Source organism: Phoxinus phoxinus, assembly GCF_949152265.1.
Source record: "Phoxinus phoxinus genome assembly, chromosome: 8".
NCBI lineage: Eukaryota > Metazoa > Chordata > Actinopteri > Cypriniformes > Leuciscidae > Phoxinus > Phoxinus phoxinus.
Window position 1 is genome coordinate 13,708,828 of NC_136883.1, and position 141,980 is coordinate 13,850,807.

The 141,980-nt window shown below is 43.3% G+C and overlaps 1 protein-coding gene across 10 annotated transcripts; it reads left to right on the forward strand.

Annotated features, from left to right (window-relative positions):
- The first annotated feature begins 27,921 nt into the window (after positions 1 to 27,921).
- On the forward strand, positions 27,922 to 117,643 carry mthfsd (methenyltetrahydrofolate synthetase domain containing). Of its 10 annotated transcripts, none has more exons than XM_079621855.1 (9): positions 27,987 to 28,114; positions 28,203 to 28,306; positions 78,370 to 78,483; positions 79,143 to 79,184; positions 79,376 to 79,489; positions 79,572 to 79,662; positions 79,748 to 79,860; positions 109,440 to 109,565; positions 116,606 to 117,337. In XM_079621855.1, the coding sequence occupies exons 1-9, from the start codon at positions 28,087 to 28,089 to the stop codon at positions 117,002 to 117,004; spliced, it is 1,131 nt and encodes a 376-aa protein (XP_079477981.1). In that variant the 5' UTR covers positions 27,987 to 28,086; the 3' UTR covers positions 117,005 to 117,337. The 10 variants fall into 10 exon arrangements, with proteins under 10 accessions (XP_079477989.1, XP_079477983.1, XP_079477981.1 ...); XM_079621858.1 differs by having other exon boundaries at positions 78,370 to 78,435; XM_079621863.1 differs by lacking the exon at positions 109,440 to 109,565 and having other exon boundaries at positions 27,922 to 28,114; positions 78,370 to 78,435; positions 116,606 to 117,331.
- Positions 117,644 to 141,980: the final 24,337 nt, after the last annotated feature.

Below are 141,980 nucleotides of genomic sequence, written 5' to 3' on the forward strand. Positions count from 1 at the left end.
TCTACTAGACGGCTCTATTCCTCGAAATGGTCTGTGTTCTCTAGCTGGTACACAGCACGTGGCATATCACCCCCAGACTGTGGGGTGACGAAGGTTCTCTCCTTCCTGCAAGAGCTACTGGATAAGGGCAGAACCCCATCCACACTCAAGGTTTATGTGGCGGCCATAGCAGCGTTTACTAAACCAACGCTTGGCCAGTCACTTGGAAGGAACGATCTGATCATCCGCTTCCTTAGAGCTAAGAGGCTGAATCCTCCCAGACCTCCCTCAGTCCCCATGTGGGACCTTTCTACGGTTTTGGAAGCCATGAAAGGTGCCCCATTCGAGCCAATCCAATCAATAGATATCAAACACTTGTCTTTCCAGACAGTGTTTCTTCTGGCTCTCGCTTCGGTAAAGCATATAGGGGACTTGCAAGTGCTCTCAGTGAGCGCAACGTGTATGGAATTTGGGCCAAATGACTCGAAAGTCATACTCAAACCAAGGCACGGGTACGTTCCTAAATCCCTCAACACACCGTTTAGGACACTAAAGGTGATTTACCTGTCGGCCCTGCCGGTCTCTAATGAGGAAAAGGACACAAGCTTCCTTTGTCCGGTAAGGGCATTAAGGACTTATGTGTCTCGTTCGACTGTCTTCAGACAGACAGAGCAGCTCTTTGTTTCGTTCAGCGGAAGTTCTAAGGGACTAGCTGCGTCGAAACAGAGTCTATCCAGATGGATAGTTGATGCTATAGCGCTGGCTTACACCTCTAAGGGCCTGCAGTGCCCGTTAGGTGTCAGAGTGCACTCCACAAGGCCTTGTCGTGGGCTTGGTCTAGTGGGATTGCCTTGCAAGATATCTGTATGGCGGCAGGCTGGGCCTCCCCGTCTACATTTATAAGGTTTTATAACCTTGAGGTTCCCGCCCTTGCAGGCTAAGCTGCTTTCGGTCAAATAAATCAGTACTGTCTGCCTCAATGCTATCGGCTCAGAATACTGAAACTGCTTGAGCGCCGCTCGCTGATCGATAAAATAACTCTATGGGCAGTGTGTAAGACCCATAATATTCATAAGTCCAGGCAGAGTTTTTCGCCCTGACTGTGTGGAACACTATTTTTATAGTTTGCTCCATATAGGACGCTACTTATTACGGGAATGATGCTGAGAGAATGTACTCCGTTACTAATGTAACCTCGGTTCTCTCTAGAGAGGGAACGAATACTGCGTATCTTTGCCGTGCCTGCAACACTCTCTGGTTTGCTTCGGCGATGAAAATCAGAGTCTAACAGCCTGTCGAGCTATATTTATAGGCCCAAGCCAAGCCTGTTTCGGCGGGACATGACGTAGTGGGCGCGAAGTGCCCCCATTGGATCTGACGTCACGAGAGGCCTCTCTCGATAGGCTGCTGCAGTTGCCGCAGGACAGCCAATAGGCACGCGAGCCGTCTTGCCTATGTCTGCAACACGTTTTTACATTATTTCAAATTTAAGGATAATTTTTGGCTTCAATCTCTCGTGGAAAAGTTTTTCCTCTAGCGTAAGATATTACACAGTACTCGTTCCCTTTCTAGAGAGAACCGAGGTTACGTTAGTAACCGAGTACGTTTTTTTAGCACAATTCACACCCAGTGGTAATTCAGGGGAAAAAAATCTCCCAATTCTCCACATGAAACTTCGGTTTTCCGACCTTTTACCATCATGTCAATTTTCAATTGATTTTGATTAATATGTGTGAGGGAGGGAGAGCAAGACTGTTTGAAGACGGTGAGAGTGTGCGCGGCCGGAGGAGGGGCGCGCGCTCTCTCTCTGCTCGTTCTTTCAGTAATATGTGACCTGTCTCAAGCGCAGTCGTCAGTCATCTACAATCACTCAGCGATCAAATAAGGCTTTGGCGGGATAAAAATTCGCTTTGGCGACCAAATGTGGCGACCGTGATGATTCTGTGGCGCACCGCCACAAATTAGTCTATATGTGGGAAACACACACACCACACGCGTCCAAACCTCAGCCAGGTGGTCGCTGAATAAAACTCCCACAAATACCATGGAACCACGGAACAACGTCGGCATTACTTAATCCTATGACCAGTGTTCGTAACAGCTACCGTATGCATACGAATAGCCTACAACTTAGCTATTTGCAGCTCCCTAAATACAATGGCAAGCAGTTTTATAGAGGCATTCGGCATTCGCGTTTTCCATTTGGACCCACAAACTTGCTTAGCTATAGTTGCAAGCACATAGAGCAACGTCTTTCCACTTTCAAAGTGTATGGCAATATTTCCGTTAAGTCAAACAGTTAAAAGATGCTTTGAAAGTTTAAAACTTATTGTTGTCTTGAAGAGCAGATTCCAGCACTCTGATAGTGGGGGAGGGGCAGTGCAGTGTCTCCAGCAACACAGAGCTGCCTGTGGACGCCTGTCTGTAAATAATGCCACAAAAAACTATCGGTGAATGCAGCAGCACATAAAAAATTTAAATACGGCCCTATATATCGTCCGACCGATATATCAGTCGATCACTAGTTCACAGGTGTCCCTTGTCTAGTCGTTAGTCTTGTGTATTTAAGCCCTCATGTTTGCCCTGTGTCTTGGTCTAGTACTGTTTGGTTATTCAATGTTTCATGTCCTTGTCTGGGTTCGAGTTCTGAGTTAAAATTGCCTTGCCATGCCACTGTTTTGTGTTTGATTACATTTGTTAAGTAAAGTTGCATTTGGGTTCTCAACCAGCTTGCCTCCAGTGGATTGATTCGTAACACCAGTAGCCTATGTTAGTGTTCAGACTTGAATCAGTCACCAAAATCTGTTCTTTGAGATCTTTTAGCGGTCTTCTTACTTGATGTCTGAATACAAGTTCGGCTGGGCTAAAACCAAGAGATTATTGTCTCTCTTACAGCAAATAAAACCAAGGGGACTCCCTCATCCCAATTCTTAGGTGTGTCCAGACTATATTTTCTAAGCATCGCCTTCAATATCAGGTGAAAGCATTCAAGTGCGGTGTAAAAAAGATGTAACATTGAGATTATGATCAAATTTGCAGTGATGGTGGTGGCAAGAGACAATGCTAAACGAAGTAATGCGAAAAAGGGGAGTGATTTACATAAGTGAAAATAATGGTAAAAAAATGTGTTGATAATAATAATTATGATGAAAATAAGCAAAGAAAAAAAATATACACAAATATAAACAATTCAAACAAATATAAGCTAAATAATTAAACCGAAGAGAAAAGTGACAGCACAGAAAAGAACAAAACGTACTCGGTTACTAACGTAACCTCGGTTCTCTCTAGGAGAGGGAACGAGTACTGCGTCGATATAGCGACGCTACGGGAAAGATATTTCTTTTTCGAGATTGAAGCATAAAAATTAATCCTTAATTTTGTAAAATATGTAAAACGCTTTTCTGTAGCATACAACCTTAGGCAGAGCAATACCGCACGCCCATTGGCTGCTCTGCCAGAAAAGCACAGCCTATGCGAGGCCAGAGACGCTGACCAATGAGGGCGCTTCGCGCCCTTCTGCGTCATCTCCCGCCGAAACAGGCGTGGCCTAGGTCTATAAATACCAAGCATAGCTGCCTCCACTCCGATTTTCGTCACAGAAGCGACACAGCGTGGGCACGCACGGCATGAGACGCAGTACTCGTTCCCTCTCCTAGAGAGAAGGTTACGTTAGTAACCGAGTACGTTCTCTTACGTAGAGTTCTCTCCTACTGCGTCGATATAGCGACGCTACGGGAACCCCTGTAAGACGCCGTGCGTGTTCTTGGACCGACACAGACACCCAAGGGCGCGCGCGCGCGCCCCGGCATACAAGCGCCTACACCAAGAGTATATAGGGAGAGCGGCTAGAATTAGCATCATCCCTTTATAATAGCGCCCCTAAGGGCATAATAACATATATATGTAAATATTAGATATATATGGGGGGTAATAGCATGCTCATAGGACACATTGTCTGTCAGTGAGTGATGCTTAAAACATTTTAGTGACCTGGGCCGCCGTGCGGGGCAGGAACACCATACCTGGTCTTAGACCGAGAGCAGTTTAGCCTGCAACGCAGGAACCTCTAGGTTATAGAACCTTATAAATGTAGACGGGGAGGCCCAGCCTGCCGCCATACAAATATCTTGTAACGAGATTCCGCTATACCAAGCCCACGAAGAGGCCATGCCTCTCGTAGAATGTGCCCTGATGCCCAGAGGGCATTCCACACCTCCCGATGCGTAGGCTATCGCAATGGCGTCCACCACCCATCGGGACAAACTCTGTTTCGTCGCAGCACGCCCTTTAGAGCGCCCACTGAACGAAACAAAGAGCTGCTCCGACTGTCGAAAAACAGCGGAGCGGGACACGTAAGCTCTTAATGCCCTGACCGGGCAAAGGAAGCTATTTCCGTCCTCAGAGGCCGGCAGAGCCGACAGGGAGATGACCTGAGCCCTGAACGGTGTGTTGAGGGACTTAGGTACATACCCATGCCTCGGTTTCAACACGACTATAGAGTCGTTGGGCCCGAACTCCATACAAGAGGCTCTCACTGAGACCGCTTGCAAATCCCCCACACGCTTCACTGAAGCGAGAGCCAAAAGAAACACGGTCTTGAAAGACAGGTGCTTCATGTCAACTGAGTGAATAGGCTCGAAAGGGGCCCCTTTCATAGCGTTTAACACTGTAGAAAGGTCCCAAATGGGGACTGATGGAGGCCTTGGAGGATTTAACCTCCTGGCTCCTCTAAGGAAACGGACCACCAGGTCGTTTCTGCCCAGTGCATGGCCAAGCGTCGGATTAACGAACGCTGATATGGCTGCCACATAGACTTTGAGCGTGGATGGGGTCCTACCCTTATCCAACAGCTCCTGCAGGAAGGAGAGAACCTCCGTTTTCCCGCACTGAAGGGGTGACAGACCTCGGCCTGAACACCAGCCAGAGAACACCGACCATTTGGAAGCGTAGAGCCGTCTAGTAGACGGGGCCCTAGCCTGCTCGATCGTGTCTAACACTCCTCTGGGGAGTTTAGCGGGTACCCGTTTATGGCCCACACATGAAGGGACCATAGCTCCGGGTGAGGATGCAAAATCGAGCCCATGGCCTGCGAGAGAAGGTCCTTCCTCACTGGGATCGGCCACGGAGCAGTACTCTTGAGCTGCATCAAAACTGGGAACCAAGGTTGATTCGTCCAGTATGGTGCGACAAGAAGCACTGAGCATCCGCTTTTCCTGATTCGCTCCAGCACTTGAGGCAGGAGTGAGACAGGGGGAAAAGCATAGAGCGGACGGCGGGGCCAGATCTTGGCCAGCGCGTTCGTGCTCTTTGAAAAGAATTCCGGGCAGTGAGCGTTTTCCTGGTTTGCAAACAGGTCTACCTCCGCTCTGCCGAACATTTTCCACAGCAGACGCACTGTCTGTGTGTGTAGGGACCATTCTCCTGTTGGAACGTTGTTCCGTGAGAGTCTGTCTGGTCCTACGTTCAGACGACCAGGCACATGCATTGCTCTCAGCGAGCGCAGGTTGTGCTGGGCCCATACCAGTATGCGTTCCGTCAACCTGAAAAGGTTTCGGGATCTCACGCCACCCTGGCGGTTTATATAGGCTACTACCGACGTGTTGTCCGAACGGACCAGGACGTGGTGTCCCTTTATCCGAGGACGGAAACGCCTCAGCGCTAAGTCCACTGCCATCATTTCTAGGCAGTTTATGTGCGGTAGTTCGACTCGTTCCGCCCACTGGCCAAAGAACGGTCTGCCTTCGAGCAGTGCTCCCCAACCCGAGGTGGAGGCGTCCGTGGACACCACCTTCAGGCTCGAGGAAGTCCCCAGGCTTACACCTGACCGGTACCAGTCTGACGCTCTCCATGGTGTCAGGGCTGAAATGCATTCCTGATTGACCTTGAGGCGACAACGACCGTGAACCCATGCTCGGCGCGGTACGCGCGCTTTTAGCCAGAACTGCAGTGGGCGCATGCGCAGCAGGCCCAACTGTAGAGCTGCCGAGGCTGCGGCCATGAGGCCTAGCATTTTTTGAAACCTCCTGAGCGGCACTATATGACCGCTGCGGAAGGATTTCGCCATCTGCAGGGAGTTTCGCCTGCGCTGTGATGACAGCCGAGCTGTCATAGACAGCGAGTTCAGTTCCAGTCCCAAAAAGGAGATCCTTTGACTGGGAAACAGTGAACTTTTCTCCCAATTGACTCTCAGACCTAAGCACTCGAGGTGATCGAGTATTAGGGTTTTGTGGCGAATGAGTTCTGAAGGCGATTGAGCTAGAATCAGCCAATCGTCCAAATAATTCAGAATTCGAATGCCGCGGAGTCTCAGGGGTGCCAGCGCCGCGTCCATGCACACTGTAAATGTACGAGGTGCTAGAGACAGGCCGAATGGCAGGACTGTGTACTGATATGCCTGGCCCTCGAAGGCGAATCTCAAAAATCGCCTGTGACGTGACGCAATTTGTATGTGAAAATACGCGTCTTTCAGATCTATTGCCATAAACAATTGCCATCGGCGAATCTGCGCGAGGATTTTTCTGGTCGTGAGCATTCTGAACTTTCGCTTTGTCAGCGCTTTGTTCAAATGCCTGAGATCTAAAATGGGTCTGAGACCCCCGTCTTTTTTCGGTACCAGGAAATATCTGCTGTACAGACCCCCTTCGCTTTGAGCTTGAGATAAAGGCTCTATGGCCCCTTTGCTCAATAGCTTCGCTATTTCGGCTCGAAGTAGGTGTGCTACTTCTGTTTTCACCGTGGTTTCGACTTTCTCCGTGAAACGGGGAGGGCGTCGATGAAACTGTAGCGAATAGCCTCTTTTCATAGTCTCTAGCACCCATTCTGAGACCCCGGGAAGTCTTTCCCATGCATCTGCACGTGTGACTAGGGGTTGAATGTAATCTGGGCCCTGGTCGCGAAATGGCGGCGACACGAGAGCAACCGTGTGCTGTAACATGGACGCCGTGGCGTGTGAGGCGGGGGGCATGTTTAACACAGTATGCATCCCGCGCGCGCTCGGCTCTCTGTGTTGAGAGAGAGCGCGCGGGGCGAGCCCCGTAGGGCTCGTTATGTTTGTGAATAAACGTGGGCGCTTGGTGGCGGGCACATTTATAACACCGGGGACACTGTGTTTGTGTACTGACTGACCGTTCGTTAGTTTCGTTTTTACAGAAACCGCGGAACGTGCAGTGTGTAGTGGTTGTGGGCACTGGGCAGTGGGCACGCTCACTACATGTGAAGCACAATCGACATGAGTCGATTTTATGTGTGCAAACCCTGTGTTGAACGGGGCTGTGTTTGTGTGAATGAATGGGCACTGGGTGGGCATTGCAGCTACACACATTACACCGTCGGCCTTGGCCGGGACACCAGAAATTAAACTCTTTTTTAGATTTATCTGGGTCGCCGTGAAAACGGCGTTTGTGTGCAGGCAAACGGGCTTTACGGCCGGTTTGTTGGCTGCTGAATACACTGGTACAAACACGGAACTTAGGGCTGTACAAGCGGGAATCTTGGGTGGAAGTCCGGCCGCAGCGGGACCCGAACACCGTCTTTTTCCTAGCAGGGCTAGGATGGCGCCGAGGCCTCGGGTTTGAGAGTGATCTTGGGCCGAGGACCACGCGGTGGCGGGCGGCGTCCGGCGGCGTCCGGCGGAGCGAGACCGTGGTCTCTCTCGGGCCTGTTGCTGGGCCGGCGCGGCGGGCGCGGGGCGCTGCTGAGTTCGGGCAGGCGGCTGTTTAGGGTGGCCTGTTGCGGAACTGGAGCGCTTTGGCAGGAAATGTCTCATGGCCTGCGAAGTCTTCTGTACCTCAGCGAATCGGTCCGCGAAGTCCTTCACGGAAGATCCGAAGAGGCCAGTCGGTGAAATGGGAGCGTCGAGGAACGCAGAGCGCTCCGACTCCGCCATTTCAGAGAGAGTCAGCCACAAATGTCTCTCGGAAACAGTAGCTGAGGCCATGATCCTCCCAATGGCATGTGCGGCGGACTTTGTAGCACGAAGAGCTAGGTCTGTGGCGCTACGTAAGTCCGGAACACTGATCGCGCCCGGGCCTTCCTCGTCTAGCTTGCGGAGGAGGTTGGCCTGGTGGATTTGGAGCACCGCCATGGTGTGCAGTGCCGATGCAGCTTGTCCGGCGGCGGCGTACACGCGGCCGTTCAAAGCTGATGACGTGCGGCAAGCTTTGGATGGTAGTACTCCCTTAGCCCGCCGTCCAGCAGAGGGTGGGCAAAGGTGAGTCGCTACAGCCTCCTCGACCGGAGGGAGAGCATGGTAGCCTCTGTCTCGAGCACCGTCCAAAACGGAGAATGCTGGCGAGGCAGAGGTACGCACTCTGGCTGAAAATGGCGCCTTCCACGATTTCGCTACCTCTTCATGAAGCTCAGGAAGAAATGGGGCGTGTCTGGAGGGTGGCGCAGCGCGTTCTCCAGAAAGGAAGCAGCCATCCAGCCGGTTGAGAGCAGGTTGTTCGGGCGTCGACCAATCGAGGCCGAGGCTCGACACGGCCTGTGTGAGCAGACGCATCAGTTCTGCCTCGATGCTGATCTTCCCTCCTCGGCGTTCCGGAACAGCGGGGGAGGGGAGGTCCACAGAGCTCGCCCATCCCTCGCTCTCCGAAGCGAGAAGCGAACAGCAGTCGTCATCCCCCTCAGATACGGCTTGTTGGTCGTCCTCCATAATGGACAAAGCGGCGGGCTGCGGCTGTTGTCCATCGGTGAGCGACTCACACGAAGTGTTGAGAGGAGCTAGCGGCGGTGGCGGCGGCGAGCTCCTCGTGGAGGGGGGTTCCGGGACCCGCTGAGCGCGGCGCTTCTTACGGCGCGGCGCTACAGGGGGTGGGTGAGCAGCTTCGGAGAATGATGCAAGGCGAGTCCGCAGAGTCGCGATGGGCATCATGTCACAATGATGGCAGCCGCCATCACCGAGAGCGATAGCTGCATGATCCTCGCCCAAGCAGGAAACACACAGCTCGTGGTGGTCCCCGTCGATGAGCGCAGCTCGACAGGAGCCGCAGGAAACACAAGACATCTTTAAAAAGCCACTCGTTGCTCTTTATGAGAAAAAGTATGTGACGCAGTAGGCGAACACACACACAAAACACACACAAAGTGATCAAAGGATATTCCACGCCGGAGAAGCGCAGCAGGGAACGGCGGCTGAAGGCGGCGAAGACCAGCGGCTTCAGGTAAGGGCTCGTCCTGCTGAGGTGCTGTATCAGACGGCTGTGGTGGCTCGAATCCGGTCCTACGATGCGTGTAGCTTCGTGAAGGATAGAAAATCGGAGTGGAGGCAGCTATGCTTGGTATTTATAGACCTAGGCCACGCCTGTTTCGGCGGGAGATGACGCAGAAGGGCGCGAAGCGCCCTCATTGGTCAGCGTCTCTGGCCTCGCATAGGCTGTGCTTTTCTGGCAGAGCAGCCAATGGGCGTGCGGTATTGCTCTGCCTAAGGTTGTATGCTACAGAAAAGCGTTTTACATATTTTACAAAATTAAGGATTAATTTTTATGCTTCAATCTCGAAAAAGAAATATCTTTCCCGTAGCGTCGCTATATCGACGCAGTAGGAGAGAACTCTACGTAAGAGAACTCATGTGTAGCTTGTAATTAAACAAACCTCTAACCCAGTGGTTCCCAACCTTTTTTTCCTCTCAGAATCAATATGAGACCTGCATATTGAGCCTACACACACACACACACACACACACACACACACACACACACACACACACACACACACACACACACACACACACCACCTTTTTTTTTATTCACAATAACATTTGTATACTAGTTATTACTTTTCAACTCCATGTTATTATTTGTAAACAAGAGAAATTAAAGTTTAAACCTTCAGTGTTCTTTTTTGGAAACAAACTTTGCACACATTCTTTACAACTTAAAGTAGGCTACTCACCCAGCTTAGTTATTCAGTAACTTAAGTAAAGTCAAGCTGCCATACCAAACAAGACCACAGGGAGACGCCAAAGGACTGCATATAGCTGCTATATGGATTCATTAAAAACAAAACACACCAAAATGCAAATTAAAAATAAAAACATTCTGAATGTGTGGAAACTCAGGGATCCGAAGACGGGTCCTCTGTCAGAACAAGTAGCAGGGATATGTTGTTACACCTGATTATAACTTATTTTTTGTTATTATTTGTTTTAATTATTATTTGTTCTTGTGGGGCATTTTAATTTGAAAGAAGGTTGCATGCTCTTATTAGAGGTAATGATCACAGTATTCACATAAGCTGATGTCATAGGTGAGGTTCATCAGAGATTAGGCTTGTTTGAGATGAGCAAAATCTGCGCAGAACCGATCACCGGTGATCAGCGCGAGATGCATGCCGGTTAGAAATGTGTCCGACTGCGGTCCGCCTGGCTATGTCCGCTATGTCAAAAATCTCTCGCGAGCGCAAGGCACACCTGTCGGATTCTGCAGTTGCGCGCAGTTGCTCTCCACCGATTGCGCTGATCAAAAGCATGATGGGAAACGACTTGCTGACGACACAGCTTAATACTCATTGGTTTAAACAACCTTGACGCATTGTTCTCTTTTAAAATGTTTGAATTTAAAACTCTGATTTCGTGTGTTTATAAATTATGTGTGAGTATTCCCAAACTCTCTGACAGTGCGATCTCTATGGATTATGAGATTATGTCATTTTTATCAAAAATATAGGCCTATATATATATATAAAACATGTCTGTATTAAAGAAAAGAAAAAGATTGATAAACACGTATTTGGAATGGGATTAAATAACAGTGCTTTGGGTGTCTTGTTCGTTATATTTATTTTCATATAAAAGCAACAGAACTTAAATTACATCCAGTTTATTAGCAACACTGTGCACGAGCGTGAATCCCGCGATATCCATCTTTGATCTCACAGGTGTCAGATCCACTGCGAGAAGAGAAAACTGTCCGGCTTGCCTGCGCTTTTTCCACTCCTCCCCTCACTTCAGCCGCCTACTCATTTCAGGCGAGGCGCATCTCAAACAAGCCTATTGTCTTATTATAAAGTAATCGATGGAATTTTATCAAAAATTTTAAGGAAAAACAAGTCAAATTATAAAATAAGAATCATATTCCTTCAGAACATTGTCTCTCTCCCTCCTGCAGTCTCATATTGGAACAGCCTTTTTGAAAATGTAATGGGAAATTAATTGGGGAATATATATTGTCCATGCAACAAAGATTTTTCCTCACAAGCAAAGTAAAATAAATAATTTTTTTAATAGTCCATAACATTTACCCAGTCAAAAATTTTCTTAAGAAAAAAAATCAGGTCTGATTTTGACACTAAATGTTCCTTTTGTCAGAATAACACTGAAACTCTTCTTCACTTGTTTTGATCATGTGTTACATAACTACACATCTAGGGTTGGGGAGTCAGTAACAAAGTAAGAAGAAAGGGGAAAAAACACATAAGATTAAATAAATTAACTTAAATAAAAATAAAGAAATTAACCCTTGGAGAGAGTACCAGGATAATCCAACCTCATGTCCCAGAAAACGACAAAGCCACAGATTCAAATAAGATCTTTATATTTGAAAATATATAACAGATCACAATAAGAATGACTGAAATATTGTTATTGTCTTTGTCATTATAATTTAAAGAAACAAAAATTAGGGGATAAACTTCAGGGGGAGAGCTAGGCCAAAACAACAAACAAAACCCATAAATCTTAATAAATTACCTAGAATAAGATAATCCATGAAAAATAAACGACATCAAACTTCCCTCTCTCCCTGCCTACCAGATAAACAGGAGAAAACGAAGAGTTCAAACAAAAAGATGGCACCCTCCCCCCTACCTTCCCAAAAACAGGATAACTATACTTAACCTAAGATATAAAGGGTAGCAAACATATAACACCAGTTCCGTTCTCTTTCAACTTAAGAACACTCACAACACATCCTAAGCTCACTAGTACAGGAACACGTTATTAAATGATTCGACAACATTATCTGGATCGACAGGAGGAAGAATTAATCCTGGCAGCAGAAAGTCTCTCTCTCCAACTAACGGATCCATGTCTGGTTATAACCTTGCTCCTCCACTTCACCATCCAATCACGTCAGGCATCCGTCGATTGATCACAGCTGGCCCGAATACCTGTAATAAAATGACAAGGCAGAGAGAGAGAAAGCAAAAGAGCGGAGAACAAAACCCAGACACACATTCTCAAATGTATAACACACCACAACAACAAAGTATACATCCTCAGACATAACACCCCCATCACTAAAATATTTTCTCCGATCGGAATGCAAAAATGATTCACCTCACTCAAGTCAATCATCAACTCCCCCCATCGGCAACTACATTTTCTGAACCCTTCCGATGTTTAATCTCAAGGTTGTACTCCTGCAGAACAAGTGACCAACGCATCAAACGCTGGTTACTGTTAGACATTTGTGACAAAAACACTAATGGGTTATGATCAGTGTACACTTTCCAATCGGGCTACAATGGCCTCCCAAATATACCTCAAAGTGTTGCAACGCCAGCACCAAGGCCAGCGCCTCCTTCTCAATAGTACTGTAGTTGTACTGACACTTCGAAAATTTCTTAGAGAAATAACACACAGGATGCTCAATACCAGAGTCATCGTCTTGCATTAGCACTCCACCAGCTCCAACAGCACTCGCTTCCACATTCAGCTGGAAAGGCCGTGTGAAATCAGGAGCAGAAAGAACGGGCGCGTTACACAACAAATCTTTTACTACATTAAAAGCATGGTCACATCTTGTACTCCATTCAAACTTTTTCAAAGTACTAAGAAGATCGGTCAGAGAGGACACCACAGTTGCGAAATTATAACAAAATCCACGGTAGTATCCTGCCATTCCCAAAAATCTCCTAAATTCTCTTTTAGTTACAGGAGTAGGAAAATCACGAATTGCACTCACTTTGGCCACCACAGGCTTCACATGCCCCTGACCCACCATTTTACCCAGATATGTGATCACTGCCTTAGCAAATTCACACTTTGAAAGATTCAACGTTAAGGAAGCTTCAGCCAGACGGTTGAACACTAGGTCCAATCGGTTCACATGTTCCTCCCAGCTGTTCGAGTAAATTACAAGATCATCCAGATAAGCTTTGCAATTTGTCACTCCTGACAAAACCCTCTGCATCAGCCGCTGGAAAGTCGCTGGAGCGTTCGGCATCCCGAACGCCATTACATTGTATTGCAGAAAGCTATCAGGAGTGACAAATGCAGATATTTCACTAGCTCGGGCTGTTAAAGGAACTTGCCAATACCCCTTAAGCAGATCTAGTTTAGTGACAAACATAGCAGAACCAATTCGATCGACACAGTCTTCAATTCTGGGTAAAGGAAAGGAATCTGCCTTAGTCACACTATTAACCTTACGGTAATCCGTACAAAAACGGAAAGAAGAGTCTGGTTTCTGAACCAACAGACACGGAGAACTCCAGGGGCTTTGACTATGGACAGCCAATCCATTTCCCAACAAATATTCAACCTCATCTTTCATCGCTGCTCATTTCAATGGATTCAGTCGATACGGATGTTGCTTTATGGGCAGAGAAGTACCCACATCAATATCATGGCACAACACTGTTGTTCTCCCAGGAACATCAGCAAAGAGAGAGGGATATTTGCTTATCACTCTCACCATCCTCTCGTTGACAGGGTGGTAAATGTTTAAGACGAGAATCTATGTTACTCAAAACAGCTGAATTTTCCAAACGTACCCCAAAACCCTGAAAGTCATCTGTCACATCATCCTCATGATCCTGCTCAGAATCTACAAGGATAGGGGCAGCAAGCAATGACGATGAGGGAGTATGTGTCCCGTCTCTCACATGATAGGCCTTAAGCATATTGATATGACAAACTCGACTCTTCCGTCTTCGATCTGGGGTGCCCACAACATAATCCGTCTCGCTCAGTTTTTTTTCTATCACATAAGGACCAAAGAATTTAGCTTGAAACATAGACTCAGGGATAGGAAGTAGAGCAAGAACGGACTCTCCAGCACAAAAGTTACGCGATAAACTTTTTCTATCGAAGCGCTTCTTCATTTTAGACTGCACGCCAGCCAAATGAGTTTTAGCAAAAGTACACGCCTGATGTAAGCGTTCACGAAAAGAGCTTACATACCCGAGAACGGATACAGGTGAACTAGATTTTCTTAGCAACTGCTCACTCAAAAGCTTTAACGGTCCGCGAACAGTGTGCCCAAACACAAGCTCAACAGGACTAAAACCCAAAGACTTCTGAACAGACTCGCGTATAGCGAACATCAACAAAGGTAACCCTTCAGCCCAATCTTTTCCCGTCTCCACACAGAAGGCACGGAGCATAGACTTCAACATCTGGTGGAACCTTTCAAGAGCCCCCTGCGACTCTGGGTGGTATGCGCTAGACATTTTATGTGTTACTCCCAACTCAGCGAGCGTGTGTGCAAATACTTTTGAGGTGAAGTTTGACCCCTGGTCAGTCTGAATTGCTCGAGGCAGACCAAAAGTAGTACAAAACTTCACCAATTCTATCACGATTAGAGGAGCTTTGATCGAGCGTAGCGGAATAGCCTCAGCATAATGCGTCGCGCAACACATAACGGTCAGAATATACTGATACCCAGTTTTAGATTTGGGCAGTGGACCCACACAGTCAATTATCAATCTCTCAAAAGGCTCAGCCAGCACAGGAATGGGATACAAAGGTGCTACGGGAATCTTTTGATTCGGTTTCCCCGCACGCTGACATATATCACACGAACGGTAGAAATCCGATACCGCAGATTTTAATCCAGGCCAAAAATAGTACTTAGAAACACGCTGAAATGTTTTCATGACACCCAAATGTCCAGAAAGAGGATGGTCATGAGCCAATTTCAAAACTTGCAATAGATACACGGATGGTAAAACAATCTGATATCTCACCCACCAGTCTGCCGTATCAGAGTGTGGTGGCTTCCATTTCCGCATGAGAACCCCACCATCCCAATAATACGATGTATCCAAGTCACAAATATCATTAACGTTAACTGCCAACTCACAACAATTTTGTAACGTAGGATCAGACTTCTGAGCTAGAGATAACTGATCTCGACCCACCGGTAAAGAAACTTCCTCAGATGTCGAAATTTCTGAACTAGAGTTTATTTCAGACTCCACAACTACATTATTTTTTTTAGGTTCAAAATCAGTAGCAAGAAAAGTCTCTGAAAGGTCAATTACATCGTTGAACTTCCTTAATTGCGACCTCGTTACTGCACAGGCAGGAAACACGGAAGGAAACTGAGCAGACAGGACAGGCTGAATGCAGGTGGCAGGTCGGTTAGCCACCACTGGGTAAGGGAAAACGTTAGCTCCAGCAAGGTCATTCCCTAGAATTATACTAACCCCGTCCACAGGAATTTTTGGGCGCACCCCCAATTCGACAGCTCCTGTAACCAGATCAGATTTTAAATAAACACTATGAAGTGGAACATCCACACATCCCATCTCGATACCTCGTACAAGCACATTTCTACCTGTATACGACTGTTCTGAAAAGGGTAAAACATTCTCACACACAAAGGACTGAGCAGAACCAGTATCTCACAAGATCAAAACTGGTTTTGTTTCAGAATCATTACTAAATCATACAGTACCAGGCAGAATAAATGGTCTATAGGTGGACTCAGATTCAGAGATAGATTGAGCAAAAGCCACATGTTTAGTTTTAGCAATCGTTTTCTGCTTCCAGGCCTTACAATCAGAAATTAAATGGCCAGGATCTAAGCAAAAAAAAAACCCGGTTCTCCGCTGTCCGCCTCGAAGTAAACTGACGGGCTGGCTTCGCAATTTTCACCGGCCTGGACATTTGAGGAAATACACGAGTTTCATCCCTCGCTACATTAACTATGGGATGGTTAGTTCTCTCAGGACGTGCACGGTGTGTCAACATAAATTCATCCGCTAATACCGCGGCATCAGAAAGAGAATTTACTTTTTGTTCATTCAAATATATTACAACAATTTTTGAACTCCTCTAATAACAATAACTCCTGGAGTTGCTCAAAATGTACAACTCGACTCGCTAAACACCACTTTTCAAAAAGCACTCTTCTCTTGTGCAAATTCTACACAAGTTTGTTTGAAAGACTTTGAATGAGACCTACATTTTTGACGGTATGCCTCCGGGACTAATTCATATGCCCTTAACACTGCCACTTTAACAATCTCACAATAAAGCGATTGATCTACAGGCAATGCAGCACATACTTCCTGGGCTTTCCCTGATAAGTTGCACTGCAATAATAACGCCCACATATCTTTAGGCCATCTTAATTTCACCGCTATACGTTCAAAGGCAACGAAATACGAGTCGACTTCCGCCTCCCTAAAAGGAGGAACAAGCTTTACATATCGACTCACGTCAAAATCAGAGTGATCGGCCGAACTCGGCTGATTTACCGGCGTTGTCACATCCGAAAGAAGTTCAGCACGAGGAACTGGAACTTGTCTATCTGACATCTCCTTCATTTGTAAATCCAATTGACGCAATGTAACTACGCGGTCCGTTTCTGCTTGAACAACGCGCAGCTTAATTAACTCTGCTTCGCATTCTTGTTTCTTGATCAATAGGTCTAACTCTTTTAGTTTAACAGCCAATTCAGTTCCCTCCTGTGACTCAGAAGCATCCGCTTTGAAACAAACTTCAGAAGGCTCCGCAATCTCTGACTCCTTATACTTCACAGGTGGCTCCGACTCATCAGGCAGAATACCAGCAGAAACCAATTGCTCAAAAAGCTGTTCTTTAATAACCTGTTTAGTGGACTCTTTCGGCACGTTAATATGAAAGAAGTCAGCTATAAGAATTAAATCTTTCTTCCTACAACGACCATGAACCTCTATAGTTGGATTATCCTAGGGTCTAGCATCTAGGGTTGGGGAGTCAGTAACAAAGTAAGAAGAAAGGGGGAAAAATAAAGAAATTAACTTAAATAAAAATAAAGAAATTAACCCTTGGAGAGAGTACCAGGATAATCCAACCTCCTGTCCCAGAAAACGACAAAGCCACAGATTCAAATAAGATCTTTATATTTGAAAAGATATAACAGATCACAATAAGAATGACTAAAATATTGTTATTGTCTTTGTCATTATAATTTAAAGAAACAAAAATTAGGGGATAAACTTCAGGGGGAGAGCTAGGCCAAAACAACAAACAAAACTTAGAGTAACTAACCCATAAATCTTAATAAATTACCTAGAATAAGATAATCCATGGAAAATAAACGACATCAAACTTCCCTCTCTCCTTGCCTACCAGATAAACAGGAGAAAACGAAGAGTTCAAACAAAAAGATGGCACCCTCCCCCCTACCTTCCCCAAAACAGGATAACTACTTAACCTAAGATATAAAGGGTAGCAAACATATTTATAACACCAGTTCCGTTCTCTTTTAACTTAAGAACACTCACAACACATCCTGAGCTCACTAGTGCAGGGACACGTTAATAAATGATTTGACAACATGATCTGGATCGACAGGAGGAAGAATTAATCCTGGAAGCATAAAGTCTCTCTCTCCAACTAAAGGATCCATGTCTGGTTATATCCTTGCGCCTCCCCTTCACCATCCAATCACGTCAGGCATCCGTCGATCCATCCGTCACAGCTGGTCCGAATACCTGTAATAAAATGACAAGGCAGAGAGAAACAAAGCAAAGGAGCGGAGAACAAAACCCAGACACACATTCTCAAATGTATAACACACCACAACAACAAAGTATTCATCCTCAGGCGTAACACATGCAATTATACTTTTCAGCTCTGGAGTGATGTTAGTTTGTTTATCTAAAGTACTGTACAAGCTATTACAAGGTTTTTCAATGAATCCCAAATCTGTTGTTTTTTTGTTGTTTTTTTTGGAGCGGATCCAAATGCCTGCTTTATAATAAATCTAATTATCTTTCTATGTTGATTTTATATTTGTACATTTTCAAATTGTAGACCTATTTTTGTAGTATTCTTACAAGAGAAAACATTATTTACTTACAATTTCACTCTTGCTTAGCAAAAAAGCTCTCAGAACATGTACAATTAGCTCAGCCTACAAACTTTTTACTGTATTTAATGTGTAATTTTTTATTAATTTGTGGATATGGTTTGAGCTATGGTACTGGTTGTTCATGTTTTTGTTTTGTTTTTTACTCTCTCTATTGGTGTTATTCTTAACTATTGTGATGTTCTAAATTTGTTGTACCATAGTGTACACTGAATGTTCAAAATTAAGCATTAAAAAAATAGAGATTGTCTTATTATAGGGAGATAAGAGGCTTTAAGCGTAACTTGGATCAAGTGAGGTCAGCCTATCGTGTAATGGCAGAGTCGCCAGTGCCCGCAGTTCAAAGTTTTATGACAGTAAGTTACAGCTTATGTTAATCAGTTTCCTGTGGATTATTAGCGTATTGGTCTTGTGAATGAATGTTCTATATTTGGTGTTATATTGCTAGAAATGGTACAGTAAGATAGCATTTTTTGTGGAATTTGCTTTACTGCGGAAAAAAACTTTAATATGTCTATTAGCTGCAAACTATTTTAAGACATTTAAGAGTACACTAAAAATTTTAAAGTAATTTAATACATATTTAATTTTTAAAAAATGATTTTACCATCACCAAAAAGCGTTATATCATCATTAGCCACACAGCAGTTGACACAACACTTAATGTTTTATTTTACTAAACAACATACAATATAACACAACATTTATAATTAAATTATTAATTAAAGGGAATTTCGTTTTGTATAAATTGTATCTTAATTTTAATCACTGTTTCATCAACCAATTGCCTGGATTTAATAAATAAGAAGCAAATATAGCAGACAATATAACATGGAGACATGGAGGCGCTGGCACGATCTCTTGCATTTCACATGAACTGGAACTCGTCTCATAAATGAACCGAAACTCAGCGTATAAGCTGCCTCACAGACATGAGAAATATATATATATAGAAAGCTTGAAATGTCTACTTTTAAACATAACAATTCAAAACGAAAAGAAACAGACTACTCTCCGCTTATGTAATCTGTATGAAATGTGCATTTCTCTCTATAGGCGCGTTCCCTTTCGAGGAAACTCGAACTTGCGTCGATATGACACTTTGGGGAACCGCCCCTTAGCGTAGCGCGTCTGAAGTATAAACGAAATTAGTCCAATCCTATTGGTGTTGTGTGATGAGTAGCCGACATGCATCTTTCTCTACCGTGAACGAGATTATAATGTTATTCCCCCGATGCTGATGTACAGAATAAATGTTACATTTGAGGTCGACATATATTTCTCTTGGTTGTTTAGTTGCCTTAACTTTATATTGCGGCGAAACTTTCAGGAGCTAAATGTTTGACGACGAGCAGTTAATATAGGGATGAGTCACGATCTTTGAATAGGCCTATTCTATTAGTTGATTTAATTATAGAATATCCAATAGGTTGTGCGGTTATTGTCTAAAAAAATCACCATGTTTTCGGTGCTGATGCGGTAGTGACGCATTCATGTAACCAGAGGGTGACACGTTGCTGCCAATAACACACCTATATTATATTATAGGAGCGATATTATATCTGAGAACCAGACTCAGGCCGGCCACAATGGGGCTACTAACAGTAGGCTGGCACCATCACGACGGACTCTCTCAAGAACTCCCGGGAGCAGAGCGATCGGGGTAAATGCGTAAAGATGCAGCCTCGACCACGTCTGTACCATGGCATCCAACTAGCTAGGCTGGATGTGTGAGGAAGAACCACAGTGCACGACGGACTCTCTCAAGAACTCCCGGGAGCAGAGCGATCGGGGTAAATGCGTAAAGATGCAGCCTCGACCACGTCTGTACCATGGCATCCAACTAGCTAGGCTGGATGTGTGAGGAAGAACCACAGTGGTCAGTGTGTCAAACAGGTCCACTTCCACTGGGCCGAACCTCTCGCATATCAACTCCACCACGTTGGGGTAAAGTCTCCATTCCCCTGGCCTCAGCCCCTGCCTCGACAGGATATCTGCTCCTCGGTTCTGGTCCCCTGGACAATCCATTGCTCTGAGAGAACACAATTTCCCTTGGGACCAGAGGAGAATCTGATGCGCCAGTCTGCATAGAGGGCGCGATCTCAGACCCCCTTGATGGTTTAAATAGGACACCACTGACATGTTGTCTGTTCTCACAAGAACGTGGTGACCTTTGAGGTCTGGGAGGAAGCTCCTCCGAGCACCGGAAGACCGCCAACATCTCTAGGCAGTTTACGTGCCAGGAAGAATGCTGGCCCTGCCACAGACCTCTTGTAAAGCGGCCGCCCGTGACCGTGACGTGACCGTGCCCCAGCCAGTGAGGGATGCGTCTGTTGAAACGGCTTTCCGGCGACAAGACGCTCCCAACACAGGTCCTTAGGACAGAAACCAAGGTTTATTCCACATTGATAGGGAACGAAGGCATCTGCGCGTAACCCTTATTATGTGGAGCAGATTTCCCCTTAGAGAAAACCCCTTGGTTTTCAAACACCATTGTAGGGCCCTCATGTGCAGCAGGCCGAAGGGTATCCTGGTGGACGCTGCTGCCATGAGCCCTGACACTCTTTGAAACTGTTTCACAGTGATGGCTTGGCCTAGTTTTATCCTGGTAGGAGACAAGTGTGCCCGCATCGTCACCGAGTCCCACACCACTCCCAGGAACATGGTTCTCTGGGCTGGTACCAACACACTCTTTTTCGTGTTGAGTCTCAACCTCAAGCTCTGAATATGGTCGAGGACGACATCTCGATGCCGAACTGCCAGATCTCGACCCTGGGCCATAATGAGCCAGTTGTCGATGTAGTTTAGCACACGGATGCCCTGGAGCCTCAGCGGGGCCAGAGCTGCATCCATGCACTTGGTGAATGTGCGAGGGGAGAGTGCTAGGCCGAATAGAAGATACTGGTACACTTTGCCCCCAAAAGCGAACATCAGGAACTTCCTGTGAGAGGGAAGGATGGAGACGTGGAAGTAAGCGTCCTTCAGATCTATCGTGACAAACCAGTCCTTGGACCTGATTTGGTTCACGATAATGGAAATGGTGAGCATCTTGAGCCTGAACCTCCTCAGAGACCGATTCAGATGCCTTAGATCTAGAATAGGACGTAACCCTCCATCCTTCTTTGGAACTATGAAGTACCGGCTGTAGAACCCGGACTCCCTGTCTGGTGGAGGAACATACTCTATGGCCTCCTTTGCCAGCAGCAAGTGAACTTCCTGTTCTAACACTCAACCCTGCTCTGGGTCAACTCCAGTCCAAACCACCCCGTTGAACTTCGGTGGGCGAACATGGAACTGACGAGAGAGTGGACCTGGATTGCTCTCTCTCGTGGGGGACGGCCCTCAGGGGTCCCATAGGAATTAGGACCTCTTTCCCTTCGCCTTCCTGGACAGTTCTCAAATACGCCTTCTCAGGAGGCTGCGGGTGGGAGTGCCGTCTAGAGTACCAAGCTCTTTGAGAGGGAGCTCTAGAGGTGACACTATCCTTTTGGCCCTGCCGGTATGTGGAGTTTGATGACGGCTGAGGCTGCCCACCGGCGGCAGTCTTCCTGGACCTCGAGCGGCGAGGGATATATTGCCTGAAAGCTGCGCTCTGTTTCTTTGCTTCCTGGAACCTGTCGACGACCGTATTAACCGCGTCGCCGAACTGGCCAGTCGTTGAAACAGGGGCGTAAAGAAGGAAGGCCCGATCTTTCTCTTTAATACCAGAAAGATTGAGCCACAGATGCCTCTCCGTGGTTTCCAGAGCTGCCATGGAGAAGCCAATGGCACGGGCCATCTCCTTGGTAACCTGGAGAGACAGGTCTGTGGCTCTGCGCAATTCGGCAATATCATCTGGGTTTGGACCCTCGCCTTCTTTGAGGTTCCTTAACATGTCGGCCTGGTACGCCTGCAAAAGAGCCATGGTGTGCAGACTCACACCAGCCCGACCTGCCGCCATATGCTCTGCCCACTAAGCCAGATGTCATGCGACAGGGCTTAGAAGGCAGCGCCGGGGCATTAAGAGATGATGCTGCGTCAGGGGCTAAATAGCTGCTAAGGTTCTCCGACATGCGGCGTCATCCCATAGCTGTTCTCCTTAACCCCCACGATGTTACTATAATCTAACACCGGGAGATTAGACAGGCGCGTTGAAAATGGCCTCTTCCATGACTTACACAACTAACTGTGTTAGTCTGGAAAGAACGGTAAAGCCCGGCGTGGAGGCTGTGATTTGTGTTGCAGAAAGCGCTCATCAAGCTTACTTGCAGCTCACGCTTCTTGTCTCTATTGCGGCCAACTAATATTCAACTTGGCCACAACACGCGTCACAACCTCCACGAGCTCCTCATATTTTACAGGTGCAGATTGAGATGGCACAATATGTGGTAACTGTTCATTAAAATCCCCTTCTATGGCGCTGAGCACGTCTAAGCACTTCCTCGGAATCAGACAGCTGCAGCACGGGATCCTCGACCCGAGCGGAAGAAGCCGCGGGGCGGGGTTCCGCACGGGGGAGGAGGGAATCTAAGCTATCAGACGAGGATCGAGAAAGTGCCGAAGCAGTCTCGATCGTGTCTGCTAGCTCTCGATCTGAGCCGCCACGCCGCCTCGGCGGACGTGGGACCCGAACCACGGGGAGCGCTAGCCTGGCCGGCTTCATTAAATATAGCCAGGCCGGAGCACAGCACTCTGATGGGTAGTGCTTCACAGTGGCCGCAAGGAGCCCCCTCGAGGGCTGCCCGGACGTGTTGTGCTCCCAAACAGTAAACACACATCCCGTGTGTGTCCCCACCCGTAATATAACGAGGGCAGGGGTGCACACAGTGATGAAACGGCTCGTTTCCCATCTCTTTTGGATATATATATATATATAAGACAAACAACACCAAATAGACGTTTCACACAACAGAGAGTGCTTGCTGAAGAGCGAAAGCTAACGCTGTGGTGTGACGGCGTCCCTTTGTAGCTTCCGGGTGTGCCGTCACACTCTACGTCACATGTGTCAATTACAAGGCCCGCGGGCCAAACACGGCCCGCCACGACTTTTAATCAGGCTTGCAAACAAATTCTGGTGATCAATTTAATCTGGTGATTAAATTAATTAATTTAAATAAAATTTAATTTAAATACGCGACTGTGACAATTACAACACTGAGACGCAGGTGGTGCTGTCGCGCTTCACTCAACTCTTTAATTTTATCAGAGAATAGGGCAATAAGTAAGGAATAATTGATGACAGGCCGTTGAATTATTAGCAGATGAATGCTGTTATTAGTAATATATAAGGGGCGCTAGGTACTAGTCCCAATCAATATTTTAAAATGACAAAATTGTCCCCACCAATATTTACTCCTTTTTCCTGCATAGAGAATTACGAGGCGCCCGCCTCCGTCAAATTTGGTTCCGCCTCTCGACAAAACTTGGATAGATAGTCACATGCTCAGATACACTTTTCCCACCGTGACGGTTCTGTTGGGTTCCTGTGTCGCTTCATGAGGCACACGCGCGCGTTCTCTTGCTCTCTCTTCCTCTCAGCCGTGCACGCGCTACGCGGTTTGGAGCACAGTCTCTGTCTCGCGGGCGCGCTCGGTATAGATTCCGGGAGATTTAAACATTATGTAACCATTGTATCCAAATATTCATTCAAAATCACTTAAGTGTGTTAATGCTGCATATTTATATGATGCGTTGACGCGTTTCCACAGCGCATGGGAACGTCTGCCAATTCCTCCAACTGCGTTAAACGTAGCCTACTTTGAATTATTGAAAATTATACTTTTAACATTTAAAGACAGACGTTTTCAAATTCCAAAGCTTGTAGAAGGTTCCTATTGGCAATACTGACTTAGGCTACAGCTTTCCTTGTAGCCTTGAGTAAATTAACTTGTCTAAGAAAATTATACATAAAACATAAATATCAGTTGAGCCTATTTTTACTTTATTCACTGACACAGACGAAAATGAAAAAACTATCAGTCAAAGTTCAGCTTTAGGAGGGGAAGAAATAGGGCAAGATAAGGAGACGGAGAGAAAAAAAAATGATGGAGATGAGGAGAGAGCAGGTATTGACAAATAATCTAATGTCCACTGACATGGTTTTAAAGCTATTTCTTATCCATTTTTTTGGCTTTCAGAAGTCTTAAATTGCACATATGTAGGTCAGAAAAAATCCCAAATTTCTCGGGGGAGCATGCCTCCAAACCCCCCTAACTACCTCACATGTTTTGTTTAACTGACAGTTGGCATCATGCCCAGTGCATGTTTCCTTTCAAGATAAAGTTATCTAATCAAAAAGTAAGAGCAACCAAAATAAGCCAAATTATACAATATCAGATACCATTTGTTGTCTATCTACCTACCATGTGGTATTTATATCTATCATTTGTTGACTATTTTGCTTCATCAACCAGTTTTTATGAAATTAAAAGTTTTTAAAAGTACTGTTTTAAAGTACTATTTATGCAGTTATGCTGGTCAGAGACCCTACATCTGTGAGATCATGCATCTCACTCACATTTCTTGTTTTGATAAAGATAAAGAAAAGCCTCATGTGACACAAATAGGGTGAATTGCTCTAATGTGGGAAATTTTTTGCACTTCAGACTTCTGACATATTGTGATGTGTAACCAAAACATTAAATCCACACCTAATGCCATTTTAAAAACCCCAGTATGTTTCCTAATCAAATCAAAGGAGAAAATTCAAATAACCCATTCATAAGAGAAATGATAGACATATTAGTGCTCTTATAGCAAGTCGTCTGAGACAATCTGCAGCTTTCCTAATGTGGGACAATTGTGTTCCCAATATGGGACACTGAAAAATCTATGATAAAAAGACCAAAAAATCACATTGATACATGTAGAATAGTCTCAGCTGAGGGACCCCACCATCCTCAACAATCTGCCTATACTCCTCTATGGCTCCTTTCATCCTGTCCTGCCTCCACTGATTAAGTTTCTTTCTCTTATCCTTTCCCTGTTTCTGCCTCTCTTTCTGCGTCCGACAATCAGTCCCTGTCTTTCTCACCTTTGCCATTGTGATCTGAAATACATTTCATTGAATAATCAGATACATATCAAAATACAGGTGATGGTTTTCCTGCTGGACATCACTGCCTGACGCACCTCCTCCAGTGCCTTTTGAACTGGTGTGCCGTGACACCTCACTGAACACTTCCGTGGGCCTGAACGGGTCATCAGCTGGGGACCACCACTCATTGACGTTTCGCTCCTTTAACCCCAGTACGCCTCGTGGTGGCGGAGCGATGGCAGGGATCTCTCCCTGCCACCCCCTGCTGATGCCCTAGGTGTTTGCCCCCCAACTCTTCTCCTTCCTCCTTAGCCACAGCCAGAAGCTGCCTTTCTCTGCCTCCTCTGCCAACTCTTTCATGGCTTTCCGATGCCTCGCTCCTGTGCATCCCATGTCGCGGAGTAGGCGAGCGGATGAGGAACCTACAAAGCCCCTACACCCCACTTCCACAGGGCAGATAACGGCTTTCCAGCCCGCCTCCCTGCTCTCTGCCGCCAGATCTTCCTCAAGCGGAAGGTCTGCTGTTCGCCTCCTTTCTGCATGACTCTAACACCTCTGCCAGCTTCTTCAGTACTTGGTCATGTCGCCACCTGTAGCGGCCTTGGGACAATGCTGTCGTGCAGCCCGACAGGATGTGCTGGAGGCTTGTGTTGCTGGTATTACAAAGGGAACAGGTCTCTTCGGCACCAAACCATTGGTGGAGGTTTCGGGGACAAGGCAAGGTGTCATAGGTTGCTAGCTTGGGGGATCTTCCATAGGTCGGACCATGACATGGACCTGTCAGTGAGACCTTCCCATGCCGTCCATCGTCCTTGCCGGCCCTGGGACACCGCTTTGATGTTAAGGCGTTCATACTCAGCTCTAGCCACTTCCGCCACCACCAAGGCTTTTCGGTCTTCTTTGGAAGCCTTTGACCAGAACAAGGGATTATCGCCCCTCCCAAGGCCTGCCCGACCCTCCTGAACTCTGCCGACCACCTCGCGGTGCTTCAGCCTGCCGATTGCCATGTCGACCTCTTCTTGGGCTTTCCACTTTCTTCCCGTTTTTATCTGGGTGCCCGCTACTTTCACTGAATCGTCAGTGGATTCCCTCAGCTCCAGCACCAACCGAGCCTTCTCTTGCTTGTATCCCACACTGATGGATCGCAGTGGTAGTTGTAGCGTGTTCCTCCCGAAGAGGCCTACCTCTGAGAAGCATCTTGGTAGTCCCAGCCACTTTCTGATGAACGAGTTTGCCAGCCCGTCCATCAAAATAAAGTGGAATGGCTTTATTGGTTTTCTACTGCGTTTTTAAATTCAGAGCTATTTTTTATTTGAAGTCAGCTATCTACCTTTTACACACACACACACACACACACACACACACACACACACACACACACACACACACACACACACACACACACACACACACACACGTATACGCATGCACACATACACACAAAAAAGAGCCTTCAAACCGCCCTCCAAGAATAAAAAAATTCACATGACTGTAAAAATCTGCATTAACAGTATTCTAATATTGCATTACAAGACTAAAACCATGTAAATAACCATGTTTGTCCCACAAACCATGCCCCACCACACATTTTTGACTCATTGAAGTACTGTCCCACATTAGGCTGATCATGCTGTCCCGGATTTGGAAACCACATTTACTAATGTGGGACACTAGGAAATTTGATAAAAATATAAAATATATAGTTTATACACACAAAGTTACACTATTTTTTGATGGAAAAACATTTCATAAGCATATTAGGCTAAACAGTAGCAGGATTGTTTTCTTTAAAATGTATTTAACTCCTTAACATCAAATTTGTTAAAACTCTATGTCACTAACATTCGGATGGTCTTCACTCAAAGTGCCTCCTGTTTGATGATTGCTCCACCCTCAAATATGATTGGACATTTGATAGGTCATGTGATTTTGATAACATGACACCACAGCTTTGTCTAACCAATAGTTTCACTGTCATTCATGTATTTATGTGGGATCTACAAACACTAGACCTTAGGTGTTAGGCAGTGTCCCACATTATGGCAATTCACCATATGTTTTGTGAAATATGTAAAAATGTGTTTACAACTCAAAATTAAAAAATAAAACCTTGTTTTGATAATGTGGTTTAATAAATTGAGAGTTTTTTATACAGTTACTAATACACTTATATTTCAATATATGAAAAATCCTCTAAAAATATGTCCGGCCCCTGATTTTATTCACAAGCCTCAGCATGGCCCTTATTGAGTTTGAATTTGACACCCCTGGGCTACACAGTGAAGACACAGAATTAAACATAAAACAGCCCTCATAATAACCACAAATACACTTACATTTCTATAAATCAGTTTTATGAATGAATGGCTTGCTCTAACTGTTGCTCTTGTCTCCGTCAACAACATGCGCTTGCACCCCCTGCTGGGTAGGTTGATTAACAGCAGATGGAGATTATGCTCAGTAATCTACTGCTTTTCCGGCAGTTCCTGGATGTCAATGTTGAATTTACTGTCGAATTTGAACCACTGAATTTGTCGAAGCGAATTTGTAAAGCGAAATAAAATGGTCCGAAAATTGCCTGTTGAATATTATAGGTTGTATTTTTAAACAGTTTTAATATTTTGGAAGTGAAATATGAAAGGTGAATATAGATTATTGAAAATGTGTTTGAAATGTTATGAATTGAAATATTCACAGCTTAAATATACAACCATGTTGAATTTCAGCCCATAAAAATGCAAGCCCTAAAAATACAATGCATTAAAATGCATGCATTGCTTAATTTTTTCAAGTAGTGCAATTCAACAGGCTTTTTTATTTCAAAAAAACATTTGGCATTATTTTACTTCCATCGGTTTGGAAGTAAGAGTACATTTAATGAATTCTCAGCACTTAAAGGGCGAGGCTGAGTTTGTAAATAAAAATAAATTTGGATGGCTAAAAAAAACGAAACGCTCTTTGTCTTCCTAGAGACACCGTTGTTGAGAGCGCATGTGAAATGTGTTACCATAAAGTCAAAAGGCATCTTGTTTTCGTCATTTGTACAATTTAAATAAAGACCTCATAATGGAGTCCAGCATACAAATGAATCAAGGTTTGTTCTGTTTCTTTGAGTTGTATAATTTATTTGACTTCAAGTTTGTCTTTAAATTGTAGTTTTTGTGTTATGTTTTAACGAATAGGGGATACTAAATGGAGCATTCGCCATAAAGTGTGGAACTACATCGAGGAGAAAAACCTGGCCAGGTTTCCTCGACCTGTGCACAACAGAATTCCAAATTTTAAGGTATCTTCAAGATGTCAACGGGTATGGCGTTATTTTAATGACAAATGTCGCGAGCGAGCTCGAATCTCCCCGCTTGCACGCGGATTTCCTTCTATGATTTCCTTTGCTCTTGCACAAAACTGGACGCGCGCTCTCCAATATTGACAGTAGCTTGAGTTATGATACAGATGTGAATCTGTAAAATGTGTAACAGCCTCATTTTTATATCGTAAAATTTGAATATTCTGACTGTTTGAGTTTTATTCAAATTAACCGATTTGATCTTCCATAGCCACATACAGATAATAACCACAGTTAAAACCACTTATGTAGCACCTCAATACCATGATAAAATGGTTTCTATGGTATTTTTATGAAAAACAAGCAGACTAAATACATTGTGTAAATTCACAAACGCTATAGTTTAGTCACACAAAATGTTTTAATTATATTATATTCCATTAATCCTTTAATACATTTAATATAAAATTCAATATGAATATCCCACGTTTCTGCCACAATACCGTGGTGCAGTTAGTGTTACTACAGTAAATCCATGGTAAATGATGGCGATTTGTAGATTGAAAAGCCTTCTGACTGTATCAGAAGGCCAAGGGCGTAGGTTTGATTTTGAGATCGGTGGGGACATCCCCAGAAGCAGAGGAATCAGGAAATTAATAGGATAATGTGTTTAGGTTTTTGTCTATATTGACCTTAACAATACATTAATTTATTAATTCTGTAATGTTACAGATAACTAATAAAGACAAGGAGGCAGTTTAACAGAGACTTAACTTTACTCCGCTCATAGTGCAATGCAATAGTGTAATGCTGTCTTGTCCCTTGCTTTTTTTCTTTAAGCCAAACACATGTCTGTATCTTTCATTAAAGGGATATAGTTCACCCAAAAAATTTAAATTATTTACTCACCCTCAAACAGTTTCAGTCCTGTATGAATTTCTTTCTTCTGCTGAACACAAAATATTTTGATGAACGTCGATAACCATACAGTTGATGGACCCCATTGACTTCCATAGTAGGAAAAAAATATATATCGAAGTCAATGGCTACCATCAACGGTTTGGTTACCGACCTTCTTCAAAATATCTTCTTTTGTGTTCAGCAGACAAAAGAAACTGGTTTGAAACAACTTGAGAGTGAGTAAATGATGTCAGAATTTTAATTTTTAATTAAAGGAGAACTCTGGTCAATTTTAACATTGTCATTGAGCTAATTTTTTTGTAAATTTGGAGTGCTGTCAATACAGAGAACAACGACAAAAATCGGTGTTGCCTACTCCGTGTTATCCTCTTTTTAAAATTTGCACCCTGTTGACTTCAATGGGGCAAGTTTTAAACCTGCTTTTAGCCTCTTAACATCCTTGTTGTGTCATTACAAGCATGGCCGCATTAACAACAGGGCTAGGCGGGGCTAAAGCCCCGGGGCCCGAGCAAGGAGGGGGCCCGTGATTGGCCGTGGAGCAGATTGACTATCCATCGGTAACGCTGATTGCCAAAGCCTCACCACGCCCCCCACAAATTAGCCCTGTTATTTAGTGATGCTTTACCATAAATTGCATGCATTATCATGGAATCATCACTATCAATCATTATTATTAAAGTAATTGACCATTCGCAAAGACCAGCCTCTTGTGTGTGATAAGCCAGGCTCTCGCTCTCACGAGTCACGCCACACATGTTCTCACGCAGTGAAAAATACATCGCGGGGCACAGACTAGTAGTAGGCTACGCGCTGACAGACGAGAGAGCAGCTTACTTTTGACATGAAACAAAGTCTCAACTTTCAAATATTGTCATTTAAGTAATTTAAACAATACCGTTTTTCAAGTTCAAGTCCAAAGACGTTAACTTTCTACTGACTGCTTTGCTGCCGGACTAAATTTCGGATTCGGCGTTATGATTGGTCAGATCGCCTGTCCATCAAACCCCCGTGGGCGGCAGGGTGAATTGAAACGTCACGTTTGAATTTGGTATATCAAATGCATTTATTCTAAAAGTGTATGATGGAAATGTGTGTTTTTTTATGTGCTTTTTTATACTAAGAATAACAACAATTTGGAATGTAACAATTCCAAATGACAATTCCAAATGACAATTTGGAATGTAAAGAACAACATATTAGGCTATAGTTATCTGTTATATTGGGAAAATACCATATACATAAAAAGAAGTGGGCTCAAAGTAAACCAAATTTTCCACATTTTATAAATGACTTTACATTATATGTACATCTTTCGGAACAAACTAAAAACAAGAAAGAAATGAAAACATGTAATGCTTTGAAAGTACTGGATTTTATGCAAAATGTGTTCTTTCTTTTTTCCCACTAGAAGCTAATGTTAATGTGACATTGTGAATTTGTAATACCGCTTGTTACAACATTCCTTCTTATGTTCATTCAAGCCCTTGTCTGTTCTAGAAAGGATGCAGCAAAGATATTTAATGCTAATGTATGAGACATAGGCCTACGCTGAGTTTCATTCATTTATGAGGTGCGCTCTCTAGTTAACAATGAAAGTGAACGCGGCGCGCGGCTCCTCCATCTCACGGTTATTATATTTTCTGCTATATATTTACCTTGTATTTGTTAAATACATGCAAATAGTTGATGAAACATTTATTAAAATAAGATACAATTGATTTTATACAAAACGAAATTCACTTTAAAGAAAGGCTTTTAACAATGCAATGCAAGTGAACGCGGCGCGCTAGCGCCTCAATGTCACGGTTATTATATTGTCTGCTATATTTGCTTTTTATTTATTAAATACATGCAATTGGTTGATTAAATATTTATTAAAATTAAGATACAATTTATACAAAACGAAATTCACTTTAAAGAAATGCTTTCAACAAAGCAAAACTTAATGAAATGGTAAAAACATGTCTGACGATTTACAAAAACAAAACTAATCTGCACTTTAATGTTAAAAGACGTAAATGTTAATAATTTGGTATACAGTCATAAGAGACTTTCATTTTAATTATTTTATTGCTGTATTTTATTTACATCTAATCGAATTAGGGGTGGGCGATATGGCAAAAATAACATATCACGATTTTTTTCAGGAAAATCACGATTCACGATTTTATCACGATTCCTTTTCATGTTGGTTTTACTATTTTGCAAGTGACTGAGCATCACAGCCAAACTAATGTCCCTATTTTAAAAACAAAGCCTTAGGTAACAAAATATAAAATAAAAAATAATGGCAGACATTTAGGCCAAAGTGGCGAAGATAAAAAATATTTGTCATTGTCTTTGTTATTAAAAATTAAGAACAAAGATACACATACACAACTTAATATACAAATTAAATAAACAGTGCTTTATTTTTTTCAGCTACAGGTGTATTTAACAGCATTGAAGAAAGTAATTAAATGAACAAATATGAAAATAAAACACAACATAGACTTCACTGTATAAATTGTACATTGATTCTTATTAAAGCTACTATTAAAGTTCTCAGTCAAGAAGTGAGGGATTTGCTCTTTGTATTTTGTTGTTTTATTAACAGGGATAGTTCTCCCAAAAATTGTAATTCTCTCAAGCCGCTTTAAACCCGAATAAGTCTCCCTCTTCTGTTGAAAATAAAAGTTATTTGGAGGAATGTGGGTAACCAAACAGTTGATTTAGCCCAGTGACTTCCATAATAGTTTTTTCCCACTATGGTAGTCAATGGGGACCAGCAACCGCCCGGTTAGCCACACTCCTCAAAATATCTTCTTTTGTGTTCAGCACAAGAAATAAATTAATACAGGTTTGGAACAACATTAGAGAGTGAGTAAATAATGACATCATTTTTATTTTTGGGTAACTGTCCCTTTAAGGACAAGCGGCTGCATGTTTACTATTAGGGCTACTGTCACTTTAAGATCTGCGCGCAACGAGTCTACATGCATTTGACAAACAGATTTTTTTCTTCATTTTTTCTATTGTTCTTTCACTTTAGACATAACCAACTTTGTTTATGTAAACCTTGTGTGTATTTGACAGTATTAGCGCAATAAGACTCGAAAGATAACTTAGTCCAGTATCCAGGCGCTGTTAGACAGGCTTTTAGTGCATGCGCGCGTCGGGTGTTTGCGCTCAGAAAAGCGCCCGTTAGAACAGCGCATCAGCAGCGAATGACATGTTTAACCGGCAAAGCTTTAAAGCACATGCAAATAATACATTTTTATGAACTACAGTGTCCCGTTCCTCTGCATTTCATGTGGATATACGTCGCGCTGTACAGTATGTTGAGACGGAGGCGCCAGAACTGCAAACTGATAAAATGGACGATCCTACGATATTTCTTCAAAAGCAGATCGTGGAGACATTTTAATCGTCCACGATCAAAAATCGTAATATCGCACACCCCTAAATCGAATAGAGGATTTTACAAAAAAAATATGTGCATTTTATATGCTGGAATATGCAGAAATATAAGTTAACAGAAAAAGGACTTTGTTTATTTCGTTAAAATATGGTGGACTCTGCAGAAATTGGTTAAATGTTCAACAATTTTCTTCAAGTCTGAGACTGTTGCATTTAATTTAATTTTTGGTTGATAAAATGTGCATAAAGTTAAAATATTGAAACTAATAAAACAAGTTTTAAAAAAAGAGAATGTTTAATTTGATTAAATTTTAGGGGGCCTCCAATAGCTCATAGCCCCGGGGCCCAGTGAGCTCTTAATGCGGCCCTGATTACAAGTGCCCAGCCATGTGAGGGATTCTTTTAGAGTTAACACGGGTGAATCTGACTGCATTAGATGTGAAAGATATGAATACAAATTATGTTATTTCAGCCAGCGCAAATACCTGTATTTACTTCCTGTTTTCAGTCGAAGTCCAAAGTAGTCCATTGTCGAGTTCATGCGCATAGGTTTAGTTACCTATGATCACGGGCGTGAACTCGACAATCGACTACTTAACTCTTGGCATATTTGTTTCACATCAATACTGTCCAGTTTGTCCTGTTGGAAATGACACACAGCAATACTGCCAAGTGTCACTTGTGACCATTGCTCTGAGCCATGGTTTCAGTGTTCTAAGAGCACTGAAACTTCTGAGACTGGGATGATTTGATCAAACAGCCTTCAACAGACCAAGCAAGGTCATTTTTTCATGTTTTATGGGGACTTTCCATAGACATAATGATTTTTATACTGAACAAACTGTGTATTCTACCCCCCTAGACTAACCTTACCAATGACGAAAAACTTTCTGCATTTTTACATTTTCAAAAAACATCACTCAGTCTGATTTATAAGCTGTTTTCCCCAATAACAAAAGAAAAAATCTAGACAAGGATTTCGTATATTGCCATCTTTGTGGGGACATTTTGTCCATATAATGTAGGGTTGCACACAAACACATTCTCTCTCACTCTCTCACAGTCACACACACACACACACACACACACACACACACACACACACACACACACACACACATCAAATCGACGGTGGAGCGCAATGATATATTGTAATATCTGTACCTTTGTCACACCCTAGTCTTATTAAATGTATGCTTCATATTTCATTTTTAATTTCTAAATTTGATCAATAAATGAAATTATTTAGAATAATAAGTCACTATAGGGCTGTTAGGCTACCCTGTGGCTGATCAAATTAAATATTTTACACTGAAAAATAACAATGCATTAAATAATGTTATAAGATTGTTTTAAATATAAGTTAAAGGGGGGGTAAAATACTTAGTTTCAGTCAATCTCATGTTAATCTTGAGTACCTATAGAGTAATAGTGCGTCCTTCATATCTCCAAAAAGTATTTAGTTTCATCATATTTATAAAATAAAAATACAGCTTTCCGATTCTATCCGGAAAAAGCTGAGGTCCTTGATTCTGGGCGTGGGCGGAGCTATAGAGTCAAGCGGGAGCGCGTGATACCGTTGTACTTACATGAATGGGGTGTTTTATCACTGGGACCGCGCCAGGTTTTAATTGCAACCGGTTTGCAAATTCAGCGACGACCTTGTTAATAAAACATTCGTCACTGAAATGACCAGAACACAAAACCGCACTTGCCACACTCCTTTGCTGTCCCGTAAATACAAACTGCATCCACTGTTCCAGTAACACTGGGTTCTTTGGGAAGCTGAACAAGGTAAACTTTCCCTCACATCCCAAAACACACTTTTTTGGAGACATTCTTGACATCAACCATTCCTATTTAGCGCTGATGATGATGATTTCCGGTAGTAGCGCGTCGATATGCGCTTGGGTCTTTCCATAGACAGAGGGTCTTTCTCTCCTCTGGTCGACGTGTGCGTGAACGCGCTTTTCCGAGAGCAATGCTCATATAAGGAGTTCCACTCTGGTCTACGTCATTAGATCTACGATAGAAAAAAACCAGCCGAAACGTGTTGCAACCCGGAAGTATGATTTTCAGCACAGAAATTCTCTGTTATTCGTTCAAAATAACTTTTCAAACTTTGGCCATTATTAGCATGAGAATCCATCTCTTTAACACTGTAAACAACTCTGAATACATGAAACACCATTGTACCCCCCCTTTAATCGTTCGAAAGAATGATAGGCTACTTTTAAACATAACACAAAACCTCCTTTAGGTGTCGCCAGGCGACCGTCTTAATGAGCGAGTCATTGATTAATTAGTTCAAACGAGTCGTTCGAACGACTGAGTAATTCATGAATGACAGATCTTTATGGATTGATCATTGAATCTTTGAGTCAAGCGACTCAGGTAGGTAGTTCGGGGTGGATTGCTTGAATTGTGAGTTCAGTAGCCTATTGTTCTTAAATGAAATCTGACTCCTGCTGCTGATCTTTGCTGCTTAAAAATAAACCGATTACTGCTCTATTCGAGGACAAGAGATGAAAACCAATGCAATATGATGAATGTCCAAAAGATGGCACCGACAGACTGTTTTTAAATGGGGTTGGATAAATATTTTTTGCTTTTAAACTGTGTGTGTGTGTGTGTGTGTGTGTGTGTGCGCGCGTGTGAGATTTTGGTTGGGTGACAGTTGTAGGTTACAGTTTGACAAGAGTTTATAGTTTAACAAAAGCACAATGTGTTTTATTGTGAGTGTACACTAACAACGGGAGTTCCCACGGGACTTCAGCGCGAGACTACAGCTAGCCGTCTAAAACACTATTTAGGTGAATTTAAACAATGTCTAAGTTGCTAAACTCATCTTGTTGTCATGTAAGGACCCTGTTCATGTTGTACAGACATTTTAATTGCATTTTGTGTCTGTTAAGAGGCACAAAAATACTCTTTATGAATATGCCCCCATAACTGCCGTTTTAGCTGAGTGGGAGCTCTGGGCATTAGCGGTAGCAGCTCCGTGTTGCAAGCACCAATCCGGTTCGGTTTTTTTTTCTTCTATAGACAGTACTCACAAAGGTATAACGATCAAGATTAACTTCAAAATTTCCCGGAGTTCTCCTTTAAGGGCCTGAGTGTGCTCGTTGTACCACGGTGTTGGACTATTTTCTTTAATCTTCTTTAAGCGCAACAGAGCAATTGTGTCTAAATTTCTGGAAAAGAGAGAGTTAAACGTTTCTGTTGCAATATCAAGTTCTTCTAAGCTATCCGGGATGCTGAGATGATGAAACTGATTAGAAAGATTATTGGTAAAGCAATCTTTAGTGGCAGAAGTGATAGGTCTAACTAGGGCTGCAAGTTTTTCATTAACCCTTATGTGCTGTTGGGGCTGTTTTCAGCCACTATGGGGTATTTTTGAGTCTTATTTTGGCCATAACTTTTTCCGTGTTTCAGCAAATGGAATGATTTTTGGTGACAAAGCTTATTTTTACACATATTTTAGGAAAATGCTTTGAAAATTTTCAAAAACTTAACAGTACACTCTGGGCAAATTCACTACCCTTTCGTTATGTTCGTGGCTGAAAACAGCCACTACTTTAAACTGCTGTAAAAATTGATCAGATAAATATTTTTTTGCCATTTTTTTTGCATAAATCTATTAATCAACATCAGTCCTGTTCAAAACTACTAAATGTTTTTAAAAAAATCAAGATTTTAACTCTTTAATTGCCAAATTCATAAATTATGTCACTGATTTGGGAGGGAAAAAAACACAAAATTACTTATTTTCAATATAAAATGTGATTGTGGACTGGATTTTTTTTTACCTTTTATCACAGTCTTGGACATGTCAAAGATTAGAAACAACATTGGTTTTGATGCATTGTTAGTTTTTGTGCAGCATCAGATTTAAACTTTTTCTCCCTCATTTACTGTTCGTGGCTGTTTTTGCCCCATTGACTTCCATTATAACCACATTTTTTGATTGCAAAGCCATGACACCATAAAATCATGCATTTTTGATTGTTGGTGGTTTTCCCTGTTGGGAAGAGGTAAAATTTGTAATTTTTACTGTTGATAACCAGGTGGCACCATTAACCCTTTAGGTATGCCTATGCAAAAAAAAGCTTAGTTTCTGGCTTTTACATGGAGTTATATGGAGTATAATAGCATAACAAAGTGTGTGTGTGTGTGTGTGTGTGTGTGTGTGTGTGTGTGTGTGTGTGTGTGTGTGTGTGTGTGTGAGAGAGAGACCTCACCTTGATGCGTCTGAGAAAATCAAAATATGCAACTCAGCTCTCAGAACTACATGGAGTAAACAAAAACAAAAAAGGTGTATTTATGCATCTGCCTTTTGATGGTGAGAAATGCAGACTAAACAAAAACTAAGCAAGTGGATTTAAACACTTGCATGCAAGCCTGCTGGTCATTTGATGGTGAGAAGAGCAGCAAGCAACATGAGAAAGGGCTTGACTTGTAGTGAAGTTCTAGAGATGATTCTGCAGCCTTACCCGTCCAGCGAGCTGCAGGATGTATTGTCTTCTCCCTCTGACACCACAGACTCAGGAGAGGCAGATCCTGATTTGGATGTGGCACCCTCATCATCCTCTCTAGCTTCCACTGAAGGCGAGGAGGATTCGGAGGATCCTGGGTCTGGGTGGATTGGGAGAAACGGCGAAGTGTGGTTTTCCACCAACGCGGAGACAACTCCCTTTCTTCAGCCTGCCAGAGGCGTGACTTCAGGGCCGACGAGATGATTGACCTCATTGTCAGCATGACCAACCTCCAAAACGCAGAGCTCTGCTGATTTCTTGAATCTTGAGAGGGACATGGTGGCTCTAAAAATCGCACGACCACTGCGATCATCCCACAGGCAACGTGTGGACTCCTCTCTGGACCTGTAGACACCGGCCATAATCAGTAGCCCCATGTAGGCACGGAGATCTGTGGAGTCCACCCCGGTCCAGTTTCTCATTGTGCGGCGCCCGTAAAAAACAGATTGAACACAGAATCAATGTTCTGGACCCTTGCGATGGCATAGCGCGTCGGCCATGAAGTCACGCCTCTGGCAGGCTGAAGAAAGGGAGTTGTCTCCGGGTTGGTGGAAAACCACACTTCGCCGTTTCTCCCAATCCACCCAGACCCAGGATCCTCCGAATCCTCCTCGCCTTCAGTGGAAGCTAGAGAGGATGATGAGAGTGCCACATCCAAATAATGGTCTGACTCTCCTGAGTCTGTGGTGTCAGAGGGAGAAGACAATACATCCTGCAGCTCGCTGGACGGGTAAGGCTGCAGAATCATCTCTAGAACTTCACTACAAGTCAAGCCCTTTCTCATGTTGCTTGCTGCTCTTCTCATCATCAAATGACCAGCAGGCTTGCATGCAAGTGTTTAAATCCACTTGCTTAGTTTTTGTTTAGTCTGCATTTCTCACCATCAAAAGGCAGATGCATAAATACACTTACTTTGTTTTTGTTTACTCCATGTAGTTTTGAGAGCTGAGGTGCATATTTTGATTTTCTCAGACGCATCAAGGTGAGGTCTCTCACACACACACACACACACACACACACACACACACACACACACACACACACACACACTTTATTATGCTATTATACTCCATATAACTCCATGTAAAAGCCAGAAACTAAGCTTTTTTTTGCACAGGCCTACCTAAAGGGTTAATGGTGCCACCTGGTTATCAACAGTAAAAATTACTAATTTTACCTCTTCCCAACAGGGAAAACCACCAACAATCAAAAATGCATGATTTTATGGTGTCATGGCTTTGCAATCAAAAAATGTGGTTATAATGGAAGTCAATGGGGCAAAAACAGCCACGAACAGTAAATGAGGGAGAAAACGTTAAAATCTGATGCTGCACAAAAACTAACAATGCATCAAAACCAATGTTGTTTCTAATCTTTGACATGTCCAAGACTGTGATAAAAGGTAAAAAAAAATCCAGTCCACAATCACATTTTATATTGAAAATAAGTAATTTTGTGTTTTTTTCCCTCCCAAATCAGTGACATAATTTATGTAGCAACATTGACATCTGGTCAGATTGGTGAATCCGTGATTCTCACACACACACACCAACATGGCTCACACAAAGAGACGTAACGTGACACCCACACATTCCGTTGAGACTGGAGCACACACACACAAGAGACTTTTCATTGAACGAGTCATATTTAAAACATTACCAAATGCATTCTGTGTTGCCATTTATATGTCATGACAGATTTGGGTTTAGTTTACAATTATAGCATGTATTAATTAAACTTTTAAATGTCTATACTAATGCATAATAATCAAATGTTGTATTCCTATTAATGTTAATATGATGTGTTTCGTATCTTTGTAATTCTCTAAATCTAACGGAGTTGAATCTCGATAATAGACTGCAATGATATGATTATTACTAGATGAATCCTTTTTAGTCATAGAAATGACTAAGGCAAAGCTCTGTCATAAACTACACAGACTGGGGTCTTCTGGCAGGACAAAGAAGATTCTCCCGCTCCCAGATCACTGAAGGTGATTGGACAACGCGCCGAACGAAGGAGTGACCCATACAGTCTTTAAAGGAAAGAGCAAAGCTCTTCCTGCTCTCTCTTGCTCTCTCGTCCCCTGCTCCCTCGTCTGCTCATCATGTGAAGTCCGCGATCGGACTCCTCTGGAGTCCGTCCTTTTTATTTCCTTTATAAAGTTTCTTTTGTTTCATTTTCAAATTCTCCTTTGTCGAACGAACGAAGCCTGAATTCCTTCAGCAACTTCACTTGCAACCAGCTTTCAAAGCTCCCGCGGAAACGTGCTCTGGCAACGAGCACGCGCCCTGCTTTCGAAGCTTCACGGAGAACGCGCCTCAGTCCGAGAACACGCGCAGGCTGGACACAGCTCGTGCACGCAAACGAACCTTTTGCAAGTATCAAGCTCTACGAGTTTTAATGTTTTAAGGTGTTTGATTGATGTCTCTCTCAAAGGTCTGTGATGTTTGCTGTTCTATGGTCACACGTGACCATTCTCTCTCTCTCTCTCATCCTCTCTTTATCTCTCTCTCTCTGTCCCGCAATCAAATCGAGCGCGGGCCCCAGAGCGCCCCTCCCCAACTCTCTATAACTCTCCTTCTCTCATCAGCTGTTACCTGTTTTTGTCTTGTCTGTTTAATGTAAGTAACTGTACATAGACGTATAAAACCTATAATCACTATGTGTAATCCGTTATACTCTGTAGTTTGCATTTATTAAAACAATGTATTCAAGACTGTGTCTGTGAAAAACGCTCGTAAAACCACAAACGTCAATGAGGTAGATTATAGCTACCGCGCTCCCTGTTCACTACATTAAGTAGTTTTAATTTCATAAACACCAGAAATATTAATGTTCACGGCCAGAAGGTTGGTGTTTCTTGGAGTTTATAAGGAAGGATAACTTTATTGAGAGATTAATCACTTAATCTAATCGTTGGTCGCTGGACGAACAACGATCTGATAATTACATTGATTTCCCTTAAAGATTATCTCGCAATCGAGGTTAAGTAGGATTATTGATATATGAATGAGGAATTATAATTCGTTGTGATTGATTATTCATATATTCATATAATCCACCTTCACTTTCGACAATTTAATGTAACTGAAGTATGCAAAATATTAATCATATTCATGATTAGTTATTAAAATTCCCTATGGATCATTTGAGCTAATTCATACGGACCCAGGAGTCCGAAGCATAAGGCATATAGATTACATATTGGTGGAATAATGCGGAGCATTTCAAACTTTGTTTTATGGGCAAATTCAGTTTCAGTTAAATGTGTATTATGGGTATACTAATAATTGTGCACACGCATCATGAAATTGTGAGATAAGTCGCAAAACGCGAACTCACACCTAACTGACTGAGGCAAAAAGCCGAAATCAGTAACGTTACATCTTAACAAGTTGCTAAAATATGCCTAGACATTTTTATCACTGTTAAGTGCTAAAGTAAACTGCAGTTCATAATATTTCATTTGTCCCTGTAAAGACGAAGCAAACTCTTTGCAGTGGTACATGTAATATTATTTAAACCGACTAAATAAGACGAAGAAATCTCTTTTTAGTGCGAAGACGTAAATCTGAATTGAGCAAGATTCCTCATTTACAGTCGTAATAGGCCTTATATTATATCGTTCGCAACGATAATCTCCTGGTTAAATCCTGGCGTAGCTAACCAGGGCAAAAAAACCTAGCATGTCATTCATAAAAATGCTGCACACCGATCAGTGTTAGTATGACTGTAAGTGGAGACCATTAGAACATGTGCTAAGCAGACGATTAATTCCTGTTTGTTCATAGTTCTATAAATTAAACAGACGAATAATTCCTGTTTGTTCACAGTTCCATTAAGTAAACAGATGCATATAGGCTAATTCCTGTTTTTATTTAAACTGTTTCATGTATAATGTGTAATTAAACAGATGATTAATTCCTGTTAGTCACATTTTGTGAAACTCGCGTCATTTGTCGCATGCAACCGAGCGCAAAATGAGCCCAAATGTATATTGTGATTCTAAGATAAAAATCTGCAGTCTCAGTTGCTGAATCACTCTGACCAACACTAGAGCCCTTTAGGTGTGTGTGTGGCAGTTCTCAAATTACGCGCTTCCCACTGACGTCAGCCTGCATGAGCGCAATAACGCCACCTTGTGGACGCTCTCAGATAATACCTGTTTTTCATGCTCTGCAAATAATTTTCTTTTTCCTCTTCCCCGACTATAGAAGGAATGATCTGACTCTCAAATACTTAACTGCATTCAAAGCTTAGCTTATGCTGATATTATTTGGAGTTAGACAATTCTCTTTTCTGTTTCTGACTGTCACACTTTAAGTGTGGTTCGAAAAAACTTTTCAAATTAAAGTTTAAATTTGATTCACTCAGTTCATTGATAGTCCACCTAGGAGGCACGCCACCGTGTGGCCATCCTGGGTCGACTTATCAATATCTGTTTTACCCCCAGTCTGCATTTGAAGTGTCCCAACATTAATACCCTCCTTATTTGATTATTTTATAATCAATACTAATAACTTCAGTGTTATTGTAAGGATTATAGGAAGTCATTCTAATTTTCTTTTCTTCTTTATTATTATTTGGACCTCTCCTGGCATGCTTATTTGAATTTTAATTTAAACTAGTTTGAATTTTAATTTAAATTGTGTCTACTCAAGCAGGTGGACCACTGAGAGGAAATACGCCCCTCCCCTTTGTGGCACAAACCCACAACTGCGGCCGGTCTTTTCTTCTGGGTTCATTCTGTCTTTTCATTATTTTATTTTATAAAAAACATTTTTATTACAATTTTTTTTTTAATAAAATAATTTTTGTATTCATTTTTTTTCATTATTCCTAATTTTTCTTTATCTCTCTTTTGGGCAGGTTATTCTGATAATTACCATCAGTTATCATAATTCCCTTTTGTTGTATCATTATTTTAGTAAAGCCTTTGCCTCTGACTCCTGCATACATATTTACTCAATTTGGTGAAACCAGAAAGTCTTAATTCACTTTAGGTCTAACGCTGTCATCCCTTATTGTGTATCTAGTGGCAGGACTCCCTCAGTGCACTGTGGTGAGTCGAAGGTCATCACTGGGTGGTTTCCAGTGGCCGGGGATCGTCTGTCCGGCGTTACCGACACTGCGCTCCGTCTGGTGTTGGGACCGTCGGAGAGTCTGACCGCGCCCGCTGGTTTCCGCCTGGGTGACCTCTACTCACCCCAGGTAAGCTAAAATTGATAAAACCCATCCACTTATTATGAATCGCAGAATACTAGATATTCCTCCGGATATATTTTAAGTGTTTGGCCCACCTTTTTCTCTCTAAGACACACCTTCTTCCGAGGTCCTGTCCCGATAATCCACGCATCTGCTGGCCCTTTCAGGAACTCAAGCAACGTTAGGCTTAGGCCTCTTTATTTTACATAACGCTCCCCGTGTTGTTGTTTGTGACATTTCATTGCAGACCAATTCACTTCCTTGTGTTGTTTCCCTTTGATCTTCCCTACCTTCAACTTTGTCTTTTTCTCCATTCTGTTGTGATTTGTTTCTCCCATTTCACTTAGAGACAGAACCTAAGAGAGACCCCAGGCAAGCTGAATAATAGAGTGACGATCAAAACCGGCGTCGCGAGACGACCACCAGGCTAACGCCTGTCAAAATTTCTATTGTGGATTTCACCCATACCCACGAAATTGGCTCCGCTAACTGTCGGCATCAGTTAGCCCCGAAATTCTCATAGACGGCATAGCCCGTATGAGTATAGCTCATTAACCCTAAAGCAAACTTGCATTTTGTCTCTTTTTGTGTGTGCTGTGCTTCTCTCGCCCATAGTACGCAGAGATGGCGAGCTCACCCAGTCCCGCAGTCCGCTGGCACGACCTCGAGACATGGCTGCGAGAAATGACGACAACCGTTCTGGCCCAGGACGCCGTTGACCCACAGCACCTGGACCAGTTTGAGACCTACGATCCAACCCAGAAGTACGACCACGAGCAGCTGGCCAAAATCTTCGGAAACCTCGCACTCAACCTTGTCACCAAGGCCCGGGCCAGTGAAAGGACCAACCTCGACCTGGAGCAGAAGGCAGCCGCACTACAGCTCCAGGCCACAGAGGCCCGGAGGAACCAGGCCCACACCCAAAGTCATCTAGACAAGCTTCTGCTCCAGAACGAGAAAGAGGACGCCACAGATCCAGAGCTACAGAAAGAAGTAGAAAGACTTCGAAAGGCCCTGCAAGATCTTCGCCTCGACACAGACCAAAGAGAACAGTCGGAGAAAGAAACCCGTAAAGATCTCGACGAAAGACTCCAACAAAGTGACGCTCTCCTCGAGAGGGCAAAGACTGAACTAAGAGACAAAAACGCTAAAGCCACAGCCTGTGAAAAACACTTACAGGTGGCCAGAGCTGAAATCCATGAGCTTACTCTGCAGAGACATGATCTCAGAGACGAACTTGACATTGTTCACAGAGAACTGAGCCATTCTTACAGACTTAACAGTGACCGGGTAGGGGAAACACACACCACAAAGTTTCCCCTGACCAGCCGGTACACACCAGCCAACCAACAGAAACCCCTGTCAGCAGAAAGGGGGGAGCCCTCACAGAGAACACTTACCGCTCAACGCGGCACGGCTCCCAAAGCTGAAGGGGGCGGAGCTGAAAAGGGTCAGAATCCCCCCCAGACGGATTGGGCCCCCAGCAACAGCTCCTCCCCCACAGACTTTGACAAGTTGGCCAGAAACATCCCCACGTTCACTCCAAACCTTGCAGGAGGCCATGATGTACATGCTTACCTTCAAGACATTGACTTTCACCTGCAAACTGTCGCCAACGTGACAGCTTGGGACAAGTTTTACCTGCTCAGAATTACGTCTAGCCGTGACGTGCGCAGCTTCCTAGACCGTCAACCAGAGACTGTCAAAAGGGACTACCAGCAGCTGCGACAAGCTTTGATCCGTGAATTCTCTGATCCAGAATCAGAACAAGGGTTCATCGCCGCCATGGACATCAAACAGGCCCGACCTGAACACCCACAGACCTACTACAGCCGACTCCGACACGCCTACTTCGGAGCACGAAACGAGCCCGTTATGGAAGAAGATGTCAACTTCAGGACGCTGTTCCTCCGAAATCTGCATCCCACAGTGAGTCATCACTTAGGCGTTCTGGCCTGTCCACGTAGCATGTCCACTCAACAGCTACGTGACTTGGTCCACAAAGCTTACACCAAGCAAAAGACTATTTCCAAAAAGACTGTAAAAGACCCCACAATCGACTCTGTCTCTGAGCACTGCTCAGAGCTAGACACAGAGGGTGCCCAACAGCACCACAGTCACAGACTGTACCACAGAGAGTCAAGACCGTTCCAAGCCAGCAAAGGGCAGCACAACCGTGACGGTGCTCATCCAAAGCATCGGAGCGAGCGCTCTAAGAGGTTCTGGGACCAGCATCACCCGCCGTCCAGAACTCCAAGCCCAGAAAGCCGGCCCTGGAACCCCTCTCGACATGCTACTGGTAAGCCCAAGCCTCATCGCACACCAGAAAAACACAGTGCAGCCACGTCGGAGACAGCAGAGATCGTGAGGATGCTGAAAGAGTTTCTTCACAAGAAACATCGCAAGAGAGACAAGGACGAACCAGACATCTTATGTCTAAGCATAAGAACTGAAACCAACACCCTGTCTGACTGCTATCTGCCTGAGCCAAGCACCACGAACACTGCTCGTCCCCCACAGACTACAGGGCTAGCTGTCACACCACAAAGTGACAGCTCCACTCCAGCACCACAGCTGACAGCTGCACACCCTACACGAAACAGCACAACACATCACACCTGGGACCAACATCACAAAGTCCCAGGAAGTGCTGTTCCGGCTAGCTGCCCCCGCAGCAAGCCACACATCCCTCCCGGGGACAACCCACCAGACATTGTTATCAAATCGCAACCCATGAACCTTGCTGTTGCATCACCAAATAGCAGCTCCACTCACTCCCTCCATGCAACTGCCCCCCAGAACACTGTTTGTCGGTCACCAACTAGTGAACTCATTGTTGCATCACAAACTGACAACACCTGTCATGCATTCCGGCTGACAACAACAGCCCCGACGCCAACGTTTCTGGGCAACCTTCTCGAAAGGGGGGTGACCAGGAAACCCTACCTAGCCTGCACTTTGGAGAAGGAAGTAAAACTTGAAGCCTTGATAGACACAGGAGCAGACCTCACTGTGATCTCATCTCAACTTTTCAACAGACTCAAAGTTGAAGCTAAGAGACAGATTCGAACTCTTGAATCTCACACTTGTGAACTAAATGTGCATTCATACAGCCAAAATAGCATCCGGTTTGAACAGCTAACTCTAATCCACCTGTCAATAGGTTTTATGTCGCTGACTCACCCTGTGTACGTTTCACCAATGAACACTCATCCACTCATCATTGGCAAAGACCTGCTGGATCGTTTCGAGCCCTTACTGGACTTCAAAAAGCGAACTCTTTGGGCTCAAGTGCCAGAACCTCTCCCCATCCAGTCACACAGGCCACCCGAGCCAGACTGTCAGATCACAGAAGTCACGAGACTTTTCACAGAGCCAGACTGTCAGGTCACACAGTTCATGGGAACTCCCACGGCCAGTCACAACGACACAGACTTAGCACCAGGTCAAGTTTCAAGTTCGCTACCCTGCACCTTCCAGCTCACAAAAGACTTTAACAACTGCTGTCCCAAGGTCAAGACTGACCTGCAGCTACATGACCAAACTCATGCCCGCGCCAAGCCTGGCGCACTAAACAGAAAGCAGGGGTCACACCCGACCCACCCACCCGCCCTCACAGTTGCAGCGACTACACACTGCATAAGACTTTTACAGGCTACACTGCCTAACCCTGTGCCTCTTACGCTGACTCCGCTGTCTGCAACACCCAACATAGCGGACATGCGGGCTTCTGACATCACAACAAAGACTTTGCATTGCCACCGCTCATGCCCCTCCTACCACCCTCGCCCGCCGGCTAAGCTCACTGACAGCCAGTGCCTCACACCGCTGCATAACATGCACACGCTTCATGCACACAACATTACGGGTTCTGCACCTGTTGACATCACAGCGCAAAAGCTTGTGATGAACAGTTGCAAAAGGGGGGTCATGCCAATGTTTATCTATGACGCATCATGTGCGGCACAACACAGCACCAGAGTCACTGACGAGACATTGAAGCAAGCGACCGGCAGCAAGATGTGACAAAACGTGGGCCAAGGCGAGCTAAACCTAGCTGCCACCCACAAAGTAAAAGAACTGCCCTGTCCAACCAAAGACAACCCTCGTTTGCCTCTTCCTTCCCTTTCTCTCTCTCTCTCCCTGTCATCTGTACCAGGTTGCTGCTGTGGGTCGTCATGCTGTGCTGTCAGCCATCCAGAGGACAGCTGCCACCGAGAGAACAACTGAGACTCCTGATCACCGACTGCGGAACCTACACTCAGCCAGTGTATGGTCGACTCATCCAGTCCCGCCCGGTCTACAGAGCACACTACCCCAGCACCGCAGCCCCATACATCTGGGCAAGTGCCCAACGGACAGAGGACTCCCTCTCGCATGCCAAGGCCAAGGTCGAACACATGCTCAACCAACTTGAGGAAGTGACTGTTACACAATCAGGACTCCTAAGCACCAACCACCGCTCCAAACGGTTCCTGGGAGCGTTGCTCGGAGCCGTAGCTGCCGACAGAACTCTGTTTAACATTGGTATGTCCAGTATCAACACAGCAAACCAGACTGTGAACTCCATGAAACCACTGTTTATTATCTTCCAGAATGACTTTGCCCAGACTCCGCTGATTACAGCGCTAACGACAGACATGCTGTGGGAGGTGAGCTCCTCCAATGACAGCCTAGCCACAGGTGCAATCCCACCGTACCTGAAACTCTTAAGCCTTGTGCGAACCGTGCTGGCTTCCAGCATCACCACGCCAGCTGACCCTCTACAAACACACCTTGCTTACTCTCTGGGTTGCGCCACCCCACTTCACGTCAACCCCGAGCAGAGAGAAGTGGGTTTTCTCCTAAACCTACCCATCATCGAGTCAAAACAAACCTCCAGGCTCAAAGACATTGTCAACATCGGGTCCTGGAAAAGCAGGACCCAGTTCAAGATATGCACTCCAGACGTGGTGGCCTACCACGACAGCGACACCCTGCTGTACCCGGCCCCAAACCTGCACGGGTGCACCTTGACCAAAGACAGTCACTATCTCTGCCCTAGCAAACCCTTCCTCAAAGACAATACTGAAGGATTCTGCGCGTTGCAACCCCTGGCCAGCCACACACGCGGCCCTGCTGAAGCTAAGCCTCGCACAAAAGTCACAGAGACACAAGCAGAGATTGTAGGTGAACGATGGCTGGCTAACACACCTGCGCACACAGCCACTGTCACTCACGAACAGCATGATACAACCAGCCGTGTCAACCTGCTCAGTCAGAGTATGCCGACTCAAGTACCGACAGGTGCCATCTCACACCTCGGTAACCTGTCATGGTACCATCTTCCGAGCAAAGAGTACCAGACAGCACTGGAACTCCCATCCTTTAAGAACTACAACGTCACCTTAGATCCAGAAGGAGATCTCTGGTTTGAGAAAAGGGGGTCCCAACTCATGAACATTGCTCCTGTCAACACAGCCCTCCAAGCATGGGCAACCGCCAAGCCTGAATACCTCACCTGTGTCTAAACCTGGACCGCAGCTGATACTGTTGTATCTCTCCACAGTCACTGACCACGCCCCGACACTCGTCTTGGCCTTCATCCTGTAACAGACTCAACGAGATGCAAACATCCACAGTCAAGCTCACGAACGCTGTGTCGGGAGATTTCACACGGAATCCCCGGAAAGGGGGTCCCACACCATCGATCACGCCGCACCTCATCGAGCTGAATACTCAGCCCCAATGACCACCTGCAAACCACAATCATGATTCGCTTGCCATCCGACCATTGTGAGGAGTGTCGTCCGATGATGTCCACACAGGAACTTCATCTGACGAAAAGGGGGACTGTAGCGTATGGGAGCCGAATGCATGATTCGTTTATCTGAACAATGTACACATTCTTGCCAGAGACTAAGAAGACCCCTTGGGACTTTAAGCACAGGATATTGACCACTTGATTAAGTTAATGAATAACAACCAGAACACAGCCCTGTTCTTTAAGTTTTCAAAGATTACCCTGTTTTGCGTCAAAAGTGACCCACAAAAGCGCTATTCAGGACACAAACCGACATTGTCCACTGATATGATTACTGACTCCCCAAAGGTTCGTCACGAGGTCCGAACTTTGAGTAACTCAACACACCCCCAAACTCCCATTCCAAGATCACGTGATGCCTTAAAGACATTGACTTTTTACACACACACACACACACACACACACACACACACACACACACACTCATGGACTCTCATGAAACTGAAATTTCCACATATGATCCAATAGCAATGTTCTTGATATATATATATATATTTTTATGTGTATAATTGGTCAAGATAATGTCTGAGGTATATATATATGCAACGTTATTATGTTAATCAAAAATCACTATGCTAGTGATTATGAGGAAATTAGGTAACCCTGTATTTCTTTCATCCAAAAAAACGTCATTCGAGGTGTCATTGTAATGGGAAAAACATGTCAGAGTCGAATCTTGTCTGCAAAGTACAATAATATGCATTTATTCTAGGAAATACCATATTTCTAAATATGAATGTTAAATTTGATCTCTCACATGACATAGTCATTCTTCACAAACAAAGAAACATCTTTCCCGCTCCAGATCAGAAGACCTGATTTGCTGTTGTCCCAAAAAGAAGGCGTAAACATATGTTTTAAAAGGTAGAGTCCCCCTCTCTTCTCTCTCTTTCCAACGCTATCCAACTCTCTTACGGCTCTTGAAGAAGACAAGCCTCTCCAGCGAGCTTCTCGCTCTCTGACCTCACCTCCTGCCTCTTCTCCCCCACGCAACGCTTCTCCAAGGAACATCTGAGAAGGGCACCGGCCTGCTCACTCGGACAACACATGTTTGAGTCGTAGCTGCCGTTCTTGCAACTAAGTTATTCGCCTCTTCCTTCACGGGAGATGAATCTTATTTTCCGGTAACGTTACATTCAGTGAGCCTTTTAAGCTTCCCGCGACACCGGAAGACGCAGCAGAAACAGGACACCGTCCGCGCTCCCTTTCTCTCAGCATCACCCGAACAGAGAACAAACTAGCAAGTATTGACCTCTTTAAAGCTGATTCCAGGTGTCTCTTGAAATTAGGTTCCTGTCTGTAATTATTACCAGCTATTCTCTTTCTCTCTTCTTATTTTCTCTCTTTCATTTCATCCACTCTGATCACGCTATTTCTTATGTTCTTGTTTGTTTAAATGTTTGTTTGTTTTATTGTTTGCATTTTTGCGTACGTTTAGCCTATAGTTGTAGCTCATGTAATCTCTAGTTTTGCCATTTATTAAAACCCATTCATACTTTGACTGTCTCTGTGTTTGAAAAACCCATTTTATGAAGTCACTGAAATGCCAAAGATCTAATTAAGCTACACGCTCGATATTATTGACTACTTTGAGTAGTTTTAATTCATAAACTCAGAAAGTCTTATGTTCATGGCCAGAAGATAAACTTTCTTGGAGTTTGTAAACACGGTAATACCCTTTGCTGATCTGTGATAAGCTATCTTACATAGGTACACTTGGTGGAGTGACTGATTTTAAAAACGAGACCAGATCAGTTAATAGGTAAATACCGAAAATTGATAAAGTAAATGTATGTGCGATTTATTAATTATGACCATGAGTTATGATTATTAATATTTCCAAAATTCCCTATTGAGCTAATTCGCATGGACCCAGAGTCCGAGTCATTTATGTTACATTTATGAATTTGGCAATTAAAGAGTTAAAATCTTGATTTTTTTAAAAACATTTAGTAGTTTTGAACAGGACTGATGTTGATTAATAGATTTATGCAAAAAAAATGGCAAAAAAATATTTATCTGATCAATTTTTACAGCAGTTTAAAGTAGTGGCTGTTTTCAGCCACGAACATAACGAAAGGATGGGAATTTGAACAATGCACAAGGGTTAACCGAGGCCCTTAGCGGTTAATACTCGGTTAAAGGGATAGTTCACTTTGAAATTAATTTTTGATATGTTTTAGCTTACCTCAAGGGCATCCAAGATGTAGGTGTCTTTGTTTCCACAGTATTTTCAATTTTGATATTTTTAGGTCAAACCGTTGTTGTCTGACAGTCATATCATGCAGGTATATGGGGTCCACCTCAAAGAGCATGCACAGAGAAGTCCAAATTAAACATGATTTAATGACTCTTAAATGTAAGTACACATTGATGACCTAAGACACGAAACGAGCGGTTTGTGTGAGAAAACGAACAGTATTTATATAGTTTTTACCTCTTGTAGCACAGCCGCGCCGCAACCCCGAGATACAGACACACGAGAAAGGGGTAGTTCATATTTAACACCTTTAATAACTGGTTGGACCACATTTAAAATTAAATTAATTTATAGAAATAAAACGCAGTGGTAAGGACAGAGCAGTTAAAAGTAGGTCACTGACTTTTGCGTTCGCGGCCTGTGAACAAGGCCCTAGAATTTAATGCAGTCATATTATAGCACACTTTTTTTTAGAAACTTTGTGCAAAGAAACAGTCAAATAAATGCGTACAACAACATTTAAGGGCAAATTACAAACAAAATTGATTGAAATAATTAAAACACAAGAGCATAGACCCACATTTTTCTTTTTTTAAATAAAAATCCAAAAAAAATTTAATCAGGCTGCTCTACATAAATCCTTGTATTCGAATTGCTTAGTTTTTATTAAGAAATATTAAAGGTTGGGTAGGTAAGAATTGTCTAAAGAACTTTTTTTCAAATTGGCTTAAACTGTCTTTATATACCAATACATAATTAAAATGTAAGTACTTTGAAAAAGAGAGTATACAAATTGAGTGACTAAAGTGTATTTAATCTTCAAAAAACACAGCTCATTAATTCCTACCGGGACGAAACAAGTGATTGGCTTGCGCTCTCCGTCGCCATGACTACCGCCGCTATTACTGGCTCTGCCCACGTGCGCGCAGTCGTGCACCCGTTTTTAGGTGGGAGTGAATGGAATTAATGAGCTGTGTTTATTGAAGATTAAATACACTAGAGTCACTCAGTTTTTTATACTCTCTATTTCAGAGTACTTGCATTTTAATTATGTATTGGTATATAAAGACAGTTTAAACAAATTTGAATAAAAGTTTTTTTAGATGATTCTGACCTACCCTACCTTTAACATGTCAACGTGATCGGGAGTGAGACTGGTGCGCAGTCTATTTACTGTAAGTCCAGCTGCCGAAAACACCCTCTCTGAAGGTACTATGTGCCAGGTATGCACAAATACTGTTTAGCAAGGTTGGCCAATCTGGGAAATCGACTGGCGTTTAGTTTTCACCAGTCCACGGGGCTCATTTCTAGGCCAATGGGACTGTCGCTAAGAAAGTTTTTGACTTCTATTTCACAACTGGTAAGGGCTGATGAAAAGTAGTTTTCGCCAAGTATGAGTGCCATCGCCGTGGCTGCGCTGTCTTTGGCACTTTGTGCTGGGGCCGCCGCCGCCACCTCTTGCCTGTGTTCTACAGGCACTTTGCGTAACAGCTTCCGTTACAATCAAATTGTTTTATTGTCTTTGTAGAAATGTATCAGACGTGCTGTATGCATGTATGGCACAGAACAATTTTCCGAAAGGATAAAACGTCTTGTAACACAGCCATGTCCAAGTGATCTGAGGGCGCGCGCGCTTCCTGGTGTGTGACGTGTGCGCAGATTGGTGCATAGATGTATACACTAGATGTCGCCTTGGATACGGCAGTTCATTGGAACGAATCTCTTTAATGTGAAATCTAGTGTGTATATATCTATGCACCAGTCTGCGTTCACGTCACACAGAAGGAAGCGCCCGCGCCCTCAGAGTACTTGGACGTGCCTGTGTTACAAGAGGTAAAAACTATATAAATACTGTTCGTTTTCTCACACAAACCGCTCGTTTCGTGTCTTAGGCCATCAATTACATTTACGAGTCATTAAATCATGTTTAATTTGGACTTCTCTGTGCATGTTCTTTGAGGTGGACCGCTCGTTTCGTGTCTTAGGCCATCAATTACATTTATGAGTCATTAAATCATGTTTAATTTGGACTTCTCTGTGCATGCTCTTTGAGGTGGACCCCATAGACCTGCATGATATGACTGTCAGACAACAACGGTTTGACCTAAAAATATAAAAATTGAAAATACTGTGGAAACAAAGACACCTACATCTTGGATGCCCTTGAGGTAAGCTAAAACATATCAAAAATTAATTTCAAAGTGAACTATCCCTTTAACCATAGTGTGCGCGCCGCAACCCCGAGATACAGACACACGAGAAAGGGGTAGTTCATATTTAACACCTTTAATAACTGGTTGGACCACATTTAAAATTAAATTAATTTATAGAAATAAAACGCAGTGGTAAGGACAGAGCAGTTAAAAGTAGGTCACTGACTTTTGCGTTCGCGGCCTGTGAACAAGGCCCTAGAATTTAATGCAGTCATATTATAGCACACTTTTTTTTAGAAACTTTGTGCAAAGAAACAGTCAAATAAATGCGTACAACAACATTTAAGGGCAAATTACAAACAAAATTGATTGAAATAATTAAAACACAAGAGCATAGACCCACATTTTTCTTTTTTTAAATAAAAATCCAAAAAAAATTTAATCAGGCTGCTCTACATAAATCCTTGTATTCGAATTGCTTAGTTTTTATTAAGAAATATTAAAGGTTGGGTAGGTAAGAATTGTCTAAAGAACTTTTTTTCAAATTGGCTTAAACTGTCTTTATATACCAATACATAATTAAAATGTAAGTACTTTGAAAAAGAGAGTGTATTTAATCTTCAAAAAACACAGCTCATTAATTCCTACCGGGACGAAACAAGTGATTGGCTTGCGCTCTCCGTCGCCATGACTACCGCCGCTATTACTGGCTCTGCCCACGTGCGCGCAGTCGCGCACCCGTTTTTAGGTGGGAGTGAATGGAATTAATGAGCTGTGTTTATTGAAGATTAAATACACTAGAGTCACTCAGTTTTTTATACTCTCTATTTCAGAGTACTTGCATTTTAATTATGTATTGGTATATAAGACAGTTTAAACAAATTTGAATAAAAGTTTTTTTAGATAATTCTGACCTAACCTACCTTTAACATGTCAACGTGATCGGGAGTGAGACTGGTGCGCAGTCTATTTACTGTAAGTCCAGCTGCCGAAAACACCCTCTCTGAAGGTACTATGAACTTTTAGTTTTAGATTTAGAAATTTTAGCTGACGATCAATAAAATGCAGCTCATAACTGTTGCTTTCGGTAACGTGGACACCATTAAATCTGCATATATTGAAGATCGGATTTATATCCGTTTTGCAAAAACATTATGTGACCAGGTTGTTATGTTAAGGAAGGATCACACCGACACCGAGAGTAGCATCAACTTCTCATAACTTTTACTTCAATCTTCCCGTCATTTCAGACCCAAGCAACCGAACCTATACATTCGTCAGGCATAACATAATGCTCCCAGCACAACCAAACTCTATGCATCACTGAACACTAACTCAATGCATATTAAACCCCACTTTAGAGAACACAACATTTCCCCCCCTCCTAAGAGTTTTCAAACATGAAATGTTGACAAAAAGTCCTGTAAATTCCCCGGGCGAGAACGAGTGCGAACAGGCCGCGGCGAAGGACAAGGATGCGGCTGGGCAGCCTGTGATGGGCAAGGACACATCTCAACAGGCAGGTTGGTAGGGATGTCTGGAGCTTGTGCAGGAGCTATCTGAGGTGTTGGCTGAAGCACTGAGGTGTCCTGCCAAGCTGAGGGTGTGGCTTGAGATGTGACACCTGTTGTATGTGCCGGGGCCGGTACTTTGCGGAGGCGGCTTGCATGCCACCATGTGCCATCACTAAGCAAGAAGGTGACTGGGCCCAGCTGACGAATGACTTGGAGAGGGGAAGACCAATACGAAGCGAGCTTGTGGTCTCTGTGGGGCCTGCGAACCCTGACCCAATCTGCCGCCTGTATATCAGGGACCTTTATGTGTGCTGAGAGGTCAACTTTCTGCTTCATCCGCCTCCGCCTCCTGGAGACCCGTCTTACCGCTTAAGAGACAGGCACAGTCTTTCACCAGGGCCTCAATGTCTTTATCTATCCCTGGCCACCAAACCCGGTCTCTGCAGCGCTGTTTCAACTTCACAATACCCAGGTGGCCACGTAGGGTGCTGGGGATAACTGTGCAAAGACCGCGTGCCACACAGATGTCGTTCCAGCAGGACAGCTCCTGCTTTATTCTGGAAAATGCTGCTAGCCCCTCCGATATCTCCTTAGGCCAGCCGTTCAGAATATAGACACGGAGCTGAGAAAGAATCGGGTCCTGTTCAGATGCGTCCTTCAGTTCTTGTAATGATACGGCAGCCTGGAGGGGTGTGTGTAACATCTTGGACAATGTCCCATTTCACCTGGTCTGTGTCGGTGTGTGTGTGTGCGTGTCAGGGTGAGATGGAGTAGCACGGGACAGTAGATCAGCCACAACATTGTCTCTGCCAGGAGTGAACTTCAGGTCAAAGTTATACTGGCGAAGGCGATCAGGCCAGCAATGTAGCCGCAGTGGTCTGTGGCCTGTCCCCGATGTAGAAAGCAGTGCAGTCAGGGTCTGGTGATCTGTCCTCAGGGTGAAAGCGCGGCCATAGAGATACAAGTGCCACCTCTCACAGGCCCAGATGCAGGCTAATGCTTCACGTTCCCCCACGGAGTACCGCTTCTCTGTCTGATTGAGGGCCCGCGACGCAAAGGCGATGGGCTTCTCCACGCCCCGCTGAGTCTGTGACAGTACTGCTCCTATGGCTGTAGCCTACGCATCGCAGGTCACCAAGGTGGGGCTAGAGATATCGAAGTGAGCCAGCACTGGAGCTGTGGTGAGCTGTTATTATTCCAAAGGTGATGGGATAGGTGTTTGAGATGGACACTTCCCTTTCTGCAGACATAACTGTAGTTGCACACTTGAGTGCTTTTAGAGTTGGCACAACATCTTCAATAAGCTGCCAGTGCGCGTCCTTTAACTCCAAAATCCATGCATCTTGAACTTTCGTTACAGTGCGATCTGACAGCACCGCAGTAACTGCCCACCGCTGTTCCAATAGGCGCTCAAACATGTCAAAGACGCTGTTCCACCTGGTTTTACAGGACTGTATTAGTTTGTGGGGTGGCAGTTTCATTTGTTGTTGTTTTTTCAAGTGCTTTTGTTGCCACTGAGCGGTGGTTGAAATGGCTCACAAGCGTTGCAGCAGGGGAGATGACGCGGTTCAAAAAAAGAGAAAATCCATCATTTATAGCGAGCTGAAGCGTATGCGCAAAGCATGACACAGAAACGCCTCTGTTAGCAGCCACAATGTTTTTTTGCGTTGTCGTGCACACAGGCAATCACTCGTCCCGTAAGATCCCACTTTTCCACGGACACCCTTAACGTCTCTGCTAGGTTATCAGCTGTATGGCGAACGGGCAGGGCTTCAGTTAAAAGGACGAATGATTTTAAAACCCTATCTTCGTCAATGTAATGGCTCGTAATACTTTCCGTGTTTAGAGCAGTCCAGCAATCCGTAGTGATGGCAACTACATCAGGTGACTAGATCTTCGAGCGAATCTCTTTTTGCCTCATATCGTTTTTCAATGCGGCGTGTGATTGACGAACACGAGGGAATGCTGTAGCGGGGTTGAACAATATTAATCAGTTCTTTAAAGCCTTCGCCCTCCACCATTCTAATTGGCATCATGTCCTTTTCTATCATTCAGCAAATCCCCTGTGTTATGGATTCGGCTTTAGCACTACTGCACATGTTTTGCGCTAGCATCGTGGGGATGGTAGGCTGGGCGAAGGTACTCGCAGGCTCCCCGGCCGCCTCTCTAATGATGCCCGGGTGTTGGCTGTTGAGATGGTACAACAACGAGGTTGTACTTGAAGTATATCTAAGCACTGCATTGCAATACTTGCATTTTGCCCCGTCATTGTCGATTTTAAAGTGCTCCCACGCTGTGCTTTTCTTTGCCCGCTTCATATTAGAAAACAGGTCATGACTACTTCTTGTGGAGATTACAAATGTCTGGGAGCGCTCGGGCGGTCTCTAGTGGTGCAACAATGTATTACAACTAAATTCAATGCACGCCATTGACGCCACTGCAAAATGTTTCACTCGGTTACGCAATTTTTAACGGTTAATCGGTTAACCATGGACACCCCTAGGTCTAACATATTTATAACTCAGCTTTGCAGCCTTGGCTAAATGTAATTTACATGAGACTAGATAATGATCTGAGTCAGCAATATTTGAAAATTTATACGATGTTTAATAGGCAGCCAATGCAGTGTTGACAGAACGGGGCTAATATGGTCATACTTCCTGGTTCTGGTAAGAACTCGAGCTGCTGCGTTTTGGACCAGCTGTAGTTTGTTTATTAAGCGTGCAGGGCAGCGACCCAGTAGAGCATTACAATAATCTAGCCTTGAGGTCATAAACGCATGAACTAATTGTTCTGCATTATTCATTGAGAGCATATGACGTAATTTAGATATATTTTTAAGATGGAAGAAAGCGGTTTTACAGATACTAGACACATGACTTTCAAATGAAAGATTGGTATCAAAGAGCACACCCAGGTTCCTAACCGACGACGAAGACTTAACAGAGCAGCCATCAAGTGTTAGACAGTATTCTAGGTTATTACGTGTGGAAGTTTTTTGTCCAATAATTAGGCAAGGCAAGGTAAGGCAAGTTTATTTATATAGCACATTTCATACACAATGGTAATTCAAAGTGCTTTACATAGAAGAAATTAAAATAATCAAAAGAAATAAGAATAATTAAAACAGTTTAGAGTAAAAAAAAATAAAAATAAAAAAAAATACAGTGCAAACAGTCGGACGAACAGTGGCACAGTGCTCATTCAGTAAATGCAATGTTAAACAGAAGTGTTTTGAGTCTGGATTTGAATGTGGCTACTGTAGGAGCACACCTGATCTCTTCTGGAAGCTGGTTCCAGCTGCGGCTGGCATAATAGCTAAAAGCGGACTCTCCTTGCTTTGAGTGAACCCTTGGTATTTCTAGTTGATGTGATCCTAATGATCTCAGTGATCTGTTGGGTTTATATTCAGTGAGCATATCAGCAATGTATTGAGGTCCTAGGCCATTAAATGATTTATATACCAGTAATAATACTTTAAAATCAATCCTAAATGTGACTGGGAGCCAGTGTAAAGACCTGAGGACTGGTGTGATATGTTCATATTTTCTGGTTCTGCTCAGGATCCTGGCGGCAGCGTTCTGTACGAGCTGCAACTGTCTTATGGTCTTTTTGGGAAGGCCAGTGAGGAGTCCATTACAATAATCCACCCTGCTGGTGATGAAAGCATGCACAATTTTCTCTAAGTCTTGACTGGAAACAAAGCATCTAATTCTTGCAATATTTTTTAGATGATAGTATGCCGATTTAGTTATTGCTTTGACATGACTACTAAAGCTAAGGTCTGACTCTAGAGACACACCAAGATTCCTGACTTGATTTTTAGTTGTTTGACCTCTAGAGTGAAGGTATGCGTTCACCTTGAGAACTTCATCTTTGTTTCCAAACGCAATGACTTCAGTTTTGTCTTTGTTTAACTGAAGAAAGTTTTGGCACATCCAGCTGTTTACTTCATCAATGCATTGGAACAGGGAGTCAATGGGGCTGTAATCGTTTGGCGATAGGGCTAAATAGATCTGTGTGTCGTCTGCATAGCTGTGGTAAGAGGTTTGGTTCTTTCTCATTATTTGGCTCATTGGAAGCATGTACAGGTTGAATAGGAGTGGCGCAAGAATTGAGCCTTGAGGAACTCCGCATGTCATGGATGTCCACTCAGACTTATGGTCTCCTATACTCACATAATAACCTCTCGCTTCTAAGTATGACCTGAACCATTTTAGGACTATCCCAGAAAGACCCACCCAGTTTTCCAGCCTGTCAAGAAGTATGTTGTGATCAACAGTGTCAAATGCAGCACTGAGGTCGAGCAGTACCAGCACTGATAATTTGCCTGTATCAGTATTTAAGCGAATATCGTTAATTATCTTTATGAGCGCTGTCTCTGTGCTGTGATGCGATCGGAAACCAGATTGACAATTGTCAAAGTATCCATTCGAGCTTAAGAATTTGTTCAGCTGATTGAAAACAACTTTTTCAATGATCTTGCCAATGAAAGGAAGATTTGAGATCGGTCTATAATTGCTTAATATAGTCTTATCAAGATTACTCTTTTTTTAGGAGGGGTTTGACAACTGCAGTTTTCAGGGAGTTTGGAAAACTTCCAGAGAGAAGTGAGGCATTTACCACTTCTAGGAGATCTGCTTCTAAGCTGTTTAACACACTTTTGAAGAAAGATGTGGGAAGAGCGTCAAGGGCGCAGGTTGATGTTTTAAGGTGCTGTACGGTTTCTTCCAAAATTTTGCCATCAATTTCTTTGAAATCAGACATAGTAACTACTTTCTCAGGTTGTGGTCTGATCTGTCTGGCCCCAGTGCAACTCAAGGATGTGCTGATCACCTTTCTGATATTATTGATTTTCTCAGAGAAGAAAGAAGCGAACTCACTGCACTTGCTGTCTGAGAGCATTTCACTGGGAATCTGGCTCGGGGGGTTCGTTAATCTCTCAACAGTAGCAAAAAGAGTGCGTGTGTTGTTTAAGTTGCTGTTAATAATATTTGAGAAGAAAGTCTGTCTAGCTTTGCCTAGTTCCATATTGAAAGCATGGATGTTGTCTTTGTAGATGTTATAATGGACTACAAGTTTTGTCTTCCGCCACATGCGCTCTGCTTTTCTGCATTGTCTTTTCATATTTTGCACTGCTGTTGAGTTTCTCCATGGTGCCTTTTGTCTACCACTCTTCCTGACCTTCACAGGAGCAATATCATCAATTACAATTTTAACTTTTGAGTTAAAAGAATCAAGGAGAAAATCAACAGAGTCAGCAGATATGCTTGGTGTTAAAGATATAGCCTTCATAAATAGTACACTAGTGTTCTCATTTAAGCATCTCTTTTTGACAGACACAGATCTAGCTTCAATGGCAGGAGAGATCAATATATCAAAGAAAATACAGAAATGATCAGACAGTGCTACATCCTTAATAACAATCGATGAAATGTTTAGACCCTTACTGATAAGTAAATCTAGAGTGTGTCCACGATTGTGTGTCGGTCCATGTACATGCTGAGTCAGATCAAAAGTTTTTAAAACAGTTTTGATTTCTTTTGCCATATTGTTTTCTGCATTGTCTATGTGGATGTTGAAATCTCCGGCAATAGCAAAACAGTCAAACTCTGAGGAAATGGTTGATAACAGTTCTGTAAAATCCTCAGCAAAGGCTGAAGAGTATTTTGGAGGCCTGTAAACAATGATTAGTAAAATGCGTGGAGCACCTTTTAACACAATACCCAGATATTCAAAAGACGGGTAATTACCAAATGATATTTGCTTACATTGATAGGCATCTTTAAAAAGAGCAGCTACTCCCCCACCTCTCCTACCCGCTCTGCAGACACTCATAAAAGTGAAGTTAGGAGGGGATGTTTCATTGAGGACAGTTGCACTGCAGTTGTCTTCTAGCCAAGTTTCATTTAGAAACATAAAATCCAGGTTGTATGTGGTTATTAAGTCATTGACTAGAAGTGATTTATTTTTAAGTGAGCAGATGTTTAAGAGTGCTAACTTTACAGTCTTACTTTTTGTCCGCACAGCAGTCTTAGTTTGGCGTGTAATAGGCACCAGATTAGATGGGTTTGCTGTACGGCATTTGAAGGCCTTAGACTTTCTATCATGTAATCGAACAGCAATAGAGAAAGATACAGGCACACAGGGTTCCCGCTTGTTCTGTAAACATTTGAGAAAGTTACTGTTATCATAGCGGGGACCCGGCACATATCAATGAGAGCTGGTATCAGTTGTTTTTGGTTCACCTCGAGCAGAAGGAGGAGGGTGTGACCCCTGTCGTTGTGGCAGAGCCCGAAGAACTCTTGCAGGAGGAGGGGGAGGGCGAGCGGGGCCCGCAGGCTTTGGTGGTTTTGGGGCCTGCCGTTTTTTGGTTGATATCTGAGGGCTTGCAAAAGAGTGGGATAGTTTGGTTCCAGCATAGACCAGTTTTTCCATTCTCTCTGAGAAGCACAGAAGTGGAGATGCTGGAGATAGAGATAGCGTGTCTGGTGAGAGGGGCTGTTGTTCTGGTGTTATCGGAGGCTGTAATATGCTGTCCTGGTTTCCCTGGCTGTTTTCCAGGAAGTCGTCCTTGGGTGTTGAATCTTGGAGCAGTTCTAGTATGTCACAGTCTGTCTGTGGGCAGGGCTCAGCTGAGATTGTGTCCGTGAGCAGAAGTTGTTGTGGCTGAGTGGTGTTATCATTGTCCTTGTGTGACGTGTCAACCGCATGTCCATTCAGGTGCTGGAGTGAAGTCCTGTGGTCATTCAATTAGAATCTGTTTTTTCTGAATTTAGTAGTAGGAAATTACTAGTCATCCAATTTTTTATATCAGCTATGCATTCCGTTAATTTTGTGAATTGGTAGGTTTCGTTAGGTTTTGAAGAAATATACAGCTGAGTATCGTCGGCATAACAGTGAAAGCTAATTCCATGTTTCCTAATGATATCTCCTAATGGTAGCATGTACAGAGTGAACAGCAGCGGTCCTAGTACTGAGCCTTGTTGTACGCCATACTGAACTTGTGATTGATAAGACATCTCTTCATTTACTGCTACAAACTGATAACGGTCAGATACGTATGATTTAAACCATGCTAGTGCAATTCCACTAATGCCAACATAATGTTCGAGTCTATTTAAAAGGATGTTGTGGTCAATGGTGTCAAATGCAGCACTAAGATCAAGTAATACTAATAGAGAGATACAACCACGATCGGATGATAAGAGCAAATCATTTGTGACTCTAACGAGAGCTGTCTCGGTACTATGGTACGGTCTAAATCCGGACTGAAAATCCTCGCAGATATAATTTCTTTCAAGAAAAGAACACAGTTGTGAGGATACTGCTTTGACAGAAATGGCAGATTAGAGATCGGCCTGTAATTGACTAGTTTTGTAGGATCAAGTTGCTGTTTTTTAACAAGCGGTTTAATCATAGCTAGCTTAAAGGTTTTTGGTACGTATCCTAGCGACAAAGATGAATTAATGATATTACGAAGAGGATCTATGACATCTGGAAGCATCTCTTTCAGCAGCTTAGTTGGTATAGGGTCTAACATACACGTTGTCGATTTAGATGATTTGACGAGTTTGCAAAATTCTTCCTCTCCTATAGCAATGAATGAATCAAATTTTCCCTCAGGGAGACTACAATGCACTTCCTGATGCGATACTGTATTAGACGGTTGCATAGTTATAATTTTGTCCCTGATATTATCGATCTTATAAGTTCATAGTCATTATTACTGCTGTGTTTCTTGGAAGCTTCTGGGCTTGAAGCTTTCTTTTTCGTTAGTTTAGCCACTGTTTCAAATAAATACCTAGGATTGTTTATTTTCTTCTAATAGGGTTGAAAAATAAGCAGATCTAGCAGCTTTTAAAGCCTCTCTGTAAGCAATCGAGCTCTCCTTCCATGAAATCCGAAACACCCTCTAGTTTTGTTTTCTTCCAGTTGCGCTCCATTTTTCTGTCTGCTCTCTTAAGGGCCTGAGTGTGCTCGTTGTGCCACGGCGTTGGACTATGTTCTTTAATCTTCTTTAAGCGCAGCGGAGCAACTGTGTCTAAAGTGCTGGAAAAGAGAGAGTTAAAAGTTTTTGTTGCAATATCAAGTTCTTCTAAGCTACCCGGGATACTGAGATGATGAAACTGATTAGGAAGATTATTAATAAAGCAATCTTTAGTAGCAGAAGTGATCGGTCTAACATATTTATAACACGGAGTCGGCTTTGCAGCCTTGGCTAAATGTAATTTACACAAGACTAGATAATGATCTGAGATGTCATCGCTCTGCTGCAGTATTTCAATGGCATCAACATCTATTCCATGTGATAGTATTAGATCTAGAGTATGATTACGACAATGAGTCGGTCCTGACACATGTTCTCTAACTCCAATTGAGTTTACAATGTCTTTAAATGCCAATCCCAATGCATCTTTTTCATTATCTATGTGTATATTAAAGTCACCAACAATTAGTACTTTATCTGCAACCAATACTAATTCTGATAGAAAGTCCGCAAATTCTTTGATAAAATCTTTATGGTGCCCTGGTGGCCAGTATACAGTAGCCAGCAGAATTCTCAAATGTGATTTATCGTTTACACTATATATTTTTACATTAAGCACCAACACTTCAAAAGAAGTATATTTAAAACTAGATTTCTTAGTGGTTTTGAAAATATTACTATAAATTACAGCAACACCTCCTCCTTTGCGTGTTAGACAAGGTTCATGTTTATAACCGTAATCTTGTGGGGTTGACTCATTTAAAGTAATGCAATCGTTTGATTTTAGCCAGGTTTCTGTCAAACACAGCACATCTAGGTTATAATCTGAAATCATATCATTAACTATTAGCGCTTTTGAAGTAAGGGATTGAATATTCAGCAACCCATGCTTTATAATTTGTTCATCTGTATTATATCTGTTTTTTATTTGTTGAACATCAATTACATTTTTAACCATAGATGAGTTTGGACGTTTTTTGGATTTCCAAATTCAGGGAACAGACACAGTCTCTATAGGGACGTCCCGCGTGATGTCACGCCATTTGGAGCAGCCATCTTGACGGAATTCGCCTTTGGCTAAGCCACGCCCTAGAATCTAGATTGACCAATCACAGCGCAGCCAAGAACGAGCTCCCACAGAGGGTCCGACACTTTTTCACGGCGCTCCATTGACTTCAACGCAGGCGGCTCATATTTTTGGTCTCGGCAGGCTATTACGTCGTCGTTTTATTAAAAATATGGTTAAACGTTGTGCCTGGGGCATTTGTAACACAGATACGCGTTTCCCAGAGAGGTTGGAGAGGGGTGTCCGTTTTTTCCCCTTCCCAAAACTGAAGTTAAATACTGACAAGTGTCGTCTTTGGATTAAACTGTGTGGACTTCCTCACAGTCAGCGAAACCCCTCAAGGATCAACAAGCTCACTTTTGCTCTAAGATACATTTAGCTTTTAACCTTACTGTGAAGTTATACTAGTTAGACAGTTTTATGCTGGTTTATGTTATGATTTCGGTTCTCTGCCCTAATTGTTGATACGCTAGCACACGCTGCTAATAAATACAACTTTATACTCGCGTAGTCAGTTTGCTTTGTAAATAATAACGATTATAGAAGTGAATAGAGACCTACCCAGCTTTGCGTGAACAGTGTTTCTCCTGATATTGTTAGTCCCAGCCTCCGTCTCGATTAGGATATGCTGTGGTTAATTTTTTGACTGTGACCGTTATGCTTTTGCCTCTATTTGGATGCCTTGTTGTTGCTTGCGTTTCACCGGTATGTCTTGAATATAGCCTTCGAACATATATTGCAGCCACTTTTGCCTACTTCTAACGGACACTTTATTTGCTGCTTTATAAAAGTTTGATAAAATTTCAGCAGGAAGAACTGTCACAGCATAAGCCATGTTGATACCAAACCAGAGCCCAGATGAAGTTGTCGGAGGTAGCAACAGTAACTAAGGGGGGCGGGGCTTAGCCAAAGGTGAATAGAAAATGCTAAACCGCCGGTGATACTACAGCTCGTCGCGAAATATTCCTATCATGCCCGAGCGATGCTGTGCAGTTGGATGCGATCAGATACGTGATCATACAAAAGGAATATCTTTGTACCGTATCCCAAAAGAAATAAAACGGAGAAACAAGTGGTTGGTGGCAATAAACAGGTGATTTTATTTTGTGTTTTCCCTTGTAAACTCAGTTGAAAAATTATTACAGGTAACGTTACTATAATTTGGTGATTAAAATACATTGACCAACCTTGCGGTGATGATTGAATAATCCTTCCCCGCTGGCGTCCAAATCAAATAGTTGCTGACCCAGCCGGACTCATGATACCGATAGCCTGCTATGCTTTTAATGAAGCTCCGGTGTAAAGTTTGCGTGATGGGAAGTGAATAAGGTAGATATAAATGTCACCGAACTCAATGTCAGGAAGTTTTTCTACACATTTAATGCCTGTAAAAAGAACTTGTGGTGCTTCATATGGATCTTTGATTCCCAATTCCTTTATCTTCCTCTTGTATCTTTTTCTGATGCTAATAAGTGCGATGATATGACATGAAGAGTTAGCTGACGGCCGCTGCGCTAATAATAGATAACGTTAGTGGTGGGGGAAAAAATGTATTCTGTTCAATATTGAGAGATTTTGCGCACGCAATTATATCTAGGGGTGCAACGGATCATCATTGATCCGTGATCCGTTCGGATCAATATCTTCGGTTCGGCACACAAGTGATCCGCGGATTGATTTGTGAAAAAAAAAAGTTGCGCGCATGTTCAGTCCACACACAGCGCGGTCATGGCGAGCGGAGGAACGGAGGAGCTTGAATGCCCCGCGTCATTTAAATCCCCTGTATGGCAGCATTTTGGCTTCCCTGTCAAATATAATGATGAAGGAAAGAGGTTAGTGGATAAAACCGTGACGGTGTGTAGGAGCTGTGGCACAAGAAAGCCATATGACAGTGGAAACACATCAAGCATGGCCACGCATTTGAAGCGACATCACGCCGGTGTTTCACTGACGGGAGTGAAAACGAAGGCTGCACAACAACCGCTTATCACCGCGGCATTAAAGCAGCCCCTTGTTGCACAATCAGACCGGGCTAAAGCCATCACAAACGCTATCGGTGTGTTTATAGCTGCAGATATGAGGCCATATTCGGTTGTGTAAAACGAGGGCTTTAAACACATGCTGAAAGTGCTTGAGCCGCGTTACAACATCCCGTCGCGCACCCACTATTATGCCTTGCCTTGTGCACTTTAAGTTGATTTTATATATTTTAATTTAATAATTCAAAAGTGTTAATAAACAAAAAGACAAAACTTGTGTTTATTTGTCTTGTCTTTTTTTTTTTTTTTTTTTTTTGCTGATCCGAAAAATGATCCGATCCGTGACTCTGATCCGAGAAACGATCCGAACCGTGAGTTTTTCGATCCGTTGCACCCCTAATTATATCAATACTGTAGTGCAAAGAATTGCAAACACTTAGGCTAATTATAAATAATTTTACTAATAACTATATTCTAAGTATAATAATAATATTACACACCCCTAATAATAGATCCATTGCCACTGAGTAGCTGACGGATGTATTCCGTCAAAATGGCTGACACGCGGCTAGGGGTCACGTGACTGGGAGATCCCTATATGGTGATATCTAGGTGAAAGAGGCTCTATGTGATGGGATTTCTCTGACCTTGGTGATGCAAGGCTGCTAGCAGACAGTCGGTTAAGCCAGTCTGTGTCTGCTTCCTGACCTGAGCCCCAATTTGTCATGTTTTATCTCTAATGGTGCGTTCACACCGACCGCGAATAGCGCGTCAGGCGCGAATGATTTAAATGTTAAGTCAATGCAAAGACGCGTTACGCGCGTAAAAAATTCCTGCGGCGCGAATGAGGCGTAGAGTGCGACGCGGTAGACCCGAATACGCCTTGACGCGCGAATTGAGTGTCTGGCGCGCTAAGCGCGTTACGCGCGAATGATTTATGTAGTGCTTTTTGTGCATTTACGCATTTGACGCGAATTCACGTCTGCCGCCCGAGTTGAAAAATCTGAACTTCTGCGTCAATTCGCGCTGCGTTAACCAATCAGGAGCCTGCTTGCTTCACGTGGCATAAAGTGACATAGCATAACAAACTCCTGCTCGAAGTCACTCATTGAAACTAATTTTAGCTGTGAGTGGTCACCCGGAATTATATGACTCCAGTTCATACTTTTATAGAGACAGGAACAAAAAGGACCTCGCTTGGAAGAAGATAAGTGAGGAGATTGTACAACCTGGTAAGTTGTAAGATATACAAATTTCACTTTTGTGTCACGTTATTGACCTACTAACTTGCTAGCAAGCTGCCGTGCTGCTAGTTTACAACTATTTAAATTATCTATCAACATCCGACATCTTGTAAAAAGATGGCCGCCAACGGGTTTCGAAACTTTTGAAACTTTCGCCTCTGACGCGCTTAAATTCCATTTCAAATTTATGTTTTTACGCACGTCAATTTCGCTCTTGACGTGCGAATGGACACAACGTGATTAAGCGTATAACTAGACGTGGCAGGCGCGAATTTGACGCGCTATTCGCGTCCGGTGTGAACGCACAGAAAGACTATGAGCCAAATAACTAGAGAGAAGAGCAGCACCATCGCAGGAGGGATGAATACCATCTCTTTTCAACAGGTCAGGTTTGCCCCAAAAACTTTTCCAATTGTCTGTAGCAAATTAGCTCTATGAAATATTAATAACCAATCACAACTTGTTATAATTGATTATGAATATTTGGATCAGTTAATCGGATTAACTTGATGTAGCTACATTAACATTACAACCAATTACTCAGTTCATCCTGTGAACCCTCAATATTGGTTATTAATTGATTCATAGAAATGTAAATTTCTGGTGCATGGGAAATGTCTTTCTTACTTGTACTACTAGGAGCAAGTAGCCAAAAATCTATGATTTGACTCGGATATGAACTTGCGACACAGACAACCTTACATGTGACATGAACAAGACTTTATTAACTAGACTAAACATTTAAACTCTAACATACACATACATGCATACATACATACAGTTTACCAAGGGAAAGAGAGCTGAAGCAGAATATAGGAAAGCAAGAGGATATAGCATTGTTTGAATTATCAGCAAGATCATCAGCCTTGAGCAAACCATCAGTTTAGTTCTAATACGCCTTTCTTTAAAAGGGGTAAGGATACTTAATGTATCAAATAATGAGACTAAGGGTGTATTCACACCTGCCTTGTTTGGTTCGATTGAATCAAACTCTAGTTCGTTTCCCCCCTTGGTGCGGACCTTTTGGGCAGGTGTGAATACAGCAATCGAACTCTGGTGCGGACCAAACAATCGAACCGAGACCCAGCTGAAGAGGTGGTCTCGGTACGGTTCCAAACGAACTCTGGTACGGTTCATTTCCGATGTGAACATGAACCGACCCAATACCGGCCCAATATCAATATCGACCCAATATTGTTCGTTCAAGTCCGAAATAGAATTCCATTCCGGCGTGTTGTCTGGCCACACGATACTGTTGCGCGTCTTTCTGCGCGTCGTGTGTGCGTCATTGGAATGGAATGAATGAGTGTGTGCGCATCAGGACATTCACATACAGAGCGTTCTCTTTAGTCTAATCGCGCATAAATGCTTTAAAAGCATTTGCATGAATACGAGCGAGTTCATATAATGTAACGATAGTTACAATACAAGGATGGTGGGTGTGTGTGTGTGTGTGGGGGGGGGGGTGCTGCGTTAATTTACGTTAAACTGGTCAAACTTAATCGCAAGCGTTAATGTTGACAGCACTTGTTATCAGTATATACAATACGAATCTCATTATTTGAATGTGTGAACATAGCCCCTCTCTATGAATCTAAACTTTATACTTTATACCCACTGTCAGCATCCCATGGTAGGCGCACATGAGAGCATGTTCTCTCCGCCGGAACCGTCTTGCGGCACATCGTCGTCTTCTCAAAATCCGAATTATAACATCGTATAGATGACATTGTGTCGTATGATACTCATTAGTTTCTTCATATTGCGTTTGTAGAGAATAACACAAAAACAGTAAAAGAACCAATATTGCAGTACGAAATATCTCCAAATATCTTTTTTTTTTTTTTTATATCTCCGAGCCTTTTTTTTTTTGCACTTCCTGATGTCCCTACTTGAGAATCCTTGTCCAATAAATGGACGACCTTAGCACACGTGTGGTTTTGTTTACACATTTTGGTTCACTTGCAAAAAAAGCAGTGTGAAAGCGAACCGTACCAAACAAAAAGACAAAAAAAATGATTTGGTCCGGACCAAAGCAAGTGAACTATCGGACTCTCCAGGTGTGAATACACCCTAAGTTTGATACTTGCATGTCTCGCCCATTTGAATTAAACTGTCCTGATGCAATTTGTTGGGGCTCCAGTTGATCTTGGTTGATGTTGTCTTGATGAGAGAGAACCAGTTGGAGTCACTTTGGTGAATGGAAAGACAAGGTTGCAGCCTGGCACAAGCTTGTGGGTCCTTGGGGGACTTTTAGTTCAGCATCATCTTCACATTAGGACTTCTCAGGAAGGACCACGAGAGTAAGAGAGCGGCTGATCTTGTGATCAGTGATTTTATAGCTTGAAGATGTCACACCCTCTGGGGGTCTGTGAGCCAATAAGAAGTGTTTCCTTTGGAGGGAACATTTTACGACCCATTGTGTTCTAGGAGGCATTTGAATATGTAATTTCATTGGGTGTTTAAGAGAAGAATCTTCAAGATTCTTATAATACTAATGCGTCACAAAGTTAGCAAAATGTAATGTAAATTAACAAATGGGGGACGAAGTTTGGAGTTTATAGAGACCAAACGTGCCACACATGATTTTGGTTAACCATAGTTTGCAAAGTTTGAAACATTAACCTATTAGAGTTTACAATAAAATATAAGCCAAACCACATAAAAGGAAAATCATGAGATGGGAAAATTAGATGCATGTTTATATATTTCTCAAGTGGTTATATATATATATATATATAGAATATATAGGATTAACAGGGTTTATTTCTCCTTCTCAGTCAGAATTAAGTGAGTGTCACATCCCTCTGGAAATTCCTTTTGGGGTCGTAAAACTTATCAGTCTTAGGCCCAATCCCAATTCTAGCCCTTTCCCCTTCGTCTACCCCTAACCCTTCACCTTCACCTTCCCCTTCCCCTTGACCCTTGAAACAGAGTGGCAAGGAGTAGGGGTGAAAATATTCCCCTAAGAAATGGGACACCACTACTACACCGTTACACGTCACAGGAGATGCGCCGATGTTTATCACAAACTTACAAGATGCACAGGACTTGTTTTCTGTGGTGTTGTATTAACACGTTGGAGGTACAGACCTATGTTTGTCCTATTTTGACCTATTTATTTATTTACTGTGTGAAACTGTGTGAAATACGACATTGTGTGGCGTTCATGTGCGTTCAACTCATAAATACGATCTTTACGAGATGACTTGAACGCACCAGCTTGTGTGCTTTGTTGGGGGGAGAGGAGATTTTTTTTTACAAACGATTCTTTGAAGGAACTGACCGTAAATATGAACACAAGATTGAATGTAACAAATCATTATTTGTCGTTAAAATACTTATTAAAGCCAACAATTCTTAAATTTATGGGTCTCCTTTTTTGCTTGGGCAGCCATTTTGCGTCTGTAGCCGGTAGGGGTGCAACGGATCGAAAAACTCACGGTTCGGATCGTTTCTCGGATCAGAGTCACGGATCGGATCATTTTTCGGATCAGCAAAAAAAAAAAAAAAAAAAAAAAAAAAAAAGACAAGACAAATAAACACAAGTTTTGTCTTTTTGTTTATTAACACTTTTGAATTATTAAATTAAAATATATAAAATCAACTTAAAGTGCACAAGGCAAGGCATAATAGTGGGTGCGCGACGGGATGTTGTAACGCGGCTCAAGCACTTTCAGCATGTGTTTAAAGCCCTCGTTTTACACAACCGAATATGGCCTCATATCTGCAGCTATAAACACACCGATAGCGTTTGTGATGGCTTTAGCCCGGTCTGATTGTGCAACAAGGGGCTGCTTTAATGCCGCGGTGATAAGCGGTTGTTGTGCAGCCTTCGTTTTCACTCCCGTCAGTGAAACACCGGCGTGATGTCGCTTCAAATGCGTGGCCATGCTTGATGTGTTTCCACTGTCATATGGCTTTCTTGTGCCACAGCTCCTACACACCGTCACGGTTTTATCCACTAACCTCTTTCCTTCATCATTATATTTGACAGGGAAGCCAAAATGCTGCCATACAGGGGATTTAAATGACGCGGGGCATTCAAGCTCCTCCGTTCCTCCGCTCGCCATGACCGCGCTGTGTGTGGACTGAACATGCGCGCAACTTTTTTTTTTCACAAATCAATCCGCGGATCACTTGTGTGCCGAACCGAAGATATTGATCCGAACGGATCACGGATCAATGATGATCCGTTGCACCCCTAGTAGCCGGTGTATGCAATGACACTTCTCATACCCCTTCGTTTGAAGTGTGGTCCCGAAAAATCTTTTTTTCAAGGGCTATCTGGCCCTTCCCCTCCAACCAAAAGAGAATCGAGACAGCCCTACCCCTTCACGTGCACGTGCAAAACAGAGGGGAAGGGGTAAGTGAAGGGGTAAGGGGTAGAATTGGGATTGGCCCTTAATGTGTCCTGTAACAGGACACCAGGTTCTGCCAGTGGGTAAGCTTCATTTGTTCGTTTTGGGGGGAGTTTCATAGACCTTTTTTGGGAGAGTGAGTTGCTGGATTATTCATTAAATATAATGAATCGTTAGTGCGTGTCTGATTGGTCCAGACGCTACATGTCTATGAATTCTATATTATTAAGCGGACACCACTTTGACAGCCAGCCATTGAGTGAACACAATCTACTAAATATCTTATCACTCCTGCGAACAGGAAGGGGGCCAGAGAAAATTATAGTGCTTGACATCGTACTTGCGAGTTCACACACCTCTTTAATATTAATTTTGGTGATCTCCGACTGGCGGAGTCGAACATCATTAGTGCCGACATAAATAATGATCTTAGAGAATTTACGATTAGCATTAGCCAGCACTTTAAAATTTGCTTTGATGTCAGGCGCTCTGGCTCCCGGGAAACATGTGACTATGGTGGCTAGTGTCTCTATTTTCAAGTTCCGTGTGATAGAATCACCAATTACCAGGGCACATTCAACAGGATTCTCAGTGGGTGTTTCACTAAGCGCGGCAAATCGATTTGTTATGGTAATCGGATCGGAAAAGTGTTTTTTGATCCGCGACTAGAGAGATCCCTCACGGTCACCCATTTGCCCTGCTGCACGGGCTCTATTTCAGCCGGAACCGAATCATGTAAAGAGTTCACTATACTAGGCGCATCCAATAGTATCTAAAGCTCTAGTACTCTTACTATTCTCAATTAAAGTTTGGATGCGTGTCTCTAGTTCTGAAATCTTCTCCGTCAGCCTGACTGTCTGCTTGCTATTGCTTGACTATTCTGAACTTCATACACTGTTCACTCATTGGCCAGAGGAGAACTGGCCCCCGACTGAGCCTGGGTTCTCCCAAGGTTTTTTTCTCCATTCTGTCACCTGATGGAGTTTTGGTTCCTTGCCGCTGTTGCCTTACCTTCTGGCTTGCTTAGTTGGGGACATTTAATATTCAACAATATTATAGATCTGCCTTAAAAGGTGGATGATGATGAAATTGTTATTTTTTTTTGTATTATTTTGATTTTATCACTGTGAAGTTGCTTTGATCAGGGCTCCAAACTGCGACTAAAATGGTCGCATTTGCGACCAAATATATTTATTTGCGAGTGAAATTTCTGCCAAGGTCGCCATTGGCGACAATACAAATTTACTCCCTTTGATTGTAAAATCTGCATCATACATGCATGTTTTATAGCCAGTAGCCTATCGCTTCATTTGTTTTGTTAACGTCATGAAATGAGACGCTTTGTGTGAACTGAGTGAAAGCGCCAAAATATGAACGGGTAAAGCGAATGTCACCTTTCGCGTCAGAAAAAAAAATGTCTTCAAGCAATCCTCATCTCTGTCAATCACCAGCACGCATGACACACCTCTGCTAACAAAAAATATGCGATATTTTAAATGCGTCATTCTGTTCATAGAACGCTCCATATGAAAGTTTTTTTTTTTTTGCAATGCCAATCTAGCGCTGACTCCATGACGAGCCAATAATCAGAGTTGTTCCCTGCACCGCACAGCTTAGTTTCTAGATGTAGAAACTAGAATGTTTTGCCGGACTGGACAAAAGCGAAGCGAACTGGGCGAGATGAGACAGCGTGTGTCTGTGCGCGAGCAATAGTGCGCGAGAGAGACCGATGTCTGTGCGCGAGCAATAGTGCGCGAGAGAGACCGATGTCTGTGCGCGAGCAATAGTGCGCGAGAGAGACCGATAAGGGTGTCTGCGCGCGAGAGACTTCAAATAACAAGAGACCTTTCAAATAACAACTACAGAATTTTATTAACTGACATCGGGATCCCTCTTACATGGCTACCTTCCAAATAAATCAATAATTTGACAGAAAATATTGATTTAAAAACGATTGTATTGCTTCCGTGTCCATGACAACGCTCTGTTTTTCATGGCAACTGTGTCTTATCAAGAAATAACATACTGCATTCTACATCAGAATTTTAACCAAGCCATGTAATAATAGGTAATAATAATAATAACAGAAGATAATATCTCTAGTCTATCCTAATAATTATTATAAATACAATGTATATAAAATATAAATACAATTTAAAATATTAATAAATTATTTATTTTTATTTATTCTGGAGAAGCACTGAATTTTGGTGAATAAGAGGACCCATTTTATTTTGATACACATTAGCAGGAGATGTAGCACAATATGAATGTAAAAAAGCAGTTATAATTAGCCTATGTGACAAATCAACAAATAATTTTGGCCAAAATCGTGCAGCCCTACTGAGGTATGATCACGAGACACACATTTTTTTTTGTGACTTTTGTTCAAGAGCGGGCAAAGAAATAGCGGGGAAAACGGAGTTAATTACAGGAACTAACCATTTCAAAAAAGAGACTGTGAGAAAACACGGGGACAGTAACTAAGCAAAGTAACATTTTTGGACTGTATATAGTTCATAAGTCGGAAGTGACATTCAGTTCCCAAATAAGCTTCAGTTCCCAGAACATTCACAAGATGAAAATGCTGAAACTGTAAGAAGAGGAGAGACATGCACACAACAGGGTGACTAAAAGTAAATGCATTGTTATGTGGCTCTTAAAAAAATTATTTGGCGCCTGTTTTTTCCCCCTATAGGAGCCAATGGCTCCTTACTTGATTTTTTTGTTTGGAGCCCTGTTTGATACAATCTGTATTGTAAAAAGCGCTATATAAATAAAGATGACTTGACTTGACTTGACTTGCATTTATCACATATAAATCCTATATTGCCGACAGAGAAGGTTAAACATGGCACATGAAGTGCAGGTGACAGGTAACAGGACAAGACATTACTCACCGTGTTAGTTGACTGATTCTTACTCACCTGTAGCCTGGCTAACGCCAGACCCAATTCTCGCTGAGACTTGGGTCTGGGAACCACATGCGCATTTTCTTGTATTTGAGGCGTGGTTTACGAATGCCCGGCGCCGTTTATTGGGTGCTAAGAATGTCTATCAAATGCGCCTGTACGTAGCTCATAACCAATCGATTCCATTATACCAGATGACGTATGTATAGACGCCAAAAGCTGCTCTTTTTTCAAAATAAACTTGCGTTCTAAACTACTTGGAACAATATCTAAGGCTGCATCAAAAGGTAGCTTCGCGTCTGCTGCCATGTTGAATCCATAAACAAACTGCTTAGTTGTGTCGCATAGATGTCGTCATCGTCTTGCTGCTCCCTCCCCGTTCTGTGATTGGTTCCCTAAACGAGGCGAAAATCAGGTCCATGGTTTCCAGACTGCCTTTCAGCGAGAATAAAATCGCGCTGCGCAAAGGCAGTATGGGGAAACCCAGGCTAACTCACCTGTGCTTTTTATAAACTCAAAGGCGCGGGCGCGCAAGAGAAAAATAAATAAATTACTGAGCGCACGGGTGGCGCGTTAACAGGCTAGCGAGTTACTAGCGTGTTGTGCTAACAATAACGGAAGCTAGCGATGTCAGGTTAATCTGAGATGTTGAGTAAGCTGTATTTAGTAGTATAAACAACTAGAAATTATAGTAAATGATGGTTCAAAACAGATAGAAATACGAAGCTAATACGAGGCTTAGACGGAGCTTACAGCCTCGAAGCAAAGCAAACAAACTCACAGCAGGCAGCGAGGCAGACACAGGGCTCTACGCTAACTTTTTTCCCAAGGAGTACATGTGCTCCTAAATGAAAAAATTTAGGAGCACACAAAGAAATTTAAGAGCACAGTACAAAAAAGTTAACCGCCTGGTTAGCCACACTCCTAAAAATATCTTCTTTTGTGTTCAGCACAAGAAATACATTAATACAGGTATTTAACAACATTAGAGTGAGAGTAAATAATGACAGAATTTTTATTTTGGGGTAACTGTCCCTTTAAGGACAAGCGGCAGCATGTTTACTATTAGGACTACTGTCACTTTAAGATCTGCGCGCAACGAGTCTACACGCATTTTACAACCAGATTTTTTTCTTAATTTTTTTCTACTGTTCTTTCACTTTAGACATAACCAACATTGTTTATGTAAACCTTGTGTGTATTTGACAGTATTAGCGCAATACGACTCGAAAGATAACTTAGTCAGTATCTCTGTTAGACAGGCTTTTAGTGCATGTGCGCGTCGGGTGTATTGCGCTCAGAAAAGCGCTCGTTAGAACAGCGCATAAGCAGCGAATGACATGTTTAACCGGGAAGGCTTTAAAGCACATGCAAATAATTAATTGTTATGAACTACAGTGTCCCGTTCCTCTGCATTTCATGTGAATATACGTCGTGCTGTACAGTATGTTGAGACGGAGGTGCCAGAACTGCAAACTGATAGAATGCACGATCCTACGATGTTTCTTCAAAAGCAGATCGTGGAGACATTTATCATCCACGATCAAGAGATATCGCACAGCCCTACTTCAAGTTCTAATCAGCAACAAACCTTTAACTTAATAAACAGTTGTTTGTGCCATGTAGAGGATGACACATCACCTAATATTTTTAGTTTTTTTATTTAACATCACCTAACCGCGCGTTTCGCAAAATATGTAACATCACCTCACCTGTATGCGGCGATCTGATCTCACTGACCGACTAACGTTACGCCGTTGTTTTTTATTAGTAATGGGGAGGAAAATAAATATATTCGTGCATACTTTTTGGAGTCAAATTTCTTTGGACAAAGCTTGAACAAAATTTAATACCTCATAAAATCGGGATTAAGACTTTTTAATACCTTTTAAGGGCCTTAATTTTCCTAAAATGGATTTATCAACTTTTAATACTTTTTAAGACCCCGCGGACACCCTGTTCCATATCCCCCTCACCTGATTCCTCTTGATCTCTTTTTCGCTTAAAATAAAAACTTATGTTCTTCATTTTTAACTATTGTACCAATATTTTCTTTCCAGTTTTTACCTCACTTGACTCTCTCACTTAAAATCCAGCAGTTCCCGCACATTCCCACACTATTTCAGTGATCGGCTCATTGGTTGCGAATCGTCGCTCTCATTTGCATAAAGTTAAGCGCGTCATCATGCTATTTTCACACATACTGTCTATCTATGTGTTCACATCGCGCAGTCGCGACGCTGTCACGTCCTCTTGCTCTTTTATATACTGTCTATGTTGCTCAGTTCCATGTGAAATCAATGGGATGCTTTGCTTCATCACGCTGTTGTTCAGTGTATTGAGAACAGCCCGTCACTCGCACACTGTGCTCGTAAATTATTTTTCAAGTTCGCACATAACTATTTTTAGGCGCAAATGCGAGTGAAACACTCGCACTGTAGAGCCCTGAGACAGGTGGATTAGCTGGCAATGCCATCCAAATCTCACTTCAGGCTGGCAAGCAAAGTACTGTATATACCCGAATATAAGACGACCCTGAATATAAGACGACCCCCCCATTTCCAGACTTATTTTTGGGACAAAAAGAGATTTTTGTGGGAAAAAATCTGTTTTTCAACAGAAAACAATTTTATTTGAAAATTTCACTGATAATTAATTTTCTCTCTTCCAGCACGCGGGCGCACCTTTCTCTCTCTCTCTCTCGCTCTGTGTCTCGTGCGCACCTCTCTCGCGCACATCTCTCGCTCGCTCGCTCTGCGCCTCGCGCGCTCACTTCTCTCTCTCTCTTGTTCGCTCGCTCTGAGGAGCAGCGTTTTAATTCAGTTAAACACAGATATGTTGCTTCTCTAATTTTACATGCAAGTATAGCCGAAATCACAGCACAGATATTGTTTTTATCTTATGTGTATTTTATTTCATCAGACGACGGCTCGATTATCAGGATTTTTGTGCAGATTAACATCTTGGAAGGGAAAGCTGGTTTTGGTCTTAATGGGTTGCGTTTCAGTCACTATTTCATAATCATATTAATTCGTTCTTTCTCCCTTTCCCCCCGTGATTTTGTCTATATCGCGAATATAAGACGACCCCTAATTTTTCAGCCTATTTTTAGGACAAAAACCTTGTCTTATATTCGGGTATATACGGTATATGGAGTACATTGTCATAATTGGGACCTAGTGGTAATTTCATTAATGAAAACTATGTTTGTCAACAAGATTTTTTCCAATGACTAATACCAGATGATGACAACACGACACCAAGGTCATTAAACAATAACTGTGATTATATCAACATACAATATCTTTGTCGAAAAAAGAGGAGACAAAATATTACAGACTGTTGTTCACTGTACAAGCCTCTACAACAAGCTTTCATGTTTGTTTGTTTGTTTGCCAAATGTCAAGAGTTTAAATAACCCAATCAGAGCTTATCTGGATACAAAAAAAAAAACATTTCAGCCTGGTGTTTTACTTAGGCTAATCTTTGCAATCTGGCAACCATGTGCACACACTCTATCAACACTGACAACTGACAAACAAGTAAGCTAGCTGAAGTTTAGCAATCTCCATTGAGATATTGTGCTTAAATTAAAGTGCCATACAGCCAGTCTGTGCAACAACAATGAAAAGTAAACCTCTCTGTAATATTTAAGGATTCTGTGGACTATATGTTCAGGAAGCAGCTCATGCTTGTAACAGAATTTAGATCCAGCAGAGCGATCAAAGTGAATCCAGACAGACCTAAGGAACATGCATGCTTCATTATTTTAGAAGGAAGTTCCACTGAAGTGAGCGAGCTCTTAACGCATTATAGTCCTTCACGTCTATTGCGATCTCAAAATTCCGGCCAGTTAACAATACCTAGAATATCAAAATCGACTGCTGGCGGTAGATCCTTTTCCTATTTGGCACCAAAACTTTGGAACAGTCTTCCTACCATTGTCCGAGAAGCAGACTCACTCTGTCAGTTCAAAGCTAGATTAAAGACACATCTCTTTGACCTAGCATTCACATAATACATTATAGACGTCTATAATTCAATGTTAGGCTGCATAGATTAGGTCAGCCGGAACTGGGAACACTTCCCTTAAATTCTGATGTACTTGTTACATCATAAGAAGAATGGCATCTACGCTAATTTTAGTGTCTTTGTTTATCCCGAGGTTTTCCCGCAGCCTGCCGGATCAAGGCCGTATCCAGATCTGACGAAGGACCTTCGCCTGGACCCGACAACGCAGTGCTGAAGTGCCAACTAGCCTCTCCCTATGGAGGATCCGTTTATCACTCTACAGATAAAGCATTGTGGAAAATTTGCGTATCTACCCCGTAGTGATAAAATAAAATTCTGTATCACATGTATAGGCAGGACAAGTAGTTTGTTTAGGCGTGGTTTGTAGAGAATTACAAACATGTGCACATATATCCAAACGCACATAACTATAGAATTAATTCTTGATGCGCACGTGAGCGCCATCAGTGTTTATCACATGTTCGCGTTTAAAGTCGTTGTAGAGAGAACGGTGTCGTCTTAGCCACCCCTAATTTAATAACAAATTATCCTTTCAACGGAAGTGAATTAATCAAAACTAACTTTAGCTGGAAAATAACATTATTCAAGAACTGCTATAAAGCCAAAACAATCTGTTACCTTAAATTATACGTTTATCTCTGTAAAGCAGCTTTGAAACAATCTACATTGTTAAAAGTGCTATATAAATGAAGATGACTTGACTTGACTTGAAGTGAGATCTAATCCAGTCCTATTCCAATTTTCAGGGCGCACTCGAGGCATGTGGTAAGGTGTCACTCTTAGAGGTCTTCACCAAAACTGCTGCAGTCAAGGTGGGTCCTGATAAACCACTGGAGGGGGTTCGATTAACTGCTCTGCAGGTATATTATTTCGATTTCTGGTACCATTATCAACCTGTGTGGTATTCTGGGTTGTAAATATAATAATTTAACACATTGAATTTAAAGCTATACTGTGTGATTTTTACCCCCATCTAGCGGTGAAAAGGTATATGACCATCCAGTGAATATTTCTGTTCCACTCAATTCCGATTTCGTTTTAACTCCTACGGTGGCCAATGTAGTCCAAGATTAACATGGCTTCCAGTTCGACCTCGTCCATGAGTATTCCTTCAAGTGATGAGGTTACTTTAGAAAACTATTATAATTTGCAGTAATTTAATTTGTCAGTTAACATATAGGTTATGACATCTATGTAAAATGAATAATAGTTTTTGTTATTTTTTTACCATTTCATTGCTAACATCAGCTATCAGGTTCCCAGACGAATGCAAGCTAATCTTAGTAAAGTAACTTTTATCAGTGCTATCGTTATTCTGTATATTGTACGACATCACTAGCGTAAGGCAAAGTTTACATTGTAGGCTATATAATTTTGTCATGACGGAGGTGCGAGGGAGAGGTAGAGGTAGAGGGAAAGGAAAAAATAAAAACAGGGCCGGTGCCAGTGAATTGCGGAGACGCGAAAGGCGAAGCTTGAATTAACGGTTATGTCCCTCTTTGGCTAATGTACTTTCAAGATGGAGGGGCAACATGGCGACCGACATTCGAACCCCTCACCCGTATGTATTTTCAATGGCATATTATACACTCACGAGAATACTTTATTACTTGAAGGAAGTAAATATACATTAATGAGCACATATATTTTTGAAAGAACTAAGTGTTTTTAGCTAAGAATAAACTAAAAAAGTTACACAGTGTAGCTTTAATGACATAATTCATGTCCTAATTATTATTATTTTTAATAAAGGCAAGAAAAACATTGCTTGTTCCAACACCTCGGCTAAGAACTGGATTATTTAACAGGATCATTCCACCAAAAGGTGCAACCAAACAAGAACTGCGTGTTTGTTCTACTTCTCAGGTGACATCATGCGTATTCTTAAGTTATGCATTGTTGCATTGTGCTCCCTCACTTGTTTTAATTAAAACATTCTTTCCTAAAGGGTATTAAAGATTTCAGTGTTCCGATTGGTTTAGATGACAAAGTTCAAGTGGATCTTGTCATAGTTGGATCTGTGGCTGTATCTGAAAAAGGTAAAACTCTGCACCCTAGGATGACTTGAGTATCTTGTATTTACTTCTCATAATACAATGAACTGACAATATGCAATGCCATTAGGCTACAGAATCGGAAAAGGGGAAGGCTTTACTGACTTGGAATATGCTCTGATGGCATGTATGGGAGCCGTGAGTGAATCCACTACGGTCGTCACCATTGTTCATGATTGCCAGGTTAGTAATATAGCCTGTAATCACTGTCAGATTTTAATTATTGTGGTAAATCAACTGGAAATGCAAAATTAAGGCTTGAAATGAAAACTGAAAAAACTTCTATAACTCTTAAAAGATCCTCAATAAACCACAAAAGGATAAGATTTACATTTTGTAGGATAAAGATATCTTGTAGGATAAAGATAGCGTCGTTGTGTTTTTTTTTGTGTGTATTTGAATAAAACTTTATCACACTACAAAGGTTTCAGATATTTAATTTAATAAAGTGAAAGAAGAAAAAAATAATCTGTGTACTGTACCAGATCTTAGGATGAAAGAGCAGCTTCTGAGAGAAACTGACCTCATATTAGGCAAAGCCATTGAAATAAGCAGGGCATCTAAGGTTGCAACAAATCAAATACAGGCCATGGAAGTACACCAGAGTAGTTGTAATCTATACCCAGGGCTGCATTAATGCAGAGGCTTACTTGGGCTTAAGTCAAGGGCCCCAGGCTGAGGGAGATCCCTAGTAATGCCGAACAAAAAAATGATAAAAGCATTTTATAACGAGTTGACTGTCCCTTTAAATTTACACTATCGCTTTGCTTTGAATGCATGTGCGGGCATTTCAAGTCCTGCGCAAGTGCAGCATCTACCAACTCATAGGTATACGCACATCGGATGCGTCACTTTCAGTTCAAACAGTTAATACAGTTAATAACAGTCCAAAACCATTAAATCTAATCACCATACAGGCAAAAGTTCACTTCAAGTATAAGGCGTCTATGAGTTTGAAGTTCGGTGTTTGAAAAAACAGAGGAAAGAGAAAGCGTGATCTATATTATTGTAGCTCTCTGTATAAAGCATAGGCTTCTTTATTTAAAATGGCGTGGCAGGATTTTAAACAGTAGCTGAATGGCGCGGACAGACGCAGAGTGGTGCCGCCAGTATGTGTACACTCACAGAAAAAAATGTGTTTGAAGACATGGTGCGGCGCTGCTCTTCTCGTCCGGTGTGCGACATTGTTCAGTTAAACCCTGTCAGTAGGTGGTCGCACACCTGACAAGGGAGTTATGCAGCTAGGACAACTCACAGCTATCATACACAAGGCATGTTCAGTTCAAGACAGAATCTAATCACAAAACATGCAAAAGTTAAATTCAAGAAGTGGCGTCGATAAGTTTGGTGTTTGAAAACAAACGGAAAGAGAAAGCGCCAGAAGGCCTATATTATCTCTCTATATGAATTATAACTTCATTCAAGCCACAGAAAGACAAACGTTTTGCTAAAAGATGCACAAAACAATGTACAATATTCTTTGCAAGGTAGTCCCCATGACCTGATTACATTTTCAGCACTATAAAAAAGTTCATAAAGTAATATTTTGTATGCAATTTTTACGCTATGTCAACCCCTCAGTGTTAGGATCAGTGTTTGATCTATAGACTAAAATATGAATGCCTAGAAACTAGTACCTAAGCCTCTCTCATATCTATATCCTTTTGACCAGTAAAAGTAACCATTAAAAAAGGCAAAGGATAAAAAAAGATGATGGCAAGGAAGATGACAGGATTAGGGATAACTTTTGGGGATTATCAAACATATGGTGTCCTGATTGGCAAACGTGGATTTACGGTAATGTAAGGGTGGTTTTCCTACAGTGGTTCAGGCTGCTGGACTGCCGAATGATTAAAGAAACATTATCAGCAAGATGGTAGAAAACTGTAAATTTCTTGTCTATTATCACCAACTGCTACTTGAAATGTACAGTTTAATGAGCGCAATTACAATAGCAAAATATATGGGAGAGCGTTGCTATAGTGTGACAATATTGTACTGCAGTATGTAGCACTTCAAAGTTAATACCTAATCAAAACTAGTTAGCACATATTTTGTAATTGAAAGAGTTTACTGACAATGTCTGGTTATGGTTACATTTAAAAGTGTTACAAAATAGATGTATGACATGATAAAAACTTATAGCATTAATCGTACCCAGCATATATGTAGAATGTTTGAGAGTGAGAGAGAGGCAGGCAAATAAAGAGTCCCCAAGAAAGGGACCCAGAGGAAAAGAGACAGTTTTAACCCTTTCCTTGACCATGTGACAAACACAAATGTGGGATATTCAAACGGACCAATCAGATGATTACAACTTACCCCAGTAAGGTGTGACAATTCGTTGACCTCCAGATGTACTCACAGTTTGCCTACAGGCTTTGATCACTATTAACACCTCTGTGCCTTTAGGAATTCCAAATGGCCCTTGTGGTAAGAAAAAGAAGGTTGAAAACAGTAAAGCAAATGTCTTTGTTTATTTTCAAATATTTTTTATTATTTCAGTAAAAAATATTTATTTTGCTGTTTGCATCAGCTTTGGTCTCTGTATGTTGTAAAATGACAAATGGGTGTTTATAATGGTTGTGGCTCATTTTAATTTAATTGTTGATGATTACCTCTTTTTCTTTTAAATGGTTACATTCATGTAACAATGTCCGCTGTTGTGTCAACTAGGGATGGGCATTTTTGTCAATTTCTCATTTCGATCATTGATAGGTCTCAAAAAAAAGTACTCGAGTACTCGGGGGTCCGTCATGGAGATAATGAAAATATTTTAAGACTGTTACGAGAATTAATGTTGACAATTAAAAATATGACATGAAAACACGTCTATAAAAACATGACCATATGACTAGAAAAAATAACAGTGCTAGATTATGATCTAGATTATGAAAAGAAATTTACCATCTTCAATAACCCAGTCAATAATGTCGGGCATTAGATTTGAGCTGAAACTGTGAATGAACACCACCCTGCAGCGATTTCCTAGAGGATTAATAAACTCAACCAAATGCATCCTATATTAGATTAATCCGGTATATACCTATTATTTCAACTTACATCTGCACAAATGGACTCGAATGCGCACGTGAATATGACCGTTTGAAAGGGTAACTCCCGTTATGGATTCGCTCTTCCCTCGCTGATACACGGGCAATAAAGCAGAAAGAATTTACATTCTATTACAATCTTGTTGCACTTAATAAAAAAAATGATGATCAAAGTGATCATCACTGCGTGTTTTTCGAAGCCTAACGAGAAACAACTTTAAATAAAACTGGTCTACTGTTAAAAAAATAATGAGAACTTGTAAACTGCAGTGCTTTGCTAGCTGGTTAATATACTCAGGATGGCGAAAACTAAAAATTTTCTTGACCGACCACCGAGCCTCATTAGCCGGTTGAAACCGGTTAACCGATTAGTTTAAAATATACGCTATTTGAAATAACAGCCGCGAGCCGCGCCTGCAATTTCGCAACTCTGTCGCATCTCTCCGCCGCTCTGCCTCCCGCTCACACACGCAGACACACACACACACTGCCCCGGCGCTCTGCCTCCCGCTCACACACGCACACACGCGCACACACACACACACTGCCCTTCCACTCACGTCACTTTTTTAAAATCCCCTACAGCGCGAAAGAAACCGGAGTCCCGCAAACGTGACGCCGAGGAGCTTGTTTGTTATCGGAGGACAAATGGCTCCTTAGATTCGAAATGGTTTGGGTACAAGGTGATCGCGTTGAAAATAAAGGCGTTTGTCTAGCGTTAGAATCTCATTTGTTTGAAACATTGCCGCGGCTCATTTAAGAAAATGACAGCTCCGAAGAGACGCCGCTTTAGTTTGAGGTAGTGCTAACAGTAATAAAGAAAGATGATCACCACCTTATGTGTTACCACTGAAATGTAGATGAGATGTAATGTATTTCCAAATGTAAGCCCATCTTATGCGGAATGTTGCCTAATAGACTGCAACACGATAAAACCAATGGATAAAACGGGCACCTTCAGAATGCGTATAAAGACGCACTGGGCAGGTCTAACTCACTGTGTGCCTTCTAATAACGGACAGAACAACTCTTTTGTATAATTAATATTATTTTTTTATTTTTCAAAAAGACAAGTGTCAACTTCTGTTAAGGGCAACATCTCCTAAACCATAACAGACAATGGCCAACATGGCCTAAAGCTATTCTTAAGAATAACATTAAAAAAACGAAAAATTATGAACGAGAATACTGTAGCCAACACAAACAGCTCACAGACAGGTGTTAAGGCTTAGGCCGCCGCCTAATTATTAAAACATAACCATATGGCCATTATATAGTTATTCTTGGAAAATAAATTAACGAAAAACAAGTTAAATTGAGAATACTGTGACCTACAAAATAGACTGTGAAAATCTTTAATGAATGCGTAAAAGACGCCTTAACTTATTTTTCTCAGGTGTCAAGGGTTAGGCCCCAACCACTCTTACATAACAGAAAATATTGTCCTACCCCACTCCGAGTCAGAGTCACTTATTTTTATTCAAGAACACAAGCATGCCTACGTGCTCTGGGGTCAAGCGGGTACGCAGTCGATTAACCACAAGGCCCGCAGCGGAGAAAACCCTCTCTGATGGAACAGAAGTCCCGGGGATGCAAAGGTAGCGCTGCGCCAATCTTGCCAGTCTGGGAAAGCGCGTCTGGTTTGCCCTCCACCAATCAAGCGGATTGCTTTCTAGTGAGGGGCGACTATCTTTCACATACGTATCCACTTCCAACTGTGGATCCGTGGCATCGGCTTCGCTGTAATCATCTCCCAGTAGCAGACTCATTGCACTCTCCTTGTGGCTGGCTCCACTGGATGGACCCGCTGCAGCAGCATCATCATCTCCTCCTGCAGCACCAGGCTCTTCTTCCTCACCCATGTCCTCCTCAATAGCTGCATGCTCCATGTCAGCACAGAGTTCCTTGAGTTTATCAAGCAGTGCCTTTGTTTTTTCTCTTGATAAAAACGGGAGGTGTTTGTCGAGGGTCCAGGGCAGAGGCGATCACCGCTGGCATTGCAACCAAGCGTTCGTTGTAGTCAACCTGTGACGAACAATACAGCTGAATTAATGTCTATAATTAATTAATTCATAACACTTAATATTTCGAATTGTAGCCTAGGCTACCCTATATATAACGCCCAATAGGCCTATAGCCTGACCACGGATGGGCAGTAACGCGTTAGAAGAAACGGTTCCATGTCACGGTTATTATATTGTCTGCTATATTTGCTTTGTATTTGTTAAATACATGCAAATGGTTGATGAAACATTTATTAAAATAAGATACAATTGAATTAATGTATACACAACGAAATTCACTTTAAAGAAAGGCTTTTAACAATGCAAGTGAACGCGGCGCACCAGCGCCTCAATGTCACGGTTATTATATTGTCTGCTATATTTGCTTTTTATTTATTAAATGCATGCAGTTGGTTGATGAAATATTTATTAAAATTAAGATACAATTTATACAAAACGAAATTCACTTTAAAGAAAGGCTTTTAACAAAGCAAAATGTAATGAAATGGTTAAAAACATGTCTGACGACGATTTACAAAAACAAAACTTAATCTACACTTTACTGTTAAAAGACGTAGGCCTACATGTTAATAATTTGGAATACAGTCAGGAGATACTTTCATTTAAATTATTTTATTGCTGTTTTATTTACATCTAATCGAATAAAGGGTTTTACAAAAAAATGTATTTTATATGCTGGAATATGCAGAAATAGAAGTTAACAATAGGAGGACTTTATTTCATTAAAATATGGTGGAATGTGCAGAAATTCTTTAAATGCTCAACAATTTTCTTCAAGTCTGAGACTGTTGCATTTAATTAAATTTTTGCTTGATGCAATGTGCATAAATGTCAAATATTGAAACTTATGAAACAAGTTTTAAAAAAAGAGAATGTTTCATTTGATTAAATTTTAGATGATGGAATATGAAGACAAATAGAATTAGGCTGAAAGGTCTGCTTTACAGCGTATTCAGGTCGTGCATCATGTTTTTTAAGTAGCTATAAAGTAACTAGTAAAGTAACTAATTACTTTTTCCAAGTAACTTGACCAACACTGACTGAGCCTGACTATGTGTACGATGAATAAATTATAAAAAAGCGATTACTCCTGAAGACAAAATTACCTACCTGCATGCGTTCACTCAATGACTGTCGAACCGTGGCCTTGAACTCCGCTACCCGAGGCCTGTCATCGGCAGTGATGGCCATGTGCTTATTAATGATGCTGAAGGTGATGGGGTAGATGTGGGAGATCGACACGGTCTTCTCAGAAGACATGATAGTGGTTGCGCATTTGAGGGTTTCCAGGACAGGTTTAAGATCAGCCATTATTGCCCAGTATTCGTCCTTGATCTCGAGAATTCTGGCATCCTGTAGCTTTGTGACGGTGCGGTCGGACAAGACGGCTGTCACTGCCCATCGCTGTTCGAGAAGCCTCTCAAACATGTCGAACACCGAATTCCATCTAGTTTTGCAGGACTGGATGAGCTTGTGTTTGGGGAGCTGCATCTGTTCTTGTTTGGCCTCGAGCGCTTTGCAGGCTACAGTGCTGTGATTGAAATGGCTAACTAGTCTGCCGGCTGCAGATATAACTTTATACACAAACAGCTTAAATGCGTCATTGATCGCCAGTTGTAGTGTATGGGCGAAACACGCAACTGATACCCAGTCCACCCTTTCAGGAATGTTGGCAGCCACTATGTTACTCGCGTTGTCGTGGACACATGCGACCACTTTCCCTGTCATTCCCCAGGCATCTACCGCTTCGTTTAGTGTTGTAGCCAGGTTGTCGGCGGTGTGTCTGCCTGGCATACTTTTCGTGAGGAGTACTGGTGATTTAACCTGCCAGAACTTGTCCGTCCAGTGGCAGGTGACTGTCACATAACTCTCTGTGGTTAGTGCTGTCCAGCAGTCCGTCGTGATGGCTACACATCTGGCACGATACAGGCGCGCTTTGAGCTAATCTTTTTTCTTGACAAAGCGCTCTTCAATGCGCGTGGTTATGGTCTGTCGAGACGGGACTGTGTAGTTGGGTTCAAGGAATTGCATCAGCTCTAGAAAGCCCTCACCGCTTACAAAGTCAAGGGGCAGCATGTCTTTTTCAATCATCCCGCATATCTTTTGGGTAATAGTCTCTGAGCGCTGTTTGTCACATTTCCTACCAGCTAGCATAGATGACACGGTAGGTTGGCTTTGGCTACCTTTCTCACCTGAAGAGGCTTGCGGGTGTCGCGTTTTCAGGTGATACATCATAGACGATGTGCTACTACTATATTTTAGCACAGTATCACACAAGTTACAACTTACATCTTTGTCGTTTTTTTTTTGGTGAAATTATCCCACACACTACTCTTCCTCGCACGCTTCATCCTGTCGTCTGCCCTGGCTTTAACCGCGAGTGTTTTAGCCTGTGCGCGCACCCAAACGCTGTGACCTCGCGCCAAATGTTTTCTTTGGTTTATTAAGTACAAACAGGCGAGTTATGAAAAATTGAGTGAGGGATTTGTTCACTTCACACAAAAAGATTTTGGAATTAGATGGCTTACTGTAGTAGCGTTTAGTCCACTGTGTATAATAGCCTAATTTAGAGATCACTTTTTTTTTTTTTTTTTTTACCGACGGCCACCAATTTTGATCGGTTAACGTTGATACGGTCAACCATCGGTCAGACGGTCATCGGTTAACATCCCTAAACCAAACGCGTCCTACATGAGATTAATCATATAGATAAAGTAATTTTGCAACTTACATCTGCACAAAAGCGCACGACTACGCACGTGAACTTGACTGCGCTAGTCTGCTATAACGTCTTGGGTTACGACTGTAACCGGGAACGAGACAGCTTCTGATTGGTCAAAGCAAGTCGTTCTCAGGAGCGCAGAAAGTGTGGCCGAGGGACGCAGTGTCTCATTCCCTGAGAAGTTAGTCGTAACACGAGACGTTCCCTTTCGAGGGAACTCGCGCTGCGTCGAGAATCGACACATTGGGGAACGAAATGCCCACTGCGCCACACTGAGAGATGTACGCCCTGGTGTCTCTCGAGACTGACCTCTGATGTTATATTTTGGGTTTCGGTAACCTGAAGCAGTTGATTGGCAGGAACTAACCGATTAAATATTTCTACAGGCCTTGTGAGAGGAAGTGAACTTGACAGGGCCTCAATATTTTCGGGCGGACACTGCGATTTGTGTTCGCTGGAAACCGATGCGTCACGAAGCGCACTTAGCGGCGGGAAGCAAACATCGATTTCCTGAGGGCTCCGCAAAGAAGCGAGCTGTTGATGCACGATCGCAGGGGGGACTACCTGCAGAGGCCTGCGCATTGCGTCAGGACCTCTTCGCCGAAGCCTTCCTCGCCTGAATGACAGTTCTCAGATCTGCCTTCGGTTTGGAGGACTTCGGCTGAGGGTGTTGCCTCTGGCTCCAGGCCTTTTGTGGGGGACCACAAGGGGCAACACTCTCCTTCTGCTGCTGCAGGTGTGAGGAGCTGGGGGCAGTCCCACGAGACCTAGAACGATGGCGGGGGATAAGCTGTTTGAAAGCGGGTGACTGTCGTTTTGCCGCCTCAAACCTCTCGACGACAGTATTGACTGTGTCGCCGAAGAGGCCAGAAGGCGAAATTCAGATTCATCCACAAATGTCTCTCCGTAGCTACCAAAGCTGCCATGGAGCGGCCGATGGCACGGGCCGTCTCCTTGGTAGCACGGAGAGACAAGTCGACAGCTTGACGCATTTCTTGAATATAGTCGAAGGCGACCTCCCCGCTGTCGTCCACCACTTTGAGGAGGTCGACCTGGTATGCCTGCAGAAGCCCCATTGTGTGCGGGGGTGTCCGCGAAATAATATAGAATTCATAGACAATTGGAAAAGTTTTTGGGGCAAACCTGACCTGTTGAAAAGAGATGGTATTCATCCCTCCTGGGATGGTGCTGCTCTTCTCTCTAGTAATGTGGCTCATAGTCTTAGAGATAAAACATGACAATCTGGGGCTCAGGTCAGGAAGCAGACAGACTGGCTTAACCAACCATCTGCTAGCGGCCTCACGTCACCAAGGTAAAAAAAAATCCCATCACATAGAGACTCTTTCACCTAGATATCATCATATAGAGACTGTGTCTGTTCCCTGAATTTGGAAATCCAAAAAACATTCAAACCCATCTAAGGTTAAACATTTAATTGATCTTCAACAAATAAAAAAACATATAATACAGATGAGCAAATGATAAAGCTTGGGTTGCTGAATATTCAATCTCTTACTTCAAAAGCACTAATAGTTAATGATATGATTTCAGATTATAATCTAGATTTGCTGTGTTTGACAGAAACCTGGCTAAAGCCAAACGATTACATTGTTTAAGCCTGGAATATGAGCAGCACGAAAAATGAAGTTATTCATGACCGATAACCAAGTAAGGCGCCTTACGAATCTGTTAATAAATGGAACTGATAAGCGACCTTTGTTAATGATATTAACAGTTGCTTCATTGTCGCAAAACAAACAGAATTTGTTTTCTTGACCATTGTTTGCCCCACAGAATACAAACTATCACTATGGGATATAATTCCAAAAGAGGACATGTTATTAACAGGCACTGATAGCAGCTCCTTTGGCCATTTACTAGCAAACCAATGACCATTAAAAAAAAAAACCCCAAAACCGACAGAAGGCGCAGCATCTGTATACAATTTAAGGGCTGCAGAAGACTCTAGATCATCATAATGAAAAAAGGAAATGCCATTCCAATTTTCGAGGAGCAAAGACCAGAACCTGAGATCGGATCTGCAGCCTTCCTTTAAGGTAACTATGTCCTTAAGATCTTTAACTGATTTGGATAGATCGAGGAGTCTGGCAATAAAAGACCTGCCTTGTGGAATTATATGCATCGCGAAATTAAGATGGCCTAGAAGAGAAAGCAAATCTCTTTTTGAAAAAGAAATTGACATCTGAGCATTTCTCATGATTTCTCTAATGCGATTTAATTTCTCAAGGGGCAACGAGGCTTGCATTAAGTTAGAATCTAATGTAATGCCTAAAAACTCAATAACTTTAAGAGGGCCTAAAGTTTTTTCCTCCGAAAGGGGAACACCTAATTCGGTGAAGGTGTGTTTTAACGCCGAAATGCATCTTTCTGGCTTTGCATTTTTATGATCCACAAGCAAAAAATCGTCTAAAAGATGGAGCACGTGCGGTAGTTTGCAGTTATTAAGAAGAATCCAACATAGTGCCTCTGATAATGTATCAAATATTTTTGGACTACTGCGACAGCCGAAAGTGAGCCTGACCGAAAAATAAAAAAAATTCCTCCATTTAACGCCAAATAAATGCCACTGCGATGGATGTAGAGGCATGACTTTGAAGGCGTCTGAAATATCTGCCTTTGCGAGCCATGCACCCCTACCTGCTATTTTAATGAATTTAATTGCATCATCAACAGTTGCGTAAAACGGAGCTAGAGGAATAAGACTATTGATACTTTGAGCAGCGTCATTATGGGGGGCAGATAAGTCAATAATTAAGCGCTTCTTCCCTGAATATTTTCGGGTAGCAATCCCTATAGGATTAATCCGACAAGTTGAGAAAGGAGACTCATCAAAAGGCCCAATCATGAATCCTTTCTTAACTTCCTTTTCCAACAAGAAATCAACAATTTCAGGTTCCTTAACCGCAGAAAGCAAATTATTACAGGAAAAAGAATGATTAGGCAACCATAATAATCCTGCAAAAAAACCTTGGATAAGTCCCGTTAATAAATAATTGACGAAGCAGCGGTTAGGATGATTTTTCAGTGCCTGTCCCAGCTTTGAAACATTAATTGGGGTTGATGGCTTTATTTCTTTTACTCCTTTTTCATAATGCGGGTTCGTCTTGGGCACACCGATTTTGGGTGGCTGTCCCCGCAGTAACTACAAGCATGAACATATTTACAATTATAAACAAACATTTTCATTAAAATTAAAGCACAATGGAGTAGCAAATGGTGTTACCTTAGAGTCAACAGTTTGAAAGCCAGGCTTAGAGGATGGAGGAGACACAGATTTTGGGCATAGATTGAGAGTGTGAGAATGAGAGCCACAAATTGAGCAGGAGAGAGCTTGATGACCAGTAAAATGTCTGCTTATGAGGGTTAAGTCGACTACTGACCAGTCCAGTCTCTGATTAAAACGTTGAATAAACATAGCAGCTTTTGCAGAGAATGATTTGTGATATTCGTAGAAGAGAGTTCCTCCATAAGTCAAAGCCAAATCAGAAATAATGGCTAATATGTGTCCAGCTCGGCTTTACGGGACGGATAGATTTCACATATGACATCTCTGAAAACCCCAAATGCCACGTTAAATTCAGCTAGTGTTAACATTTTTGAGAGCCGGGGATCGCTATCTTTAAGCATAACAGAGACGTCGCCGCAATCAACAACACACTTCTCACTCATTTCTGAGCACAGCAATATTTTAACAAGATTGACATCATTACCTGCGATGATTTGGCTTCTTAACTGATGAGAAATCGCAGCCGCTGGCGGAAAGAATGGAGAGCCTGTAGACACGGGAACTGCACTTCCCATCGTTCTCCGTGGTATAGTCACCGAATTGATGACGTCATCATCCTGCTGCTGCATAAACACGGGCAGCCGTGTCGTGGCCGATGAGGAGTTCCCGGAAGACTGGCCGGAGAAGAGAAGATTTGTCGAGGACCTGGAAGTTGGACCGGACTCCAGAGCCTGAATTTTGGAGTTCATGTCGGAGAGCGAAAGCTGAATGCTGGACAATGCTGACAACACTGGGTCTTTGCTTTGAACTGAAGAAGAGTAGATCGCTCGGGTTGAGACGGCTGGACCACCTGTCCGCTTGGGTGCAACATCAGCTGATGGAGTGGAAGCCGGGTCGAGGTTCTTCCTCTTCTGCGCCTGTTTCTTGCCGGAGAATGGAGGAGGAGGAAAATCTGCTGCTGGGACGTACATTTTTTCACAGAGTAAAGCAAACAATTCCTTATGCGTAGCTCCAGTCGGTGCCGGGATATCGTGTCTATACAAGGTTTCCAGTAACTTCGGCAGTGGCCAGTCAATGATGCTGGGAGGACTATATGTTTTACTTGCCAGACGAGAGCTCCGACGGACAGAAGCGTTGCTTTCGTCTTGATTTATTTGTTGCTGGGTTTCTTCGATGGATTCAACTTGCCATTGGTCTTCATCATTTGCGGCAGTAGACATGGTCAGCAGTTGGGTGAGTAACGTTACAGCAAAATACACGAGTAATCGCATCTTTATTGCAAGAAGCTGCGCTTTTGCAAGCGTTCACTGAAAGCAGCCAAGCAGGCACACTGAAGAATTACTTTAAATACGACGCCCTGTTTGATAGGGACCAATTGAGTGCTTAGAAATCAGATCAGCTGTTAGGTCTGGATAGGTATCAGCTGATAGCTGAGCTTGACTACGCGGCCTGCCTGAACTGACGCTGAACGCTATATTTATGGTGGTAATAACTTTGAGCATTTATTCTCAGAAAAGATGGCATTTCTAAATTAATGCATTTTTTTGTGATTTGTCGCCGAGATTCGATGCCGTCGGGTTTTTGTGATTGTACAGATACCACAAACGACCATACTGAGAGTCAGGAATACAGAGTTACAGGATTGTTCAGATTACAAGTATATAGAGTTTGAATATCACACTGTGCACATTAGAGCTAATTCTAATAGGACATGTGCATACATTTAACCACAAAAAGAGATTTACATAATACATGTGTTTTCTGTGAGGAAAGGTCCATGGAGAGCATTGCGGGCTGTTACGCTGTTGTATGTGTGTGTACGTGTGAGTGTCTGTGTTTCTTTGAAGTTTGTGCATTTGTTGATCTGGTTGTTTTCTCCCGAGAGCCATAAACGTCACACGCAGCGGGAGTTTCCGACGATCTCTGTGAATTATATGTGGCCGGGTTGTAAAACACAAATCCTTGGTTACTCAAGATTTTTAGTCCGGTAGAAAGAATGTGTTTAGAACGTCCAGCCGCCATTACCGTTACAATATATTTTTAAGATGGAAAAAAGCGGTTTTACAGATACTAGACACGTGACTTTCAAATGAAAGATTGGTATCAAAGAGCACACCCAGGTTCCTAACCGACGATGAAGACTTAACAGAGCAGCCATCAAGTGTTAGAACAGTACTCTAGGTTATTACGTGTGGAAGTTTTGTGTCCAATAATTAGAATCTCTGTTTTTTTCTGAATTTAGTAGTAGGAAATTACTAGTCATCCAATTTTTTTATATCAGCTATGCCTTCCGTTAATTTTGTGAATTGGTAGGTTTCGTTAGGTTTTGAAGAAATATACAGCTGAGTATCGTCGGCATAACAGTGAAAGCTAATTCCATGTTTCCTAATGATATCTCCTAATGGTAGCATGTACATAGTGAACAGCAGCCGTCCTAGTACTGAGCCTTGTGGTACGCCATACTGAACTTGTGATCGATAACATCTCTTCATTTACTGCTACAAACTGATAACGGTCAGATAAGTATGATTTAAACCATGCTAGTGCAATTCCACTAATGCCAACATAATGTTCGAGTCTATTTAAAAGGATGTTGTGGTCAATGGTGTCAAATGCAGCAATAAGATCAACTAATACTAATAGAGAGATACAACCACCATCGGATGATAAGAGCAAATCATTTGTGACTAACGACAGCTGTCTCGGTACTATGGTACGGTCTAAATCTGGACTGAAAATCCTCGCAGATATCATTTCTTTCAAGAAAGGAACACCGTTGTGAGGATACTGCTTTTTCTAATATCTTTGACCGAAAAGGCAGATTAGAGAGCGGCCTGTAATTGACTCATTTTGTAGGATCAAGTTGCGTTTTTTTTAACAAGCGGTTTAATCATAGTTAGCTTAAAGGTTTTTGGTACGTATCCTAGAGACAAAGATGAATTAATGATATTAAGAAGAGGATCTATGACATCTGGAAGCATCTCTTTCAGCAGCTTAGTCGGTATAGGGTCTAACATACAAGTTGTTGATTTTAGATGATTTGACGAGTTTGCAAAATTCTTCCTCTTCTATAGCAATGAATGAATCAAATTTTCACTCAGGGAGACTACAATGCACTTCCTGATGCGATACTGTATTAGACGGTTGCATAGTTATAATTTTGTCCCTGATATTATCAATCTTATAAGTGAAGAAGTTCATAAAGTCATTACTGCTGTGTTGCTTGGAAACTTCTGGGCTTGAAAGCTTTCTTTTTTAGTTAGTTTAGCCACTGTTTCAAATAAATACCTAGGATTATGTTTATTTTCTTCTAATAGGGTTGAAAAATAAGCAGATCTAGCAGCTTTTAAAGCCTCTCTGTAAGCAATCGAGCTCTCTTTCCATGAAATCCAAAATACCTCTAGTTCTCTTATGTAGAGTTCTCTCCTACGTCGTCGAAAGACGCTACGGGAAAGATATTTCTTTTTCGAGATTGAAGCCTAAAAATTAATCCTTAATTTTGTAAAATATTGTAAAACGCTTTTCTGTAGCATACAACCTTAGGCGGAGCAAATCGCGCGCCCATTGGCTGCTCCGCCAGAAAAGCACAGCCTATGCGAGGCCAGTGACGCTGACCAATGAGGACGCTTCGCGCCCTTCTGCGTCATCTCCCGCCGAAACAGGCGTGGTCTAGGCCTATAAATACAAGCATAGCTGTCTCCCACTCTGATTTTCTATTCTTCACGAAGCTACACGCATCGTAGGATTGGATTCGAGCCGCCACAGCCGTTTGGAACAAGCACCTCAGCAGGACGAGCCCTTTATCTGAAGCCGCCGTCTTCGCCGCCGTTACCTGCTGCGCTTCTCCGGCGTGGAATATCCTTTTCACTTTGTGTGTGTTTTGTGTGTGTGTTCGCCCCGGCGTCACACATTTTTTTCTCACAGAGTAACGAGTGTCTTTTTAAAAGATGCCTCGTGATTCCTGCGGCTCCTGCCGAGCCGTGATCATCGACGGGGATGTAAAAAGATAAGTAAAAAGCGCTCAGCGGGTCCCGGAACCTCCCTCCACGAGGAGCTCGCCGCCGCCGCTAGCTCCTCTCACTGCTTCGTTGGAGTCGCTCACCGACGGACAACGGCCGCAGCCCGCCGCCTTGTCCGTCATGGACGAGGACCAGCAAGCCGTATCTGAGGGGGATGACGACTGCTGTTCGCTTCTTGCTTCGGGAAGCGAGGGATGGGCGAGCTCCGTGGACCTCCCCTCCCCCGCTGTTCCGGAACGCCGAGGAGGGAAGATCAGCATCGAGGCAGAGCTGATGCGTCTGCTCACACAGGCCGTGTCGAGCCTCGGCCTCGATTGGTCGACGCCCGAAGAGCCTGCTTTCAACCGGCTGGATGGCTGCTTCCTCTCTGGAGACCGCGCTTCGCCCCCCTCCAGACATGCCCCGTTTCTTCCTGAGCTTCACGAAGAGGTGGCGAAATTTTGGAAGGCGCCTTTTTCAGCCAGGGTACGTACCTCTGCCTCGCCAGCATTCTCCGTTGTGGACGGTGCTCGAGACAGGCTACCATGCTCTCCCTCCGGTCGAGGAGGCCGTAGCGACTCACCTTTGCCCACCCTCTGCTGGACGGCGGGCTAAGGGAGTCCTACCATCCAAAGCTTGCCGCACGTCGTCAGCTCTGAATGGCCGCGTGTACTCCGCCGCCGGACTAGCTGCATCGGCCCTGCACACCATGGCGGTGCTTCAGATCCACCAGGCCAACCTCCTCCGCAAGCTAGACGGAGGCCCGATCAACGTACCGGACTTGCGTAGCGCCACAGACCTCGCTCTTCGTGCTACAAAGTCCGCCGCACACGCCATCGGCAGGATTATGGCCTCAGCAACTGTTTCTGAGAGACATTTGTGGCTGACGCTTTCTGAAATGGCGGAGTCAGAGCGCTCTGCGTTCCTCGACGCTCCCATTTCAGCAACTGGCCTCTTCGGATCGTCCGTCAAGGACTTCGCGGACCGATTCGCCGAGGTACAGAAAACTTCGCAGGCCATGAGACATTTCTTTCCAAAGCGCTCCAGTTCCGCAACAGGCCGCCCTAAACAGCCGCCTGCCCGAACTCAGCAGCGCCCCGCGCCCGCCGCGCCAGCCCAGCAGCAACAGGCCCGAGAGAGACCACGGTCTCGCTCCGCCGGACGCCGCCCGCCACCGCGTGGTCCTCGGCCCAAGATCACACTCAAGCCCGAGGCCTCGGCGCCATCCTAGCCCTGCTAGGAAAAAGACGGTGTTCGGGTCCCGCTGCGGCCGGACTTCCACCCAAGATTCCTGCTCGTACAGCCCTAAGTTCCGTGTTTGTACCAGTGTACTCAGCAGCCAACAAACCGGCCGTAAAGCCCGTTTGCCTGCACAAAAACCGTTTTCACGGCGACCGAGATAAATCTAAAAAAGAGTTTAATTTCTGGTGTTCCGGCCACGGCCGATGGTGTAATGTGTGTAACTGCAATGCCCACCCAGTGCCCATTCATTCACACAAGCACAGCCCCGTACAACACAGGGTTCGCACACATAAAATCGACTCATGTCGATTGTGCTTTACATGTAGTGAGCGTGCCCACTGCCGAGTGCCCACAACCACTACACACTGCACGTTCCGCGGTTTCTGTAAAAACGAAACTAACGAACGGTCAGTCAGTTCACAAACACAGTATTCCCGGTTTTATAAAGGTGCCCACTACCACGCGCCCACATTTATTCACAAATATACCCCTACGGGGCTCGCCCTGCGCGCTCTTTCTCAACTCCGAGCCGAGCGCGCGCGGGATGCATACTGTGTTAAACATACCCTCCGCCTCAGACGCCACGGTGTCCATGTTACAGCACACGGTTGCTCTCGTGTCGCCGCCATTTCGCGACCAGGGCCCAGATTACATTCAACCCCTAGTCACGCGTGCAGATGCATGGGAAAGACTTCCCAGGGTCTCAGAATGGGTGCTAGAGACTATAAAAAGAGGCTATTCGCTACAGTTTCATCGACGCCCTCCCCGTTACACGGAGAGAGTCGAAAACACGGTGAAAGCAGAAGTAGCACATCTACTTCAAGCCGAAATAGCGAAGCTATTGAGCAAAAGGGCCATAGAGCCTTTATCTCAAGCTCAGAGCGAAGGGGGTCTGTACAGCAGATATTTCCTGGTACTGAAAAAAGACGGGGGTCTCAGACCCATTTTAGATCTGAGGCATCTGAACAAAGCGCTAACAAAGCGAAAGTTCAGAATGATCACGACCAGAAAAATCCTCGCGCAGATTCGCCGAGGAGACTGGTTTATGGCAATAGATCTGAAAGACGCGTATTTTCACATACAAATTGCGTCACGTCACAGGCGATTTTTGAGATTCGCCTTCGAGGGCCGGGCATATCAGTACACAGTCCTGCCATTCGGCCTGTCCCTAGCACCTCGTACATTTACAGTGTGCATGGACGCGGCGCTAGCACCCCTGAGACTCCAGGGCGTTCGAATTCTGAACTATGTGGACGATTGGCTGATTCTGGCTCAATCACCTTCAGAACTCGCTCGCCACAAGACACTAATACTCAATCACCTCGAGTGCTTAGGTCTGAGAGTCAATTGGGAGAAAAGTTCACTGTTTCCCAGTCAAAGGATCTCCTTTTTAGGACTGGATCTGAACTCGCTGTCCATGACAGCACGGCTGTCAACACAGCGCAGGCGAAACACCCTGCAAATGGCGAAATCCTTCCGCAGCGGCCATATAGTGCCGCTCAAGAGATTTCAGAAAATGCTAGGCCTCATGGCCTCAGCCTCAACAGTACTACAGTTGGGCCTGCTGCGCATGCGCCCACTGCAGTTCTGGCTGAGAGCGCGCGTACCGCGCCGAGCATGGGTTCACGGTCGCTATCGCCTCAAGGTCAATCAGGAATGCATTTCAGCCCTGACACCATGGAGAGCGTCAGACTGGTACCGGTCAGGTGTAAGCCTGGGGACTTCCTCGAGCCTGAAAGTGGTGTCCACGGACGCGTCCACCTCGGGCTGGGGAGCGCTCCTCGACGGCAGACCGTTCTTTGGCCAGTGGGCAGAACGAGTCGAACTACCGCACATAAACTGCCTGGAAATTATGGCGGTGGACTTTGCGCTGAGGCGCTTTTGTCCCCGGATAAAAGGGCACCACGTCCTGGTCCGTTCGGACAACATGTCGGTAGTAGCCTACATAAACCGCCAGGGTGGCGTGAGATCCCGGAACCTCTTCAGGTTGACGGAACGCATACTGGTATGGGCCCAGCCAGTGTTGTGGGTAACGCGTTATAAAGTAACGCGTTAGAGTACTCCAATTACCTTTTTCGTGAAATGTGTAACTTAACGCGTTAGTTTTGTGCGTTAAGTAATCAGTAACTTCGTTATTTTTTTAAAAAAAGTAATCCGTTATTTTAAGGAAAGGAAAATCCCGAATAAAAAAAATTCCCCAGGATCAAGACAGTGTTTCTGCGCTTCAATACCCCACCGCCCTCCAGCTTCATTAAGGCACACGCGCGCAGTCTCTTGCTCTCTCTCCCCCTCTCTGCCGTGCACGCGCTGCGCGGTTTGGAGCACAGTCTCTGTCTCGCGGGCGCGCTCGCTCTAGATTCTGGGAGATTTTAACTAATTCGCGGGCATCAGTGAGCCGCTATCAATATGCGGGAGACTCCCGGAACTTCCGATAGACTTGGGATGTCTGCATTTCTATACTGAAATAATATCGCCATTATAATTATTGATTTTTTTATTGAAATAATAGCCCATCCGCGCATCTCTACTACCCGGGCTTGGAAGGTGTGAATTTTGATTAATATGTTCTGTGATAATAAATAAATAAAACGCTATGTGGAATAGCCTATGATTGTCTTTCCTGTTATTGTTATCCTGCAGTGTTAATTTAGTCGGATGACTGACGTTATTCATTGCCAGGAGTCACGACTTCTAGGTGCATTTAAAGGGGGCCGTGTCTGTCAATTAAGCTGCAGCATGTGTGAGGCGCTGCAAACGGCTTTTAATTGTTTTTTTAATTAAAACCTAATTAACTACTTTCCAAAGTAACTATACCCAACACTGGGCCCAGCACAACCTGCGCTCGCTGAGAGCAATGCATGTGCCGGGCCACCTGAACGTAGGCCCAGACAGACTCTCACGGAACAACGTTGGTGCAAGCTTATAATTGCCAGGAGAGTGGTCCCTACACACACAGTGTCTGCTGTGGGAAACGTTCGGCAGAGCAGAAATAGACCTGTTTGCAAACCAGGAAAACGCTCAATGCCCGGAATTCTTTTCGAAGAGCGCGAACGCGCTGGCCAGTGTCTGGCCCCGCCGTCCGCTCTATGCTTTTCCTCCTGTCTCACTCCTGCCTCAAGTGCTGGATCGTATCAGGAAAAGCGGATACTCAGTGCTACTTGTCGCTCCATACTGGACGAATCAACCCTGGTTCCCAGTTTTGATGCGACTAAAGAGTACTGCCCCGTGGCCGATTCCAGTGAGGAGAGACCTCCTCTCGCAGGCCAAGGGCTCGATTTTGCATCCTCGCCCGGATCTCTGGTCCCTACACGTGTGGGCCATAAACGGGTACCCGCTAACCTCCCAAAGGGAGTGTTAGACACGATCGAGCAGGCTAGGGCCCCGTCTACTAGACGGCTCTACGCTTCCAAATGGTCGGTGTTCTCTGGTTGGTGTTCAGACCAGGGTCTGTCACCACTTCAGTGCGGGGAAACGGAGATTCTCTCCTTCCTGCAAGAGCTATTGGATAAGGGAAGGACCCCATCCACGCTCAAAGTCTATGTGGCAGCCATATCAGCGTTCGTTAATCCAGCGCTTGGCCATTCACTGGGCAGAAACGACCTGGTGGTCCGTTTCCTTAGAGGAGCCAGGAGGTTAAATCCTCCAAGGCCTCCTTCAGTCCCCGTTTGGGACCTTTCTACGGTGTTGAACGCTATGAAAGGGACCCCTTTCGAGCCTATTCACTCAGTTGACATGAAGCACCTGTCTTTCAAGACCGTGTTTCTTTTGGCTCTCGCTTCAGTGAAGCGTGTGGGGGATTTGCAAGCGCTCTCAGTTAGAGCCTCTTGTATGGAGTTTGGGCCCAACGACTCTGTAGTCGTGTTGAAACCGAAGCATGGGTACGTACCTAAGTCCCTCAACACACCGTTCAGGGCTCAGGTCATCTCCCTGTCGGCTCTGCCGGCCTCTGAGGACGGAAATAGCTCCCTTTGCCCGGTCAGGGCATTAAGAGCTTATGTGTCCCGCTCCGCTGTTTTTCGACAGTCGGAGCAGCTCTTTGTTTCGTTCAGTGGGCGCTCTAAAGGGCGAGCTGCGACGAAACAGAGTCTATCTCGATGGGTAGTGGACGCCATTGCGCTAGCCTACGCATCTAGAGGTTTGGAATGCCCTCTGGGCATTAGAGCACATTCTACTAGAGGCATGGCCTCTTCGTGGGCTTGGTATAGCGGAATCTCGTTACAAGATATCTGTATGGCGCAGGCTGGGCCTCCCCGTCTACATTTATAAGGTTCTATAACCTAGAGGTTCCTGCGTTGCAGGCTAAACTGCTCTCGGTCTAGAAGACTATGTATTGTGTTCCTGCCCCGCGCTGCGGCCCAGGTCACTCCAATGTTTTGAGCATCACTCATTGACAATGTGTCCCATGAGCATGCTATTACCCCTCATATATATCTAATATTTCATATATATGTTATTATGCCCTTAGGGGCACTACTATAAAGGGATGATGCTAATTTTTAGCCGCTCTCCCTATACATTCTTGGTGTAGGCGCTTGTATACCAGGGCGTGCGCGCCCTCGGGTGTCTGTGTCGCTCCAAGAGCACGCACGGCGTGTTACAGGGGTTCCCGTAGCGTCTTTCGACGCAGTAGGAGAGAACTCTACGTAAGAGAACGTACTCGGTTACTGACGTAACCTCTGTTCTCTCTAGGAGAGGGAACGAGTACTGCGTCTCAGGCCGTGCGTGCCCACGCTGCGTCGCTTCTGTGACGAAAATCAGAGTGGGAGACAGCTATGCTTGTATTTATAGGCCTAGACCACGCCCGTTTCGGCGGGAGATGACGCAGAAGGGCGCGAAGCGTCCTCATTGGTCAGCGTCACTGGCCTCGCATAGGCTGTGCTTTTCTGGCGGAGCAGCCAATGGGCGCGCAATTTGCTCCGCCTAAGGTTGTATGCTACAGAAAAGCGTTTTACAATATTTTACAAAATTAAGGATTAATTTTTAGGCTTCAATCTCGAAAAAGAAATATCTTTCCCGTAGCGTCTTTCGACGCAGTACTCGTTCCCTCTCCTAGAGAGAACCGAGGTTACGTTAGTAACCGAGTACGTTTTGTTTTCTTCCAGTTGCGCTCCATTTTTCTGGCTGCTCTCTTAAGGGCCCGAGTGTGCTCGTTGTGCCACGGCGTTGGACTATGTTCTTTAATCTTCTTTAACAGAGTAATGAGGTGAGAGAACGATAATGAGAACGGCGGATCTCTCGCTCTTTATATATAGATTACATAAACAGAGAATATTTATTTTAGTTTTGAATTAGATAATTTAAAACTACACACTTAAATGATTATAGAGATATATATCTCATGTCTGAGTGACTTTCTTTATTTTACAAAAGCACAATGTTTTATTTCGATTGTAAGTGGACACATAAAAAAGTAGACATTTAACAGCTTATTTTTTCATATTTCTTAAGGCTGTATGACCAAAACTGACGGAGTGTTTTAGGTCTATTTTGCTGCTATGTAAAAAAAAAACGAGCAAAACGCGCCCGCGCGTTTGCCGACCCCAGAGGGTTAAGCGCAGCGGAGCAACTGTGTTTAAAGTGCTGGAAAAGAGAGAGTTAAAAGTTTCTGTTGCAATATCAAGTTCTTCTAAGCTATCCGGGATGCTGAGATTATGAAATTGATTAGGAAGATTATTGATAAAGCAATCTTTAGTGGCAGAAGTTATAGGTGTAACATATTTATAACACAGAGTCTTGGCTAAATGTAATTTACATGAGACTAGATAATGATCTGAGATGCCATCGCTCTGCTGCAGTATTTCAACGGCATCAACATCTTATTAGACAACGTATCAACAACGTATTAGATCTAGAGTATGAATACGGCAACGAGTAGGTCCTGACACATGTTGTCTAACTCCAATTGAGTTTAAAATGTGTCTTTAAATGCCAATCCCAATGCATCTTTTTCATTATCTATGTGTATATTAAAATCACCAACAATTAGCACTTTATCTGCAGCCAATACTAATTCTGATAGAAAGTCCGCAAGTTCTTTGATAAAGTCAATATGGTGGCCTGTATACAGTAGCCAGCAGAATTTTCAAACGAGATTTATAGTGTGCAAGCAAGCAAGCGTGAACTCCTGGTGTTAAAGGCCAAGGAATATAGATGAGTTTTTTAAAGTGAGTTAGTGAAGTGGCCTGTTTTACCGTCTGAGGCAGGTCATTCCACAATTTTGGAGCTGCCACAGCAAAGGCGTGATCCCCTCTGAGTTTACGTTTTGTTTTGGGCACGTGAAGGAGCAGTTTATCGGCTGACCTAAGAGAGCGAGAGGGTGTATGAAGATGTATTAACTCGGAGATATAAGATGGGGCAAGACCATTTAATGATTTAAAAACAAATAAAATAACTTTAAAATGAATCCTGTACTGTACAGGCAGCCAGTGAAGCGACGCCAAGACGGGTGTAATGTGCTCATATTTACGTACTCCTGTCAAGAGACGTGCTGCAGCGTTTTGCACCATTTGAAGACGAGCTAATGAAGACCCACTAACCCCCACGAGAAGTGAATTACAGTAATCCAGCCAGCTAGTAATAAAGGCATGGATTACTGTCTCAAATTGTTGTCTTTCTAAAAAAGGCTTTACTTTGGCCAATTGCCTCAGCTGGAAGAATCCTGTTTTTACTACTGCTCTAATCTGGCTGTCGAAGTTAAGATGAGCATCTATTTTAACCCCCAGGTTAGTGATGACTGGTTTAACATATTGGGCCATAGCACCCAGCTCAATGGAACTAGTCCCATTTGTACCACCAAAAATCATCACTTCCGTTTTATTTGTATTAAAACTTAAAAAATGAGTAGCCATCCAGGCTTTAACATCGTCTAGACACTCTATTAGCGAACTGACAGTGTCATTCTTTTTAATCGGCATGTACATCTGACTATCATCAGCATAGCAGTGAAAAGATATGCCATGCTTCCTAATTACTGAGCCTAGCGGTAGCAAATACAGTGAAAATAGAAGAGGACCCAGAATTGACCCCTGCGGGACCCCACAAGAGAGAGGTGCAGAAGAGGACTCAGAGTTCCCACAGCTTACACAGAGAGTTCGACCTTTCAGATATGACCTGAACCATTCCAGCGCTATGCCTTTTATGCCCACACAATGCTCCAATCGAGAAATCAAAATTTCATGGTCCACAGTATCGAATGCAGCCGTCAGGTCAAGAAGCACAAGAACAACATAATTACCAGAATCTGTAGCTAAATAAATATCATTAAAAACTTTTAAAAGAGCAGATTCTGTACTGTGTAAAGATTTGAAGCCGGACTGGAATACCTCAAGGATATTATTATCTTTTTAAAAAGCCATTATTTGATTGCAGACTATCTTTTCAAGGATTTTTTAAATAAAAGGTAGTTTTGAAATTGGCCTAAAATTAGCATGATCTGTAGGATCAAGACCAGGTTTTTTGAGTAGAGGTTGCACTACAGTGTGTTTAAAAATTTTAGGGACCACACCTGAGGACAGGCTGCTATTAGCAACTGCAAGAACAGACGGTCCTATAGTAGAAAAAACCTCCTTAAAGAGTCGAGGAGGAATAGCATCTTGTGGTGAACCTGAGGGCTTCAAATTTCCAACAATCTCCTGTAACATACACAAAGTCACAGGTTCAAACCTATCAAATGTTGCAGAGCAGATAACAGGGACTGAGGGGTCACAGGCAGAAGGTGAAATTAGAGCTCTAATAGAAGTGATTTTATCAATAAAAAAGCTTAAAAAAACGTCACAGGCAGCCGGAGAGTCCTCGACACAGACAGTTTGTGGAACATTAATAACTGAGTCAATAGTTTTAAACAAAACGCGAGGCTTATTACTATTCAAAATATTGATCTCAGAGATATACATTCTTCTAGCGTCTTTCACAATTGACTGATAGTGACGCCAACATTCCCTTAGCATTTGAAATGACACTTGCAGTCTATCCTTTTTCCATTTACGCTCGACTTGATGGCACATGCGTCTGACAGCACGCACAGTGTCATTTAACCATGGTTCAAATTTAGTTTTCGGTTGCCTTACTTTTAATGGAGCCACACTATCTATAACAGATTGACATGTGGAGTGTAACCATGAGCTAAGCTCGTCTGAATCACACATATGCTGTGGTATACAATAATTCTGATTAAAAACATGAAAAATTAACAGCAGTAGTAGAGTTAATAATGCGGCAGGGTCGAGCAACAGTACAGGGTTTGTTTGTATTACAGTCCAAGGCAATCTCAAATAATATAGGCATATGATCAGAGAACACTGCGTCGCCAATCTCTAGATTGTAAACAGGTAACCCAAAAGATAAAATAAGATCAAGTGTATGTCCACGTTCATGTGTGGGGCCAGACACAAACTGCGTGAGATTAAAAGTCAATAAGACACACAAAGTCCTTTACCATTGGGGCGTCAGTACAACACACATGGACATTAAAATCGCCAATAATGAGGACACGATCAAATTCCGGCATTATTTCAGCCAGGAAAACAGAAAACTAATTTATAAAGTCCTTATTGCATTTTGGAGGCCGATAGACCACTGCACATAATACAGTATAAGAACGACCCAGCTCAAATAAACAAAGTTCAAAACTGCTAAAAGGTGTTGATTAAAAATATCTGTTTACATTTTATAAGTGTTTTTATAAACAATTGCTATTCCTCCTCCTCGTCCCGACGACCGTGGGGAATTTAAGTAGCTGCAGCCATGCGGTAAAAACTCAGAAAAGACGCTGGACTCACCAACACTCAACCAAGTCTCAGTCACACATAGGAAATCCAGTCCCCGGGAGGTGAAAAAGTCCTTTAGGATAAAAGTTTTATTTGCTAGTGATCTAGCATTTACTAAGCCAATCCTGGCAGGGGCCGACAGAGCTTTAATGTTGTTGTCTTTCCGAGGGACCCGGCACAGAGGTCGCAGGTCTCGCAGGTTCACCCCACGCCAACGAAGGCGAGGAGAGCAAGGAGCACGGGCCTGGAATTCCTCGTCCGGTCCGACGACAGGTACCAACCAGGCGTCGACAGGGTCTAGCGATCGGCGAGAAATAAACGGACGAGGCACCGCTCGGTACTTGGCTGAGGGGATCATTAAAAGGTGCGCCAGGGAAGCCTTCATTCTCACCAGCCGTCCGCTGCGTTTACCCCGGCGGCGAGATCGCTTACGCTGGTGATGTAAAGCCGTAAAACGGCAAAGGGAAGCTGGGATCTCTATGGAAGTAAAATAATGGCAAATGTTTTTGAAACAAAAAGCCTGTTGAATTGCACTACTTGAAAAAAATATGCATTGCATTAACCATGCTTGTATTTTAATGAATTGTATTTTTAGGGCTTGCATTTTTATGGGCTGAAATTCAACATGGTTGTATATTTAAGCTGTGAATATTTCAAATCAAAACTTTTAAAACACATTTTCATTAATAGAAATTCAACAATCCATATTCACCTTTCATATTTCACTTCCAAAATATTCAAACGGCTTAAAAAAGCAACCTATAATATTCAACGGGCAATTTTCGGTCCATTTTATTTCACTTTACAAATTCGCTTTCACAAATTCAGTGGTTCAAATTCGACAGTAAATTCAACATTGACATCCAGGAACTGCAGGAAAAGCAGTAGATTACCGAGCATAATCTCCATCTGCTGTTAATCAACCTCACCAGCAGGGGGTGCAAGCGCGTGTTGTTGACGAAGACCAGAGCAACAGTTAGAGCAAAGCCATTCATTCATTCATAAAAACTGATTTATAGAAATATAAGTGTATTTGTGATTATTATGAGGGCTGTTTTTATGTTTAATTCAGTGTCTTCACGGTCCCTGTGTAGCCTACATGCATCTTTCTCTACGTGAACGAGATTATAATGTTATTCCCCCGATGCTGATGTACAGAACAAATGTTACATTTGAGGTAGACATATAGCCTATTTCTCTTGGTTGTTTAGTTGCCTTATATCGCGGCGATGTGGTGCGCGGGTTTCCCTCAATAATTCAGGATTGCTGGGCATATAAAACGCTTATCTTAATGGACTAATACAGTGATATAAAAGACCAAACTCACACCTTATTGAGAAGGCTGTACTATATGGCTACAGGCAAGCAGATGGACTCAGAATATGAACTTAACACGCAAAGTTTCACGCTGAGCGTTTCCCAGTGATATGCTGGTTATAAATATGGCTTGACGTTGGACGTTCGCGCATTTAGGGACAGTCTCTAAAATTACATACGACATTGGTATACACGTTTCTTACTTCAATAGAATTGGATGAGAATGACTTACAGTCATAAAACCAACTGTAAAGTGTTCATGTAGGTGTCAGGCATGATGCACACCTTTTAATTAAAAAAAAAAATATTTATTCAAATAAATAGAAGTTTGCTATTGAAGTTAGAAACGTGTAGGGCAGGCCTATACTAATATCATATGAAACTTTAGAGACGGTCCCTAAATGCACGAATGTCCAACGTCAATCCAACTTTATAACCAGTATATAACTGGGAAACGCTTAGCGTGAAACTTTGCGCGTTAAGTTCATATTCTGAGTCAATCTGCTTGCCTGTAGCCATATAGTACAGCCTTCTCAATAAGGTGCGAGTTGAGTCTTTTATATCACTGTATTAGTCCAGCTAAGCGTTTTATATGTCCAGCAATCCTGAATTATTGAGGGAAACCCCAGTACTGCAGCACATCGCCGCAATATAAAGTTTAGGCAACTAAACAACCAAGAGAAATATATGTCTACCTCAAATGTAACATTTGTTCTGTACATCAGCATCGGGGGAATAACATTATAATCTCGCTCACGGTAGAGAAAGATGCATATAGGCTACACAGTGAAGGCACTGAATTAAACATAAAAACAGCCCTCATAATATTCACAAATACATGTACATTTCTATAAATCAGTTTTTATGAATGAATGAATGGCTTGCTCTAACTGTTGCTCTGGTCTTCGTCAACAACACGCGCTTGCACCCCCTGCTGGTGAGGTTGATTAACAGCAGATGGAGATTATGCTCGGTAATCTACTGCTTTTCCTGCAGTTCCTGGATGTCAATGTTGAATTTACTGTCGAATTTGTGAAAGCGAATTTGTAAAGTGAAATAAAATGGACCGAAAATTGCCCGTTGAATATTATAGGTTGTATTTTTAAACCGTTTGAATATTTTGGAAGTGAAATATGAAAGGAGAATATGGATTATTGAATTTTTATTAATGAAAATGTGTTTAAAATGTTTTGAATTGAAATACTCACAGCTTAAATATACAACCATGTTGAATTTCAGCCCATAAAAATGCAAGCCCTAAAAATACAATGCATTAAAATACAAGCATGGTTAATGCAATGCATGTTTTTTTCAAGTAGTGCAATTCAACAGGCTTTTTATTTCAAAAACATTTGGCATTATTTTACTTCCATAGATCTCAGACAAGAACGGTGGCAATGTTTTTTGTCCACCATGGTCAAACTTAGCAGTAGGTCGAAGATCCAGTAAACTTTGGCGCTCATACACCAGTAAGGAGTCAACATGTTGAACAACGAGTGACGTAAACCGCACAAACACACAAACTAACTGAAGGATAAGACGGCAGGCCACACACACTGGCGCCATCTTCCTTTGCCCCTTCCTCCTTTTAAGACTTTCATTCATCTTCGGAACACAAATTAAGATATTTTTGATTAAATATGAGCGGTCTCACTCCTCCACAGGCTTTTATTGTAATTGAAACTTGACGGCCTAGAAAGTTAGTAAAGACAATGTTTAAAATAGTCCAAGTGACTACAGTGGCTCAACCATAAATTGATCAAGCGACGAGAATATTTTTTGTGCGCAAAAACAAAACAAAAATAAAGACTTTATTCATCTTGATTTTCTTCTGTGTGGGCCTCTGAGTGAGTTCACGTAGTGTAACACTGCAGCGCTTCTGGGTTGTACGTCAGAACATGTTAAAAATAAAAATAAAAATTCTTTCTGGACAGATTGAGTTGGACATGTTCAAATCAGCCATGCAGACTTTTTCTTTTTCACGAATAGACATACGGGACAAATGCTGTTCTATCAGTGTCAGTACTTTTTCTGGTCAAATGCTAATATTGTTGAAGATCATGCCTTTTCTGTTAAACCGTATAGAGAAAAATTAATGTTCACTTTGTTCTTTAATTGAGAGTTCAGATCGTTTTTGAACCTATTTTATCTTTGCAAAATCTGTCAAGACAGAAACCAATGATTGACCTGCATTGAAAAGCTTTAAGCAACTTTTTCCAGAAAATAATGTATATTTTCCTAGCGTTAGTCCCGCTCATTTGCAGGGTCCGCTACATCGGAATTATCCACACATACCCCTTTTCCACCAGCAAGAACCAGGTGCTGGTTCAAAGCTAGAGCTATTGCCGGTTCAGAGTTGGTTCTACTGACGGGTCTTCTAAGAACCGGTTTGCCTTTCCACAGGCTAGAGAGCCACAACAGAGTCAGATCTTACGTCACTGTGTATACATCTCATGTTGCCCAGCAACGCTAGCGCGGCAGCGCCAAACAAAAACACACCAGGCTTGTTCGAGATGGTTCGGCTTCTCGCAGACCGATCGCCGCATGACATCAAAGCACTGCGAAAGCGATCCAAAAGCACAAGGAGTCGTATGCTCTCCAAACACTCCCGGAGCTCTGATCGGTCCGTGCCGCTCCGATGCATCTCGAACAAGTCTTACATCAACAATGGCGGTCGTTGCGTTACTATTGATGCTCATGGCTTTGTGAACCTACATCGGCATCCAAACACGGCGTTCGTGCAGCTCGCCGTAGCTTGCATAGATGGAGATTACAATCGAGCTGCTATTAGCTCAATTAGCAGCTATTTAAAAAATGGCGGTCACAAGTTTCTGTTCGTCTTGTTGGTCACGGTTACCCCGCCCCCATCCCCTGACGCAAGCGGTTCTTACTTCTAGCCCAGCAATGTTTTGGTGCTACTTAAGAACCACTTTTACTGGTTCGGAGCTGGTGCTTTGGTGGTCGAAAAACAAAGAACCGATTTGAAACTAGGCTCTGGCTCCGAACCAGCACCAGCTCTGCCTTGGTGGAAAAGGGGTAACCCACATTGGATCTGGTACTGAGCATTCTTTTTTTCTACATGAGAAGGAATTGGGTCCTGTCTCCGAAGTGGCAAATATGGAGTAGTACATTATAGCGAATATTAGAGATTTAGGGGGGATTGATGGCATACAACATGCGGTCACAATAAAGTGGCTTATTCTCAATGCTAACAAGTACATCAGAGAAAAGCAAGAACTGGCAAATCTGGTGCAGATCATAAGGATGAGACGCACAGTAGTCAAAATTCAAAGCTGCACTTTTGTTCATGAGATTCTAAGATCTGATTTGCATGATCATTTCTGCAATCTATTTAGAATTATTATTTATGTTTTGGCCTTATTTCGGTGTTTAGGTCATGGACATTCCAGAGGAACTCATTGAAAGTCATGACCTCACAGTTGACTTCATTCTAACTCCAACAAGAATCATCAAGACTGAATGTAAACACCCCAAGCCACAAGGCATTATTTGGTCAAAGGTATTTATATCTACTGTGTCTAAAGTAGTTTATGTCTGTTGTTACTTTTTTTTATTACTTTTTTCTTTTTGAAAGTGAAGTAATATGCAAAGTCAATTATATCTTTGAAATCAAGTGTTTATGGTTATGCTCAGTTTGGTTATCTTCATTGAATTCCTTAGCCCATTTTAATAAGCTTCAACTTTGAAAATGAACTCTTTCTGGAGGTATTTGAGACCAAAAGAGTAAATTAATTTGTTAACATTTTTAAAATACTATCTATCTATCTATCTATCTATCTATCTATCTATCTATCTATCTATCTATCTATCTGTCTATCTGTCTATCTGTCTGTCTGTCTGTCTGTCTGTCTGTCTGTTCCGGTGGACAGTGGTAAACCTCGGGATAGACAGAGAGACTAATATTAGCATAGACGGCCATCCTTCTTATGATGTACCAAGTACATCAGGATTTACGGGAAGTGTTCCCGGTCCCGGCTGTTCTAAACTATGCAGCCTAATTATAGAAGTCTATAATGTGTTGTGTATGATAGGCCGAAGAGATGTGTTTTTAGTCTAGATTTGAACTGACAGAGTGTGTCTGCTTCCCGGACAATGTTAGGAAGACTGTTCCAAAGTTTTGGTGCTAAATAGGAAAAGGATCTACCGCCAGCAGTCGATTTTGATATTCTAGGTATTATTAACTGGCCGGAATTTTGAGATCGCAGTAGACGTGAAGGACTATAATGCGTTAAGAGCTCGCTCAAGTACTGCGGAGCTAAACCATTTAGTGCTTTGTAAGTGATCAGCAATATTTTAAAATGTATACGATGTTTAATAGGCAGCCAATGCAGTGTTGACAGAACGGGGCTAATATGGTCATACTTCCTGGTTCTGGTAAGAACTCGAGCTGCTGCGTTTTGGACCAGCTGTAGTTTGTTTATTAAGCGTGCAGGGCAACCACCCAGTAGAGCATTACAATAATCTAGCCTTGAGGTCATAAACGCATGAACTAATTGTTCTGCATTATTCATTGAGAGCATATGACGTAATTTAGATATATTTTTAAGATGGAAGAAAGCGGTTTTACAGATACTAGACACATGACTTTCAAATGAAAGATTGGTATCAAAGAGCACACCCAGGTTCCTAACCGACGACGAAGACTTAACAGAGCAGCCATCAAGTGTTAGACAGTATTCTAGATTATTACGTGTGGAAGTTTTTTGTCCAATAATTAGAATCTGTTTTTTCTGAATTTAGTAGTAGGAAATTACTAGTCATCCAATTTTTATATCAGCTATGCATTCCGTTAATTTTGTGAATTTGTAGGTTTCGTTAGGTTTTGAAGAAATATACAGCTGAGTATCGTCGGCATAACAATGAAAGCTAATTCCATGTTTCCTAATGATATCTCCTAATGGTAGCATGTACAGAGTGAACAGCAGCTGTCCTAGTACTGAGCCTTGTGGTACACCATACTGAACTTGTGATTGATAAGACATCTCTTCATTTACTGCTACAAACTGATAACGGTCAGATAAGTATGATTTAAACCATGCTAGTGCAATTCCACTAATGCCAACATAATGTTCGAGTCTATTTAAAAGGATGTTGTGGTCAATGGTGTCAAATGCAGCACTAAGATCAAGTAATGCTAATAGAGAGATACAACCATGATCGGATGATAAGAGCAAATTATTTGTGACTCTAACGAGAGCTGTCTCGGTACTATGGTACGGTCTAAATCCGGACTGAAAATCCTCGCAGATATCATTTCTTTCAAGAAAAGAACACAGTTGTGAGGATACTGCTTTTTCTAAAATCTTTGACAAAAATGGCAGATTAGAGATCGGCCTGTAATTGACTAGTTTTGTAGGATCAAGTTGCTGTTTTTTAACAAGCGGTTTAATCATAGCTAGCTTAAAGGTTTTTGGTACGTATCCTAGAGACAAAGATGAATTAATGATATTAAGAAGAGGATCTATGACATCTGGAAGCATCTCTTTCAGCAGCTTAGTCGGTATAGGGTCTAACATACACGTTGTCGATTTAGATGATTTGACGAGTTTGCAAAATTCTTCCTCTCCTATAGCAATGAATGAATCAAATTTTCCCTCAGGGAGACTACAATGCACTTCCTGATGCGATACTGTATTAGACGGTTGCATAGTTATAATTTTGTCCCTGATATTATCGATCTTATAAGTGAAGAAGTTCATAAAGTCATTACTGCTGTGTTGTTTGGAAACTTCTGGGCTTGAAGCTTACCTAGGATTATGTTTATTTTCTTCTAATAGGGTTGAAAAATAAGCAGATCTAGCAGCTTTTAAAGCCTCTCTGTAAGCAATCGAGCTCTCCTTCCATTAAATCCGAAATACCTCTAGTTTTGTTTTCTTCCAGTTGCGCTCCATTTTTCTGGCTGCTCTCTTAAGGGACTGAGTGTGCTCGTTGTGCCACGGCGTTGGACTATGTTCTTTAATCTTCTTTAAGCGTAGCGGAGCAACTGTGTCTAAAGTGCTGGAAAAGAGAGAGTTAAAAGTTTCTGTTGCAATATCAAGTTCTTCTAAGCTATCTGGGATGCTGAGATTATGAAATTGATTAGGAAGATTATTGATAAAGCAATCTTTAGTGGCAGAAGTGATAGGTCTAACATATTTATAACACGGAGTCGGCTTTGCAGCCTTGGCTAAATGTAATTTACACGAGACTAGATAATGATCTGAGATGTCATCGCTCTGTTGCAGTTTTTCAACGGCATCAACATCTATTTCATGTGATAGTATTAGATCTAGAGTATGATTACGGCAATGAGTAGGTCCTGACACGTGTTGTCTAACTCCAATTGAGTTTACAATGTCTTTAAATTCAGCGAAAAGACAAAAAGACCTCATCTGTGTGGGAGAACTTTAAATTAAGTGAGGACAAGACAAAGGCTGCTCATGGGCGTTTTAACTGGGGCACGTGACGTGACGTCCCAGTAATTGCATTTCGCCAGATTTTATAGTGTAAAACCTATTCAAGCGCGAATGAGAATTGTTTTGAGGGGGATGCCAGGTGTGCCAAAAAAAAAATATATAATAATGTTCGAATGTCCAATTTTCAAATCGAATACCAACCCACCGAATGAATATTTGAATATTCGGGTCCAGCCCTAGTAGTATATGCACAATGTTGTTTGGCTTTTCAGGACAACCTATCTTGTTCAAAACCAAAGGGTTGGACAATGAATGGTGTCGCCTTGGTAAGGTCAATAAACGCCATATAGGCGTTGTTCTCTGCATTTCTCTTGGATCTGTCTTGCAGCAAAGATCATGTCTACCGTCCCGCGATTAGGCCTGAACCCACATTGACTTTCAGGTAGATATCTCTCTGTCATTTCTCCCAGTCGGTTGCTAACTATTCTGGCCAGTATTTTTCCAGCGATTGAAAGCAGAGAAATACCCCGATAGTTCTTTAAAGATCTTTAAAGACCCGATACCCCATTCTTAAAGATCTCGGCTGGGATTCCACCAGGCCGAGCAGCCTTCCCTTGCTTCGTCTTTTCGATTGCCCTTTGTAATTCTTCTCTCACCGAGCCGTCTCTTCGTCCTGTGGCGCTTTGCCGTATTCCCCCGTACCTTCGCACCCACGATATTCACATATTTCGACGTTGATAGCACAAAGGCACTAGAAGTATAAGGTTTCCTCCATGAAAGGGTTAATTTGTTATGGAGGTCCTCAAAGACGGGGAGAGACTGATTTTGTGGCCCCTCCCCCTGGCCACCAGACAGAAACCTATCCTCTAACTTGGATCATTTGGGGGTCTCTTGTTCACGTGGCCAGTCTAGTTGTGATCTGGCCACCGCGCGAGTTACCACCTTGAGTAATTCCTTGACGGATTTATCATCATGCGAGGAACGCTCATAGGTAGGCCGCTTGAAGTCCGCAGACCCAAGAGATTCATCGTTCCCCGCATGACCCGAAGAAGCACCAGAGAGCGCGCTTCGAGATCACGCAAAGGGACACGTGGATCTGGTGAACAAGCGAGTGATAGGAAAGGACCCATCTCTCGCTCGTCAGCCAAATTCATACGGGAGCCCACGACGGCTTGGTGTGTGCGGGGCTGCGGGCACTTGGAAGAAACCAAGGCGAGCGCACAGCATCTTCACTGTGAACAGCTCACAATGCTCGCACTCGCCCTGTTCCTTCGCAAGAGCTGCGTGCTCCTCCCCCAAACAAACAAAACAATAATCATGTGTGTCCAAGTCAGACATGGGTCGTGAACACGGAGGCACGAATGCAACGCTACCAAGCGACGTGTATTTTTCGAGAGGTGCATGTCGGACGCATAATAAACAAAATATTGCAAAATTATCGCGAGACTTTCGATATAATATCGGGCAATGTGATATCGCGATAACGATATTGATTCAATATATCGTGCACCCCTACTATATAGCTAACTTTATTTCCACAATGGGTCATTTCATCAAGTCATTATATTGCTTTTTAAAAGACCTTGTCAATAATGCTTCAAAATAATCATATAAATTATTGCTAATTTTATATGTAGCAATGCAGTCTCACCTCATTGAGCAATAAAGGTGCAGTCACATTAGCAAAATTATGCGGGCAAAAAAACTGTCCATTTTCAATAGTCTACCCCAGAGGTTCTCAAAAAAAATTGTCAGACAACCCCCCTTTGACACAAAATATTTTCTTGTAGTACCCCCTGAGATTTAATTTATATTTCAATAATTAAACAACATATTTGCATGTACGGTTCTTTAATGTTGGTTAATAGTAACATGACGTGCAGGTAAACAAATAAAATGTTTTTAGTAAGCATGTAAAATTATGCATTTACAGTACATGGCTGCACGATTTGGTTAAATGTATATTGTGATTATTTTGCCATACATTGCCAATGTATGCCAAGTATGAAGCACAGCTCACACAGACATCACTTTCAAACCAATTCGCTGAAAAACGGTGAATGTCGAGATGACCGAACATCTAATTGTCCAACTGTTTAGAAAAGTCCAACATTTACCTCAGACTTTTCCTGTCATCGACAGGTGCGTAAAACAGGATAAGTTACTTATAAAGCAGAAAAGTTTTAAATGCTTTAAAATATAAAACATTACAACAATAAAAACTAACATTTAACGTCAAATGTGTAAAAACTACTAATAAAAATGTTTGTTTTTTCTTACTTTTTGCTCAGTATACAGTGACAGTTGGCCGTTATGGTTTGAATGATGTGCATGAGCAGAACTTCGACTTTCCAGCCAAAGTCAAACAAGCGTTATGAATATGATTTCTAACAAATGGATCAGTGGTATGTTGATAAGTCAACCTCATTTCAATCTTGATTTTTTTTTTTCAATTTTTCCCCCAATGTAATTGTCTCTTACAGTCAGCACAGCAGTCGTTGGAGATCAAAGTAAATCGTGTTGACACCAGCCACGGGCGTGTGTTTATATTGTAGGGGAATTTACAGTTAAAGACCCAAGGACCAGATATAATGAATGAAGACCAGGAGTTAGAAGTACAGCCAATTGAAGACAGGAGTCAGAATTATAATCAATTTTAAGAAAATTTTTACTGAATATAGTTTGTGGTTTCATCAGGCAGAAGTCAACTTCAAGACTCACAAGGTGTTTGTAGGCCAGTCTGCCGTACGTTCACATTTCCAAAAACAATTGTACCTTTCCCTAAGGTCACTAAGCTTCAGATTTAATGATTCTGATTGGTTTAATGATTCTGATTGGCTTAGAAATTTACAGGGAAAACTACAAGGTAGGCTACTACAACCACTGGACAGGAAACGAGAATAATACAAGTCCACACACAAGACACCAGGGTACACGTAAAAACAGTGAAGCTGTTACTGTAGCATCAACTACAGATGCAGCATCTTGTTCCCTATTCAGAGAACCAACGTTACATATGTAACCAAGATTTTTTGTTTTGAGTTTTTCAAACCTGAGATCATGAAATTCCTGAGAAATACCTTAACTACCTTATCTAACAATAAAAAATAAGCTCTATTCAGATGGTCCCTTCAGATTAAAGGTGCTATCAGCGATCTCGGTTGGCCTAACCCCTTGTTGACATTCAAATTATTGTCAAACAAAACGGAGGCTAGCTAGACCCTCCCTCCTCCTCATCCAGTGTCCTCCTCCTCCCTCCCAGGAGGTCGCAATAACGCAAGGACGCAATAATAACAAGACTACTTTAGCTTCGCGTTCCCAAGTGACCATAAACAACGGCTCCAACGTAAACAAATTTAGTCAAAGTCAATAGTCTATAATTGAACATTCAATTTAATAGCAAAGAGTGGGTGAAAACAATCATTCACACAAAATGTCTCCATATATTGTGAGTTTGCTTGGTCATTTACAATAGTGATCGATCGCTAGCTGCTAGAAACATATGTTGTATTCAACAAAGTTAGCGCTGACTACATAGTTCTAGCTAATTATATCATTATATCAATGTCTTGGTTTGGTAAACATGAACGTCAATTTAGCAACAACAAAAAAATGGATTTACCCACCTGTCCAGCAAAAACAGAGCGACGTCAATGTCGGATTGGAATCCCTTCTGTCGGCGGAATTTTCGCCACCTTTCAAATGCTTTGCCAATGTAAGACTTCCCGCGTTCATTATCCTTTTCCCTCTTCTTTTTAATTTGTTCTTCGGAACGTCGTTTCTTTGGTTGTGTGTCGGTCATAATTCAAATTTTCCTCTAATGCTTCTCTCTCCTCCATACCCACTTCATGTGTGCGCGCACTAACTCCCAAAAACCACACCCTCAAATCTTTCTTGTCGATTATTGGCTGGAACACTATTTGTTATGTTTGTGGGTGCGGGTTGTAGAGTTTATTTATTTTTACTGTTTGTGGAGCATAGGAGGTCTTCAGAAACCAGGTTTTTTTACAGCGTGTTCAGGGGACAGGCAGCTAGCGGATGGTGAGGAGATGTTTGCTGTATGTGACAAAAAAAAATTTGGCCTAAAAAACGTGTGACATCCCTTAACTAAACTATTACTATTACATCTTGTTAATGCTTTCAGTTACACACAGAAGTACTGAAGAAAATACCAATTCTGAAGACACTACGAACACTGGAGCAGGAAGCTGGGAAAGATGTTGCTTTAAAGACAACACCTGCTGGAGCGGATGGAACCAAGAAATCCAAAGAGCTAAAATGGCAACCTGATTGTTATCCTAAAGTTGAGCTTCAATGTGAATGTTTAGCTTCTGAAGGTGACAAGTGTGCTGCATTTGAGCGCAAATTCCCTAAAAGTCCTGTCACCACTGTATACTTAGGTGACTTTCCCGCTGGATTACATGTGAGTGAGTTGAAGAACAGGAAGCTGTTCCTCTGTGAATCATCTGGCAAGGGGCAAAGCACAAGGCATTCCTGCTGTACGTCGATGACACTGGCGCAGAGCATGCTCTCACCAATCTAAAAAAACTCTCCATTTATAGCCATACCCTACATGTTGAATGTGTCAGGAGTTAGAGGCCAAAGGCCCTGGCAGGATACAAAACAGGCTGGTAAAGGACACTAGGCTCTTAGAGAAGGTAGTGTGTTCAACCCAGAATTGTGACCTGTACACCTTTCTAAACAAGAATCAAGTTTTGTGAATAATCGTTTATGATCTAGTGTATGCTTGCAACTGGTTTAGTGGATCTGAACTCTCACACAAGGAATTGAAGGATCTTGAAAAACAGGTTATGAAAATGTGAGTTCGGATGAAATCACAAGGCCTGAGAATAATAAAGTTGTTATGTTAAACGTGTCTATTCTTATGTATATATTGTTTAGATAAACAGTGTCAATAAGTTTTATGATACCAGCTCTTCTATAAGGTTTCAACATCACACGTGAGCTAAAGCACACCACTTTTATGGTAGAACAAACACTACAAACTCAGCCTACATAACCACGGCACTCCAACACGTTAGCAGCTAGCTACAGTGTATCGCTCCCGGCATGAGGACCCCAGGTGCCTATAAACCTGCCTGCTCTCAATTTCCAACCACTGGACATGGGGTGAGGGGAGATTGGGGGAGAAAAGGTGAAAAGTTTGGTGTTCTGATGTTGTGGAAAACGCACGTTAGCTGTGTCCCAATTCAGGGGCTGCATCCTTCGAAGGCCGATTGTGTCACTGCGACGCGACAAAGGCTGTCCCAATTCGAAGGCTCCTTCTAATGTGTCCTATATCATTTTTTCCCCGGGCCTCGAAGGACAGAATGAGTGGATTCTTCCCAGCTTAGCCTGTCCTGCGTTGGTGACGACAGGTGTATCTATTGTGTGTAATATTGTATATCTATTATTATTCTTTATTAATATTCATAATCAGTTGTATTATCTTATGAAGTTTAAAATGCATGAGTTAGATTATATTACATGTCACATCTGTTTAAGGATCATATTCTAGACACAGACACAGGGAGGGGAGCTGGTAGAGTTATATTTTGCTTAGAGGTATGCAATGTTCACTTAGCAGAGATATTAAAATGATGTTACTTCAAATTCGTACAGTTGGCATGCTCTTTGCAAGAAAAGGAATGTTTCAACTGATACAAATGTACCATTTGTATACCACTAATGTATACACCACTGATGTATAAACTGTAGAAATTGTTTCTTAATGAGGATAGTGGATTGTACCACGTGTAAGCATTAGGTCAACAGGTTTTTCTAACTTACAAGGAAGCTAAAAGTCTGTCTGTGATGTATATAAGCTAAATCTTACTGTACTACAGCAGAGAAACACGGAAACGTATAGACCTGGCATTGGACCTGGCATGTCACAGGTCGGGGTGGGCACTTAAATGACCGGCCGTCACCCCTGACTTGCACACCACCGTGAGGAGCTGCACCACAGAACACAGCAGGCAGGACAACGAAAGGAAAGTATAAAAATCTCTTTATTTACTTTAAAACATCTCTTTAAAACAATTACTGTAGTAGCTTCAGTGTTCTTTTCAACAGGATCCGAATGGAGGAAGGAGTGAATATGCTTCCCAGCTTTAGCAGGCTCTTCACTGGACTCGATGGAGAGGAGGGTACGTATACTTTACAGCTTTAGCAGGCTCTTCACTGGACTCAGACGGAGAGGAGGGCACGTATACTTCACAGCTTTAGCATGCTCTTCACTGGACTCAAAGGGAGAGGAGGGTACGTATACTTCACAGCTTTCACAGGCTCTGCACTGGACTCAGACGGAGAGGAGGGTACACTTCACAGCTTTAGCAGGCTCTTCACTGGACTCAGACGTAGAGGAGAGTACGTATACTTCACAGCTTTAGCAGGCTCTGCACTGGACTCAGACGGTGAGGAGCGTGCGTATACTTCACAGCTTTAGCAGGCTCTTCACTGGACTCAGACAGAGAGGAGGGTACATATACTTCAAAGCTTTAGCAAGGCTCTTCACTGGACTCGACGGAGAGGAGGGTACGTATACTTAACAGCTTTAGCTGGCTCTTCACTGGACTCAGACGGAGAGGAGGGTACGTATATTTCACAGCTTTGTCAAGGAATCATAGGCTGGTCGCCCGTACCATCTGCGGCATCCCACACTCGTGTATACACTGCAACAGTGTGCCTGGTAATCATAATTGGCCAACTGGGCTACCCAACGTTGTTCCACTGCCCCCAACTTTGTCGTCTGCAAGTGAACCAGAGGGTTATTGTCGGTTACTACCGTCTCTTTAGCTCCCCACAGATAATCTTTAAACTTCTCACTCACAGCCCACTTCATTGCCAGAATTCTATCTTGAAGGAGCTATAGTTGGAAGTGTTCCACTCTGCTGGGTGCAGGCTCCGGCTTGCGTATGCAATGACCCTCTAAACTCCCTGCTGTTGCTGCGCCAGCACGGCTCCCAATAGGAAGGGAACTTAGTGGAAAGTTTGTGTTTGTGGAAATTTTCCCATCCATTTAAGTTGCCATTGGACGTGTAAGCACTCGGAAGACTCGCTGCTTCAAATGGCGCTTAAAGGCCGTGTTGCAGGGTTAATTTTTCAACGAATTTGTGCAATTTGCTTGTTGGTAATGAACATTTAAACTGTTATCCATTGTATTTTATGTTGTTGGGTATCACAAAACGGAATATAATACGAAAAAGTAGGTACTATCTTACAGCGGCAACGATTCTCCTTTCCGCCACAATGCATTGCATGACGTCACCTTGGGGAGAGAATTTACCAAAGCCTGCCTTGAGAGCGTTGAGAGTAACTAGAGAGACGAGTAGTAGACGAGAGTATTCAGATTATAGAACATGATCATTGTCTATACAACACATCTCTAGTCACCTATTACTGTTTAAGTTGGTTCATAAGACTTTGTGAAAAAAGTAAACAAACAATTAACATACTCGTGCGTGCTGGCTTGAAGGGGACCATGATCCTGCCTAAAATGGGTGTATGCTATCTTCAGCACAAACGGATTCAGGCAGCATGCCTCCTGGATGCTGAGTGAGGCACGTCACATCTGGTCGCGGGGTGAGCTCCTCGACCAGCGACCAAAACGCACTCACTGCCCTACAGCACAAGCTTTCCAACGCAGTTTCCACGGGACGGCACCGCCCGCACAAGCACCTGCCAAACACCGCGACAGACGCGCGGCGGCTACGTTTGCAACAACATTTTCACCGGAGGAAGAGATAAACGCTTAGAAACGCCCTTATAGCTAGCACGATGCCTTCTATTTCTAGATGACAAAGACAAAGTTTACCAGTACTATGGCAAAGGTTACCGGTACTTATCTGAACTAACGTCATGATCACTGTCTGCCACTATATAGAAAACGTTGATTTTTCACTCGGTGCTATTCAATGACAGTAAAAAAAAATGTGTCGTTATCTCATTGCTGCTTTGCTAAATGATAGCAACTTAACAGGACACGTCACCAACTCCCCATTCATTCTCCTCGGACCATGCATTTCATTGGCTTTGACGGTCATCAGGCTACCTTTCCTCCACTTCTTTCGATAATGTGACGTCATCACCGAATTGCGTAAAAAAAAACGTTAATACCAAAAACGTAAAAAAATGGTATTTAAGACCATTTTTGAGACATTTTTAAAATGATATTACATATCTTGAGTGATTTATGTACCCATTAATCGACAGTGGTGGTTATCCTGCAACATGGGCTTTAAGTTAATGACGAAATGGACACTTTACGTTTTTGAGGGGTAATGCGTGGCATTGCCCATTAGGCCCCTGATGGACACCTTTAGGGGGCGACCTTGAGCCACGGGGGTGTCCACAGATGTACTACGATGTCCACGGGGCCCCTATGTCCACGATCTGCCTATACCATCCCCTTAACAGCCTATTCTTCATCGGTTTGTCCACGAAGCGCCTATGGTGTCCCTTGACTGCCAATCAGACTTCAATCTGACTTCATCCCTTTGTCCACGAAGCGCCTATGGTGTCCCCTGGTAGCCTATCCTTGCCGTAGTCTTCCTCTTGTCCACGAAAAGCCTAGGATGTCCCCTGACAGCCTATTCTTGTCCACAAAGGGCCTGTGGTGTCCCCTAACAGCCTATATGTGCGGAAGTCGTCCACGAAGTGCCTATGGTGTCCCCTAACAGCCTATATGTGCGGAAGTCGTCCACGAAGTGCCTATGGTGTCTCCTAACAGCCTATATGTGCGGAAGTCGTCCACGAAGTGCCTATGGTGTCCCCTAACAGCCTATATGTGCGGAAGTCTTCCTCTTGTCCACGAAGAGCCTATGTTGTCCCCTGACAGCCTAAATTACCCTAAATAGGCTGTAACCTATTTGATAGGGCCCCTGTGAGCTGTCCGGGGACAGTTGAATTTTATGCAAATTGTGCACAATTAATGGCTGTGTTGTGTCCCCTGTGTGGTGTACAGTAGGTTTCACCACATAAAACCACTGTAGATATGAAATATGACCTTTTAATGTAATGTCTACGGAGAGCATACAGGGGCTCCGTCGAGTAAGTTACAGATGGGACTTAAACCATAAACGGCTATAGCTCCGTGACCAAGCCGCCTAGTTGCACCAAACTCTGGTCAAAGTAAGGTCCCGAGGGGCCCTCTCCAAAATGCCCTAGCCTGAGCTTCTAGCGCCCCCACCGTCTGAGATATGGGGCCCAACAGGGTGCACTTCGGAAGGAAGGGTCCCAGCGGCTCGGGACTCTGGGGTCTGAGAGGGCCCCTGGGGGCCTCAAAGGACGATCCGACTTGGAGCTCCATACTCCGGGTGTGGGGAGTTGCCAATGGGACCCCCATGACCCCCGAGTATGGAGTCCCAAGTCAGCTTGGTTCCTGAGATTATACCTTCACACTCCTTGTATATTGTCAACTTTTAAAGTTGCATTGATGTACTTTAAATGATCAGCACGCATCTGCTAGTATATTTAAAGTAATTTTGTATGTAGTAACAGTGGATTACTTTCTTGTCTCTTTTCGCTTCTAGTCTTTCTCCCCTTCAACACCCCAGTCTCAATCTCTGCATTGAAGAAAGGTAAAGTACTTAGTGAGTGTTCAATCTCCTCCGACTGGTTCGCCTTTGCTCTGGTCAACACCACGTGACACTGTCGCATGCAACAACTCCAGCAGCACCGGTATATCTCGACCCAGAATCACAGGGAAAGACAAGTTATCAGCGACCCCCACCTTCAACAGGTTAGTCTGCTCTTCTATTTTGACATAAACATTGGCTGTAGGTAACAATCTCTCATCTCCATGTACACAGCAAATAGGCAAGTTGTTCTCTGTGCTGATCAAAGAGGGTGATATAAACCGTCTTCTTACCTGAGTCTGATCACTGCCGGTGTCAATCAAAGCAGTCAATTTCTCACCATTTATCTCCACATTTGTAGTTCTCAAAGAGCTTGGGGATTTAGTTACATCCCTCCTTGGTACAAAACATAGCTGGGTAAGCTGAGCTGAGATCTTTGGACAATTTGGTTTAGTGTGCCCTTCTTGACCACACAGGTAACATAGAGGTCGTTTAGGAGCAAAATTTAATTTGGCTGAAGTAGGTTTCCCCATGTAAGGCTTACCAGACCCCTCCACCTTCCTTTGCTGAAAGTGAGGCATTTCGAGTGTATGACGGTCATTAACAGGTTTCCAAGCCCACGGCTTATTCTTTCCTCTAGCTCCAACAAACATATCCGCCAAAGACGCTGCTTCCGCTGCGGTTCTGGGATCCCTCTCTCGAATCCACACCTGGAGTTCAGGGGACGGCATTCTAAGATATTGCTCCAGAATGATGATTTCACTCACCTCCTCCTCCCGTTTCCTCTTAGGCTGGATCCACTTTCCAAAGAGTTCTTTGAGACGATTATAGAGCTCTATTGGACTCTCCGATGGATCTACTGCTAAGGAACGGAACTTTTGTCGATAAGTTTCAGCATTGGCATCATATTTCTTTAAAATAGCACACTTCACTTTGTCATAGTCAGTAGACTCGTTCACATCCATATTGACATAGGCTGCTCTTGCTTTACCAGTCAACAAAGGGATTAAATGCCAAACCCAATCAGTTCTAGTCCACCTACAAGCAACAGCAATCCTTTCAAAAGTAACAAGGAAGTGTTCTACATCATCAGTGTCACTCAGCTTCTCTAATCGAGGTATATTTCAAGATCCACCAGATCCAAGATGGCGTAATGTGCGAGGCGTGTATTCAGTCCATCCCGTGTATATCCCGTGTATAGTTTTTGTTTTATTGTTTTTGTTTTATTGTTTTTGTTTCAATTTTAAAGTCTATTATTATTATTTATTTTCGCTGAGCCGAGGAGGGGATCCAGCTCCAGGACACCTGCTGTTGCTGACGCTTAAACCAACCACATCGCTGACATATTCCTCGGATGTGCCACGACTATGACGGATTTTCCAGCATGATGAGCTTATCGTGAGTAATTTTCCGGATTCTTGGACCTGCTTGCTTCAGCCCTTGACATCGCCCCTAGCATAGGCAGCTGGTTAGCGGATCTGTGGCTGTACAGAAGTACTACATCGGCAGACTAGCTTTGTTGGCTAACCCTGCCCCCCTCTCTAGCTCTCGGGTCCTCGCTGTTTCTCTGCATCTCTGCGACTCGGATCACATATACTCAGCGGGACTCTTGTGACTTACTGGATTACACATTGCAATGCAATCGCTTCACCAGAACAGTGCTGTGTCGGGAGAAACACGATTGTAGTTTGTTGACGCGCGACCCTGTGCGCATGCGCGACGCTTGGTCGGTGATTGCGCTGGTTCGGTTGACTTTTCTACGGTCTACTATCAGTATGTCTCGTTTATTGTTGCTTTTGTTATTTATTATTGCATCATTCCCTTGTAAATCCCCCATTCATCATGGATCAGTATCCTCTGTTCTTTCAATTCCCCTCTTCTCTATAACCTCATCTGATTTAACTGGTTCCTCTAGAGATATAATTGTCTTTATTGTTACACAATGTTTAGGTTCACCTCCATTTCATATTCAGGCTGTGATATCATTGTTTGTTCATAACGCTCTGTAAAATTGGTTGATTAAATATTTATTAAAATTAAGATACAATTTATACAAAACGAAATTCACTTTAAAGAAATCCTTTCAACAAAGCAAAACTTAATGAAATGGTAAAAACATGTCTGACGATTTACAAAAACAAAACTAATCTGCACTTTAATGTTAAAAGACGTAAATGTTAATAATTTGGTATACAGTCATGAGAGACTTTCATTTTAATTATTTTATTGCTGTATTTTATTTACATCTAATCGAATAGAGGATTTTACAAAAAAAATATGTGCATTTTATATGCTGGAATATGCAGAAATATAAGTTAACAGAAAAAGGACTTTGTTTATTTCGTTAAAATATGGTGGACTCTGCAGAAATTGGTTAAATGTTCAACAATTTTCTTCAAGTCTGAGACTGTTGCATTTAATTAAATTTTTGGTTGATGCAATGTGCATAAAGTTAAAATATTCAAACTAATAAAACAAGTTTTAAAAAAAGAGAATGTTTAATTTGATTAAATTTTAGGGGGCCTCCAATAGCTCATAGCCCCGGGGCCCAGTGAGCTCTTAATGCGGCCCTGTGTATACATTCTACTATGCCCATAATCCCATCCCTTTATTTTACTTTCCCAAGTGCACTAAACGGCCAGTTTTCATAGCCATGAGCCGGGCTCTTATCTTTCTCCTTCTATTTTCCTCTGGAGAGGAAATAATATAGAATTCATAGACAATTGGAAAAGTTTTTGGGGCAAACCTGACCTGTTGAAAAGAGATGGTATTCATCCCTCCTGGGATGGTGCTGCTCTTCTCTCTAGTAATTTGGCTCATAGTCTTAGAGATAAAACATGACAATCTGGGGCTCAGGTCAGGAAGCAGACAGACCTGGCTTAACCGACCGTCTGCTAGCGGCCTCATGTCACCAAGGTCGAGCCGCGGACCCGAGAGACGGCAGAGAACCCCATCCGTGGATTCTGTCGAGGCTCTGACGTCGGCCCAACACCCACGCCATCCTCAAGTGGCAGAGCCCCTAACTTACTCTGAGGCCTGTTACCGCCCTCCTACGGAAGCGCGGGAAATGGTCTCGTTTGGATACGACGATGACGACGCCATGTCTACCAGGGCCTCCGACCCGGGAGCGTGGTCCGAGTCTCCGTCTGAAGGCGCCCCCGCCTCTCTGGATGCGGAGCTTATGGCCATTCTCACAGAGGCTGTGGCGGATATGGAGCTGGAGTGGACAGCACCCAACGAGCTGCCGTCTAAGAGATGGATGGATGGCTCTTTCCTTGGCGCGAGTCGTCAGGCTGAAGCCCCGCGGAGACCCGCGCCCTTTTTCTCTGAGGTCCACGAGGAGCTCACCAGATCATGGCGCTCCCCTTACTCAGCACGAGCCCATGCACAAGGTACCCAGCTGCACAGCGCCCGGCGGGACCTACCAGACGCGCATCCCCGAACGCGGCAGAGCGTCGCGAGCCAGAGCCTCCCTTCCGTCAGAGGCAGTTCAGGAAGCCCCGTTTTGGTGCGAAGCCGGCCTCTAGCAGCCAAGGGCGCCCGGCGGGCAAAAAAGAGCAGCGTTCCTGATGTGCGTGTCAGGGAGGAGAGAGCGCGGGACGTGTTCGCCGGACCCGCTGCGAAGAGGGTGTGTTCCCGCCCAGAGTTCGACGTGAATGTTTTGATTTTGAAACCGCTGTGTTCTGTTTCAATAAACAAAGTGCATTACATGTCTCAGCAAAAGAGCTTTCTTCCTCCCAACACTATTACCCGCGTCATAAGCGAAACCTCTCCCCCGGGAGACGTTTCGCAGAGCGGAAGCTCGGGGAATCCCGAGAAGGTGGCTATTTATGTCCCCGTGCAAAATACCGTCACCAGTCTTTCATGTAGCGGTCAATGCTTCCCCGGTGGCTGGCGCTCAGCCCCCGCCGCAGCATTCATTAAAGCCCCCCTTATCGAGTCACCTGAGCGCGTGGTCGATTCTACCGACGGCATCACATTGGGTATTAAACACGATAAAACGCGGCTATACGCTCCAATTCGCTCGCAGACCACCCCGTTTCGGCGGCGTGATTATGACAGAGGTGTCAGAACAGAGCGCTCCGCTACTTCGGGCAGAAATCTCCTCTCTCTGGGCCAAACAAGCAGTAGAGACAGTACCCGAAGAGCGAAGGAATTCCGGTTTCTACAGCCGTTATTTTCTAGTACCAAAGAAGGACGGAGGTATGCACCCCATTTTGGATCTGAGATTGCTGAACAAAGCGCTCGCGAAACGCACGTTCAAAATGATAACAGTGAAGCAGATCCTCACGCACATTCAGCCCGACGATTACTTCATTGCAGTGGATCTAAAGGATGCATACTTCCACATTCACATTCCACACTCAGGCGCTTCCTTCGTTTTGCATTCGAGGGTGTGGCGTACCAGTTCAAAGTGTTGCCGTTCGGACTGGCCCTGGCCCCCCGTGTATTTACAATGTGTATGAATGCAGCGCTTGCTCCCCTGAAGCTCAGTGGAATGCGCATTCTGAACTATCTCGACGACTGGTTAGTCATCGCACGGTCGGAGAGTGTCCTCGAGGAACACAAACACAGACTCCTCGCCCACCTGACAGGTTTGGGACTGTCTGTGAACATATGCGGAAGAGCGCGCTTCAACCGTGCCAGTCCATCACTTTCCTCGGTATGGTGCTGGACTCACGTGCTATGATCGCGAAGCTGTCAGAGTCGAGAATCCAGTCGATTCAGAGTACACTAGCCCTATTCGTTCAAGGCAGAGCCATCCCCTTAAAAACGTGTCAGAGGTTACTCGGTCTGATGGCAGCTGCAGCCTCCATCTGCAGACTGGGCTTGTTGCACATGAGACCGCTTCAGCACTGGTTACAGAGACGAGTACAGTCGCGGGTGTGGAGAGCGGGATCGGAACGCCTTATTATAACGCGTTAATGTCTGGAGACTCTAGCGCCGTGGTTCGACACGACCATGTTCGAACAGGGGACTGCTTTGGGCAGAGTGGTCAGACGCGTAGTGATCACTACGGATGCGTCACTGTCAGGCTAGGGAGCCCTCTGTGATGGCAGACCGACATTCGGTACGTGGACAGGAGACCAGACGCGCTGGCATATAAACTGCTTGGAGATGGAAGCGGTTTATCTGGCGCTGCGGGCTTTCCTCCCGTTTGTGAAAGACCGTCATGTTCTCATCAGAACGGACAACACGGCGGTGGTGGCGTACATAAATCGCCAGGGAGGTTTACGCTCGCGATCCCTGCAGGGGCTAGCGAGGCGGCTGTTATTATGGACAGACAGAGTACTACTGTCGATTCGAGCAGTGCATGTGCCGGGCAGTTTGAATTGCGGCGTGGACATGCTGTCCAGGGATGGCATTGTGCACGGGGAGTGGAGGCTTCATCCGCAGACGGTAAACATGATCTGGAATCTGTTTGGCAAAGCGGAGATCGACCTCTTTGCATCGCAGGAGAACGCTCACTGCCCGCTGTACTTTGCATTGACGAAAGCCCCTCTAGAGGGAGACGCACTGTCGAGCCGCTGGCCGAAGGGTCGGAAGTATGCTTTTCCTCCGATCAAGCTAATGCCGCTGGTGCTGCAAAAGACCAAGGAGAGATGTGCGCTGGTTCTTGTAGCGCCCAAATGGCCCAACCAGCCGTGGTTCCCGGAGCTAGTGAACATGGCGCTCTTTCCCCCGTGGCGGATACCGCCGAGAAGAGACCTCCTATCTCAGGCGAAGGGCACCATATGGCACCCCAACCCGGAGCTGTGGGACCTGCATGTGTGGCAGATCAGCGCGGAGTTTCACAGAGAGTGCTGCAGACGAGCTAGAGCCCCTTCGACGAGGCGCTTATACGCTCTGAAGTGGAAAGTGTTTGCTAACTGGTGTGTTGACAAAAAGGAGGACCCCCGGAATTGCGATATTTCCATTATTCTGACCTTCCTACAGGAACGTCTGGATGTTGGCAGTTCGCCATCTACACTGAAAGTTTAAGGTTACCGCTATTGCTGCTTTTCGTGATGTGGTGGATGGCTATTCAGTGGGGAAACACCCTTTGATATCGAGTTTCCTTCGGGGAGCGAGGCGGCTTTTCCCCCCCCCGCCTTCGTCAGATGCCTGTCTGGGACCTGTCGTTAGTGCTTAGTGCGCTGTCTGACCCACCTTTTGAACCAGCTGAGTCTAGCGACATTAAAGTGCTCTCATTCAAGGCGGCGTTTCTGCTCGCAATAGCCTGCGGGAAACGGGTGGGGGACTTGCATGCCCTGTCAGTAAACAGTGCATGTATGCAGTTTGGACCGGACGATTGCATGGTCAGACTTTTACCCAAGCGCGGATATTCGCCTAAAGTACTCTCAACGCCGTTCAGAGCCCAGGTGGTTACAATTCCAGCATTTTGCCCCGTTGAGGACAGTGTTCCAATGTCTCAGAAACACGCTTTGTGCCCCGTGCGTGCCCTGCGTGCTTATGTGAACAGAACTAGCCATTTTCGAACGTCAGAGCAGCTCTTCGTCTGCTACGCGGGTGCCAGGAAAGGCGGCACGCTGTCGAAACAGAGGCTATCTCACTGGATAGTGGAGGCCTTGCGACTGGCTTATGCTTCTCGGGGAGCCGTTTGCCCTATAGGGGTGCACGCCCACTCCACTAGGAGTTTGGCGTCATCATGGGCATGGGCGAAAGGCATGTCTATTCAGGACATTTGTTTTGCGGCTGGCTGGTCGTCTCATAATACGTTTGCGAGATTCTATAACTTGAATATTCCTTCATTCGCACCACATGTACTGTCAGTGCAGGGAGAGGGAGCTGAGCTGTCATTGGACTAGACTACAGGCACGCCCCGGCTGGCGCGCGCTCTAGCTGCGGTTCGAAGTCGTGCAGACAGTGCGAGTTATTAGCAATAAGCAATAGCTATCATGTTCACTCTATATTGTGTCCCTTATTATGCCCGCATTCATAAGCCGGCAGTGTATTCCTAAGCACCAATCACATTGCTGCAAATTCCCCATTCACTTTCAGTTAAGCGTTGCCATGCGGATGCTGACTTGCCTCTGTGCCAATAGGTGTTTCAACCAGGTCCGGTGTCTATCCTGAGCGGTGTGAGGTAGGTATTAGTGCCTGTGCTTACTTGAGCTCGGTGCGAGCTGGCAGGCTTTTCCCACACGGCGGGGGTTTTATTGTTCCCCATACGTAATGCCGAGAGACCGACTCGATAAGGGAACGTCTCTGGTTACTCACGTAACCGTAGTTCCCTGAGAGGAGGGAACGAGACATTACGTAACCTGCCGTGTGGAAAAGACGTTTCCTTACTCTCGTTCAGCTAAGATCCTGAGGTTTTTGGCGCCCGCCGTCACCTATATTGAGGAGTGTCAGCCAATCAGGTGATGGCGGGGTCGCCATTGGCTATTTGCAAGCAAAAGAGTTATTCAAATCAGACTTCATAATTCGAGGAAAATGGATTTCCCCATACGTAATGTCTCGTTCCCTCCTCTCAGGGAACTACGGTTACGTGAGTAACCAGAGACGTTATAAACATGAACCTCGTCTGAAACGCAAAGGAGGAGGTGTTGCTGTAATTTATAGTAATATTTTCAAAACCACTAAGAAATCTAGTTGTAAATATAATTCTTTTGAAGTGTTGGTGCTTAAAGAGGCTATATGCGTTTTTCTGAAATTTAAACTCGCGACTGACACCTGTGGCCAAAAAACAGAACTGCTCTTCCTTTCTGCTCGCTCGTACGTGCACACTTCACAAGTCATCTGCTGCAAGGAGGTCAGGTCAACATTATGTTTACAGAGGTAAGAACAGTCAAATACATAATATATTGTTTGAGATAAGTGTTCTGAGTGATCTGAAACGTTTAACATGAACGCGCTTGACGTCACATCCGCAGACAGCGCGGGAAAAATCCGACCCGACAGAAAATAGGAAAAATAGGATACAGGCTTATACGTGCACCCACTGTGAGCAGACAAGGTGTCAGTATGCTCATCAGGAGATGTTTGAGTAATAAATGGTAAAATAAAAAGGCTCTTGTTTCGTTTATTTTGGGGAAAAAGTTCCATATAGCCCCTTTAATGTAAAAATATATAGTGTAAACGATAAATCATGTTTGAAAATTCTACTGGCTACTGTATACAGGCCACCAGGGTACCATACAGACTTTATCAAAGAATTTGCGGACTTTCTATCAGAATTAGTATTAGCTGCAGAAAAAGTACTAATTGTTGGTGATTTTAATATACACATTGATAATGAAAAAGATGCATTGGGATTGGCATTTAAAGACATTGTAAACTCAATTGGTGTTAGACAACACGTATCAGGACCATTGCCGTAATCATACTTTAGATCTAATATTATCACATGGAATAGATGTTGATGCTGTTGAAATACTGCAGCAGAGCGATGACATCTCAGATCATTATCTAGTCTCATGTAAATTACATTTAGACAAGGCTGCAAAGCCGACTCCGTGTTATAAATATGTTAGACCGATCACTTCTGCCACTAAAGATTGCTTTATCAATAATCTTCCTAATCAGTTTCATCATCTCAGCATCCCGGATAGCTTAAGAACTTGATATTGCAACAGAAACTTTTAACTCTCTCTTTTCCAGCACTTTAGACACAGTTGCTCCGTTGCGCTTAAAGAAGATTAAAGAACATAGTCCAACACCGTGCCACAACGAGCACACTCAGGCCCTTAAGAGAGCAGCCATAAAAATGGAGCGCAACTGGAAGAAAACAAAACTAGAGGTATTTCGGATTTCATGGGAGGAGAGCTCGATTGCTTACAGAGAGGCTTTAAAAGCTGCTAGATCTGCTTATTTTTCAAACCTACTAGAAGAAAATAAACATAATCCTAGGTATTTATTTGAAACAGTGGCTAAACTAACTAAAAAGAAAGCTTCAAACCCAGAAGTTTCCAAGCAACACAGCAGTAATGACTTTATGAACTTCTTCACTTATAAGATCGATAATATCAGGGACAAAATTATAACTATGCAACCGTCTAATACAGTATCGCATAAGGAAGTGCATTGTAGTCTCCCTGAGGGAAAATTTGATTCATTCATTGCTATAGGAGAGGAGGAATTTTGCAAACTCGTCAAATCATCTAAATCGACAACGTGTATGTTAGACCCTATACCGACTAAGCTACTGAAAGAGATGCTTCCAGATGTCATAGATCCTCTTCTTAATATCATTAATTCATCTTTGTCTCTAGGATACGTACCAAAAACCTTTAAGCTAGCTATGATTAAACCGCTTGTTAAAAAAACGCAACTTGATCCTACAAAATTAGTCAATTACAGGCCGATCTCGAATCTGCCTTTTCTGTCAAAGATATTAGAAAAAGCAATATCCTCACAACTGTGTTCCTTTCTTGAAATAAATGATATCTGTAAGGATTTTCAGTCCGGATTTAGACCGTACCATAGTACCGAGACAGCTCTCGTTAAAGTTACAAATGATTTGCTCTTATCATCCGATCGTGGTTGTATCTCTCTATTAGTATTACTTGATCTTAGTGCTGCATTTGACACCATTGACCACAACATCCTTTTTAATAGACTCGAACATTATGTTGGCATTAGTGGAATTGCACTAGCATGGTTTAAATCATACTTATCTGACTGTTATCAGTTTGTAGCAGTAAATTAAGAGATGTCTTATCGATCACGTTCAGTATGGCGTACCACAAGGCTCAGTATTAGGACCGCTGCTGTTCACTCTGTATATGCTACCATTAGGATATATCATTAGGAAACATGGAATTAGCTTTCACTGTTATGCCGACAATACTCAGCTGTATATTTCTTCAAAACCTAACGAAACCTACCAATTCACAAAATTAACGGAATGCATAGCTGATATAAAAAATTGGATGACTAGTAATTTCCTACTACAAAATTCTGAAAAAACAGAGATTCTAATTATTTGACAAAAAAAACTTCCATGCGTTATAACCTAGAGTACTGTCTAACACTTGATGGGTGCTCTGTTAAGTCTTCGTCGTTGGTTAGGAACCTGGGTGTGTTCTTTGATACCAATCTTTCATTTGAAAGTCATGTGTCTAGTGTCTGTAAAACCGCTTTCTTCCATCTTAAAAATATATCTAAATTACGTCATATGCTCTCAATGAATAATGCAGAACAATTAGTTCATGCGTTTATGACCTCAATGCTAGATTATTGTAATGCTCTACTGGGTGGTTGCCCTGCACGCTTAATAAACAAACTACAGCTAGTTCAAAACGCAGCAGCTCGAGTTCTTACCAGAACCAGGAAGTATGACCATATTAGCCCAGTTCTGTCAACACTGCATTGGCTGCCTATTAAACATTGTATACATTTTAAAATATTGCTGATCACTTACAAAGCACTAAATGGTTTAGCTCCGCAGTACTTGAGCGAGCTCTTAATGCATTATAGTCCTTCACGTCTACTGCGATCTCAAAATTCCGGCCAGTTAATAATACCTAGAATATCAAAATCGACTGCTGGCGGTAGATCCTTTTCCTATTTAGCAGCAAAACTTTGGAACAGTCTTCCTAACATTGTCCGGGAAGCAGACACACTCTGTCAGTTCAAATCTAGACTAAAAACACATCTCTTCAGCCTAGCATACACATAACACATTATAGACTTCTATAATTCAATGTTAGGCTGCATAGATTAGAACAGCTGGGACCGGGAACACTTCCCGTAAATCCTGATGTACTTGGTACATCATAAGAAGGATGGCGTCTATGCTAATATTAGTCTCTCTGCCTATCCCGAGGTTTACCGCTGTCCACCGGAACCAGGCCGTATCCAGATCTGATGAAGGACCAGCGCCAGGACACGACGACGCCGCTGACCTGAAGTGTCAACCAGTCTCTCCTCCTCTCCACTCCGACTTCAACCAACCAGAACTGGACAAATACTCTGATTCATTCTGACTTCTGACCAGTAATGCTCCTGAATCATAATCATCCACTGTTCGCTCGTTGGCCAGAGGAGAACTGGCCCCCGACTGAGCCTGGGTTCTCCCAAGGTTTTTTTCTCTATTCTGTCACCTGATGGAGTTTTGAATTTATTTGACGATTTTTGTAATCGTAAAAGTCTTGGTTTCATGCATATTAACATTAGAAGTCTCCTCCCTAAAATTTACTTAGTCACTGCTCTGACACACTCAGCTAACCCTGACATCCTAGCTGTGTCTGAATCTTGGCTTAAGAAATCAATAAAAAAATCATAAATATCTATCCCAAACTATAATATCTTCCATCAAGACATATCTGCAAAAGGGGGCTGAGTTGGATTCTATTGCAGAGATAATCTACAATGCTCTATTGTTCTATCTAGGTCTGCCCCCTAAATGCTTGAGATTTTCATTTTAAAAATCCATTTTTCCAAAGACAAATCACTAACAATAGCTGCTTGTTACAGACTTCCTTCAGCCCCCAGTTGTGCTATAGACATGCTATGTGAATTGATTGCCCCATACTTATCCTGAGTTTTTACTATTAGGAGATTTAAATTTGGACATGTTAAATGTCTCAACAAATTTACAGTCTAAGCTGGATGCACTAAACCTTATACAAATGATCAATGAACCTACTAGATACATTTTTTTATATCTCTTTAGTTGCTACAAAAACTCGCACCTCATTTGGCCGTTTTTCTTTAAAATTTTCAGCTGCAAATGATTGGAACACTTTACAAAAGTCTCTCAAACTCGAATCCCTTGTTCCTGTCACTACTTTTCAAAACACTACTCTCTAACTTATTGACAGATCATTGTACATGTTGACGCTCTCTGCTCGTTATTGTTCTAGCACATTCAACAAAGCCTCAACGTATTTTGCACATATTCAATTGAATTCAACTGAAACTATTTGCACATTACTATTTAGTCTTGTGGATTATACTATTATTTTACAGCTATTCCTCTCTGCTATTCCTCTTATTTTACTGCTATTCCTTTACTGCTATTTTAAATGTCTTCTATATGTATGATTGTGTATTTGAACGTTTGTATGCTGTGTGTAACTTAATGTCGCCTTGCACCTTCCGCCTTATCTTGGCCAGGTCTCGGTTGCAAATGAGAACTTGTTCTCAACCGACTAACCTGGTTAAATAAAGGTGAAATAAAAAAAATATGAGAGAACGGTGGGCCTTTATTGTTCCCAACCTGATTAAAACTCTGCTGATGAGGAACACAGCCACGAGGGGCAGATAGAAACCAAAAAACTGCTTAGTGTCCTTAACTGACTGAAAAATCCCACCGCTGCCACCATATGTGAGAGACAGAGAAGTCTGTAACAAGGGACACAAGCTTGGTAAGAAAAATTGAAAAAAATTCTTACAACAAAAATAAAATAAACAGAAATGAGATCAATAAACAGTTAGACAAAACAAACAAACAAACAAACAAAAACTGACCTGCTCAAATGAACAAAGCTTATAAAGGAAAGGATGGGCCCATTACAAATTAAGAGGGAAAACAATTCAACTTTACATTCAACATAACCTTAAGTAAATCAAAATTGAATCAAACAGATATATATATTAAATAAGTATAAAGGAAACCCAAATGTAATTAAATACCATAAATGTACAACTAAAGAAATCAATTAATACAAGGCATCAACTTTTCTTCCTCCCCCGGGCATCTCCCAGCGAATGGCATGTCCGGGCAGAACCAATAGTTTAAATTCTCCGTTCCCACCCAGACTCTAATCTTCGTCGTGCCAGGATGCGGCTGCAGCGGACCATGTCAGAAGTTCATCACCGGTAAACTTAAACTCAAAATAGAAACAAATATGAATAACAGATACAACTTGATAGTGATGGGCAGATCGAGGCTTCGTGAAGCAATGAAACAGTTGAACCAAATGGTCCATATTGTTTCGAGGCTTCGAATCAATCCGACACTCGTCTCCATGGTGACACCTAGTGGTCACTTGCAGGTGTTGATCTGAAACAACCTTGACGAGCCATTTAAATTGTTGTTGTTTTTTTATTATTGTACTTTTCTAATATGTGAATCTTGTAACCTATAGGCTCCTCACTGTGCATAATGTTTTTTTGGTCCTGCAAAATGAATATTAATAAAATAAATCAAGCCACAATGTCTCACTTTTTTAGATATTTTTATTCAAAAATATTAATTTCTCTGCTGTGGAAGGACTTAGCCTACTTCTTTTTTTACAGATAATTTCTCCAGCCTTTGAAAAAATCCTCTTACAAGGGACACTTGTTGCTGGAATGCAAAGATATGTTTTAGCCATGACATACAAATGAGGAAAGATTACTGCTCTCTTTCCAGTAAGTTAGTGGATCATGAGTTCTGGGCAAATACATGTGACATGGGCAAATACAAATACTGGGCATGATGTAATTTTTCACTTCCACTGTGGCATCAGCTGTAGCATTGTGTATCATCTGGGTTTGATGGATACGAGTATCAATTGATGTTGATGGGTATGATGTTGACATTTCTGGCTCTGATTAAAAATGAAAACAGCAATTAGTAACAAATGCTAAACTGACGGCATAATATATGAAGTATATATTACATGAATCAGATTACATAACATAACACAGACTGAAACTGCTCACCAGGATTTGTGTTTGAACGCATCAGTGAAGCACACTCCAGAGTCATGTGCTTTTCAGCGTCCTGGGCTTTGGCAGCATTTCCAAATGCCATATTTTTGAACCTTGGGTCCATCAGTGTAGCCAGTGCCAAGGCTCTAAAACTCTCATAACCTCCACATATGGACTGCAGACCTTCTTGCAGATGTGAGCCTATGAGCCAAAACACGAGGAAAACAAATATATAATAATGACAATAATACGACAGTTATGGCCAATTACATGGGTAGTATGGTCATTGTGGCCTAATTGTACAGTTGATTCCTGCATTGCATTTCCTTTTTTCTGTGCAAGCTTGTGCTGCAAAATCCTGTACAGTGGTATTAGCTTTGAAGCAGACACTCTCTTTTCCTCTGACATCTCTGTTGTTGCGAGTTTGAATGGTTGCAGTAGTGACAATGATTGTTGAATAATGTCATACTCAAGACTTGTCAGGGGAGCAGTATCATTGTTTAAGTTGGAAAGTGCAGCAGCCACTGGCTCACGTTGATCATACAAGCGTTGTAGCATGTCGAATGTGCTGTTCCATCTCGTCTCAACCTCCTGTATCAGTTTCAGAGTTGGTCTTCCCATCAAGCCCTGTATCTCCACAAGCTTGTCCTTTGCTTTGCAGCTGGATCTGCACAACCCCACTATCTTTCTGGCCTTCTGGCATATTTCATTGAGGACTGGGGTTTCATCTAGGGCCTTTGTCACAATCAAATTTAAATGATGAGCAAAACATGGGACACGGCGAAGGTGGAGTAAATTGGTGCTTAGGACCATGTTGGATGCGTTGTCAGTCACCATAAACTGAACTTTGGAGGTTATTCCCCACTCAGCCATTAGCAAGGCTTTAGCCTCCATGAGATGCTGGGCTGTGTGGGTTTGGTAAAACCTCCTTACACCCAGTACTACAGTTGCCATTTTTGCCTCTGGTGTTATGTAATGGCAAGTCACACCAAGATATCCATCCATATTAATGGAGGACCACATGTCAGCCGTAAGGCTAACAAATTCGGCCTTTTGTAGGTCCTCCATTGTCTTCTCCTTGGCTTTGTTGTACCTTTCGCTGACCATTGCTTTAAGCACCTTCCGGGATGGGAGGACATAGCTTGCATCAAGCTTGTTCACAAAGGTCCTGAATCCCTCATCCTCCACGATGGTGAAGGGCTGCAGATCCTTCACCACCATATTTAGAAGAGCCTCATCCAATTCCCTCTGTCTGCCTTTTAAAAGAGAAGATAAAACATACTTTCAGACAAATACATTGAAAAAATACAGCTTCAAATAGTGCACAGCTATTAAAAGTAGCATACTGGTTCATTATTTGGAAACCTTTCTAAACAAATTTAGGTTATGAACGTTTATGCTCAATGTGCAGAGAAAAATGTAATGGAATGTAGAACTACAACAATTACGAAAACCAAAATGATGGTGCAGTATACACTGGCAGTATATTGGGTACTCATATGTAGATCTATAAAATGTATATTCACACAATATTATATTATACTATATTCACATTGAAGCTATTTTTAACATGATTGGCAGTTGTGATTGGTCCCAAAAGTTTGAATTTATATTTCAATTATAATTATATTTCAAACAATGCATACCTTGCTTAGATGGCCGAGCAGTGTCAGTAGCAGGCCTAGGTACAGGGGGAATGCCATCCTCTGCACCCTGCAAAATGGCAGGATGAGTGCTCCTCAAATGGCGCATCATGGATGATGTATTGTTGCAGTAGGCAAGCTGCCGATCACAATACACACATCTCACTTTATTTGGGGTTTCTAAATGGAAATGCTCCCACACCACAGATGTACGGCATCTCTTCTGGGGAGCCTCCATTTTATCTATCTATCCAAATCTATCTAGATATGTATCTCTAATCTATCTATGTAATTAGATGTAACTACAATCTATCTATGCATTTAGATATGTATATATAATATGTATATATATATATACAGGCTGGTGACAGCTGGAGAGACAGACGACAGCACGGAAAGACGGCAACCGGGGGCGGTGCGGGTCAGCAACCCTAACCGCACCTCCTGTGAAGGAGGACCCAAAGAAGCTACGGAACAAACATATGAGATATACCCCCAGGGGAGCCCGAGAGGGGGGGAGAATGAGCACCCCAGCCGGACAGACACAAGGTTAACGAACAACAACAATGGACAAACGTTGACGAGAAGAGAGTGTTTTTGTGGAAAGATCTGCAAAAATGAGAGAGGACTAAAGATCCATCAAACAAAGATGAAATGTAAGGAGAGACTACAACCATCACAATGCTCAGGACCAGTGCCTGGTGAGACAGAGGAGGAGCAGGGCCCGGAAGCACCCCACAGAGCCCAGAGCCTCCAAGTGGTGCCGCCAGTCCCTCCAAGCAGGCCATCGGAAAAGAGAAGGATCAAGTGTCCTCAAGCCTCTAAAACATCAGAGTGGCAGAAGTTCGACGAGGATGTGGATACAGTGCTGGAAACAATGGCCAAAGGGGATGTGGAGAGGAGACTACAGGCTATGACAACTATCATAGTGAGTATGGCTGCGGAAAGGTTTGGAGTTGAGGAAGAAAGAGGGGCTAGGCAGCCCAATAGCATGAACCAGCGTGCGGTTAAAATCCACAACATCAGGGCAGAGCTGAAAGCCTTGACCAAACAGTACAAGGTGGCAAGACAAGAGGAGCGGGCGCCATTGGCAGAGCTTCGTACTGTGCTCAGGAAGAGACTCCTTACCCTGCGCAGGGCGGAATACCACAGGAGGCGGTGCAGAGAAAGAGCTCAGAAACGCACTGCCTTTATCAGCAACCCATTCGGGTTCACCAAACAGCTCCTCGGACAGAGACGCAGCGGACGCTTAGCCTGTGCAAAGGAGGATGTCGAGCAACACCTCCAAACCACTTTCAGAGACCCCACCAGAGACCAAGACCCAGGACAGTGTGATACCGTGTTAAGACCACCAGAGCCAACGGTGGCATTCGACCAGAGGGAACCTCTCCTGAAAGAAGTGCAAGATGTGGTAAAGAGGGCAAGAACCGGGTCAGCACCAGGACCAAGTGGAACCACTTACAAGGTATACAAACACTGTCCCAAGTTGCTATACCGGCTTTAGAGGATTCTAAAGGTCATCTGGAGAAGAGGGAAAGCAGCGCAGCAGTGGCGGTTTGCTGAGGGTGTGTGGATCCCTAAAGAGGGGGACGTCAAAGAGATCAGCCAGTTCAGAATCATCTCACTACTCAGTGTTGAGGGGAAGATCTTCTTCAGCATTGTGGCTAGGAGGCTGGCTGACTTCTTCCTTAAGAACAGGTACATCGACACCTCAGTGCAGAAAGGCGGCATTTCTGGTGTACCGGGGTGTTTAGAACACACAGGCGTGGTCACACAGCTCCTTAGAGAAACAAGGGAGAGCTGGTGGTTCTATTGTTAGATCTGGCCAATGCCTATGGCTCGATGCCCCACAAGTTGGTGTGGGAAACACTGGAGAGGCACCATGTTCCAGCTACAGTCAGAGACCTCATTCTGGATTATTACAGCGAGTTCAGTCTGAGAGTCTCAACAGGGTCAGTAACATCGGAGTGGCACAGATTGGAGGTTGGAATTATCACAGGCTGCACCATCTCTGTGATCCTGTTCGCACTAGCAATGAACATGTTGGTAAAATCTGCTGAACCAGAGTGTAGAGGCCCCAAGTCCAGGTCCGGGATCCGCCAACCACCAATCCGTGCGTTCATGGACGACTTGACAGTAACCACTGAGTCAGTGCCTGGAGCCAGATGGATCTTGAGAGGCCTAGAGAGGCTGTTGGGATGGGCCAGGATGTCTTTTAAGCCAGCAAAGTCAAGATCCTTGGTCCTGAAGAAGGGCAGAGTGGTCGACAAGTTCCGGTTTTCGATCTCAGGAACACCGATGCCTACCATCTCCGAGAAGCCTGTGGAAAGCCTGGGGAGGTACTTTGACAGCAGCCTCAGGGACACAGCTTCAATAAAGAACACCTGTGAGGAGTTGGAGAAATGGTTGAAGAGCATCGACAAAACAGGCCTACCCGGCAAATTCAAGGCGTGGATCTACCAGCACGGGATTCTGCCGAAGGTTCTGTGGCCACTGCTTCTCTATGAATTCCCGATCTCCACCATTACAGACCTGGAGAGGAGAGTCAGCCGCTATCTGAGGAGATGGTTGGGTCTACCACGGAGCTTAAGCAACATCGCACTCTATGGCAACAGCTGCAAACTGACACTACCTCTGAAATCTATCGAGGAGGAGTTTAAGGTTTTGCGTGCAAGAGAGGTGCTGCAGTTCCGGGAATCAACAGACCCAAAAGTCTCTGGGGCAGGGGTGGTAGTCAAGACTGGCAGGAAGTGGAGAGCAGAGGTGGCAGTGGAGCAGGCAGAGTCCCGTTTGCGCCATGGAGTCCTTGTGGGAACTGTGGCTAGAGGAAGGGCTGGACTAGGAGCTGTTGCAGCCCCCCGTTATGACAAAGCGCAGGGGAAGGAGCGGCGGCAACTGGTTCAGAAGGAAATCAGAGCAGCTGTGGAGGAGGAGAGGAACAGCAGAGCGGTGGGGATGAGACAGCAAGGCGCATGGACTAGATGGGAGCAAGTTGTGGAGAGGAAGATCTCGTGGACTGACCTGTGGAGGGCAGAACCACACCGCATCAAGTTCCTGGTCCAGGCGGTCTATGATGTTCTTCCCAGTCCATCCAACCTGCACTGCTGGGGCTTGGCCGAATCACCAGCATGCCCTCTCTGCCAGAAGAACAAAGGGACCCTTGAGCACGTATTGAGTTGTTGCCCAAAAGCTCTGGGGGAAGGCCGATACCGCTGGCGTCATGATCAGGTGCTCAAGACTATCGCAGAGAGCATCTCTAGTGCTGTTTCCATCTGCCAAAAGTCCAGACCTAGGAAGCAAACCATCAGCTTCATTAGAGCCAGAGAAAAGCCAGGAACAAAGAAAGGAACATCAGGGCTTCTCCAAACTGCACAGGACTGGCAGCTGTCAATAGACCTGGGCAAGCAGCTCAAGTTCCCCCAGCATGTAGTCAAGACCTCACTCAGACCTGACATCATCCTGGTATCTGATGCAACAAAAAATTTTGTCATGCTGGAGCTCACCGTGCCATGGGAGGAGCGAATGGAGGAGGCCTTTGAGCGGAAAAAGGGGAAATATCAGGACTTAGTCAGCGACTGCCACGAACAAGGCTGGAAGGCAAGGTGCTTGCCTGTAGAGGTAGGGTGCAGAGGCTTTGCTGGACAGTCCCTCTGCAGGGCATATTCTGCACTCGGCATCACAGGCGAAAGGAGAGGAAGAGCCATCTGTAGCAGCACAGAGGCAGCAGAGAAAGCCTCTATGTGGCTCTGGATTAAGAGAGCGGAACCGTGGTTGAGCTGCCAGGGCACAAGCTGAGGCTTGATCAACCTCAGCTGGGTCGCCTGAGTGAGGGTGTCTGATGTTCGAGAGACCCGAAACACCCGATGACCTCAGGATACATCACTGATGATGTGCCCTGGTGCATCAGAAGATGTATCAGTACAACTGTATCTATAATCTATCTATGTATTTAGATATGTATCTATAATCTATGTATCTATAATCTATCTATGTATTTATATATGTAGCCTATCTTTAATCTATCTATATATGCAGTGATGGGAATAACGGCGTTATAAATAAACGGCGTTACTAACGGCGTTATTTTTTTCAGTAACGAGTAATCTAACTAATTACTGTTTCCTCCGTAATAACGCAGTTACCGTTACTGTCAATAAAATGCGCCGTTACTATAATTGAGTTCACTGAAGCGGTTTTCATCAGATCGGGCTCTTTTCTCCGCCATAGGAACTGCAAACTCTTTTCTCTGGTGTGTGTGTGTGTGTGTTTCGAGGCGCCGGACTGGACAAAAGCGAAGCGAACGTCGTCAGCGCGCGAGAGAGACCGAGTGTGATTCGTCCGAAAGCGCGCTCGACAGTTCGCGAGAGAGACCGAGTGTGTCCGTCCGAGAGCGCGCTGGACAGTTCGCGAGATTGACCGAGTGTGATCCGCCCGAGAGCGCGCTCGACAGTTCGCGAGAGAGACCGGAGTGTGTCCATCCGAGAGCGCGCTCGACAGTTCGCGAGAGAGACCGGAGTGTGTCCATCCGAGAGCGCGCTCGACAGTTCGCGAGAGAGACCGGAGTGTGTCCATCCGAGAGCGCGCTCGACAGTTCGCGAGAGAGACCGAGTAGGCCTATGTCCGAGCATAATATAGTTTATCATCTGCAACGTTTTAATTAGTTTACATGGTTATAAAATAAAACTCCAAAATAACCTGCAGGGAACGTTCAAAG

Bases quoted from the DNA above. Each gene is read 5' to 3' on its own strand.
- mthfsd (XM_079621855.1), top strand. From the start codon at position 28,087: ATGGAGTCCAGCATACAAATGAATCAAG. The intron at 79,663-79,747 runs GTAAAACTCTGC...CAATGCCATTAG, and splicing joins TGTGGCTGTATCTGAAAAAG to GCTACAGAATCGGAAAAGGG. The intron at 109,566-116,605 runs GTATTTATATCT...TAATGCTTTCAG, and splicing joins AAGGCATTATTTGGTCAAAG to TTACACACAGAAGTACTGAA.